Here is a 126,763-nt window from a genome sequence, read left to right on the forward strand (position 1 = left end):
GCGGGGGAATGGCGCCCAGCCCCGGGCCAATGAGAGTAGCGGAATTTCTTTCATTCAGTGCGGGGCCAGGCTCCTGCCCGGAAAGGGGCGGGGTGCCGCGCCGGGGGCGGGGCCGCCGCGCGCCGCGGAGAGGGCGGTGCCCGCCCCACGGCCCGGCCAATCGGCGCCGCGCCCGGGGGGGGAGGGGGTAACCAGGCCTTTTTTCCCTCCGCGCGGGACCAATCCCGACTTTACAAGCTTGAACTTTTGCCACCCTCGGACGAGCGAGCGCGCCCGAGGAGGTACCCCGCCGCGCCGGCTCCAGGGGCAGGAGCGGCCTTAACCCTTCCCGCGCCGGGCGGCCCGCTGCTGCCGCCGCGCCCCCTAGCCAGTCCCGGACCCAGTGGGCCGGGATCCTGCCCCCAACCCATCCCCATTTCCTTGGTGAAACGTCGCAGGGGAGAGCAAGACCCCTACCCACATCCCTCTCGGTGGTGCAGAGAATCACTTGGGGAAAGGGGAGGAGGAAGCACCCGGCCCCGAGGGGGCCCGGGACTGCTGGCCTCCCGCCTAGCTCCGAGGGAGAGCCGTGGCGACCGTGAGGAGCCGGAGAGGAGACACTCCCCGCCCCTACCCCACCCTCTGCAACTCGCTACCTCGGGCAAGCCTGGAGCCCCCTTGCGCCAAGCGTCCCAGGTCCCTCATTTGGCCCCGCAGAGAGACCCCTGACTGCGACAGGGGGTGTGGAGACCTTGTGCCATCAAGATCCCGCTACCGTAACAAATCGGCCGCCCCCTGCTCCCAAGAGACTCAGGCCAGGAAGGCACACAAGCACACCCATTTTTATTACCCTTCCCTGGGATGGGGGTTTGGCCCAACTCTAAAGTGCAATGTGTGTTTGTAAGTTTGTGCACAAGCCAGGGAGAGGCAAAGCGCCCCGTTTGCATCCAAGTCTCAGTGTGTCCACCGAGCCTTCGCGCCGCTCGCCCGTGGTTTGTGTAACTCGCGTGTGTGTGCGCGCGCGCGCGAGGGGGTGTGCTCGCTCGCATCCGTGCCCGCGGCGCGACGCGGGCTTGAAAACCGGCCGTGGGCGCTGTCAGGCTCGGGGCGGGGGTGCCGGGGCGAGCGTGGGGCGGGAGCCCGAGCTCGGCCCGCCCCGGGAGCCGGCCCTTCGGAGCCTCGGGCCCTGCAATGGGACGTGTTCTCCTTTAAGAGTTAAGAAACTTGAAACCTTGTTTGCGCAACAATCAGCGCCGCGGAGCCGCCAAAGTGTCTAGACTGGCATATGATGGGAGGCAGCCAATGACTCCGCGGCGCTCCTCCGGGGGCCCTCAGTGTGCGTTTGAGGAGAACAAAAAAGAGAGAGAGCCGAGCGGGGGAGCGAGCGAGGGAGCCGAGCCGAGAGAAAGAGCCGCCGGGCGCTGCCTCGCCAGACCTCGCAGGGACCGCGGGGCCACCGCGAGGCACTTTTTGTGGAGGGGGGAGGGGGACGACCTCTGCAGCCGCGGCGCCCCGGGCGTCCGAGCGCAGCGTGGGGCGGGCTGCGACCTCTGCCTCGGTGGATTGCATTTTTAATTAAGGATTCCCAACAGCTCTTTGGGATTTTTACAGTTTCCACTCATGTGTTGACACCCGCGTTCAGGAGAAACTTGCTCCAAGTGCATCTAGCGCCTGGGACCTGAGACGGAGTTGGCTTTTCGTGCATGCAATTCCAGGATTTTGGTTTTGTTTGGGCTTTCTTTTTCTTTCTTTCCTCCCCCCCCCCCCCCCTTCTTTTGCAGGGAGTAAGAAGGAAGCTGAAGGTATCAACAAGCCGGCCTTTCGGATCCTGCAGGAAAAGCCCATGTAGTTAAGCGTTTGGGTTTTAAAGGCAGGGCTGCCCGGACACATCTGGGGGGTTCGGCGGGAGCGCTTTGTGCTCATGGACCAGTCGCGCAACTTTTGAAGGCTCGCCGGCCCATGCGGGGTCTTTCTGGCGGAGGGCAGCCTGCAGTCCCCCTCCAGCGCCGGGGCTGGAGTTGCTGAGTAGCCCGGCCGCCGGGGTCCATGTAGCCGCTGGCCCGGCGCGGACTGCGGCTCGGCGCGCGCGTGTTCCCCGCCGTCCCGGCCCGGCGAGCTCCCTCATGTTGCAGCCCTGCGGCGCCCCTTCGACGACAGGCTGTGCGCGACCTGCACGGCGCCCGGCGGCGGAGCTTCATGTGGGGCTGCGGCCCGCGCAGCCGGCGCCTCGCTGACGGAACGGACCCCCGGTAACCGGAGACTGCCTCCCCCCCACCCCCGGCGCCAAAGGATATCGTATGTTCAGGTCCAAACGCTCGGGGCTGGTGCGGCGACTTTGGCGAAGTCGTGTGGTCCCCGACCGGGAGGAAGGAGGCGGCGGCGGCGGCGTCGGCGAGGATGGGAGCTTGGGCAGCCGAGCTGAGCCGGCCCCGCGGGCACGAGAAGGCGGAGGCTGCGGCCGCTCCGAAGTCCGCCCGGTAGCCCCGCGGCGGCCCCGGGACGCGGTGGGACAGCGAGGCGCCCAGGGCGCGGGGAGGCGCCGGCGCGCAGGGGGCCCCCCGAGGCCCATGTCAGAGCTGGGGGCCGGCGCTGGGGGCTCCCCGCTGGACGCGGCGGAGCCGGGAGGCCCGGGCTGGCTGCCCGAAAGTGACTGCGAGACTGTGACTTGCTGTCTCTTCTCGGAGCGGGACGCCGCGGGCGCGCCGCGGGACGCCGGCGACCCCCTGGCCGGGGCGGCCCTGGAGGCGGCGGGCGGCGGGCGGAGTCGCGAAGCCCGCTCGCGGCTGCTGCTGCTCGAGCAGGAACTCAAGACGGTCACGTACTCGCTGCTGAAGCGGCTCAAGGAGCGTTCGCTGGACACGCTGCTGGAGGCGGTGGAGTCCCGCGGCGGCGTGCCGGGCGGCTGCGTGCTGGTGCCGCGCGCCGACCTCCGCCTGGGCGGCCAGCCTGCGCCGCCGCAGCTGCTGCTCGGCCGCCTCTTCCGCTGGCCCGACCTGCAGCACGCCGTGGAGCTGAAGCCCCTGTGCGGCTGCCACAGCTTCGCCGCCGCCGCCGACGGCCCCACCGTGTGCTGCAACCCCTACCACTTCAGCCGGCTCTGCGGGCCAGGTGAGCGCGCGCGCGGGCCGGGAGCGTTGGGGGGGGGGGTTCCCCTCCCCGCCCCCTTCCGCGGCCCTTCGGTCCGCGACGCCGCGGGCGGGGGGAGCTGGGGCTGCTACCCCGGGTGCCCCTGGTGCGTGGGAGCCCGCGGTGGAAGCTCCTCACCCTGGCGGGACGGCCGGGAAGTGGGTATCGGGGCACACGTGTCAAATGGCACCTTCTTTTTACGGCTCCGGCAGACTTAAAAGGCAGTGCATTGGAGTTTTCTCAATGCAGCCTCAGGGACCTAACTTACGCTGTAGCTTCATAGACAGTGAAAGAGAAGGGCAGGCCTGACGGAAGCCCAACACAGAGTCGTTCGCCCCCCTCCCGGTTTATCCCAGTCTATTTATACCTAACGCGATACTTTCCTATATCCAGGTGGATACAAGTTGTGAAACGGGGTGTTAGAGATCATTCACGGCCAGAGTCACCGGTGTTCATAAATTGTCACACTTGTTCCTTTGTATACTCGGAGCAAAGCTCCTCTCTCAAAGTGGAGACCACCTTCTTGCCTGACTGTTCCCAGCATCCCTTGGGTGTCAGATATCAGGGCCCGCCATGGTCATCATTGTCAATTCTGTGTCCAGTTTTTCTAGAGGGTCCTGGAGGTGTCTGGAGGAGGAGGCGAGAAGGCCAGATATTTTATTTACCTCTGAGAACTGCCTCCCTTCTTTGTTCTCTTCCTGGGATTTCCCACACACACCCACCCCCAGCACTGCTTACCTGAGCAGGCCCTGGGTTCTGGAACAGAGGTGAGGACAGGTGGAGGCTTCTGGCAGGCCAGAAGCTTGCAGTTGCCCTGTTCTGACCTCTGCTCTGCAGGGCTTGCACATTTCTGCCTGTAGCATCTTAGGGGTGTATGCATCTTAGGTGGCTTTGGGGGGGCCTGTGGGGGTGAGACCTGCTGGAAGAATAAAGGCTCTTGGGCCTGGAAGGGCTCTGAGCACCTCCAGTCTGTCCCCTCTGGAGAGTCTGCACCCAGCCTGGGGGCACATAGAGGGTCAGATCACAGATCTTCTGATACCTAGTATGGAAGGGGAGGGTGGGCCCAGGATTTGTCCCAGATGTCTTGTTCTGTGCAGTGTAGTGGCTGGAGGGGAAAGGAATGTGCTTCAGTGGTGGTTCCTGAGGACAGCACTGATGGGGGGTAGGTGGGGAGAGGCAGCATTCATCTGGTCGCCCTGGTCCCCACATGGTCACTCCAGGCCTGATTCAAGGGCTGTGGGCAGTCCCTGACCTGTGACCTGTGGTAGGCTTTCTGTGTCCCTTGTTCCTCTTCCAGACAGCTTCTCCTGGAAGTGGCTTCCTCCCCTCTGCCACCCTGTCTCCTCCCTAACTCTGGGGCCCAGGTCCCCATTTGTGGTTACCCTGTCCCTCGTCATTTTTATTTAGTGGGAGATAATTGGTGGGGCTCACTGTGTGCTTTTTAGCAGGCTCTGGCAGGTATTTTCTCTCTTACCAGGTCAGTTTGCCAGTGACTATTTGTTGAGCACTTGCTCTGTGCCAGGCACCGTACTGGGTGCCAGAGTGGGGAAAGCGGAAATAGGAGTACGACCCATGCCCTTAAGAAACATAATCTGGGCAGGGAGATGGGGCAGAGATGGGGGAAGAAGGGTCAGGTCAGTGGGTCTGAACTATCAGAGCGCTGTGGGGTGTGCAGGTAACAGGATCCCCTCCAGGAGCTCCATAGCTCTGTTTGGAGACCACCTTGGAGGATGGGTTGGGGAGGTGGGCATGGAGGAGGAGGGGAGGGCCAGCCGAGAGTCAAGGTGCCAGGCAAGCTCAGGTGTGTGAGCCGGAAGGGATGGCATGGAAATGTTGGAGCAACAGACAGGCCCCCTCCCCCCACCCTGTTTCTACACCTTGGATTAGAAGTCACCTTAGGGGGTGGTTTGAGCCTCACAGACTGCCAGGTACAGGTTGGGGGCAGTTTTTCCCCTGCATTGGAAGTTCTTCACCACAGACCTGGTCCTAGGCTCTCTAGTAAGGCTAGTTTGACCTTGGGTGAATAACCTCTCCTCACAGTCTCCTTGTGAGTGGAATGGGGGTGGCTCTAGAACACTCTCCACATCTCATTCTAGACTGAGCATTGTTGGCACTTGACTCCCTTTCTCCCTTTCTCCTCCCAAAAGGAGGCACTGGTGCAGGGGCTGTGTCTCCTGCCTGTTTGCCAGCCCTCCCCCTCCTTCCCCCATTCAAGCCACCCTGGGGGCAGTTGGGGGGGGACCCATGGTCTGGGAAGAGTGTTCAGTAGGCGCCAGGTTGACCCTGTTGCCTCATCCCCTGCCTGGTGGCTTGGGCCGCTGGGACCGAGAACTGGGGAGCCCTTTGCTGCCCACCCCACCCCTGCTGCCTGGCCGCCAGCCTGGCTCCTGAAGCTGGGCGGGTGCATAGCTGGAGCTCAGCCGTGCGCATCCTGATAAGGAGACTGCTCCGTCCAGGGCTCTGAGGGAAGAGGGCTGGGGCACTGGGGCAGACAAGACAGACACACTCATGGATAGCAGGCACATAGCTGGAGAGTATACCGGAATACCCAGCAGGCCAACTGAGGGGCACCAGTGCCCACCTGATCCCCACAGGGAGCCCAAGTGACAGGAGGCCCCTTTCTGGGCAGTGCTGACCCCTGCTGCTCAGGGCAAACCCTGCTCCCATCCATCAACTTGCTTTGGGACATTGGGGCCAGTTCCCCTTCCCATGGGTAAAGTGAGGAGGTGGACAGAATCCCTAGGGTCTGATATGGGCGGATTCCAGGTGACACAGGCCTGCCTCCCCTGCCCTGCCCTCTCCCCCATGCTTGTCTCAGAAAGTGGGGGTCTTTCCTCTGTGCCCGGCCTGCCCTGCACCTTCGACCCCTTGGGAGTCAGACCCCAGCTCTCCTTCCCTCTTGTGTGTCTTTCTGTCGCGGGAAAAGCCAGTTCGCTGAGCTTGGTGCCTATGTGGACGGAAATGTGGAGAAATACTTTAATCACAGTTTAACCTGTGTTTATACAGCTCCTTTCTCCTGAAAGTATCCATTAACTTTGGAATAAATCTCCTGCTCTTTGCTTCACTACTTTTTTTTTTTTTTTCTGTAATTATATTCAGTAAATTACTATTATCCAAATTGCGCCAGGGAAAGAGACAGAGCGAGAGAGAACTTCTAAACGACTGGAGGAGGCCGCCTAGGAAAACACAGGGTTCCCAGGCCAGGACTATAGGAATTAGAATGGGCTAAAAAGTTTTCCTTTTATTTGGCCTGGCATTATCCCTTTGAAATGAGATCAATTTCAAGTTGGGCTTCCAAGCCCCTGCCCCGCCCCTCTGGCGGCCCCTCGGCCCGCCCGCCCTGCTCCGCGGAGCTCCTCCTTGGAGGTGAGGAAGGGGTGATAATGTGCAGTTTGCCTCTTGCTGGCGCCAGCCGGCCGCGCTGTTTATCTGGCTGCCGGGGGAATCTGGGCAATTAGGCTCAGCCGGCCTTAAAGCGCCAGGAGCTCCTTTTCTGAGGCTCCCGTCCCGGGCTTGAGGTTGAGCCTTCAGGTTCTGGGGGTGGAGGGGAGGGCACTCGGGAGGCCCCCTCCCCACCCACAGCCACCCCCTGCGGAAGGTGGCAACCGGGAGGCCCAGGGAGGCAAGCGGATCCTTTCCTAAGGGAGATGATGGGCTCAAAGGGGGTGGGGATGGAAGGCATTATCCCAAACTGAAACCTTACCAGGCACTGGGAGAGGCTGGGAGCTCTTCTGGCTTTAGAATTAGGGTCCAGATCCCGAAAGGCTAAGTATCACCCCCCTCCACCCACTAGGGGGCTAACCAGAGGCACGTTTGGGCCGAGCTGAGCTGAGCACTAACCTTCTGGTACACTTGGCCCCTGGCTGACTGCTCTTACTTCTGAAGGAAGTTGGAGGAGATTCCTGAAGTTGATGCCTGAGGCTGGATGTCTGAGGGGGCTGGAGTGTCTGATGTCTGTCTGTCTGTCTGTCTCTCTCATGTCCATTGCTTTCAGAGGAGCCTGCAGGGCTCTGGGGGGGGGGGGGGGCTCTCCCCTTCAAGCTTAGAGCATCTAAGTTTATTACCGAAAAATCAACACAACTTTGGCACTCACTCATCAGGTAGCTTCTCGGAGGGGAGCGGAGAGAGGGCCTGGAGGCAGCCCACACTTCCTCTTCTGTCCTTTTGTCTCGAGTACTGAGTAGTCCACCTGCGTTAATGACCTAGGGCTCCACTCTCCCAGATCCGTGGGGCCTGGTAGTGTGGGAGTGAAGCAGAGGGGCCGGTTAAAGGTTACCCAGTACTGTTCATAGCAGCATTATTCCTAAAAGTCAGAAAACAGAAATAGCCCTAATGTCTATTAGCTGATGAATGGGTAACCAAATGTGGTATATCCATCCGATGGAGTATCATTCAGCCATAAAGAAGAATGCAGCTATTGAACGGATGAGCCTTAAAAGCATTATGCTGGGTGAAAGAAGCCCCCCACAAAGAGCCTCCTACTATGTGAGTCTGTGTGAAATGCCCAGAATAGGCAAACCCACGGGGACTGAGAGTAGATTTGTGGTTGCCCACGGGTTGAGGGCATAGGGACCGACTGCTAACGGGACAGGGCTTCTTTGGGGTGATGAAAATGTCCAGTAATTGTATTGTGGTGGTGGTCTCACAACTCTGAATATACTAAAAAGCACTGAATTCAACACTTTCAAAGAGTGAATCTTAGGGTAGGTGAGCAGAAGAACTCAGGTGTTCAAAAAAGGTAACCGGGTGTTGGTTCCCGCCTGGCCTGGCCCTTTGTTGAGCTGAAGTAAAATAACATCTTGTGCCTTCCTCTGTGGCCTACCTGGCCGGACCTCGGGTGCCCCATCCGTTGAAAGCAGCAGCTGACCTGGGTGACCGCCTGACATTATAAATCCCCGTGTCTCGTGGCGGAGTCTGTGGGCCTTCATACTTTTGAACTTGCCCAGGATGGAATGTAGCGTTCAGCTTCCAGCCTCTAAAGTTGTTAAACAGTTCTGTGCGAACTGTTCTGCTGGAGCACGTGGGGGCCTGGTCAGGTCCCTCCCCAAAGCTTTGCAGTGCTTCCCTCGCTGGTGAGATGGACGTTCCAAGTTTGTAGATTCGCTTTGTGCCTCATTCACATCAGGACACACCCAGCTTGCGTGTGGCCATGGGTGGTGGCTGTCTCAGGCAGCTCCTTCAAGAGGGGACTTCAGTAGCCCTTCTCCCCTGTATTTTCAGCTTTGGGCTCCAGGTAAGCAGCCCCTGGGTGAAATCCTGGGGTTGATTACAGTGGCTTGACTCCAGCCTCCACGGCCCATCGCTGGCAGGTTTTACTTTCGGGGGACAGATCTGGGAGGGCAGCTGTCCGGAGCACCCCCCCACCTCCCCACCATGTGTGGCCTGAGCCTTAGCAGATCAGATTTTTGCAAAAGGAGCCCTGACCCAGGAATTGCAGGCCTTCTGATAAGTTGAGTGGGGTGGTGGGAAGGGCATGAGGCTGGGGATCAGGAGACCTGGCTTCTGGTCCTGACTTTGGCTCTATGACCAGTTCAGCGTGTGGCACTGAGGGAGCCGCTCCCACTGTCCAGGCCTCAGTGGTCACTGTACAGTGGGAGCGCCAGCCTCAACTGTCTTTCTTGGTAAAGCTCTAGCCCCGCTTGCGTACTGCTTCGTGTCCTGAAGCAAGGCTGGTCCTCGCTGAGTCTGGTCTCCAGCCCCTCCCAAGGCCTGCGCCAGTGGGTGTGACGTGGGTCCTACTGAAGGCAGATAGTTCCCTCCCTCGAGTCTGGCTTGGCATCTCCTTGGAGTCACCCCTTTGGCCTCCTTCTAGGTCCTCTTTCTCCACACCTTTGTCTACACGGCCCGAACTTTGCCATTATCCTCGTCACCATCATGAGGATAATGACTTTAGATGTTTACTGAGCCCTCTCTGTGCCCGTGACGTGCTGGACCTCGCTGGGGTGAGGCGGTGTGATACGGGCTGCCTCTTGTTGCTGCCTGTGTCATTGGGATGTAGAGCCAAGTCGGGCCCGGGCCCAAATTCCAGTTCCATCATGATTGGCTGGGGGACACTGGGCAAGTCAGTCTTCACATCTGTAAAATGGGAATAATAATGGCCATCTTATTTACTTTGGAGAAAGGACAAAATAAGAATAGGTACCCATGAGCATGATTAACCACTCTGTACCTAAGACCCAGAAGAATGAAACACAATAAACGAAATAGAAAATGCCCTGCATGGAGGAAGAAACAGGGTAGGCATTCAGCGCATGTTTGCTTCTGTCCCCAGTGGCTATTCTGTGATTCACTTTTCCTTCTCTCAAACTCCTGTCCACAAAAGATTCCCTGTTTCTAGACCTCAGAGCCCTCACTTTGTTGAAGTAATTTCAGGCTGGAAATGCTGGGGTGGGGAAGAAGTCAAGCTGCATTGGGTGTACAGAGCAAAAAACAAATGCTCCTACAGCTAATTGTGCCCTATTATCATTGCGAAAAACACTTATTACCCCTTGTGTCATTACTGATACCTGCCTAATAATAGTTATTACCACTTTACTACCACCGAGAGTTTGTTTTAGTTTGCGATTTGATGGTGTTTAGTTTCATTTAGGGAAAATGAAGGGTCATTTCATTCATGCAAATTGTTACTTAGTTTAGCAAATTGTTACTTCCCCTAAAGCAAGAGGCTAAGGAATTCTTCTGAAGACAAAATATATGTTTTCAAGGAGGAGTATTTTGGGCAAATGAAAGGAAACCCAAAGAAAAATACCGTAGACGATAAGGAATCACAGAGGGTCTGAGATGGGAGGCCACGGAGAACGTGTGGGCCACCCCTTCTCTTTACAAAGGGGGAGACTGAGGCTGAGAGCTAGCTGGAAGTGACTGGCTTAAGGTCTCTCATCTAGGTAGCTGGGTTGACTTCCTGGGATCTAGCCAATCTTACCTTCCACCCTGCCCCCAAGAATGTCAGTTGTAATGCAGCTGATCTGGAAGGAGCTTCTGTGTCTCTCATGCTCGGTGCTGATTAGAGTTGCCAAATTTAGCAAATAAAACTAAAGAATGCCTAGTTGAATTTGAGTTTCTGACAGACAGCACGTAATTTTTTAGTGTAAGTATGTCCCAAATCTTGCAAGGGATATACTTATGCTAAAAATTACACCACGTATGTCCACACTTCAAATTTAACAGAGCTTCCTGTGTTTTATCAGGGAACCGTAGCTCTGACTTGTTACAGTAACAGTTACTGTTTGTGCATGTATTTTTCCAGAATACCAAGAACTGTTTGACATAGTCTTCTTTTGCCCTCTTGGCACACCTGGAAGGTCTTTGTGATTATTGTCCCTATTTTAGAGCTGAGGAAACAAGCTCAGAGAGGTGAAGCAACTTGCCTGAGGTCACACGGCCAAAGGTGGCAGAGGAGGGATTGAGTCCAGCCGGGTCTGTATGCCACGTGGCCTCATCTGTTGGGCAGCAGAGGTGGTGGGAAAAGAGGAGAGTTTCCTGGGGGCTGGATTTATTATTTGAGGAAACCGATGATCAAAAGCAGGTCCACCCCCCCAGGTGTGAACTCCCCCCCACCCCAGCAGTGACCCGTTGTCTCCTGTCTTTCAGAATCACCACCGCCCCCCTATTCTCGGCTGTCTCCTCACGACGAGTACAAGCCACTGGGTAAGTGTGTCCTCCTTCCCACCGGCTCCCTTTCAGTCCAGGGCCCAGCCTCAGCGCTCAGGGGTGTGGAGGGGAGGGGGGAAAGCAGGCCTGGTTTGCCTTTGAGATGGGGCGAAGTTTTACAAACACACCTCCGGTCGGGCCAAAGCAGACCCAGGCTCTGCAGCCGGCTATTTACGTCTTGAAATTCCTCGGCTCATCATTAACCTCTCTGTGACCTTTAAACATGGGCCTGTGGGAGATGAATGGGTTTTGACTTAAGCACCTCATTGGAGATGGGTTTGGTATTTCCCTCTTTTCCTCTCTCCCTCCCCCAGCCCTTGGTTGTTCTCCTTTGACTTGTGTTAATTAGCACTATGACAGATAGGTAGAGCATATGAAGTCCCCTTTGAGAGGGGTGGTGTTTTTCCCCCCATTTTAAGCCAGGAAGTTCACCTGGGCAGAAACAACCATCGGACTGTGCAGAAAATCCGTGTATTGGTGCAGAAAGCCCCTGGCGTGGTCCGACCCCGGGGTGTGCTCTGTGGAGGTGGTAATGTCATTGTAGGCAGGTCCCATTCAGAGTCAGAAGTGTTCTCTGGAAACCCTTGGGGCTAGATGAGCAGCTCGTATTCTGGAGTAGCTGCATGTGGTTTTACAAGTAGCAGTGGCTTGTTTTCTGGCCCTGCTGGGTCCCCCAGAGGAGGATACCAGGAATGGGGTGAGTTCGTTTGGCTTTACTAAGTACCAAGAGAGAAACTTTGCGACCCAGGCAGTTCCCGTGGGAGTCAAGCTTCCAAAGTCCGATAGCACAGTAGTGATGCTCACACATTCCACCAAGTGACCACAAGAAGTGGGTTTTGTTTTGTTTTTGGTAAAGGCCTCTTCCCAGTAGCCTGTGTCAGCATCATCTGGGAGGTCACTTCTAAGTGTCGCAGACTCTCAGGCATCCAGGCCAGTTTTCTTTCCAGGCCACCCCACCCCCCCACCCCCCCGCCTTGTGCAGTCAGAAATGCCCACCGGGTCCCTTCAGGAGTTTGACCTCTTCAGCCTAGGAGGACAGAGCCTGTCCCATGACGGTGTGTGAGTCAGTGGTTTAATGATGGCAACTTCCTCATTGTTTTTCCCCACGGATGGTCATCCCGTGCATGGAGGAGCTTTATTTAGTTTTCTGGGGGAACCGAAGAGGTCATCTGGTGGGACCCTGTCACTTCATAGATGAGGAATCTGGCTGAGGGCTGGAGCGGGCCCTGCAGCTAATGAGCAGCAGGGCTGAGGCAGAAACCCCATTCAGCTCAGCGGTTCCCCATCCCTCCCTCACAGGCCTGTCTCAGCATTTCCCAAGTCAACATAATTGCACTGGTCGCTTAGAAGATCTGTAGATCCATTAGAGAGGGGGAAAACCCTCAAAGGTTCTTAGTAAATGTAGCCCCTTAGTTCGAATGTCGAGGATCATTGCCCCGAGGAATTGCAGGTCAGCCTGTGATAAAGCAGCAAAAATCAGGACACCGCCTGGCCCTGCAGAATGACCATTTGGAAATCAACAGGTGTCCCGGTTATTTTACAAATGGGACAACTGAGGCCCGGAAAAGAGGAAATGACACTTTCTGGTGGTCACATAGCTCAGGAATCTGTAGACTATGGCCTGCCATCTGTTTTTTGTATGTTTCGTGAGCTAAGGATGTTTTGTACTTTTTTCGATGGTTAAAAAAAAAAAAATCGAAAGAGTAATATTTCCTGACATGTGAAAATTACATGAAATTCAAAGTTTAGCATCCGTGAAAAAAAATCCCGCTGGAATATCACCGTGTTTGCCTGTTTCCATGTTGTCTGTAGCTGCTTCTATGCTATAGTGACACAGTTGAGTAGCTGTAACAGAGATCGTGTGGCTTACAAGGCTTGAAAATACTATTCGCTCTGGGGCCTTTTGCAGAAGAAGTTGGTGAGCCCTGATTCTTATGACTGATGGTGGAGGTTGGACTCAAACCTGGGGCTCCAGCTTCAAAGCAGGGTCCCTCTCTGGGGCTCGAGCAGTGATCAAAGTTGGGAGTGTTCTTTTTCTCCATCAGCCACTGCAGGGTATCAGATGTCAGGGCCTCGCTAGAAGCAATAAATGGGAGGGTTTGGAAGGATGCAGGATAGGGACTTACTAGCTGTGAAAGGTGGGAACCGTTCCCATGCCTGGGACCCTCACAGAGCTGCCCACGTTGGCTCTACAGCGGCTCCCGCAAGGAATAGGGTCCAGCCTGCGATGTTGCACTTTGGGAACATTAGATCCAAAAAGCAAACGCTTTTAAGAAGTTCCCACTTGGGCACTGGGGTTATTATTTTTGTTTCCAAGAGATTTTCCATGTGTCCGTAGTTTCCTCCTAACACATTTTAGCAGCAGATAACTTTTTCGTGTCCTGATAAATAGTCCGGGCTATTTTTTGTATTATTTTCTTTTCCTTGCATTGTTGCTTTTTCATAAACAGAAAGTCAGTTCACTTCTAAGCCTCTGTGATCACATGAGACCAAAAAGCAAAATAAAACCCAGAACACCCAGTCAGCATCTGGCAATTGGGAAACAACAACAAAAAAACCCCAAACCACCCCCCCCCCCAGAATTGGTTAACGTTTCATCTTCCCGCTCCCCAAACCATGTGGTAAAAGGGAAAAAAAAAATCCTACAGGATCGAATGGAATTCTAGCTAGCCAGGGCCTTGGCTAACGGTTTTGGTCCCAGGAATCCCCAGGTTGGTCAGGTGGGACCCACTGAGCCAGACCTGGGTTGAGCTGGGTAAGAAGGTGATGAGCTGTCAACCTCACAGAACGTACCTTTTGACGCCTTCACATGGACAACGCCCCATAGCTGGTCGCAGAGGAAAAAATTTGCCAGTCTGCCTGCCCCCAAAAGGCATCGGCTTGTCAAGGTGGTAGCTTAGTGTCCAAGAGAAAACGTGCCAAAGATTTTCTTTTCCTCGTCTCACCGCACTGCAGACAGGGAAAAACAAATAATGCATGCCATACAAAGTACTTAAAACTACTTAAAAAAAAAAAAAAAAAAAAAAAAGAATGCCTTAAAAAAACCAGTCCAGGCATTGAAAGTTGCTCCGTGAGCAGGTTTGGATGTTAAAGAGTGGAGGAGGGAAGAGCGAGAAAAAAAGTTAATCTGGGAGCAAATGCTTGAGCCCTTAATTAGAGGGGTGTAAGCGGGACAGAGTGAGGATGGCTGGTAACTTGTTAAAACAGAGCTTCCCGAGCTCCAGCGGGAGGAAGGAAGGAAGCAAGGAAGGAAGGAAGCAAGAAGGAACAACTTTAAGAATTTTAATGGTTGTAATTAAGCACAGCAACTATGAATTGTTTAGGGGCTTAATTTAACCTTACCCACAGAGGCTCCAAGTTGCTACTTGCTCAGTCCCCTGAACTTGGGTTATTTCTGTGGTCAGGGCAGTTGAAACTTTTTCAGGTGTGAGGGCTGCAGCAGTCAGCATTTTCCAGGGAAGTTCCAGGGCCGGCTGGCCTGGTCTCGCGTGATCGCGGGACCAAGTTACAGAGTGGCATCAGGAAGCTGAGAGGGACACGTCGCCCTTTGCAAGCACTCGCGTGTGCACATGCACACGTACACACACAGATGCGTGAGAAGAAAAGAGAGGAGCGCCCTGCAGCCAACTGAGTTGTCTTTTTGTTTCTTCCGTAGATCTATCTGATTCCACATTGTCTTACACTGAAACGGAGGCCACCAACTCCCTCATCACCGCCCCGGGTGAATTCTCAGGTTGGCATTTCTGTCCTTGCACGTTGCTGTTGTGTTGAACTTCACAGAAGGGGGACAGGTTGGGGGCGGGGGCTTGGTGGAGGCCTTTTTGATTTCCTTCCTCCTTTTCTTTTCCCCTTTCCTCCCACCTCTTGGATAGGAAGACTGTCTCTGTCTTCATCCTTGGCGTCCTTGGGGTTAACGACAATCTGTACGAATGAGATCTAAAGATGGTCACTTTGAAAGTGCCTGTTGGTCCACGTGTTCACCAGTGGACTCCTCCTTGTCTCATGGAAACAGGGAAAGCCCAGCATGACCCTCTATCCCTCATTTTAGTAGGGGAACCTCTTTTCCCAGCTGCCAAGAGGCCCCAGAGTGGATGTGTTTGTATATATTTATCTTTGTGGGTTTCTCCTCCTGTCCACACCTCTGGGGAAGGACAGACGTGGAGGGTCAGAAGAGTGGAGGTCGAGTGGGTAGAACGAGCTTGGACAGAGGGTCTGGCAAACGAGGAGTTTGCCAAAGGTTGGTAGCTTCCATGTCTCTCCCTGAGCGGTGGATGCTGGGCTGGGAAGCAGAGAGAACCCCAGTTTGGAGTCTCCCAATCCCCTGCAATTAAGAGTTGGCCACAGGGAGCCTCACATTCCTGGGCCTACCTAAACCAACCCTTCCTTAGGAGATCAGAGGTTGGTGGTGCCCGGGGGGCATCGAGGGCCAGGAGGGACTCTGGTGCTGAGGTCTGTGGGACCCTTTGGGAACATGATGGATGGGTGTGCCGTGAAGACAGCTGGGGCTTGTGGCCTGGATCTGTGCTGTGTGGTGTGACAGCCACTCAGGCTGGAGCTGCCTCCCAAGTGGGCATGGCTGGGTCTCCACGTGAAGGCCTCTGTCTGTCTGCATCGCAGCTGCCCTTCCCCTGCCCCACGCCCATGTCATGATAGCAATAGCCGTGACCATAGCTGTTTAGTGTTTCCTCTGCACGGGCCCCTTTTTCATGCATCAGCTCAGAACAGCAGTAAAGGACTCGCTCAGGGTCACATAGTAGCAGAACCACTCGCCACTGTGCTTATAACCACTGCTCTGTCCCCCCTTTCCTGCAAGGGCTGACTGTATCCCCATTGCGTCCATTCCTTCACGTGAAGATCTGTCTGTCATTCTTGCCACCCCCTCCCCATGACTCTAAGGGTGACACGATGCTGGCTGTGCATGGCTGCCTGGCCATTTCCCATGTCTGAGCCCCTCTTCATTCCGTATTCCATCACAACCATGGAGGTCGCAAGAGTATGTCTGTTTCAAAGATAGGAAAACTAGAAGCTGGAGCAAGAAGTGACTTGCCCCGGGGTCACATAGTGGGGCTCAGCCGGTACTGAGGTCCAGGGCTTCGGGGTCCTCCCTGCCTTCTGGTCTCTGGTGGCCCCCTCTAATCGGGGGTTTCCTCTGTGCCTTTTGGCCCCTACTTGGTTGTAGTGTTTTTCCCTGAAAGACCTTACCAGACAAATGTAAGAAGTTAATATTTCACTCCATTCTTTTTTCTCCTTTTCCTATGTAGAAGGAAGCCACATATAATTTTGAAGCAAGAGGCTTAACGGTATTTCTGAATGCATGATTCTGTGCCTTTGCCAGCCCTCAGGATGTGTTTAATTTAGGTGATTGCATTGGGGTAGGTTGGATGGATGGGTAATTTTTCGACATCCCCCCCAACCCCCATCCCCCCAGTTAATGGTGGAAATTCTCATTTGTGGGGGTACTGTAGAGTTCTGCAGTACGTTTGCAGATATAGTCTCTCTTTTTTTTAAAAAAAATTTTTTTTAATGTTTATTTAGTTTTGAGATAGAAAAAAAAAATGAATGAGTGGGGGAGGGGCAGAGAGAGAGGGAGACATAGAATCCGAAGCAGGCTCCAGGCTCTGAGCTGTCGGCACAGAGTCCGATGCGGGACTTAAACCCATGAGCCGTGAGATCATGACCTGAGCTGAAGTCGGACGCTTAACCGACTGAGCCACCCAGGCACCCCAATCTCTTTTGATCTCTATCATCCCAGAGCTGATCTGGTGTGTGGCTCAGGCAGGAGGGAGCAGACCCCAGAGCACTTAGGGAAACCAGGAGAGAGCGCCCTCTGGAGGGACGTCTCTGGGAGCCCTGGGGTCGATAGGTTTGGCTGCCTCTAGGGCCCAGGGGCCCTGTGTTTGGGATTACTGCCCAGTCATCCCAGAGCTGTGTGTGGTGATGGCCAGTGAGGAGGCCCCTGCTGTTCTTAACTGTAGATGAGGACTACTTGGTTCTCATGAGAAAATCGGGGGGGGGGGGGGGGCATCCAGTGACTTGGAATTCTGAAGGGCTAGGGGAGCTGAGGAGGAAGTTTGGGATTGGCACTGAGGGGATCAAATGGGATCTGGCGGGCTTTGGTCTGAGATCTGGGTTGTCTCAGTAGGCAAGTGGAACCTTCCCCAGGTGGTCACCCAGGCCCCTTCCAGGGACTTAATGCGTCTCCTCCCTCACCGGGGGCTCCCTGTTCAGCTTTTCCAGCTTACTCGTGCTCTGGGAATCTGAGGACCAATGGGCAGTACGTTGGCACTGCCCCTGCCTCCTGGGAGCTCATAGGCTTGGGGCTGGAGTAGCTGTCACACTGGAGGACAGGCTCTGGGTGGGAGGCCCCGCAGGGTGAGGAGAAGGCCCAGAGGGGTGACAGGTCTCAGTGGATGAAGGTAGGAGTTGTCCATCTGGCTAGGATGTAATGCAGGGTTGTGCCTGGCAGGGTGGGAAGTGAGGTCAGAAAGATGATGGGCAGAATGTGTCGGGCCAGGCCAGGGTGTTTGATGGTCAAGGACAGATAATCATGCCGCCACTCTTGTTGTCAACAGTTGACAGCTCTTGACACTCACTACTGAGCACTTTGAGAAGAGCTGGTCATTCTCCATCTCGTTGACTCCTTACCACGAGCCAGTGAGACAGATGTGATTCCCCCTGCTTTATGGGTGAGGAAACTGAGGCTCATTGCTGGGCAGGCTGCCCCAATTCCTGAATTGTGAGTGGCAGGCTTGGACTGGGACTGCCCAGCCCTCCAGCCCCAAGGGTTCTGCCTGGCATTCCGCAGCTAGCGTTCCCATCCCCTTCCCTGAGACACACCCTGGTGGGGGCTGGGGACAGGGTAGAGCCTTGGGACAGTCCATCCCTGTTTAAGGACTGAGGATGGGGGTGCGGGGCTGGCGAGAGGTGTAGGGCTTTGTGCTTATCCTTGTCACCACTGGGCAAACCCTGCAGACCACCCAGAGGCCACACCGGCCAGCCGCCTCAGCCCCCTCTGCCTCCCGGAGTCCTGAGGGCAGCTGTTCCTGAGAGCCTGGCCCCTTTCTTGAGCAGGGTCTGCAGCCCTGCTTGTCGGTCTTGTTCAGTGTCAATCCCAGCGCCTAGCTTGGAGCATTCTATTTTGATCCAGCGCCAAGGTCTCGGCTTCACTTTCCTGTTCTGTGGTTGAGGCCACTTTAGGGGGATGGTGGGCATTTTGAGGCGCAGTCATAGCCGGGGCAGGCAAGGGCATGTGGGTGGCCGGGCGGGGGCGCGGGCAGCAGGACAGGAGGCTTTCTTGTGTCAGCTCTCTGCTGAGTGGTTGACAGGACACCCTCATCTGATCTGTTTATCAGCTCCACATTTAGATGCATGATCCCTGCTACACAGATGAGAAACCTGAAGCTCAGGAGGGACAGTGACTCTACCAAGATTACTCAGTGAAGGGCAGAATGCACAGCTTCCACTAGATCTAAAGACCCTGACACCCAGAGTCTTGACAACCTAGGAGTTCCTTTTGGGGGTGCCTTCAAAAGCTTGATGCTCTGGATTCCTTCCCTAACTCAGGGCCTGGGACGCTGTCCCCTGACTATCTAAAGCCCCCTCAGGCCATCCTTTTCCCCTCCATGACACCTCTACCTTTCTCCCATTCCCTTGATTTCAGTTTAGTTTAGGGAGCAAAACAAGATTAGCTAGTTAAATTCACACTAAAGTGTGAGTGGCTGGTAGGCAACCCTTCTTGGCAACTTGAAAGTAGAATATGCTATAATTCAAAGAATTGTAGGATGAAGGGCCACATAGGCATGGTCATTCTGTGGAGGGATGAGTGAGGAGGGCAGGATTCTCTTAGCTCTTGGCTGCCCTAGGCTAGAAGAACAGAAAGAGCATAACCCAAGGAGCATTATGCCCTGGGTGGGAAAGAGCAGCCAGACCAGGCTCCGTGCTGGGTGCGGAGTGAGCTTTGGGCCAAACGTTTAATGAGGGCCTGAAGTGCTGTGTTGCTTTAGAAGCCAGGCCTGCCCCATTCCAATGCTGTGGGGCTGGGGGGGGTGCAGCCCTGGGGCAGCTTCAGGAACCAGTGACTCCCCTCTGGTAGCCTATTCTAGTGCCTATCAGATAGCTATTCAAGTGCCTTTAGTAAGTACCTATGGTATACAAGGTGTGGTATAAGCTGCCAGTCACAGGGCTGTCCCATTTCCCGACTTTGGATATGTGTACGGTCAGTCCTCAGAGCATGCTGTTTCTTTAGAGCTGTGTCGGTGAGGGCGGTCCCTCACTTTAAAGAGGGAAAAGCCCAGGGAAGGAAGGGAGCTACACAGGACCACGTGGTGGGGAGGGGGGGAGGCGGGGTGGGAGCTCAGCTGCATGTATCTTTCCTCCATCAACCAGACTGTAAGCTTCTTGAGGGCACAATTCGTTCTCTAGGATTCTTGCATTCTGTAGATTGACAGAGTTTGGGAACAGAGGCTCAGAGAGGTTAGGAGAGTGGCTGAGGGCCACACAGAGAGCATAAGCAAGTAGAGCCAGGTTACAACCAAGGGGGGTCCATGCTGCCCAAACACCTGCCTCCTTTCCTCTCAGTGGTCTCTGAAGAGGTACCCTCTGGGGTTGGCGCTGTCTGATGTTCTTCATCGGTGGCTCCGGAAGCTGGAGAGGAGCATGTTGGTGCGGTATTGTTTCCTGCTGCTTCCTGATTCTAGGTTCCAAGATGCTCTCCTCAGACACCCCCATCCACCACAGACCCTAGAGCCCCTTGTTCTCCAGGGTGCTCAGTTCAGTTCACTCCATGTGTGCTGAGCTTCTCTAGCAAAGTGGCTGAAGAGCACGGGCTGTGCACTGTTGGACCCCGGGTTCCAGTCCCAGCTGTGCCCTTTCCTAGTTGTGGGGCTTTGGGACAGCCACTTAGCTACTATGAGATGATGCCCGTGAATCAGCCAAGGCTTGGCACACGGCATATGGTAGGTGTGGCCATTACAGCGTGGCAGGCACTGTGATTAAGGCTGGGAGCTCAGAAGATAAAAATTACATTATCTCTATCATCATGGTACTCACAGTCAGGGGAAGATGCAGTAATAATGAGGAGGGGTGTAACAGGCCGTCCAGAGGAAGAAGAGATTAGGGATAGACGCTTGGTGTGGTGAGAAGGCAGCCCAGGAAGACTTCCTGGAAGAGGTGATGTCCAAGTTGGGTTTTATGGGATGAATAGGAGCCTACAAAAGAGACAAGTTTGGGGGGTGGGTAGATGCATTCCAGGTAGAAGACATAGCAGGTGCCAAGGTCTGGAGGTGAGAAAACAGCCTGATGCTGAAAAAGCAAAGGGATTTAGAGGGGCTAGCAAGCAAAGCACCTGGTGTTGGCAGGAGATGAGGCAGGGGGAAGCCAAGTCCTGTTAAAAACTTTTTACTGTAATACACAGAGTGCACAGGTAAGTGTCCGGCCCAGCCAGTTTTTATAAACCGATCGCACCCGGGTGACAGGCAGAGCCCGGAAAACATTGCAGGCACATGACAGTGTTCGTTGCCTGTAGGTCTAGGTGCTGTGTGCCGAGTGGTTTAGGAGGAAGCGCTGGAGGGCAGAGGGGTAAAGTTTTAGCTGCAAAAGGGCTTTCACTTGGCTTTGGAGAGCAGGAAGGAAGTCTTACCTGGAGTTCAAGGCAGACGGTGCCTTGACACATTTAGACTTGAACCCAGATTGGTGCCCACGAGTTAAGAGTTGGCTTTTGGGGGTGGTCCACCCTTGCTCTGTCCATCCCCCTGGGTCAGGCTCTGGCCTGGTGGTGGTGGACCTGGATGGATGCTGGGTTCCTGGGCCAGGACCAGCTTGTCATCTCCAATTCAAGACAGCCCTAGACTCCTTGACTTCTCTCAGGGCAGCAGTTGAGGAGAAGGACCAGTTGCCTCTGGTTCCAACATTGGCAGCATTTGGAACTTGCATCAAGCGTGTTTGACTGTTTTTTTTCAGTTTTGACCAACCAGAGCGGGGGAAAAGCCTTTTTCTCTCCTTAAAAACTCCTGGGATGTCACACAAGGACCCATTCTTCCTAGGCTGGTTGTCTGAGGCTGGAATGGAGACAGTGAGGGGTGAAAGGCAGCAGTGACAGAGGTGTTCTGTTCACCCAGAAGACAACAGGGAATAAACAGCATCCTGGGAGGACCAGGTGTTTGTGGAGGGGTCTGGTCATCCTGGCTTGGCAGGAAGCACTGTAGGATGGAGGGCAGCACACTGGAGTGGCTTCTGGGCTTGGTTTTGGCCTTTACCCTGTGGCATGACTTCAGGCAAGCACTTCACCTCTCTAGTCTCAGTTTGTTCAGCTGTATATTGGGCCATTAGGCCACTGATCTCAGGGGCTCCTCGGTAATGGTGTGTTCCAGGCAGAGGGTACCGGATCCTGGCCCTCAAGGGGTTGTGCAGGGAGCTGGGGCTTCTGGCCTGGTAGGATCTTAGCTTCTCATCATTGTCCCAAAGCAGAACTATGCCTGGAACAAGGCCATGCGGAGGGAGGGGATCGGTGTCCTGTATCCCTCACCCCCTGGAGCACTAAAGCTTGGAGTGGGGGTACACTTGACTGATGAAGAATCCAAGGCCCAGAGAGGGCAACTGAGTCACCGGAAATCACACAGCTTTTATACTCATTGGGGTCCCTGACAAAGGACCCCAGGGCCGGTGTGTTTCCTGATGGTAGGCTTTGGGATGACGTCAGTGTCTTGAACGTTTATTAGGAACCTACTGCATGCCAGTGGCAGGTGATATAAAGTGAAGAAAGCCTGGCCCTTCCCCTTTAGGAGCTAATGGTCAAGAAGGAGAGATGGACCGCAAGCAAAGAATGGTGAATGATTGCTGGTGCTAAGTGCTGGGGAAATATGGGCAAGGCTTAGCACCAGCACAGAGACAAGAGCTGGGGACTCTGTTGGGGTGGGAATGGGGTATCAGGGAAAGCTTCAAGGAGAAAGTGATTCTGGGTTGGGTTTTGTAGGATGACTAGGAGTTCACCAAGAAGACAACAGGGTATAGACAGCGTGTTGGAAACGAGGGACGGCTTGTGCAGGAGCAGGGAGGTGTATAATAGCACCATGTGTTCTGAATTTGTTTGTGGCCAGAAGGTTAATATGTGTGAGATGGGGGAATAGGGAAAGATGAATCCAGCGAGATTGTCCTGAATCTGGAGGAATGGATTAGAGCAGAAGGCTTGTGGTCACTGGGGCCAGAAGAACTCTAGAATATACTTGGTCCCGAAGGGGCTCTGGACCTTGCCTGGCATCCAGCACAGGGACTAGCCCATAGCTGGAGGTCGCTGTGGGATGGATGAAGGGATGAATGGACGATTTTTTCTTGCCCAGGACCAAGAGACACAGAGTGAGAGAGAACACATAAGATTGTAGCACATATTCAAGAATCACGGGTAATCCCGAGGTCTGTGCCAGGCACCTTGTAAGTGCCATGCATGTATTCAACTCATGGAATCCTCCCAACAGCTCTGTGAGGTAGCTACTTTTATTAGCCAGAAATAACTGAGGCTCAGAGAGGTTAAGAAACCTACCCAAGGTCACCCAGCTAGAAAACTAGAACTGGGATTAGAACCCAGGCAGTCTGGCTCCTGTCGGGTTCCCCAGTCTCTGGCACAGGGCCCTTCCTGCCCCCTGAAAGATACAGGACTGACATGGTTGTTCCTCTGGCGCTTCTGTGGCCCTGGGTACCCCCCAGATTTGACAGGAACAACTGTCACCAGGCCCCAGAGAGGAAGTCTGCTCATCAGATGGTTGCTGGATGAGTAAATGAACGACCACTGGGATGGCAGGTGGGCAGGTTTCCGAGAGGGGGTTGCTGGGCCCAGGGGGCGTCCTGTTCCTGCCCAGGGTGCTTTGGCCCGAGACGGAGGCAGCCATTGCCTACCCCTCACTACACCTCAGGCGGCCCACATCTCCGGGAGAACCAGCAGGTTTTCCGAGGAGACCTGAAATTCCAGAAAATGCAGTTGGTTGCTTCCAGCCTAATCACAACCATCTGTCTGCCGGGCTCGGTGGCTCGCCCTCCTCCTGTCCTCGCTGGCACGCTTTCCCTGGGCGTCTGTAACAATCGGGAGCCGCACTCGAAAGTTTCCTTGTCAGGGTAGAGTGGCTTTTGCCAAGAGCTCCTTCTTTGATGCAGAAAATATATCCTGAAGGTACTTTGTCAGATGTTTTTATATTAAACATTCTCCCTCCGTGCCCCTTGGCCGCCAAGGGAAGCAGAGATACATCACTTTTCCAGTTGCCCTTTGTGGAAAGAATTCCTGCTGTTTATGGGCCCTTTCCCCTCGCCACCCCTGGCAGGGCCGGGCACCCCTCGGCCAGAGAGGGGAAGGCCTTGGGGGGTGGCACCCCTGCAAAGCAGGGGTGCCCTGGCCTGAGGGAGGGACACTACCCTTACCCTGTGGTAGAAGCTTCTGGTTTGGGAAAAACAGAGGTCTCATGTCTGGAGCAGACATCAAAGCCACTGCCCCAGACTGCAAGGTGAATCATTGCCAGGACTTTAATTGATCTTTAAAAAGAGAGGTAGGAGCTCAGAGATAGGAGCCTGGAAACCATTTTAATCACTCCGAGTTGTCCAGGGTTGTGCCAGCACGGGACAGAGCTGGGAGAAACTGGGCTGTTAGGCCTTCTGTGCCAGGTGGGGGAGAAGGTGGGGAGGCGGGCTCCGGCACCCAGCCTAGAATGGGGGGTGTGGACAGCGAGGGGCAGAGTGCACCTTCTGGCTCTGTCCCCCTCCTCTCGGGCTGAATGGGCTGAAATATGGCACCAGAGGCACCTCTGGAGACAGGCTGGCTGCATCTGCCCATCAAGATGTGTGTGCCCCTGGAAGTCCCAGGCTATGTCTCTCCCCACCCCTCTGCCTGTCTCTGCTCCCCTCCCTGGGTCCTCTCATCCTCTGCCTTATATCCGACACTGAGGGGATATGCTCCCCAGGTGCCCTGTGGGCTCCCAGCCTTGCACTCGGCAGCTGTGTGGTCTTCTGCAAACCACACATTCTCTCTGGGCCTCGGGTCCTGCCCTGTTGGGCTGAGGGATGGGGGGAACGGGTCATGGGTCATTCCCACCTGCCGCCACAGCTGCAGGAGAAGAGAGGACACTTTACAAAACAAGGACTCCAGGCTGCTCTCAGGGGGCAGATGCTGGGAATGGGGTTTGGGAGGCAGGGCCTGGGTCTTCCCCACCTAGTGCCCAGCTCAGGGCCCAGAGTGCGGTAGATACTGGCATGGTGTCTGTGATTCACAGAAGGCCCCCTCGCCCCCCCTCCAGAGGGCTTAAAACAGAACAGCTTTCACAGGGATGCCATGCCCTCTCCACACCCCTGTACTCTCTCAGCTCATGTGGTGTGTCTCAGGCTCAAGGAAACCCTGGTATGGACTGGGGGAGCCCTGCCTCTGGAGCCTCCATTGCTGTTTGACCAGAGAGAGGAACCAAGAATGGCAGAGAGGGCCCATCTCCTCCTACCTGGCTGCCCAGCTGTGTCTTAGCTGCCTGCCCTCTTCCTCACAGGACAAAGGCCAGAGAGAGCCCCAAGGGCTTCTTTGGAGTCTAACAGTAGTGCTGAACCTGGCCTGGGGGCCAGGAGACCCGGGTCCCAGTTCTGGCTTTGTCCCACCTGTCTTGGTCTCAAACTGCTTCCATTCAGCCTCTCCCTCTGTAAAATGGGCCAGTAGGTCTAACCCATTGGTTCTCAGTTCTCTTTGCACATTAGACTTCCCTCTTCCCTGAAGAGTTTTTAAAAAGCTCAGACCCCATTCCGGAAATGCTTGGGGAGGGACTGGGCATCAGGATTTTTAAAAATTCCCCAGGCGATTCTAATATGCAGCCAGGGCTAAGAACTCAGATCTGGCCATCTCCTCCTCAAGGCGGAGCCTTTCCTATAGCGGGGGTCCCCAGCCTGTGCTTGATCACTTCTGGGGATTGGGTGCACATGGCATCTCAAAACTGCCTTAAAACAGGTGTCATAACTTCCAGTTTTCAAGGGAGAAAACTGAGTGTGGGAGGTGGTTAGACTTGACTTGCTCAAAGCCACTCAGCTAAAGGTGAGCATCTGATCAGCAACTCCGTGAGGTTGGTGTAGTTTTCATCTTTTGCAGCGAGGTGGGTTGTCCGATGGCTCAAGAAAGTCGCTGCCCTCCTTGTTGCCCGGACGCCTCCCTGGATCTAAATAGCCTTACCAAAAAGTGCAATGAGACAGTCAGCTCTGCCCAGGCCTGCTTCTGGACCTTGAGGTATGGTGTGGAGTGAGGCGTATAGATGACGGGATGCTCAGGGACCCAGCAGGGCAGGGGCAGAAAGCCCAGGCTTGGAGGTCAGACAGACCTCCCTCTTGCAGCCTTACTTCACTTCTGACAAGTGGGTTTGGCAACATCTCATGGATGCCCTGGAGATGCCATACGTATGGTGCCTGGTGTGCATTTGATTTTCTGTGAATGTGAGGAAGTGAATTGGTGACTAAGTATTAGCATGCTGGGTGGGATTGCATGAAGGAGAAGGTACCCAAGGCAGGGCCTTCTCCGGAAACTTAGAATCTAATTAGAAAGATTGGGGGGAAAAATCACTTCCTAGAGAAGCAGGGTAAATGCTGTTTCCCAAGGAAAGAGTGTGGGCTGGGGGACAGCAGCTACCCAGGGAGGCTGCAGGGGATGCGGGGAGCAGAGCTGGGGCCAAGGTCAGATGGAGGGTTTCACCAGGCCACAGGGGAAAGGGCACCCCAGGCCCTGGGAGCTGCTGGGCAAAGGCAAGGCGATGTGAAGATGCTTCTCTGAGAATGGGCATAATCCTGGCAGGGCAGAAGGAAGTGAGGTCCATGGGAAGGCCTTGAATGCCACTTCAGGGACGGCCGGACTTTGCTCTGTGGTGGGTGCCCCAGAAATACTTTTGACTGATGGACGGATCAACCGTATCCTTAGAGGATGGGTTTGTATGGCTCAAGAGTGTAGGGTTTTGTTTGTTTAATGTAATCTTTTTATTGCTGTGTACTATGTGTGTAGAAAAAGCACACATATCCCAAGTGAACGGTTTTTCCAAACTGAGCGTATTTGTTATTTGTGTTACTGTTGCCCCGATCAAGAAACATAATGTGACCTCAAAAGCTCTCTCTCGCGTGCGTTTCCCACCGCCTCCCGCCCCCCTCTCTGCATGGGTAGCTGAGCTCTGTTCTGACTTGGAATACCGGAGGCTAGTTTTCCTGTTTCTGAAGCTGGCACAAATGGAAAACCTATACCATGGGCTCTTCTCTTTTTCTTTCCTTTTCTTTTTTTTTTAAATGGAGATACGGTTGACATGCAATATTGTATTCGTTTTAGGTGTACAGCATAATGATTTGACATATGTACAGATTACAAAACTATTGCTGCCTAAGTTCAGTAAACGTCCGTAACCACATAGTGACATTTTGTCTTTTCTCGTGATGGTTACTTTTAAGGTCTATTCCCTTAGCAACTCTCAAATGTACAAGATAGCCCTGTTAACAGTAGTCACCCCGTTACACATCACACCCCCAGGAATGTTTATCTCGTGACTGGAATTTTATTCTCTTTGACCACCAGTCACCCATTTCCTCCACCAGTCCCGTGGGCTCTCTAATGCCGCAGAATGTTCAGGAGGCTCACCTGTCCTGTTGTGAACACCTGTGAGCACTCACTCACTGCTGGAGAGGATTCCATGGGTACCCACCATGGTTCCCCTAGGCTAACGTACCCATCTGACTACTGATGGCCACTTGGGCACAGCTCCCAGTTGGGGGCTCCTACCTGTGAGGTGACAGTAAGTATTCTTGGATAGGCCTTTCTGTGGACGTAAGGACATCTAGCCGGGAGTTGAGTCGCTGGGCCGCGCATTAAATGTGTGGTCAGCTTTATTCCAGGCCCTGCCAGGCTCTTGTCCTGAGACCACGGTGTTCAGTCAGAAATGCTTCTGGGATGAACTCTTGGTTCATCCCACCCATTTTGCAGATGAGACCGGAGGAGGGCAGTGCCCGTCCTTGGCCCCACGGCTCCCAAGTGGTCACCCAGCCCGCCTCCCCGCTTTACCCCCGAGGTAGGATTTTAGCCCCATGTCCTTTCCGAAGGCCCTGGGCAGTGCACGCTGGGAAAAACAAAAAGGAGAAAAGAGCGAAAGGAAACCAAACATTGGAAAAGAAGTGTGTTTCCAATAAACTGGGCCTTTCACCGGTAGCCAAACTATTACATTCCTGTACCCTGGGAGCAGCCGACCGGGTTTGCCGCTCTGGGCTGTAAATCTTGCTGGGCGTTGGGTTGGGACTCTCGCGTCGCTCCCGGGGACACACAGACAGGCAGTGTCCTTCGGGGCCTTGGATCCGAGGACGCCGGGGTGACATGTGGTTGTTTGGGCGGGCTGGCTCTGCCCCAGTGGGGCCCCTGACAACAGGGCAGCCTGGCCCTTCTGAGGGAGCAGTGTGTGAGTTACCGTAAGAGATTTTCTCTGCCCGCCCGCCCCCTCCCTTTCTTGGGTGCTTTGATGGGTTTGAGGTGTTTATAGGCTTGATTCATGACCGAGTTACCAGGGTTTTCCACGGAAATAACTTATTAAAGGGGCCGTGCACACAGCGACATTGAAGTCTGGAGAGGGGCGCGCATCAAAGGCGGCCCTGGAGAGCCAGGCAGTTTCACTGGCCGCTGCTCAGACGCGGCCCAGGAGGGGCGGGAGGGGGCGGGCCTGGGCTGCAGGAAAAACACTTGGGCTTAAGAAAACACTCCCCAGACAAACCCAAATTCAGGTCCACGGAAAAAAAAAAAAAAAAAGAGGAGAAAGTGAAAGCCTAGCATTCGGGGCCAGCCCTCAGCCGGACCCTCCTGCCCAGATGCGGGGACACATGTGGGTACCCGGCTGACGCATGGTGCCCGGACGTTCTGCTGTCATGCCTGCACCTCCCCTTGGCCCAAAGCTGTTGCTTAGAAGGCAGTGCCTAGGCTGCGGGCTGCCCGCTGCTTTTTGCCAGGGATGGGTGGGGGAGACGTTAGGGGTGGAGGGATTTTTTGGTTCGCCCCTTCCTGAGAGCTCCTTTCCTTTGATTGAATTACATCTGGTTTGTCTTTTGAGGCCGACTAGAAGCCTTCCTTTTCCAGGAAGCCTTCAGGGATTGGGCAGCCCATAGCGGCTTCTCTTTGCTCCCCCAACTTTCATTGGTTTTCCCTTGCAGTGAGTTGACTTTGCTTTGAGTTTAACTCCTGTCCCCAACCAGACTATGAATGCCTTCTGGGCAGGACCTGGGTCTGCCTCTGTCCCTCAGGGATGTAACCGGGAAACTGGTGGTGCTGCTGCCTGGCATAGCCCACCTCGTGCAGGAAGACATGGTTTGGAGTCATTCCCTGACACTCAGTCCTGGCTCTTGCACAAAAATAACAATTGCAGTAGAAGTAGTACTAATAATGGCCAAAATTTGAGGACAAAACATGTGGCAGACACTGCACATGTTTCTTGCTCCTTAACCCCTTTCAGGTAAGGTGGGTTCTATTACTATGTATCCCAGTTTATTTTACTTCACTGGGGAGAAGTAATTAGCCCAGGGGCAACACGTGGATTAGTGGCAGAGGTGGGGTTTGAACCCAGAGCTGCCTGACTCCAGAGCTTGTGTCCTTGGACAAGGCACTACACCCCTCTGGGCTGCAACCTCATTCTGTCGGTGAGTTCACAGACTGGTCGGAGAAGCAAGACAGGCCCTCGTGAGGCTGCATAGGATTTGTTGTTGGCTTTGGTTTATTAAGGTACGCTCTGTATACGGTAAAACTTCATGGAAGTGTACTGTGAATTTTGACAGTTATGTAACTACTGTCACACGGTTAAGATAGAACATTTCCATCACTCCAAAAAGTTCCTTGGTGTCCCCTTGTGGCCAGCCCTTACCCCACCCCCAGCTGCTGGAAACCCCTGATCTGATTTCTCTCTCTGTAGTTTTGCCTTTTCCAGAATATTCTACAAATTTAATAATACGGCGAGTAGCCTTTTATACCTTTTCCTTTAACCCAGAAAAATGCTCTGAGATTCATCCACGTTGCCTCATGGATGGATGGACATTTGGGTTATTTCCAGTGTTTTTGTCTATAAACATGTGTGTTCAGGGTTTTGTGTGAACATAAGCTTTTAGTGAACATGGGTAAATACCCAGGAGTAGGATTACTGGGTGTATATTTAAAGGAGTATTTGCTACACTGTTTTCCTAAGTGGTTGTACCTTTTTGCCATCTCACTAGCAGGGTATGAATGTTTCAGTTCCTCTGTGTCCTCACCGGTGCTTTGAATGCTCAGTTGATTTTTGTGTGAGTTATTCTGATAGAAGTGTAAGTGGTATTCCGCTGCCGTATTAATTCACATTTTTCTAATGACTAATGATGTTGAACATCTTTCCATGTACTTTATTTAAAAAGTTTTTTTTTTAATGTGTGTTTGTTTTTGAGAGAGAGAGGGAGACAGAGCGTGAGGGGGGAGGGGCAGAGAGAGAGGGAGACACAGAATCTGAAGCAGGCTCCAGGCTCTGGACCGTCAGCATAGAGCCTGATGCAGGGCTCGAATTCACGGGCTGTGAGATCATTACCTGAGCCGAAGTTGGACGGCCAACCGACTGAGCCACCCAGGCGCCCCTCATGTATTTATTTTCAATCTTTATATCTTTGGTGAAGTGTCTGTTCAGACGTTTGAACATTTTTTTCTATCGGCTTGATTGCTTTCTTATTGAGTTTTCAGAGTTCTTTATATATTCTGCTATCAGAATATATAAGATAGGTGTTTTGTAAGTATTTTCTCCTAGTCTGTGGCTTATCTTTCATTTCATAATGGTGGCTTTTGAAGAACAGAAGTTTTTCATTGTTCTGAAGTCCAGTTTATTAATCGTTTCTTTTCATGCTTTTTGTGTTGTATAAAGAACTCTGCCAAACCTGAGGTCACAAAGATTTTCTCCTCTGTTTTCTTCTAGAAGCTTTACGGTTTTAGGTTTTATATTTACGTTTATAATCTATGTCAAGTTAATTTTTATATAAGGTGTGAGATAAGAATCTGTGTTCTTTTGAGGTGTGAGATAAGAATCTGTGTGTGTGTGTGTGTGTGTGTGTGTGTGTGTGTGTGTGTGTGTAAATCCGTTTGTTCTCTTTGTATTTGTTGAAAAGACTACACTTTCTCTTTTGAGTTATGTTGGCCCCTTTGTCAAAAATCAGTTGATCTTATGTGTGTTCCCTTTCTGGACCCTGTTGTGTTTCATTGTCTACTTGTCTTTCCTTTCACCAAAATCACACTGTCTTGATTACTGTGGCTTCATAGTAAGTTTTGAAATCGGGTAGCATGAGTCCTCTTGACTTCATTCTTTTTCCGGGTCGTTTTGTCTAAGCTTTCACATTTTTATATTAATTCACATTTTTATATTAATTGTACAATCAGCTGTTGATTTCTACAAAAAGGCCTGCTGGGATTTTGGTTGGGATTGCATTGAATCTGTAAATCAGTTTGAGCCGAATCGACATCTTGACAATGTTGAGCCTTCCTATCAATGTATATGGTATACTTCTCCATATATTTAGGTCTTTGATTTCTCTTCATCAGAGAATACAGATCTTGTACGTTACTGTTAAATTTTTACCCATGTAGTTCACATTTCTTGGCGCTGTTGTAAATTGTAAAACATTTTCCAGTTACTACTAATACATAGAAAGACAGTTTTTTTTTATTTTTTATTTTAATGCTTGTTTGTTTCTGAGAGGGAGTGAGAGCCAGCACACGAGGGAAGGGCAGAGAGAGAGGGAGACAGACAATCTGAGGCAGGCTTTGTGCCGACAGCAGAGCGTCCGATATGGGGCTCGAACTCACGAACAAACAAGATCAAAACGTGAGCCGAAGTCAGATGCTTAACCGACTGCGCCACCCAGGCACCCTGACAATTAGTTTTTAAATAGTGATTACGTAAGCATAGGATTTTAATGGCTTGGGTGCTTGGTATTGGGTGTTATGTTTCAGAGGAAGAGTTGCAGAATGGAGATTTTTGTTTTTCTTGTTGGACTCTCAAGGATATCACCTCTGCCCCATGACATTCCCTAAGATGGTCAAGTGTGAATGTCTTCTACTGAGACAGATGTGGCATCTTGGGTGAGTTGCCTCAGCCTTTGGGTGTCAGTTTCCTGCCTGTGAAGCGGAAAGCAGTGGACAGAACTGGATCAGATGACCCGGTGAGGGCTCTTCTAGCCCGGAGTTTGATGTTCACACAGGCCGCAGGGTGGGAGCTTCAGAAGGGCCCTGCGTCCTGGTCTTAAGGAACCCTCTCCTTATTTCACAGAACAGAGAGGGGAGGGCATTTGCCCCGGGTCGCACAGTGGCTGACAGTGAAGAGAAGACAGGTCTCTTGTTCCCCAGTCCAGCCCCTCACCCCTGATTCGATGGGGAAAGACAGCCCAGCGGGAGGTGACTCCACAGCTGGGAGGGAGAGACTGGGGAGGCGGCCATCGGTGCTGGCAGCCACGAGGCTGGCTGCCGGGAGCTGTGACCCTCAGAAGTGGCCAGTTCACGTTTGGGCTGTTTTCAAAGTATAAAAGCACCGTGCTTGGAAATGCGGGTTTTGGCTGACCTCACCCCGAGTGTGGAGTTTAAAGGCCTTTGTAACTCTTTGGTTTGGAACCGGGTCTGGGCATGGCTGGGGAAAACACTGGAACCCATTAGTGCGCGTTCCAATTGCTCTGCCTCTGGGAGAGGGAAGCAGCCTCCTCTCCCCTTAGTCACCGCAGACAGCCCAGGAACCTGAAGGGTACGAGCAGGGAGGAGAGGGCAGGGGAGAGGAGGTGAGTCCTCGGCCACAGAGGCCCCAGCCTGGCCTTTGGTTGATGGTGCCAGGAGCAGCCCAGCATTTCATGCCTATTTGCTTTGGTTTTCATGGCACCTCTCTGAGTTACCCCATTTCACAGATAAGAAACTGAGGCTCAGAGAGGTTTCACTTCCTTGCCAGAGCCACACAGGGAGCAAGTGAAGGAGATTTGACTGGAACCCGAGTTTTCTCTGAAGTCAGAAGCTGGTGGGATGGGGACAAGCTGCCGATGGGCACAGGGTTTCCGTTGGGGTGAGAAGAATGTCCTGGAATTAGATAGTGATGGTGGCCGCACATCGTTGTGTGTGTACTCAGTGTCACTGAACTGTATGTTTAAAAATGGCTAAATGGTTAATGTCATATCACGTGTGTTTTACCACAATTAAAAAAAAAAGCTGGTGTGCCCTTTTGCCCGTCAGTACTGCCTCCCTCCACAGCAGGCTCCTTGGCATGGGGGAGTATGGGCCGTGGCACCTGGCCCTCCTGGTCGGTGGAGCTGCCCAGGGTCCAGGCAGAAGGGCAGGCAGGGGCTTTGGCCAACGGATAGCCATAGCCAGGTTGGCTTTTGCTCGCCATTCCCCTCTTTAAGGATAGAGAGAAACTTAGACCCTGGCAGCATCCCCAAGAGGATGCTGGGACACTGTCCCAGAGCTCTTGATCCACACAAAAGAGGTGGGACCTCGGGTGACCATGGCCTGCTGGCCACCAAAGCCATGCCATAGTCCAGGGCTGGGCTGGAGCCAGAGTGGCTGCCCTGGTGCCCGCCCGGTTGGCCTCTGGTCTCTGTCCCTTGGTACTGCTGGACGTGAAGACTCTTCCCCCACCAGAGCCTTCCCCTTTGGGAGGGAAATCAGGGAAGGAAGTCAAAACCTAATTGCCCGTATTTTTTAGAGATGCATAATGAAGGATGCGGGGGGAAATGAAATGAGGGACTTCAGCCGAAACAAACAAGCAAATAACTAAATAAAAGGGACGTAAATGAAGCAATCTTGATAATTGTTGAATCTGAGTGAGCGTTAGCTCAGGTTGGGTTCTCAGAAGCAGAACCCAAGGTGGGGATGTGAACAGACACGGCTTACCCGGGGGCGCGTTCTCAGGAGAAGGGGGGTGAGGGAGGCGGGATGGGGCAGCGAGGATGTGGTCTCAGCTGGAGTCCAGCCTCAGCCTGACCCTTCGGGGAGCTCTCCCCGGAGCAGGAATTGCAACTCAGAGCTGGTCACATCTCACACCGGGAGGCAAGGGATTAGCCTTTGTTCCCTGTCAGTTAGTCACTGGCTGTCAGCGTATGCATGTGTGTACACACACACACACACACACACACACACACACACACACACACACACAGGTTGGGGGGGGGGCTATAAATGCCTGACCAGGACGATTCTCCCAATAAGGGGCATCTGTGAGCCATTAGCAGCCCCGACGTCCCAGTAGCCGGGCATAGAGGGGACTTGGGTGGGGTATGTAACAGCACCCCCTACATGGATATATGGGAGTCTCTTGTTACTATTTCTTCTACTTTTGGTGTCTGGTTGAACACTTCCTTAATGAGAAACAAGACATCTCTGCTGAAACAGGGTTCTGAGAAGGAAGGAAGAAAAAGGGAACTCCCGCCCCTTGAGTGCTGGCTTTGTGCAAAAGCACCTCACCGTCCTCTTTCACCTGGGTTCTTTCCCTGACACGAATGGGGTATTTGAGACTCAGAGAAGTTAAGAAACCAGTCCTAGGTCTACAGTTGCCAGATTCAGCCAATACAGGATATCCAGTTATATTTGAATTTCAGATGAACGGCAGCAACGGATTTTATTTTTATTATTTTTTTAATGTTTATTATTTTTGAGAGAGAGAGAGAGAGAGAGAGAGAGAGAGACAGAGAGCAAGCAGGGAAGGGGCAGAGAGAGAGAGAGGGAGGCACAGAATCTGAAGTAGGCTCCAGGCTCTGAGCCGTCAGCACAGAACCCAGTGTGGGGCTCGAACTCACAGACTGTGAGATCATGACCTGAGCCGTAGTCGGCCGCCCAACCAACTGAGCCACCCAGGTGCCCCAGCAACAACAGATCTTAGTATAAGTATGTCCCCCATAGTTTTTGGGGCAAACGTTATACTGAAAAGTTATTTGGTGTGTACTTGAAATTCACATTCTCACTGGGCGTCTTGCCTTTGACCTGAGAGCCCTGTCTAGGCCACGTATCTTTTTTTTTTTTTTTTTTTTTTTTTTTTTTTAAATTTTTTTTTCAACGATTATTTATTTTTGGGACAGAGAGAGACAGAGCATGAACGGGGGACGGGCAGAGAGAGAGAGGGAGACACAGAATCGAAAACAGGCTCCAGGCTCTGAGCCATCAGCCCAGAGCCCGACGCGGGGCTCGAACTCCCGGACCGCGAGATCGTGACCTGGCTGAAGTCGGACGCTTAACCGACTGCGCCACCCAGGCGCCCCAGGCCACGTATCTTATAAGGGGTGGAGCTAAGAGTTACACTCCAGTGGGCTGATGCTAAAGCTTATGTTTTTCAGCCCTGTCGGGTTTAGCACTAACAAAAGGCTTTTGGAGGCAGTATCTTGCCAGGGCCTCATATGGCCTGATAGCAGAGCCCATTGGAATCACGTGGTCAGCTTTGAAAAATTCTGATGCCTGGGCCCCGCTCCAGACCAATGCAGTCAGTCTCTTTTGGACACCTCCACCTCCAGAACTTTTTTAAAGCACCACCGGTGAATGAATCTAGCATGCAGTCAGGGCCAAGAATCACTGGCCAGGGCCCCCAGCTCTCCATGTTCACGAACGTGGAAAGGAATATACCAGAGACCAAGAGGGGGCCCGCTGGTGCCCGGAAAATACCCCAGAGTCCCTGCGCCGTTTCTTGGGCCCAGGAATGTGTTTGGGAGAGGCAGGGAGCCCGGCCCTGTTTGTTCGTCATCTTCCCTAATTCAGCATCCTCCCACGGCCCGATGCCACCAGCAGGCGGAAGTGCAGCCTGGCACACAGGCCCTGCCCCAAACTGCCGGCACGCTGGGCTCTCTCATGGCCCCCTAGCTTTGCTGTTCCCTCTACTTGGAATGCCCTGCCGGTCTGTTTTTGTCCACCTGGCCCGCTCCTCCTGTTCTTTCCAAAGGGCCAGCTCACAGGTCACCTCCTCTCTGGAGCCTGCCCCGGCCCCCACAGCAGAGACGGTCACCCCCATCCTCCAGCAACTCGTGGCAAAGACTCCGCGATGGCAGTTCGCTCCTTTGCGGGGATGAGCAAGGCGTCTGCTTGCTCCGCTCGCTGCCGGCTTGGTATTGGTCTGTGTCTGATGGTGGCTCTTGGCACCGCAAGGCCTTTGGTAAATGGGTATGGAATTAGAGGGAGAAGGAAGGATTTGGTTGAGGGAGTGGGGTCCCGTCTTCCCACGCCATCGTCCCCAGAAAGGTCCCCTCTTTCCTGCTGCTCCTCTTTTTGGCTAACACTTAAGATCATTTGCCTGGAGCCTAGGCCCCGTGCAGCCCAAAGGTAAATAGGTTTATAATGACTTGAGGGAAAAAAAGAAGCAAGTGAGCCAGGAAGTCGGGCATTGCCAGCTGTGGGCCTGGGGAGGTGGAAAAAGGCCCCTGTGGCAAGCCCTGAGCCTTGGAGCTGGGCCTCAGTGGCCTGGGCTGAGCCTCTGCTTCCCAGAAATCCTCTGGATAAACACGGAAGGAAGTGAGGGGTGCAGTCTCCCCCCCCCCCCGCTTTGAAACGGGCCGTGGCCCAGAAGGAGGCTGAGTGGCTGGGGAAGGGGGGGCGGCCAGGACCCCACTTCGGAGAGGCCTAGGACGCCTGCTCTTCTGGTGTTAAAAGAATGACTTAAAAAAAAACTGTGGTAAAATACACATAACACAAAACTTACCGTTTTAACCATTTTTGGGTATATAGTTCAGCGCCATCAAGTGCATTCACATTGTTGTGCAACCATCACCACCTTCCCTCCGCAGAACTCTCTTCTTCTTGCAAAGGGAGGATGGATGCCTTTTTCAAGCCTCGTATTAGATTCTGTTGAAAATACAACTGAGGGGCTATTTGTACATCACTGGCTGGGGGCATGGATAAATAAAGCAGCCCCCTGCCCTTAGGGAGTTCTCATTTTCGTCCATCAGCTAGGTCCAAGGAGCCGGGGAGGGTTAGAGAGATTGGCGAGGACACAGCTGAACTTGGGCAGCAGGGGGACCTGGCCGGTGTCAGGCTCCAAGCAGGGCACCGGGTGATGGGACACAGGCCACTCGTATAAATATATCTGTTTGTGTAATCCCCGTGAAAATTGGCGGGTGGTGGTGCACGGAACGAGTATCACGATAAGCCAGGCAGTTCAGAAATAGAAACACACCTGCCCATTACACAGCCACCTTGCTCAGCTTCCTCTCTGGCCTTGAGCGTCTTGTCTCGTATGGGTGTTTTCACACCATTGTGGTGCGGTGGCAGAGAAGGTAACATTTTCTTTGCTGTCTTCCTCAAGTAACGTCGTATTAGAATCGCTTTTTCATGTTGCACCCCCACGCTTCCAGGTGTTTCCCAACAGCCCTGCCTTGCCCAGGGAGCGGTTCTGCCGTTAACCCTGCTAGGGGGTGAGGTGGGTGTGGGGCTTTGGCTGCATGTGGGGCCGGAGGACAGGTAATGTCCCCTGATAAGGGGCTGAAATGTGGAAGGAGCAGGCCCTTCCTTTTGAGCAGGGTCATGGATGGTGGCTGCCGGGCACGTTTATGTGGCATCTCTGAGGCCATGCAGGTGCGTCCCCGGGCACCCCTCTTGTGGTCCTGTGTCACCTGTGGGGAGCTAAGACTCTCACTTGGCTACAGATGGAACCCAAGTGTGGGTCACTCAACCTGGCGGCCTTGAGGACCCTAGAGGTGGCCCGTGAACGTCTGGCATTGGGTGTCCATCTTCCTAGGGCCTCAGATTGCCCCTTGCAGGGCCTCCTGCAGAGCGAGCCTCACCCAGACTGTCTGGTGGACCTCACGGAGGCAGGTGGGGCTGTGCAGGGACGCCAGTGTTCGGGGCCTCGAGGGCCCTTGGTGAGGGAGGGGGCCGGGGAAGGCTGCCAGCGGCGGCATTTTGGTTAGCTTAAAACACACCTCGTGGCTTTTGTTTTCCAGAGAAACATATGGCCCATTATGGAAAATTTGGAAAGTGTAGAAAAGTGCAAAGAGATGCAGAGAAGGGACCACAGTCCTACCCTCCAGAGATAACCACTGTTAACATTTGGCTTGTTCTGTTTAAATTGTTTTTTTCTGTTAGAAAATACAATTTTGTATCCTGCCTCTCCCCCTTAGCATTATATAAATATTTTCCCGTGTCATTAACTCTTCGTAAACATTGTTTTTCACGGCTGCGTTTTATTCCAGCCTAGGGTTCCACCAGCGCTGACTTAGCAGCTGGTAAGTCGGACACCTGGCCCCCCCACAGGTGGGAAGATGAGCCCCAGCTGTGAGGAGGGCCCTGCCCGTGGGGGTGGGTGCTGTGGCTCTTGTTCCTTGCGTTCTCTCTCTGGCCACTCCTCCGGGCTGCGTTGCTCCCTGCCCGGGCCTGGCCCCAGGGAGGTGGACGTCCTGCGTGGGTGGCATTAATCACCGTCTCCTTTGAGCTCCAGAAGCCCTGGGCAGGGATGGTGTGGCTCTTCCAGGAAGCCTTCTCTGGTCTCCCCAGCCTGAGGTGGCAAGTTTGCGCTTCTCCCTGAACTCCCAGTAAGCAGGAGCCTTTGCACACACTGCCCCGATTGTGTGGGTTTACAGGGTGAGCGTCGCCCCTGCCATACTCGGCCTCTTCTTGCCTCGCAGAGCACTGGCTTTAGGGCATGCCTTGCCATTCCCTGACTGTGTGACTTTGGGCCAGTTCCATAACCTCTCTGAGTTCTTGCTTGGATTCCTTGTCTGCAAAGCGGGCGTGATATCGCCCTGTTTGCTTGGGTGTTGTGTAAATGAAAAGAGATCATGTATCCCAGGTGCCTGGCACTGTCCGAGGGAACACGGTGGGTGCCTGGGAAGGGGTGAGGGTTATTCTGAGTGTGAACGGCAAGATTATACTGTCGTGTCGTCTCCCCTAGTCACCCGCGGGGATGAGCGGCTCTGTGGGGAATGGCTGACCTGAACTGCATTTGACTTAGCTAGAGTTGAATGAACTATCTTTGCTCCCTTTTTCTTCTGCCCACACTTTGGTTGGGGAAACTGAGGCCACCCTGAAGTTCCGCCTACACTCCGTGACTCTTGGCAGATCTCTTGAGGGTGGCTTAGGAAAGGTCTGTGGGGATTCAGGAACACACTGGATACATCAGTTGGTGAGCCAGGGAAATTAGCAGTAACGAGCTCATTTCGATAGCAATGAGCTGAGTCTCCCTCCAGCTGCCAGACATTTATGAGGCTGGCTGGGTGCCGGCGGCCGGAGGCCTCCAGTGGCCCTCATCCCTCTGCCTTCCGGCTGGAAATAATTCGTATTTAAAAAATAACAATAATAAAAAAAAAATCTCCATCTCCTCTGGCTTTCTGAGTCCTTCAGGCCCAGGTGGGGAGGTGGTGGATGTCTTTGCTCTGTGAACTCTGTGTGGAGCAGTCGGACAGGAAAGGTCCCCCAGCTTCCCCTCCCTCATCTGCCAAAAGGTCCGGCCGCTGCACCCTTTTGAGCAGACTTGCCAGGGGACTTTGCCTCGCAGGGCCCCTCTGCAGCAGACCCCGCTCTTGGCGAGGGGAGGGTGGTTAGGATTTCAGTAGGACCCTGCAACAGCTTTGGGTCTTTTTTCCTGCTCAGGGCCTCAGTTTCCCCATTTGTAAAGTGAAGGAAGAGATAGGCGGCACGCTGTTTAAGTTTCAGACCCAGAATTCTATGGAAAATGGGGGTCCTGGGGTTGAGAGTTTCCAGTCCTGTCCGGGAACCAGAATTACCTGCGGCATGTGTTAGATGCAGCTTCCCAGGCCTGCTGAGTCAGAATCTCCAGGGTAGGGCCCAGCAGTGTACATTTCTGGGGCAATTTTTAAAACTGATACTAAATTCAAGTAACCTAACACACAATTCACCATGTTGAAGCGTGCCATTCATTGGTTCTTGGTATATTTTCAGTGTTAGGCAACATCGCCACTGTGGAAGGGAATGTACATTTTGCATAAGTGCCCCAAGAGATGCTGATGCCACCCATCCCTCTGGGGACCTCTGCCAGCGAGTGTCCCTGAGGTGTTGATTCGGACCCTTGGGTACCAGGCAGTGAGGCCGCTCCTTGCTCTAGTTTCCTGCGGAAGGAATCCGGTGTCCGGGATCTCTGAAGTGAGATGAGGGGTATCCTGGAAGAGAAGGCCAGGTTGCGGGAGAGGGGGTCCTGTTTCCCCACAACTTTGGAGGGGAGCGGAGGCTCCTCCCCCATCACTGTCCAGGGCACCCCATACCTTACAAGCCAGTGAGCGCTCACTCACTCGGATCTGATGACCCTTTAAACTCCCAGCTTGGGATTCTGAGGGTGGCCTGGGCTGCTTTGGGCTCACAGCCAGGATGTTTGCCCAGTGGTGGCCCACGAGGCTCCTTCCACCCCCAGGGACACACTTCTCCTCTTTCTCAGCCCACCTCTGCAGGTGTCAGCATCCCTTTACCGCCCTGACCATGCACCCCAGCTCCAGGCACTAGGGGCTGAGGCATTGGTCCTTGTGAACCATGCATGCCACATCCTCTGTGAATTCTCCTCCAAGCAGTTTGGGGCATTTGGGAACTTCACCCCCGAGCAGACAGGCCTTTGAGAGGGCCCCAGAGTCTGGGGCGGGGGGGGGGGGGGGGGGAGGGGCAAGTGACCGTAATACCCACCTTGTCAGTGAAGGGGACAAGTTCTCTCCCTGTGTGCCCTCAGCTTCCTGTCCATAGCCGGAAGCGTCTGCCCTGAGGGTGTGTCTGGCAGACTTGGGCAGGCCACGCCCCCTCAGGCAGTGAGACCCTGCACAAGGTCCTCTGCGGCCCTGTTATTTGTGGCCTTGAGGCTCCCTGGGGTGTCCAGCCGAGACAGTAATTGGTATTCCCAAGAATGGGACTCAGCCCATAGCACTCTTGCTCGTTGACCCTTCCTCTGGGAAAGGGGTGGTTGGATGGCTCTGTGTCCCCTGCCTGATGCAGCTCCTGGCTCTCAGGGTCACCATTGGTATTTCTGACCCTGTCCACAGTCAGCACCTCCTCCTGAGCCCCCAGCCTTACTTAAGGAAGCCCCGTGGATCAGTAGACACGGCTTTTGCCTCTGACTGACCGCTGGGCTCTTTGGCCCGAGACCTGGCTTTGCTTCTGGGCTTGGGTGCTTTTACTGAGTTCTTGCCTAAATCGTCTGCTCTGAAATTCTTTTCTTGGGAGTTCTGGCGGGTCTGGCAGTCCCGAGTGGCTGCCCCTCCGTGGTTAGCATGTAGTGGGCCACGCTCCTGTGTGACCTTTCCCTCAGTGCGCCTCAGTTTCTACATAGGACGTAACTGTTCCTTTCTAGCCCTGCCCTGCCATGAGTCACCCCTGCCCTGGATGTGGCAGCTACCCAGGGAAGGCTGAGTGAATGGATGGATGCACTCGCCAGCCAGAGACCCTGCCGTGCCTTATTCCTGTGGGATTCTGAGAGTCCCCTGCAGTTTGCAGTGAGAACGTAGCAGCTGAGAGTTCACTTTCTTAGAACGGTTGGTGGCTCTGTAGTGGGGCAGTTTTTTCCAAGGTCCCACCCAACGCCCCACTCCCAGCCAAGCCCACAAGGTTGACTTGGGTGGCATTCTCTTGGGGTGGCTGATGGTAGGGCTTGGATGGTGAGCAGAGGCTTCTGGGCTGGCACGGAGTCAGTTTCTGCATCTGACAGTGGGTATCTACCTGCAAGGGCTTTTGTGAGTGTGAAACGAGATGATGTTGCTACCACCTGAGCAGATACTGTCTTCCTAGCCATCCATGTCACCGGTGTCCTTGTTAAGCAGATGAGCGAAGAGGAGGCTCCCAAAGATGTCCAGTGGCTTGGTCATACAGCTGGTTAGTGAAGGGACCAGGCACAAGTTCTGCCCGATGCAAAGCACATCCTCTTTCTTGCCTTTTTTTTTTTTTAAAGTAACACGTAATTAACGCAGAACGTTTAGAAAACAAGAAAAGCACAAAGGAAAAACAAATTACCCTTAACTCTACCACCCTGAAAGGAAATTATTACTATTCTTTAATTAGCTTGGAATATTATTTTTCTTGTGGTTCTCTTTCTTAACAAAAATACGGGGCAGCGGAAATCTGCCAGGTACGTATTTATCGCCAAATGAGAGGAAGATAGCTACACAGACTATATCTAGCTGTACATCTAGCAACATTGAGAACATTTCGTTAGTTCAGCAAATATTCTGTGTGATTAAAAAACATTTTTTTTAATGTTTATTTGTTTTTGAGAGACAGAGAGCTAGCAAGCATAAGCCAGGGAAGGGCAGAGAGAGAGGGAGACACAATCCGAAGCAGGCTGCAGGCTCTCAGCTGTCAGCACAGAGCCCGATGTGGGGCTCGAACTCATGAACCGTGAGATCATGACCTGAGCCGAGGTTGGATGCTTAACTAATTAAGCCACCCAGATGCCCCTCCCCCTTAAATAATTTTTTTAAATGTTTATTTACTTATTCTGTGTGATTTTTAATGGGTGCTTAATATTCCAGCTCATGGATGTGCTGTATTTTCTCACCAATACCCCGGGCCTAGACATGTAGGTTGTTGCTGCATTGTTTCTTTTTTTTTTTTTTCTTCTAACTATCATAAATACTGCAGCTTGGTGAGCATCCTTTTGCATATATCTTTATGTGCATCGCTGGTTACTTCCTTAGGATAATTCCTAGAAGTGGGACTGCTAGGTCAAAGGCCACACACATTTAAGGTCAGCATGCCCTCCGGAAAGGCCGTATCCGTTTTCTCCCCCAGCAGCCGTGGAAGAGAGGGCCCGGATCTTGTAACTCACAACCTTTTGCTATTTCCAAACTGTGAGCCCAGAAAGAGTTGGAAAAAAAAAAAAAAAAAAAAAAAAAAACCCACTGCGCTGGGAGCAACTTCCTGCCAGAGGAAGGGAGGCATTTGGTAAATAGTCCACTCCCAGTTTTTGAGTGGATGCTCTGCGGCCTGCCTTCAGGCCAGGCCACTTGGGAACATACAGAAAAGCGGAGACCCGGTCCGGGTCCCATCCACCGGGATGGGAAAGATGATGACCACCTGAAAGGCCACAGGAGCGAACCCCAGGACGGAGGACAAGTTCCTGCTAAGGGCAGGGCCATGGCCGCCTGGGCCACCTCCATCCCTAGCATCTGGTTCAGTGCTCGGAAGGACTAGGCGTGTGGTGAATATTTGTCAAATAACAAAAAGCAGCTTGTTACCAACAGAAGCTGCTGTGAGCTCTTTGAAGTAGCATTTGAGTCTTGTTCACAGCTGGCTGCACCCCGAGCCTAGAACAGTGTCCGTTCCCCATAAATACTTTCTGGGCGAATGAAGGCTTCATGGGACAAACAACTGCAAGAAAAGGATGAAGGGGCGGTCCACATTCCGGAAGAAAATGAAATGAGCCGCTCACACCCCCCTGCCTCCCTTTGTCGGTGCTGGAGAGCACTGGCTGGGAGTCTGGGTGCTGGTTTTGTGCCCCTGCTGCTGTGTGACTAGGGGAGTTGCCCCACTGTCTGAGACTTAGTTTTCTTAAGGGATTGGACTTTGTTCTCAGGGCCCCCTCTGGCTCTCAGGCCAAGAATCTGAGTGTCTGTGGACAGGATGGAAGGCCAGACTTTAGCCCCATACATTCAGTAAGATGGGGGCCCCACAGGTGACCCCTGGCCCAAGAGCAGCTGCTGTCCAAGCCTGGTCCTTGCCACTGCCCCCCATCGCCAGCCCTCAGCAGGGCTCTCTCAGGTGGCTGGTGGCTGTCCCCGAAGGAGGGGATATGGAAATGAGGGGATCCAGCCGTTCCCCAGCCTCGTCCTTCTGTTTTGAATAAGGTTGTAGATTGTTTGTTTGACAGAGGAGAGGCCCCAGCTAAACATCCTGCTTTTAAAGTCCTGAGCGCCAGCCGCTCCACCCCCCACCCAGGAGGCTCCTCTGGCAGCCCCAGGGCTGGCATCCCTCTGCCTCTTAGCTTGACTCCCCCACTGCTACCCTACCCAACTCCCATCCTGGACCCCACGATAAAACTGCTCTTGGTGGCCCCTTCTGCCTTCTGTTCCCCTCCACTTCATTCCCTACACTTCCCCTCTGCTTAGGCTAAGAGAAGCTCTTCCTACTGGAGGAAGGCTCTTTTACTTGGGCAAAGTGCTTTGCCATCTTGGACTTGAAGCCTCAAGATCTGAGTGCTGAGTCCATTTCATTGGTGAGGACACTAAGTGCCAGAAAAGCGAAATTTCTTGCTCAGAGTCCATGGTGCAGCAGTGGCCAAGCACAGGACAGAGAATCAGCCTGGGGAAAGCTGGGGCTCCAGCCCAGCCTCTGCCTCCAGCTGGCTGGGTGACCTTGGACAAGTCCCATTCCCTCTCTGGGCCTCAGCTTGCTCATCCACAGAGTGAGTGGGTGCGTGGTACATGATCTCTTGAGCTCCTTTCCACCTCTGCTGCTCTGTCTCGAGGTGAGGATCATGCGGCATCAGGTGGGAGGCCCCTTGCAGCGTCCCTGGGCCCGGTGGCACCCCACCCCTCCCTTGCGCCCCACTTCCTGCAGCCAGTTTGGAGCCAGAGACAAAGGCCTGCCCTGGGTGGAAGGTGCGGCCAGTGGGGATGTGTGCTGGTGCCTGGCTGGCGGGTCCTGATAAGAGGCCGGGGCTCCCCGTGAATCAGCGGGAGGTGCTGCGAGCGAGGGAGGGGAAGATGGGGTGCCCTGGCGCCTGTCTCACCAGCCTCTGCCCACCTGCTCAGGGACCTCCCCCAGCCCCCTCGCCCAGTGAGAGGTTTCATGGCAAATGCTGGACCCGCAGAGAGAAAGGGACACAGCAGCTGTGCAGCTTTGGTGACGCCTGTGCTATTACGTGTTGGCAAGGCTGGGGGCCTTCTGGCCCCAGCAAACCTGACATTCAAAAGGCCACGTGATCCTGGGGTTCTCTCCTGGCTCGTGGGACAATGTGTAGGATGGGACGTGTGTGCTTTCTGGAAGTTAAAGTTCACCCTTCCCGGCGACCTGTTTGTTCCACATCCTCAAGGACCCTGACTTCACCCTATTGTTCGTGCTGCTGACACAGAGGTTCCGAGCTCCTCTCTGAGTCTGCACTGGGATGGGGGGTTCCCGCTGGTGGCAGTGGGGGGCTGGGGGTTGGGATCCGCGCGTGCCTGCTTGTGAAAAGGGATCCACTCATTCAGGGAAGATGTCGTGTCGGGACACCCACGGGCTGCCCAGGGAGGCTGAGATAGCTACCGCCTGGGCTTTTGTGTCTTGAGTTTTGTCAAACTGAGGCCCAGCCATTTCTGGCTGTGGCTGACTTCCTGCCCTTGGTGGTTATGGTGATGAAACTGCTCAGGTGGCCCGTCAAGGATGGGCTTCAGTCTCACAGTAGCCGATGGAGGACGTGCCGGGGGGCCTTGCCTCCAGACGTGAACCATTATGATGACCCCACTGGTGAATCCAGTGTCTCCTCACTGAGGATTCATGAGACAGTTGAGTCAGAGTTAAGTGTAAAGAATTGGATTCCTTGGAGTCGGCGGGGCGATCCCAGAATTTGAAGGCCCTGGCTCTGAAGGGGTTAATCTTGTTTCATAAATAAGGGAAGAGTATAGTCAAGCTACTTTCTGGGAGATGCAAATGCATTTGGACGTTTGGTACGTCAGTTACTGTTTTGACAGTAATAATACGCAAAATTCCTCTGGCCTGATTTTTAGTTTACAGAGAACAATTCAATGACCCAATTGATCTTCTACAAGAGCATCCGGCCAGGAAGACAAAATTCTTAGCTCCACTCAGCAAGTGGGGCGACTGAGGCTTGGCAGAGGGTACATGGTTTGCTGAGGTCGTACAGCCAGCCAGTGGGGTGTGGGTGGGCCTTGGGCCTCTGGTTTCCAAGGCCTGGCCCCTTGCTGCCACACCTGTCCTTCACAGAGAGCCTCATCAGCCCCCTTGGTTAGCAGGAAGCTCTGACCAGACTCCTTAGCAACCCTGTGGAGAGCCCAGCCTGCCCATCCCAGCTGGTCTTTGAGGGTCCCTGGGGTATTGCCCAGCGGGTGGAGGGACTTCAGGGCCAGGGGGCTGGAGATGCGGTTTACAGAGCCCACTGGGCCACTGGCAACCTCCCCATCTGTCTACTAGCATTGCTTTTTCACCTGAAGATTATTCACAGAAGGTTCTTAATTCCACGTGCCCCTGGTTTCCCCCTTAGTCATATATACTTGTTAAAAAGTTGAAAAGTGAGTGGCGTAAATGTGATAGAGGTTGAACAAAACACCCCACCTTGCAATGGCAGGGCAAGTGCAGGTGACCTGAGGATCATCAGACGGGGGTGGGGTGGGGGTGGTTATCCCTGGTGGTCACTTCTGCTCCAGCCACCATTTCCTCAGAGGGTTGACTGCAGCCATCTGTCACCATTTTCACCCCAGCAGACACGGCCTGAAGTTTTCCCCAAGAGCCTTTTGGATTCCCCCCTCACGTTTGCCCCAGCATTAGGCTGCGTTTGGAGGGCACACACAGCCACCCCCATATCCTAACTTGCTCCACTGCATCCAGACCCCTCCCCAAATCATGAATCCTGCCTGGGCTCCATAAATCACCCTAAGAGCACATTCCTTGGGGGATTTGTAAAATAATCAAAATATTTGGGGAAAAGACCTTAAGATTACTTATGGCTATTAGTGGGATCCATATATGTTGGCACCAAGCATAGCTTAATTGAAAAAATATGTGTGCTCGGTGATTTCTTTCTTTCCTTTGTTTTTTTATTTTTTTATTTTTTTATAAGGAGTAAGCCCAGAGAGAAGGGTGGTTAGGGAAAAAAAAACCAGGGAGGAATTGAATATCAAAAGGGTTTGTGTCGAGGAGCTGTTTACAGAATTGTGGAAAATATAATGCTAAATGGAAAGTAAGCCCTGCCTATATAGTCCGGGATTATTAATAGAACTGAATTACCACGCACATAATGAACCTTTTAAGAGACCTGGGACAGCTTTCCCCGTTGCAAAACTAGTTTCCTTCGAATAGCACCATTCACGCCGCTAAGGGCATTGGGTTACAACAATAAATAAAAATGAACAGTGCCCTGAGAAATTGAAGGAATGCACAAATGCTTCAGTGATTTAGGATGAGAAAACACTACTTAAAACATTTAATTGAAACGCGTACTTTCATCTTTAAAACATGAGCGTTTGAACTGCCACCTGAATCTTTCTCTTCGCTTCATTAGATTGCCAGGCTCCTGGGGGGGGGGGAGGGGTTGAGCTCCTGTCCCTCCCCAGGTTTTTCCCCTTCTGCTCTGCGTCCAACTCATTTTTTTTTTGCCCAAGATCATCAGGAAAAGGAGGCTGGACAGGGAGTTTCCTTGCAAAGCTGTAGAGAGAGGCCTGTTAGGAGACAGGCTTTTCCAAATGCCATGACTCGGTGTTAGCTTTGGAAGCCTGGGTCAGTCACCGCCCCTCCCTGAGACTCAGTTTCTCCTCTATTAAAGGAGGGGCTTGGATTGGAGCCTCTGGATCTTTGTCACAGGACACAAGCCTGGTGCCAAGGTTCCCCATGTGCCAGTGTACCTTCCTGGTTAAAAATGATTGGAGTAGGAGGACCTGGAGGCCTTCCTGGGTCTAGGTAACCGGAGGGCAGGGACACAGCGACCACTGGGTGTCTCCTGTGGCTGGGCTGTGTGCTTAGTGCTTGCTACAAGTTGCCTCCTTGAATCCCTGGGTCTAGGGACTTCATGATTCTAATCCCAGGAGGTGCCCTGGGCTGATACCTGCCGAAGGAGGTATGCCATGACCCTGGGTCGAGTCTGTGTGTATACACAGTGGTTCCAAGTTGCCTGGACAGTGGAGCGGGCAAGCTCCACTGAGATTGGGCTCAGCATCTAAGAGAGAAAGGGAAGATCATGAGTCTGCAGCACATGTTTCAAACTTGGCTAGGTGCTGTCCTTTGAGGTTAATGTGTACAAATGAGAAGCATGCATAAGCTCTCCCTTGAATGCTCACTGCACCCGGGGCTGCGGGTATTTCCTCAAAGATTAACCAGAGGCCCTTACTGAGTGCCTGCCACATCTGGGGCACGCTATGAGCTGTGGTGGGGGACACAGAGAGGCTCTGCTCAACCCTGTCCCTGAGAAGCTTCTTGTAGTCTGTGTTCACAATAAGACAGGAGAGCCGTGTGACCTTGGGCAAATCATCTCTCAGTAAGACTCCTAACATTTATCTAGACACCTGGGAAACCACTTGGTATGAAATACCTATTTTATTGTGAGTATCTTCATGAACTGTTTATGTCTTATCTCCCAGCTAGAGTGGGGGTTCCTCAGGACAAGGATGAATGTTCCATGTGGCCATTGACTGGTCAGTTGAATGAGTCATTTCACGTTCATTTCGTTCTATTTATGGGCACCACTCAGGAGCCTGGCCTGTGCCTGGTCCAGGGGTGCAGAGCAGAGAAGACACAGCCCCTGTTCTCGTGGTCCTTTTTGTCTGTGTAGGAGCTTCGGCTTGGAAACGGCTAGTGCAAGCTACGATTTGGTGCCGGGGCAAGGTTTTCTTAACTTGGCTCTTTCCAGAAGCAGACCCTGAGACAAAAATTCGATTGCATAGTTCATTGGAGCAAGGGGTTGACCCAGGAAACAGCAGTGGGAGAGTGGGCAGGGGCAGGGGAGAAGGCCAGTGCATGGAGCATTAGGAAGCCAGGTATGTCTGTGGGCACTCGGAGCTGAATCCCGTTGGGAACTCGGCAGGCAGTATCCAGCTCACCTCAGCGTGTGATTCCCCCCCCCCCCCCCCCGCCGCCCCCGAGGGGCGAGAGAGCTGGGGCATGAATCCTCCAGTCCCGAGGCAGTCATTTCTAGCACTTCCCAGCAGTCAGGCAGAGCAGGCCCCCAGGGTCTAGGGAGTGTCTTTGGACAGAAGCAAAGCCATGCACTGACTCAGTGAGGGCTGAGGGCATATGGGCCGAGCCCCAACAGAAGTTCAGCTCATTCAATCAGTGTTTATTGAGCACAGGCTATGTGGTGGCATATGAGATGGGGTCTGTCACTGCCTTTCACGAGAGGACACTGAAGTTCTTAGAAACTAAGGTTGAAACCAGGTCTCCCAAGGCCCTGGGCCACACTGCCTTCCTGACCTGACAGCTGTGTGTCAAGGTCAAAGCAGATTGCAAAGCCAGCCTGGGGGCGGGGGAGAAGGGGAAGGTCTACCAGGTGGGGATGGGCCGGCCATATTCTCTGGCTGCGACATTCACCTGTCTAGGCAGGTGGCTGCACCAAGATACTTAGCATGTTCAGGGTCTCCTGCACTAAACTCGAGCTCCTGATTTGTGCACTCTGTATCTTCAGTGCCTAGTCCACGCTGGTCATGGAGCGGGAGAGCAGTGCTGGAGGGGCTTTGGCCGCCAGCCAGCCCAAAGCTTTGTTTTGGTGAGAAGAGGAAACGGTCCCAGAGACACCAGTGACTTCCCCCAAGTCACACAGTGACTTATTGACAACAAGAAGTGCAGCCAGGCCCTGGATGGCCAGCTTGCTTTTCTTCCTACTCCTTCTGTAGGAAGCTGCTATGTAAAGTATGTTTTATTATAGTTGATCATAAACAATAAAAATTTCTTACATTTAATGGTGCCTTTTTTTTTTTTTTTTTTTTGGTGCCTTTTTTAAAAAGCAGTTTACAACCCAGCTTTTCACTTGCTCCTTAGGAAAACTTGAGGGGCAAACCAGCTGTGCCCATTTTCAAGCTGGAGTCATTGAGGCCCAGGAAGCTTGCCTGGGTCTTAGGACCTCCACGGCAGTGATCTGTCTGCCACACACAGGACTGGAGTGGGTTACGTTGGCCGGGGTCGTTGCCAGAAGCCTTTTCTGGGAGGTGCCCTCCTGCTTTGGGACAGACCACAGACATTGTTACATAGAGGGTTCTGGGGGGAAAGCCCTGGGCCAGTGCTCAGAACACGGGGGATCAAGGCTGCTGCTGGCCCCGGCTTGTGGTGTCACTACCGGGAGTCACATCACCTCTGTGCTTTGAGTTCTTTCCCTAGGATAGATGGCCTCCCATCACTCCCTTTTCTCTGCCGTGGTTCTAGCTTCTTCTCACAAAATGCTCACAGTTAGTGGAAACAGATACCTAGTTAAAAATTGCATACAGAAGTCTGTAATAAAGACCTGAACAGATTGCTGTGGGATCCCAGCCGGGATTGCCTAGGCGAGTGTGGGAGGGCTTCATGGAAGAGGTGACGTTTAGCCCTGGGCAAGGGGCAAGTGAGGAGCAGTCCAGGGAAAAGGTACAGGGAGAGGACAGTTGCATTTGCCAAACATGTAGCACATGTGCTGTGCATGGCATATGTTGTCTTACAGAATTCCCTACAACAGAAAACCCTGGGAAGTGTGTTCAATTATTCCCGTCTTGCAGATGAGGTCAGTGGGCCCCAGAGAGGGGAGATAGCTGGTGTCCACAGTCTCACAGACCAGGTTCTAAAGCCCCCTTGTCTCCTTCGTACCTCTCCTCAGCCTACCAGGCCACTGCCACAAAGGCCCCGGGGCCTGATCAGACTTCCTGGCACTTTTAGGATCTGAGATCTACAAGAGGTGCTGGGGCTGCTTGCGGTCCTCTAAGAGGGCATGCCCACGGTGGGAAGGGATGGTTGCAGTGCCCACCTCGGTACCAGCCACCTCGTCCCCCAGCCTGACCTGTGTCATCCCAGCCGTGGGATCTGGACAGAGTTGGGCCTTCTGTGAGTCGGGCATCTCCAAGGAGCCCCAGGGGCTCCTTCTCGCTCCCAGAACCCTCAGCACCGCCACTTGGGTACCATCCTTCTGCCTTCCCTACTCCTCCTTCCTTGGCTCCCTTGGGAACCGCTGACGTAAGCCAGGGGCAAGCAGGTGTGGCCAGGGTGGCCTGGGCATGCCCATTCCTCTCCCAAATCCCTGGGCAGCCTTTTCTAAGGGTCTTGCTTCATGGGTCTGATAGCTCAGACATCACTCCACTCAAGATTTCATTCCACAGATGGGGTACCTGAGGCCCAAAAGGGGACGTGACTTGTCCAGAGTCCCACTGTATTAGGGACTGGGCTGGAACTCCCGGTGCTCCCTGGCTCGGAGCGACCGTGGTGGACCTCCAGCCCCCTGCCGTGGTAGGATAGTTAGTGGGATTCGGTACTTGCCCCCCGCTTTGCACAGCTCAGACACCCCCACCCCAGAGGTCCTCACAGACTCGGGGAGGAAACTTTCAAAAATGCTTTTCTCCTCTTCCTGCAAGGGCTTCATCACTCTTTTGGAGATCTGTGGGGACGGGGTTTTGCTGAGGGAAAGAGCCCCCGCTGGGTGATGCAAGGCTTCATCTCCTTGCCCAGCTTCCTAGCACTGCCTGCCTTCATCAACAGGGGTCCCAAAAGGCAGCATGTGGGGTTCCTGGGAGCTCATGCTCTGGGGTCAGATGTCAGCCTCGCCACTCCCCATGGTGGGGGTGGGGGGGGGGTCACAGGCTCATTTGTTCTCCTATAAAGTAGGGATAATGGTAGTCTGACCTCAGGGGAACGAGTTAATACACACATGTACAGTAAATGCTCCATAAAATGGGTGGTATTGTTGTCTGGTCCCCAGAGACACCCTCGTCTCTCTCCATCTGGCTCTGTTGTGTCCTCCGGACTCCCTCAGCCGCTGCCACTCTTACTGAGGGGGCTGGTCTCTTGCTTGTGCAATCCTAAAATGAAAGGCAGGGGTGGAGCTTAAACTCATCCTTGCAAGAAGGTCAGAGTTTGCTAGGCTCCCGGTGACACTACCTGGGGAATGGGCAGGCGCTCGCTGCTCTGCACAAAGACTTAGCTGCAGCTTGCAATAGATGGGGGTTCACGCTTACTTCTTCCCTGACCACCTTGCGCGCACACCCACACACACGCACGGACACACACATACAGTGCACCCGGATTCCTCATGTGAAGTATATCCAGTGGAACTTGGTAGGAGCTCAGCAAATGCATGTGCCCACTTTATTTTCTGTCCCTCAGCCATGATGTTACCAGGTGGGTGCCTTCTGTGCCAGGCATTGTAGGGTTATGCAGAGTAAGTGTCTACTAGCTGTTTAGCACAGAGTTGGACATTTTATGTAGGGTGTCTCCCTTAACCCTTACAACCATGGGTTGGGGGGAAGGAGTGGAGTTTATTATAATCCCCATTTTATAGGTGAGTTCACTGAGGTTCAGAGAAAAGGCACACGTCCACTTGAGGTAACAGTGCAAGGGTTAAATAAAGGTCTGTATAAGACAACAGTGCAGAGGACAGGATGGGGCCCTGAAGAGGCAGCAGTGAAGAGTTGGGGTGGTTTGGGGGTACAGAGGTAAGACTTGGGGCTAGGGATGGGCTGCTTTGTTCTTATCCCTAATCCCCCCTCCCCTTTACCACTCAACATGCTGTGTGACCTCAGGCAAGCCCCTTTCCCTTTCTGGGCCTACAAGGATTACATACTCATTAAGTCCATCTTTGGATTTTCTGAAAATTCCAGCAGCTGATGGATTGTGCACAGGAAAGAACTCTTTATTGGCTCCAGGGCTGTCCTTACTCTTCAAAAGCTCCTTAGGGGTGTGGGGGTCATGGCCCAGCTCTGAGGGTCACTTTCATGTTGAGCAGTCACCACCATCAGGCTGGGGATCCAGCAGAAATTCCTGTTTGCTCACAGGGAGGGGCCAGGCAGGCCCTCATGGATTCCCAGGCTCTGTCAGCTTGAGTGCAGGGCCACGCCTGCCCTGAAACCAACAAACCACGGTCATTCTCCATTGCTAGGCCTCGGTTTCCCCTTTCACACCAGGAGAGGAGAGGTGACAACCTGGATTTGTGGTTTTCAAGCGTGTGAGTGCTGCTACAAAGCGTGAGGGGTGGGGTAGCTGTACTTTTTTTTTTTTTTTTTTTTTTACCTACCTTAGGTCCTGGGCTTAGCAGAGAGGTTCTGTACGGGGGAGAAGGGGTGGGCAGTATTCCGCTGCTAAGTAAGAAAACACATTTGAAGAACTGAGTAGATCATCCATCCCTTCCCGATCCAGCCTCTTTCATGATAAGGATAGTATTTTGCTAAGGTCATCCTTGGATGACGCCCCAGGAAACCCTAGAGCAGGAGGATGGGGTGCTGGGTGGAGGACGTAGGGCAGGAGTCCGAGTGTCACAGGCTGTATCCCCGATTGCGTGCCAGTCTGTGAGATGGCCACGGCAGCCATCTGCCAACCTGCAGAAGTGGCCCTCGGGGCTCCAGGTGGGGGAGCCCACGGCGCATCCCTGGGCTTTACGGCTGCCCCGTGTTTCACCAGCTGCTCACCACTGACCTTCCAGCACCGGCCTGGGCCAGGAGCCACCGTTCCCCCCACCCGCCCTTTCAGGGATGAGGAACTGAGGCCCAGGGGCAGGAGGAGCCCTGCCCCAGGTGAGGGGCTGGGTGGGTGGCAGGGCAATGGCAGCGCAGGAGGGGAAACCCCTCCTCCCTGGGTACGCCGGGCTCGGCCCCCACCTCTGTATGGGGCTTCAAGCCAAGGGAACCCACAGTGGGGTTAAACAGAAAGGCCTCCTGGAGGAAGGAAAAGATTCCCAGAGTTCTGTGCTTCAAGCCATTTTGGTAAAAAAAAAAAAAACCTAATTAGAGGTGACAATGGTGACTTTGTCTGTGTGCTCACTTTTTCCTCCCTCTTCCCTACACCTCCCCCTCCTCTCTGTCCCTCATTTGTTACATCCATGGGAAAACTAGGTAACGTTATAATTACTGAAAATATTGTGGGTCCGTGGAAGCTAGGGGGAGGGGTGTGCCTGGGAGTGCAGGAGGCCCTTTTTAAAAAAAAAAAAAAAATTTTTTTTTTTTAGGTTTTATTTTATTTTTTTCCTTTTGTTTGGAAACGGAGCCCTTTGCAGTCATGCTGTCACAGTTAAAATAAGGTTTAAATTACAGGCCAGCCCGTGGCTTTTCCCCTTTCTTTCAGAATTTTTGCCAACTTGCAATTTACTTAATGAAATCCTGCTATTCCGTTTAACGGGGATATTTTTTGCAGATGTTGATTTAACTTAGCTTTGCAAAATATGTGAACTGTACCGTTTCTTTTCCTATTTTTAACGGTTTCAGGATTCTAGTTCAGCAACTCCATGGGCCCTGCCATGCCAACAGCGGTGTTTACTCCCATCCCTTGAAAATATTTGTTTTCCATTGCTCTGTCTGCCCTCCCCTCCGGCCCACATATCCACAAAGGGGAGGGGTCCCATACCATGGCAGAATCTTCCAGTGGAGACTCAATCACGTTTAGGAATGGGTGGAATTGGAGTGATGGAGCTGGAATGAACATCAGAGTATCTCATAGTCCAAACCTCTTGTTGTGAGGCAATGGACACTCAGAGTGGGGAAGTGACTTGCCTAAAGTCACACAGCAAATTAGGAGCAGAGCGGCTTGAGGCATAAACTGGCTCCTCTGGACAGAGGTGAGAGTGGGGGGCTGGGAGTTCTTGCCTTGTGGTTATTTTGGCTGTTTCTTCTCCCTGGAGAGTGACTTTTCTCCTTCTCCAGGGGGGCGCTTTGAGCCTGACCCTCTTGTGTTGGGAGGGAAGTTCTACTTCATGTCTATCGAGGCAGCTATGTGTAGTGGAAAAATCCCCCACCAAGAGTCCTGAGACTCTTGGGGTTTGGGGCAGGGCTTCTGCTGTCAACTAGCTTCTGTGACCTGGAAAAATTGTTTAATCTCTCAGAGCTTCGTTTTCCCCATCTGTACAGTGTGGGTGATGTAGTCCTTGTCTCCCAGACTGTTGAGATAATCTAATGGAGGAGGAGCCTGTGAGAAGTTCCCCCATAAAGCACAGCAGGTGCCTAGGGAATGCTTCTAAAAAATCCTCACCAACTGCCAACTTCGATGCTCAGAGAAGGACACGGGAGGAGAGGTGTCTTTGGGTGCCCAGCATCTGTGTCAGACATGGCAGGAAACGCCCCTTCCCCTTCCATTGGGGACCTCCTCCAGCCACCCTTTCCTTAATGAGGAGTCCCCCAGAGGGACAGGGGCCCACGTGGAGTCAGGAGAGACTGGACACATTGTTTCGCATCATGGGGCAGAGGTCCAGAGAAGGCCCAGTGTGAACCCAGGGCATCCCTCCTGATGGCTCCTACCGGTGGGTCTTAGGAGGGGGCTGCCCCTGACGCCAGGCTGGGGGCCGGTCCATCTTGAGTCTGACCCCTCTCGGGGCCTCGCCCACAGTCTCCTGGAGGCCTTGCGTGGCCCCTGCTTCTGGAGGTGGGGCTGGCAGGAGAGCAGGGGCCGCAGTTCAGAGCTGGGGGCGCCGGGCTGGGCCTGCCCTGAGCACGCATTCCGCACACACGCCCTGGATGCCGGAATGTCCGCTGAGCTGAAGGAAGTGCTGGCAAGACAACAGAGCCGCAGGGAGCGCAGTGGGCCGGGCACCGGGGACCGGGCCCTCTGGAAACGTGGAGATGGCCTGGCCGGGGCCAGCGGGGGAGGGAGGGACGGCCGCCTCGGCCGCGTGTGACCTCAGGGAGCAGTTTCCCAGTTTCTGGGCAGTCTGACGGAGAGGGCCGGGACCCTCCCTGAAGCAAACTGCGCATTATATAAACTCCATTTATATAAAGTTGTTGTTGTCTTTGTGTCTGCGGGTGGAGGCGGTGGGAAGGAAAGTGTGACTGGAACTCTTGTTGACTGAAGAATTCATCATCCGGATCCTTGTGTGTTCATGACTCTTGGTTCCCTCAAACCCCTTTTTGTTATTAAATATAATGGGGGCGCCCGGGTGGCTCAGTCGGGCGAGCGTCCGACTCTTGCTTTCGGCTCAGGTCGCGATCCCAGGATCGTAGGATCGAGCCCTGCATTGGGCTCCATGCTGAGCATGGAGCCTGCTTGAGGTTCTCTCTCTCTCCCTCTCTGCCCCTCTCCCTGCTCATGTACTCTCTCTCCTCTCTCTCTCTCAAATAAAATAAGATAAAAAATAAAATGATGTTACTGCACAAGTAATAAAGTTATATTCTCTTTCTATAAAATTCAAAATACACTGATAGCAGAAGTCTTCCTTTCTTCCCTGCGCACCCCCGCCCCCCCCCCCCCCCCACTTTCCTCCTGGGAGTTAACTACTCTAAACAACAAAACATGATAGATTAAAACAAAAACAAAAACAAAAAAAACCCCAATCACTCCAGATAATAATATGGCAAGTCCAAACACTAGTGACAACAAATGTGACAAAAGCTCCCAGCTATATGCTGGGTTTCCAGAAGGGACACACCTCAACAAAACTATAGGGGAAGGTTGCAACTACCAGGATGGAAAAGAAAAGATACACACAAAGAAACACGAAGAAAGCAAGTGTAACAATATTAGTATGAGATGATAGGATTCTAGGCAAGGCGCATTAAAAAGGAACAAAAGGCAACATTTTGTAAGGATCCAGGGTTGGCAGACTTTTCTGTAAAGGACCAGATAATAAACATTTTCAGCTTTGCAGGCTACGCAGTGCCCCGCTGCTCCACTCTGCCATCGTGACTTCCACCGACAGCACACAAAGCAACGAGCGTGGCTGTGTTCCAGTAGAACTTTTTTTAAATCAGAACGAGTGGTAGGCCAAATTTAGTTTTTTGCTGGTCCCTGACTTAGATCAAAGCTAAAATGGTCAGTACCCTATATAATAATCAAGAGCCTTTATACACCTAACAGCATAGTTTTGAAATATCTAAATCGAAGACAGAAATTAAAAGAGAATATGACAAACCCTCAGAAGAAGAGGACCCTATGAAACAAGTGCTTTCGGAAGTTGACAGATCCAGTGGATAGAGACCCAGAGAATTATGAACAACACTGTACACTTGTTGATATGTACACACACACACACGTGTATAGACATACATACGTATACATACATACACACATGTGTATATATACACACATACACACATATGCATAGATACATATGTATACGTGTAAGTAAACATATATACACACACATATACATACATACCTATATACACACACATGTACATACATATATACACACATATACATACATATGTACATGCATAAATACACATACAGACACACACGTATATATACATACGTACGTATATATATACACATGTGCGTACGTATATACACACATATATATGCATACATAAATGTATATAGACACACACACACAGATGCTTGTCCCATTGTGCTATATTAGGTCTTCACTCACCCCTTAGATTTTTAAAACCAGAGTAGTCTCTAAATAGGCTTGACAAAGACCAGGGAAAAAAGCTCTGTATTTTCAGCGCTGGGGGCTTTGTACAGTCCTAGAATTCCCACTTATGAAGTCTACCTGTCTCCTCTTATTAATTGCACCCAGTTGTAGCCAAGGTTCCTGCTCTTGATGAGCTGGTGGTCTTTTGAGGTGCAGGGTGTGCACCCATGAAACAGTGCGGAACTGTCAGGGCCCTGACCCTCCTTGCCCACCACCTTTCCGTGGCTCCCTCTGTCCACACCACAAGTGCTCTGTTGGATTTTCAAGGTCTTGTGTGGTCTGGACCTAGCCAACCTCTGTATGCTGGGGTGTTTTTGTTTGTGTGTTTTGTTTTTTCCTCCACACGCCCTTCCGTGTTGTGTGATCTGGCCGCAGGAGACTGTTTGTTGCCTTGTCTTCTTCTGCCTGAGTGCCATGGCCCCAGCTGTACCTCGCCCCTGGAGCAGCGCTTTCTTTCCCCATCCCTTACACCCCCTCCTACTCCCCTAGATGGATTTCGGAGTCCGCCCTTCTTTGCCTCATGCCCCTCATTTATGAATGAGCATTACAGTGCCCTTTGGTAGCCGTGTTCTCTCTTCCCTGGACGTGGAGCTCTGAGGGCAGAGGTGCGTCTGGTCTCCTGACACCCCAGGAGTCAGCGTAGGTTCCAGGCAGTGCCTGTGGGAGGTGTCTGTGGAGAGCTTCTCCGCCTGCCGCACACCCACTGGGAGCAGAGCGGTGGGAATGAATATTTATGAATCCCGGCATCCCCTTGGATTGGCTAGGAGGCCTCAGTTTCTTCCTTGTCTGTAAAATGGGGCACTTCCTCACATCACCTCCTAGGGTTGTTACGGGAACTGGGTGTGCCTGGCACATGGGGAGCTTGCAGGACTTGTCAGCTGTTAGTGCGGAAGTCTCCATCCAACAACTGTCTGTTGTGGGTGCTTTTGATCCCATTTCACAGATGGGGAACCCGAGGCCTAGAGAGGCTAAGGCCATTCGCTGCACACAGCTAGGCAGTGACAGAGCTGGGATTTTGAACCGACGTCCTTGATTCCAAGTCTCACGTGGAGGTGCACACTGACCCGAGGCTATGTCCTCAAACACACCCAGACGCACTGAGTCAGGGCCATCCGCGGTGGCTCCAGAGTGTCGCCTTCCCTGCCGGTCCCCCGGCCTGGCGCTGGGACTGCCACGTCCGTCTAATGCTAGGAAGTCCATTCGGTTTGGTCTCCTTCCTGTCCCTGTCATTCCTCCCTCAAAGAAGCCAGCTCTCTCCCTACCATGCCAGGCTGTTGAGCCCTCCACTCGTGGGATCATAACCTATCAGCCAGAAAGGGGGCCTCTTAAATCTTGTTGAAAACATAGATTCCCTGGGGCTCCACCCAGGACCCATGAATCAGAATCTCCAGGGGCGGGGCCTGGGAATCTGGACACAAGGGCCCAAAGTAGGAGAAACGCTTTTAACCCTTTTAGTTTTCAGGTTAGGAAGCTGGGCCTCAGAGTGGGGTCTGCGCTGCAGGGAGGTCCAGGGAGCCTGGGCGACTGGGAAGCCGCTTCTCTCTGGACCCTTACCTGGCAGTGACTCCTACCCCTTCCCAGCCCTGTCCCCACGCCTCCTCCCCCATCTCCCAGACTCGAATCTCTAGAAACCATGTACAATGGAAGTGGTTGCGAATGGGTGTGCAGAGACCTTTCTGGAAACGCAGGCTCTGCTCACAGACTTCCTGTGTCTTACAATGTTATCTTCAGAATAGGAAACTTTGCCCCATTTTTGCAACGCACATCCTTTGCTTGAGAGTCTGTGGTGGTGCCGGCCAGCCGGGGCGGGTCGCTTCTCAGGCAGAGGCGGGGGTTGCTCTGACAGCAGAGCGAGGAAGGACTCTCTCCCTGTTACCCACAAGAACAAACAAACAGACCCCTTTGCAAAAATAATTCGTGTTGGCCAGACGCGTCAGGATTATTTGTTCCTTGAGCCCCGGTCGTATTGAGGACCAAGTCTTTCCTCAGAGACAGGGAGCCCTCACTGTGAGGCCCGGCCCTGCTGCCTCACTTCTGGCAAGTGATTTCTGTTCTCTGAGCCCCAGTTTCCCCTTCTGTAGAGGGAAGGTGTTGGGCTGAATGGGCTGTAGCAGTGACATTTAGCAGTGCCCCAAGAAGTCTTTGATTTCCCCTAACTTCCTCCAAGTTGCTCTTTGAAATAGCATGATGTTGCTGTTAGCATGTTCCATAGCTCTCTAATTTTCAGAGTTTCTACCGATCCAAGAGTGGCATACCCCCCATCCCCCCATCAACTTCCAGATGTTCACAGGACCCGTTCGGTGGTGGGTGGCTTCCCCAGAGGATCCCCAGAGGATCCATTTGAATGGGGGAGCAGGGACTTGATCCTCAGAACTCACAGTGGGTGGGGCTTTGCACAGGCTTGCAGTTAGTTACAGGCCCAGGCTGGTGCTCTCCTCCTATAGGCCAGCTGCAAGGAATGTTTATGCTGTTTCTTTTACTCCCCTCAGACTGGAAGTCTTAGGGAGGGCTATTTTGGTTTGAGGGAAAAAAATATGTGTGTAGAGCCCACTAAATAACTTGGAACTGACCAGAAGGAATGATGTTTACAAAAACAAGAGTCTCTCTGATTTCCTTTGACATCTCCGTCATTTGCTCCCCACTTGGACCTCCAGCACTTGCCTCACCCCAGAAGGACCGGTTCCTCCAGGGAGCCCGTGTTGTTGCGCCCTCGCACACAGTAGGCGTTCAGTGAGCGCCAGGGAGAAACCCAGCCTCCTCAGCAAGGGCGCTTCTCGCATCTCCGTGGTACTTCTGTTGGCTGGACCCCAAAGCCACAATGAGTGGTTCCTGAAAACATCCGACCCACTCTTTCCCCTCAGGGAATTTGCTTTCAGGGTTGCAGGGTGGAGCTCCACATGTTGGGTGGGGGTCCTGGGCAGGGCAGCTCTGGTGCCTGGGTGGGAGCAGTCGGGGGGGGGGGGGCATGTTGGGAAGGTAAGAGATGCTCAGGCTGGCAGGAATGACCTGCTGGGATGTGGTTCTTGGTGAGTCTTTGGAAGTAAGTGAGTCCACCTGCTGGTTTGATGGTAAAAGGCCAAGAGGAAGGCAAGGGTTGAACCAAGTCATGCTGAGATTCCAAATGTATGCATGGAGATCCTTCTGAACAAACTGTGGGTCAGTTACAGAGCCCATGGCATCCGTGGCAGAATGTCCTTCTGGTGGCAGGATGCATGCATGTGTAAGCCTCTTGCCTCAGTGTTTTCGTTGGTCTTAACTGATAGCAACTGCTGAAGCCCAGGAGGGAGGTGTGGAGGAGTTGGAACATCAGAGAAAAAGCATCCACCAGTATGCCTGGCTTCCCTGCCCCACGGGACACAGCAGAGAGGCCCCCGCTAGCCTTGGGAGCCCCTCCGAGGCTGGTTCCATCACCCGGTGGATGCTGTCAGGGTCTTGGTGATCCAGGAGGTGTCTGAAATGCTTACAAGGCCAGTCGCAGCAGGCCCCACATGGGCGGTGGTCTCAGGGGCTCGGCTGGGCCCCCCCTCCAGAGCTAGGAGACAGAAGGTGGGGAGAGAAGAAAAATCTTCTGGCCTGGAGGCTGGGCCTGACTCCCTGCCCAAGGTCAGTGCCACTCGGAGGGGCTCCACATTCCTCAGGGGTCCTTAGGCTGGCGGGCCGCAGGGTAGCGTCAGGACAGAGGCACCCCAGGGAGACTGGCGGCTCTGGGTCTCCCTGGCACGGCTCTAGCCCCCACGTGCCCGGAGACACAGGCGGTTGCTCCTGACTCGGTGGCCTTGGGGACCCGCCCGGCCGGAACCTGCCATTCCCCCGTCAGTGCCGCCTCCCCGACTTGGCAGGGCCGTCTGCTTGAGCTGGAGCAGCCCTCGGTATTTCCAGCTTGGCCCACTGCCCGCCTCTCTGGGGCCTTGCAGTCTGGCCCTCACGGGCCAGGACCAACACACCCTCTCAGCTTGACGGCTCCCCAACCTCGCCCGGGGCCTCTTCCTGCCACCCCATGCTCCCTGTGCTTATCTGCGGGCCCCTCACCTTGCCTGCTCCCCAGAAAACAGTATTGATGCCCTGGAGTTGAAAATGCAGCTGCCTCCCAGGGAGAGAAATCATGGAGCCTGGCTTATTCGTAAATCACCCAGGAGGCCGTGACCGGCCTCGGTTCACCTACTGCAGTTGACTGCAGTTGACGCCTGAGGGGTTTCTACGTGGGGCGGGGCCCCTCCTCACCTGCTCTCTCGTGCAAATGCCCCAGTTGGCTGGGTCCCCTGGCCCAACGCCCTAGGAAGCGCTGCTGCTTTAAGATGGGTAGGGAGATTACTGGGTGGCAACTTGGCGTGCCAGAGCCGAGGACTACATTGCCTCCTGGGTGGCTGCTGGAGGACCCTGGGGTCCTGTGGGGGTTCAGCCGTCCAAGTGGCTTCTTTCCAGATACACGGAAAGGGAACAGTGACAACTCAGGGACTCCTCACCAGTGCAGGCAGATTGGGTGGTGGGTGATTGGAAAGGCTGCTGTCTAAGAAACCGAGTTTTGTGATTTTCAAATACCATGGACTGTGATGCTAACCGGGTAATGTTTCCTATTGGAGGTCATTTGGAGATGTGCTTGAGTGAACAGATAAGAGCGATTTGTAATTGGTATGCTAGTTGTTTATATAGTCCTAGTAGGATAAACAGTTCTCCTGAACCTTATTTATATTTTGCATTTGTTTATCAAAACTCTTTTTTTTTTTTTTTAACTTCAACCCAGCTGCTTTCGGAATTATTACAAACTCTGGATTTATGAGTCCTAATTAATGGTACTTTATTGTATGTGCACAATAATTTATCTTGGCAGCATGCATGCTTTATCCAAAAGCCTCAGTGCTTAGGGTAAGGGAAGCCAAAAGTGTCCCTTCCTCCCCAGAGTGTCAACGCTACGTGAAGACTCCGGGGGAAAAAAATAATTTGTCTTATCAGATCAAAAGCAGACAAGTTATGGAGTAGATAAAGCATGAGATTCCAGAGGTCTTTCCTAGGCTGTACCCGCTGGTGTTGTCCCCAGAGCTTGACTGGCCTGTGGACACTCTGGGTAAAGTTGACAGATTGTGGGGTGTGGATGGGGCCAGTGGAGGAAGGAGAAGAGGAGGAAAATGACCAAGTGATGCTTGATGACAGTTTCCGGCAACAACAAATATGTGTTTATCCTTTTTTATCATCTGAAGTGTGTTCCCTCTACCATTTTTGTCCTTCACTGGTCTCACCGCCAGCCAGCACTGGCATGAGTCTTTCAGCATTACTTCTAATTAGGAATTAAAGATCCTACTTGGGGGCGCCTGGGTGGCTCAGCCGGTTAAGCGCCTGACTCTTGATTTTGGCTCAGGTCATGATCTCACAGTTCGTGAGTTTGAGCCCTGCATCGGGCTCTGCGCTATCCGTTAAGTAAGGAGCCTGCTTGGGATTCTCTCTCTCCTTTTCTCTCTCTCTTTCTTCTCTCAAAAACAAATAAATAAACATTAAAAAAAAAAAAAAAAAAAAAAAAGATCCTACTTGGTCCAAGGATGCAGCATTGGTCTTAGGAGACCTGTACTCTGATTTCCCGGCTGGATCCCACTATCACAGGGGGCTATACCTTCACACCAAGGGTGGTCACCTTGTTCTGCTGACCCTCAGATTTCTGGGGGTGTTTGCTCATGCAAAGACCTCCCAAAGACTTGACCCAAAGAGGGGCCCACCCTCTTCGTCCCCATCTCTGCATGCTCCTGAATGACTAATAAACCTGAGCTCTATGTCTCCTGCCTGTCACTTGCCTTAATCTGGTCAGGATAAAGCAAGATGGAATTAGAGGCAGCACCCTGCCCAGCCCAGCCTCAGATGGCCTCTCAGCTCTAAGTCTTGGTGTCTCCCTTTCTGGCTCGTGAGAATTTTCAGGGGAGGGCTCACCAGTTACCCCTTTCTGCACATGCGCACACAGACAGTAAGTAGCCTTGTGTGTCGGGGGAACGTCTCCCCATTGCACAGACGAGAAACCGAGGCATGGCATGGTATTATGGTGATGGTGGCACCCAGCTGGGGATGGAGCTGGAAAAGGAGACTTCTGTGTGTTTGGGTTTTCTGCTGTTATTTTTAACTCTGGTTTTAAGCGTCTGTTCTTGCAGCTACGGCCACAAGATAGGGCTGGGATATAGTGCGACGCGTGATACAACTAAAGGGGCCTGGCCTGCGAGCTCCCCTACCGACGGAGGAGGAAGTGGTTAGGTGGCCAGGAATGCAACCTGCGCCTCCCAGATTAATTAATAATTGAGGGCTGGCCCCCAGCCAGGCGGAGGCCCCCAGCCACTGCAGAGATACAGTGAACAAAGAGTGGTTAACTGCAGTGGGGGAAGGAAAAGTTTGACTTTGCCTGTGGCTAAAAGGGAAATTCACAATGGCCATGATTTATGGGCCGAATTACTTGGGATCCTCCTTAGTGGGCCCAACTTGGGCATGTGCTCCAGGAATGCAGACGCTGGCGGCCTGCAGGGCCATTTGTGCCCCCTGGAAGGGGAGAGGTTGGGGGGGGGTGCAGCGTGGCCGGCGCCAGCCCCGGTGGAGGAGGTACGAGTCACAACCCGTGGGAGATGGCAGGGAGGGGGACCGCCCCGACCGCCCAGTGGAGCTGGGTCTAGGGTAGAAGCCGAGTGCCCACTGGGACACACTCTTTGAGGAGGAATGGAAGGAACAGTGGGTGTGGAGTCTGGCTGCCCTGGGTTCAGATTCACACCAATTGGCTGTGTGACTCCGGGCAGGGGGCTTAAACTTCCCTGAGCCTCCATTTGCTCCTCTGTAAGACTACACCTGGGATTGTTCTCGGGGTTAAATGAGATGCTGCATGTTAGACAGTAGGTGCTTAGTAGCAGCTGGACCCCCCCTGGGGTGACTGGAGACGAGGCCTCAGGAACAACCCAGCAATGGCAAAGGGTGCAGGCAGCAACTGTAAGCAGGGTCGTTGCTTAGCAAAGCTCTCCCACATGTGCCAGGCGTGAGTAGACTGCTGCTAGAGTAGACACAATTATTCAGGCTCCTTTCCCAAGAGCCCCCTTCGTGCCTGCCCACGATTCAGGAAAGGCACTCCTTTCTCCCACTATGACTCAGGTCCCTATGGCTGCAAACAGCCCTCTGTAGGGGGAGGCAATTCTAGAAGGCACTTGGGCACTGCCATCAGTTGGGTCCAGCCCAGATGTCTCCCTGGGCTTCTCGTGTTTTCTAGAAGAAATCAAGGGTTATGCACTGGATCCTGGAAAACAAACCATGTGCCCCTCTTAGCTGAAAAGTTAGCCATGGGAGACCAGGTGGAATCACAGCTGACCATTGTGACCATCACTCTCATGTTATTGATGCATTACCGACTGGAGTCCTGCAGCATGTGCCCGTGTGTATTCAGACACAGGCTGAGGAAGTATGTTAAGAAATACAAAACTGTTACTGAGGTGATGTCTCACCTTCCCAGGGTGCCTGGTGGGAGGCAGTGACAGAAGACAGGGACAAGCCCTGATCCTGCGTCCTTGTTAACCCTTGAGGACCACAGGACAGTCACCCCACCTCTCTGAGCTTCAGAATCCGTAACCTAAAACGGGGTCACTTACGAATGAATGGGCTTGGAGAATTGGAAAACCCTCCATGGTTAAAAACAGCATCCCACCATCACCACTGATGGGGGGACAGAGCCACCTTCTTGGCTTGGGCTGTAGGGGCTGCGGGAACCAAGCCTGGCCTCCTGCTGCTGCGGGAACCAGTGTTGAACTTAGGGTTGAAGCATGGGGCCAGGTCTTGTGGGACTGTGTCCACCTGCTAGCCTGACGGGATGCACAGACTGACTGGCTCCCTCCCCTGCACCTCCTGCCCCAGATCAAACAAGCCAGCCCTTTACAGGCAGCTTGGAGTTTGGGCAGGGACACACGGAGAAGCTTCAGCTGCTTTAAGCTGCACACAGTAGCCCAGCCACAAACAGGAGACCTGGTCGCAAGGGTGAGCTTTTGCCAAGCCGGTGGGTCATTTTGCAACGTTTTTGCAGGGAACATTTAAATCTCATGTTACTGCATTCTTTACAGCAAATATTAGTATTTAATTGTGGCTTAATGATCTCTCCAGTCAATATTAGTCTTTTGCCTATTACAAAGCACTCCTGTTTGTTCTAGAAATATACAAGAATGATTCGGGCAACCCTCACTTTAAGAAAACCCAGTAGTTGGATTCTGCATTCACTCAAGAGGCATGGATTATGCACTTTGTGTTACAAAAAGATATTTTAAAGAAAAGGATTTAATGGGAGGATTATTTTTGAGCCGAATGCCCCTGCCCCTGGTGCTTTAATTTTGGGGTGTTTATCCTAAACAAATGAGGCAGGTGTGTTTGACCTGCAAAGGTCAAACTGTCTTGTTGGTAAACATTAACAGGCTGGTGTTAGACGAGGCTTATTTTTGAGAGCTCTGCAAATAAAGAAAACCAGCCTCCCACCCTGTTCTTTGGCTCTTCCGTTCAGAGCCATGCCCTCTGTTCCCTTCACCCTGGTAGACTCAGCAAGCCAGAGAAGCTAAATCCACCCCCGCTGCCAGACAGATGACTGTAGGCTGTAGGCGATTTTTTTTTTTTTTTTTTTTTTTTTTTAGCCGCTGAAACAGCTTGCACCTAGTGAGCTCATCTGGGATTCCATTGGCCAGGCTGCATCATGAGGATCAGCAGGTGGGAGCGACGCCCCTTCCTCCCTGCCTGGGGTCCTGGCTTCCGAGCATCGAGCATCGGTGTTATCACCTGTTAGATGGGAAGGATGCTGCTGCTCACCTATTTCAAACCCAGGGAGAACCCGTAGATTTCCCAACTGCCCTCTCAGCTCTAGGATGTTAAATCCATTAGGCATCCCATTGTTGAGAGCACCCTGTCAGGTTCACAGTGTCAAGTCCCAGGGGAGGAGGGGTCTCAGGGAAGCCTGCATGCAGGTGCACAGGGCAGAGACACATGCCCTCTTGACAGCATCAGACAGAATGTGGTCACACCCCGGGACTGAGGAAGGCTTTCCGTAGGAGGTGACATCGGGGTCTTGACGGTTGAGCAGGAGGCTGACCAGAGGCGGGATGGGAGGAGGACACTGTTGTTAGGCCCTTCACTAACTCCCTTCAAGCGAGGTACTCTGCAAGGAGAAACCAGCACTCCAGCAGGGCCACCTTGTTGGTGTGTGACTTGTGCCTCACTCAGGACCCGCGCTCAGAAGGGGCCTCTGCTCACTTTAATGCTCTGCCTTCACCACTGAAACTCTGAATACTTTTTGAACAAGGAATCCTGCATTTTCATTTGGTGTTGAGTTCCCAAATCGTGTAGGTGGTCCTGGCACTGAGAGATGGAGACACCCGGATGGAGCTGCCTGGATTTGCAATAGTTCACCTTGCCACGGCCTGTGGTGTCGGGAGCCTGACAGATCAGGCGAGAGTAGGGTGCACAAAGTACACTGGAGTGGGGTGTTTGAGGGACAGGGAGCTAAGAGACCTCCATGGCAGGAGATGGTGAGTCCAGGGATTCAAGGGGGTGAGGCTGTGGGGGCCTCTCCTGATGATCCCTTGGGATGTTTCTGTACCAGGATGGGTTCCTGCCCCTGAGAGCGGAGACAGGCTGATTGAGGGCAGTTTTGAGGTACTTTGCTTTCATGGTTTTACACTGGGTCCAAGTAGAAGTCTGGGGCAGGAGGCTTGCCAGCAAAACTCCAGTTGTATTTGGGAAGTAAAAGAAAAGTAGAGGTGCCCCCAGTTGTCCCAGCTCTGGGAGGCTGCAGGGCAGGAATGTGCCTAGAGATGGGCTTCCCCAAAGCACACCGCCATCCGCCACGAGCCAGCATCCCTGCCCCTCTGCCGCATGCCCCGGCTGTCCCCATCCACACCTCCAACTGGCCGATTTTGTTCTCTGTCAAGGGAAGTCAAGGTTGGAGTGAGTCAGCGAATGTTGGCACCTTAAGATGAAAACCCAGGCTCAGCCGACCAAGAACCCCGAAGGCCAGTGAGGGGCCTGGTTTGGGTGTGAATTTGGGGATTTGGCCATCAGCAGTGGCCACCTGCAGGCAGGGAGGATTTGGGGGCTCCTTCCCTTCTCAAAACTGCCACCTCTTTCCTGGGGACCGAGGTACCCAGCTTTATTATCTTGCATAAATAGTGTTCTTTTAGAATCTTTCCAGGGGCAACATGAAAAGCAAGGCTTTCCCACCCTGGCAGGTCTCTGGGTAAGAAAACAAACAAACGTATTCCGAGTCTGACTTTGTGATAAGACAAAAGGGGACTTGGAATGGGAGCAAAGTTCAGAGGCTTTTGTTGCAGAAACTGGTTCCCTCTCGAAAATGTGGGCTGGTTTTATAAGCCGCTTATCGCTGTCTCTGCCCCGGCAGGACACTTGTCCACAGAATTCTCCCACCCAGACTCGGGCCCTCCCCTGCTCCCTTGGGGTCTTCATCTCTGGCTTAAGCGGTCGGGTTTCCTGTAGGAGGGCCAGGCGGGTACACCAGTGTTACTGGTGCAGAGCCTGGTCCCCCAGTCTGATGGCAGCCTTGGGGTGCCTCTCAGAGCCTAGAGCTGCCCACAGAGTATAAGAAGAGCACCGAGGCCCAGGGAGAAAAGTGCAGGGAGCCCGGAACAGTCTTGTTGGGGCGGCAGGGCCAGATGGATCTGCTGGCAGCAGGGCCCCGGGTGTCCTCCTCTGTCTCCCCTGAGGCCATAGGTCCTGGGGAGACCGGAGGGGACGCCGAGCAGGCGTGGGTATTGGGGCCCGGGTGGGAGCTTGCTTTCTGTCGGGGGGGGGGGGCACCCGGAGTTCGCTTTGCAGGACTTGTTTGGAAACCGCACAAGATGAAAGGAGTGGAAACCTTACCCACCTCAGCCCAGGCCGCCACTTTGTTCCACTGGAGATGTGGGGCCGAGCAGACCAGGGTCAGGGCGCCTTCTGCAGGACCCTGCAGGCCTCTCCCTAGAGAAGGCCGGTTACAGCCCATGGCCGCTGACTGTCCTTACACCCCCCATCCCTCCTCAACCCATCCAGGGCGGGCGCTCCGAGAACCACCCCAAAGAGCAGAGGGAGCAGATGAGGCAGCATGAAGGGCCAGCAGAGAGTGTTGTCAGGCCAGCCAGACAGGATTCCCACGCTGCAGTGCTGTGTGGCTCCTCCACCTTGGGGTCTGTTCACCCCCAGGAGGGGATGATTCTACCTCCTGGACTTGGGGGTTTCTAAAGACAGAATGGATGCAGGGCCCAGAGCGCCCGGCTCCTCCCCACACCTCCAGGGTCCCAGCCAGGGTTAGCAGCCCTTTCCCAAGATCACCCACCATTTCTTACTGCAGCATGTAAAAAATGCTCACAGAGGGGTGGGGTCACGCCTGGGTGGCTCAGTAGGTTAGGTGTCCGACTTCAGCCTAGGTCATGATCTCATCGTTCTGGAGTTCACGCCCCGCGTCGGGCTCTGTGCTGACAGCTCAGAGCCTGGAGCCTGCTTCAGATTTTGTGTCTCCCTCTTTCTCTGCCCCTCCTCCACTCACACTCTGTCTTTCTCTTTCAAAAATAAATAAACATTAAAAAGAGTTAAAAAAAAAAAAAAAGAAGAAATGCTCACTGGCTTTTGGAGGGGTGGTATGGGAGAAACTATCCTTGGAAACCAAGAAAGTATATGAGTTTGCGGGACTTCATGGGGGGCCATCAGTAGCTGTGATAAGGCACGCTCTCTGAAAATGCCACTGCCCTCCTGGTAATGGTAAGGTGGGCAGCAGGTGGTGGGGAGGTGGCCCCCACATTGCCACATCCAAGGACCCCTTTTGCTGTCCAGTCTTTATAAAGCCTTCCTGCGCCAGCTTGGAGTGGACCTGGCTGGGCTGTTGTAGCACAGGGCCTGTGCTGTCACCCTGCAGACCTCCTCCCCGTCTCTAAGCCTAGATAGTCGTGAAGCTCAAGTCCCAGCTCTGTCACTTCCTAGCTCAGGGCGGTGGACACGTTAACCTGACCTTTGGACCTCGGTTCCTTCATCTTAAAATGGGAATGACTGAGGATCGACAGTATGTGGAAATAGTGCATTTAAAGTGCTTCATATTCTGCCTGACTTTTGGTCATTAAATGTTGGCTGGTATATTATTGATTATTACTATTATTGGCTGGCTTATTTTATTACTGCTATTACTACTACAACTACCGCTGTTTCCCCTTGATTCTTAACTCCCTTGGCATATCTTATCTTTGTAGATATTATTACCGAATGTGAACACCTTTGTGAATTATATAGCCGACCCAATCCATTACACAATTTCTATAAATGATATAGAGGGGATAAGACTGTACAGTGGTAATATTAGTAGAAATAATAATAGCTATTTATGGAGTGTTTATTTTGATTTTCTTTTTTTTCTTTATTTTTTTAATGTTTATTTTGAGAGAGAGAGAAACAGAGGGGCGAGTGGGGGAGGGGCAGAGAGCGAGGGAGACACAGAATCTGAAGCAGGCTCCAGGCTCCCAGCTGACAGCACAGGGCCCGACGTGGGGTTGGAACTCACGGACCGTGAGATCGTGACCTGAGCTGCAGTCAGACGCTTAACCGACTGAGCCACCCAGGCGCCCCTGGAGTGCTTATTTTGAACCAGGCATTATTTGATGCTCTTGAAACGAATCCCAACAGCCCGATGAAGTAAGCAATGATTGCATCCCCATTTTACAGCTTAGGAAGCTGAGGTCCAGGGAGGTAAAGTCACTTGCCCAGGATTTCACAGCTGATGAGTGGCAAAAGCTGATAGTCACATGCAGGAAGCTGTGCTCCTGAGCCTGTATTCTTAACTCAGCCCCGTGCAGGACACCTGATGGGACCTTGCTGTATGGCTAATTTCCACTGTGACCTTGGGCAGTCACTTTACTTGTTTGGGACTCAGTTTTTCCACCTGCAAAATCATGAATTTTGGACTGTGTGTTTCGTGGCCTCCCTCTTTCCCTGCTGTCATTCCCCCCTGGCTCTCCCATCTCATCCCTGTCTTGGGGGTAAAAATCCACAACCCAGCAGAGCAGCTGGCTGGCCTACTGTCTGAAGGTGGCGGTAAGCGCGGTCCTCAGCCCCAGAGACCAGCAGCTGAAAGGCCCCTGAGGTGGACCCTGTGCAGGCGGCAGCGGTGGCCAGACCGCCCGTGATGTAATGACCGATTAGGAACTTCCTCTTGGAAGCCTGGCTTCCTCTAGGAGCCAAAGGTGCTGGAGCTGAGGTGGGGGGTGGGGAGGGGCGAGTGGGAGCGAATAAGAGGAAACTCCTGTCAGCTGGGCCCTGCTTTTGGAAAGAGTTCAGCAGAGAGGCTCGTTCTAAGCTGTTGACCATTAACATGGCCCCGTGCACATTCCTTCTCTGCTTTTACTGCCAGAGCCCAGTGGATAAAGGACGGGTCTCCCCCCTCCCTTAACAAAGGAAAAAAAAAAAAAAAAAAAAGAGCCTCTAATTAATGCCGCATCTCTGGATTCGCTGCAAAACCTGAAGCCATTTCTGCAGCTTAAAATGACAAAGGAAGGTTAAGTGGAAACTCCTTTTCCCCCCTTAAGTTTGATAACAAAAACTACTTATCTAATGGGCAAACAAGGCTTTTAAAGGGGTGTTAGGTTAACCAGATGCAGGGCCACGTAATTACTCCCAGGCCTGGGAGCCGTGGATGAAAAAGCTGCCGGTTGGACGGGAACTTGAAGCCACAGGCATGACATGGGACAGAAGAAAGGAGCTTTCCAGGAGGGCAGGAGGCCCCGGAGTGGCCCGTGACAAGGGGATTGGAAAAACCAGCCTCTGGGCTCTTCTCCGGCTCTGCCACCAACTTACTGGGTGACCCTAGGCGAGTCACTTCACGTCTCTGGGACTCTGAGTCTCCCTTCCCGGCTCTCAGTGGGGTCTGGGTCTGTCTGCCCTTGCTTTGTGCTCATTTGGGGTGTGGCTGGGTCTGTCCTTTCCGTCCAGCCCCGGGAGACGCAGCGAGGCTGCCGTGGCCCCACGCGGGTGTGAAGCAGTAGCAGCGGCTTTGAACATGGAGGAGGATGGGCGGCCCAGCCAGGCCTCTGGAGACCACGAGGACTCGGGGCCCAGCCTGCACATGCTCTGAGCCTTCCCCGTCTAGCTCTCTTCGAGTCTAAGGGACCAGAGGCTTGAATCTGGGCACATCTCTGGTTCCCTTCACAGGATGGCTAGGTCCAAGGCAGTTTGGCCAAAGGGAAGGGGGGGGATCACGAGGAAAACAAGCTGCACTGCGTGTGCTCAGGCTCTTGGACCGCGCAGCCCACGGGGGAGCACACAGGAACGCTCCTGCCCTGTGTTTTGACAGAATACTGCTGATTCGAAGAAGCTAAAGGCTTTTCTTGGGATTGCAGCTCTCCCCGCCTCCCCCAGGCTGCAGTCGGCGCTCCTGGTGCCCCAGCACCCCCACAAAATTACACGTTGGGCTCGCAGCACACTCACGGGGCAGAGAGGCCAAGGAGAAGGAATGCCAACCATTGGAGGGACTGGCTCCTGCGCAGGGGAGAGGGCCTGTGGCTGGCCGGCTCCTCCTGCCCACCACAGGCGGCCACCACCCTCTGGTGGCAGGAATGTAGGCACCGCTGAGGCCGGGCCGCCCCTGCCCGGTCTGGAAACACAGGGGCTGTCCCCTGGGCCACCACAGAGCCCTGCTGAGGCCGCTCCAGGACAGCCACAGAGAGCTGGCTGAGCAGCGCATTGCCACTCCCTGCCTTTTCTTTCAAGGCGTCATACCTACCACGAAATGCACAACTCTTCAGTGTACAGGCGATGACTTTTGACAGTGAGTACAGCCAAGTTCCCGTTGGACCGATCGAGATATGAAACATTTCCGTCATCCCAGAATGTTCCCCCATGCCCCTTCCCTGTCCTGGAGGTAAATCCCTGTTCTGATTTCTATCACCGGAGGTTAGTTGTCTACTCAAGAATGTGATATAAATAGAAACAAACAGCAGATCTTCTGTGTCTGGCTTCTCTCACTTAGCACAATACGCTTGAGATCCATCCACGGTGTTGTATGTTTCAGTAGTTTGTTCCTTTTGATTGGTGAGTCGTGTTCCATTGTATGGGTGTACCTTATTGTTGTGTATCCCTTATCCTAGTCTGTTTGGGCTGCCGTAACAGAAATCCCACAGCCTGAGTGGCTTGAACCACACACGTGTATTTTTTACGGGTCCTGAGGCCGGGGAGTCCAAGATCAAGGCACTGGTAGTTTTGGAGTCTACTGAGGGCCCAAGTCCTGGTTCACAGATGGATGTATTCTCGCTCTGTCCTCAGAAGGGCAAAAGGGGTGAGGGAGCTCTCCTGGGTCTCTCTTGTAATGGCACTAATCCCACTTATTCATGAGGGTTCTACCCTCATGATCTAATCACCCCCAAAGGCCTCGCCTTCAAACATCATCACACTGGGGGTTAGGATTTCAATACATGAATTTGGGGGTTCACAAATATTCAGCCCATGACATCCATTCTCCTGTTGATGGACGACTGAGCTATTTGCCAAGTTGGGATGACTGCAAGTAGAATTGCTGTGAACATTCACTAAATTGCAGCAATTTTCATCGAGCTCATCGTTCAGATGGGAGGCCTGAGGCCAGGAGAAGGAAGATGAGCTGCCTGATACAGGCCTGAAGCCTGGACCCTGACACGCTCCCCCCACAGCCTGGGGCCACTCTGCCAGGTCTGCCCCAGGCATAGTGCCAGACCCAGACCGTGTCCCTCCTCTCCTCCTCCCCTGAGAGCCCTCCCAGCTGGGACCCAGAGTCTGGCTGGGAACTAGGCCAGGCCCCGAGCAGGGGGTAGCGAGCAGGAGTTTCGGTCAGAGCGCGGTCATCTTTGATGTTGTTCACTCGGGTCTGACTCCCTGGTATTTATTTGCAATTAAGGAGCTGGTTCCTAATTAGGTTGATGGCGGGACCACAGCCTTGGAGCCACGAGGAGAAAAAGATCTTCTGCAAAAGACTGTCCCCTTGCGCCCTGAGAGGCAGCCCTATGGAGGATGAGAAGCGTGGCGGTGGGGTGGGGCCCCATCACTGTGGGAAGGGCAGAGGTTTGGGGGGCCTGGCGTCTTGCTGGCAGAGAACACGTCAGCTCGTGTCGGTCCCGCTGCATGAGACCCAAATCCGTGTGTGTGTGTGTGTGTGTGTGTGTGTGTGTGTGTGTGTGTGTGTACAGAGCCGTAGCGGCACTCGCCTTTGTTCTAGACATTCAGTCATTCCTTGCTCCATTTGTCATTCCTCTGCATATGAGGCACCTCTCTTTACCCTTGGGTTCTAGGCTGGGAGCTAAACCTTCACACCAGTACAGTGCTCTACACTCTGTGAGGGGCATTGCCATCTGCTCTCCTATCGTAACCTCCCGTGGTGGTGACCCGGGGTCATGACCCCTGGCACCCCTAAGGAGCCCTGGCCTTTGAAGGGTTAGCACCAGTGCTGGGGCCAATAAACAGACAGCTACTTCTTTCTGCACCCACCCAATTGATCTGCTGCTGGAGTTTCCAGAAAAGTCCAAAGATGGACTTAGGGTTTACGAAGAAGCCCATTTTACAAGTGGGGAGACTGAGGCTTGGGGACACAGCAGTTTGTCCATGGCCACAGTCAGTGGTAAGAGCCTTGGGTCTGTCTCACTTTGAAACCCTTTGGCTCATGGGACAAGCATTAGATTAGAATTCTGGAGTCTCAGGTTTGGGTCCCAGTTCTGCTACCTGCTGCTGTGTGTGTGTGTGTGTGTGTGTGTGTGTGTGTGTGTGTGTGTGTGTGTGTGTGTGTGTGTGTGTATGAGTCACCCTGTACCCCCCGGGGTGCCATCTTTGGGGCACAAGGACATTCAGTTCAATTAGTGGTTCCCAGAAGCCAGTCTTAGGACTACATTTTCATTGGTCCATGATGAAAAAAATAAGAAAATTTCTTATACTCTAATCATATTAATTTTTACATTTCTGATTTAGGTCCTATCTATTTTATCAGTATCAGATTATACTTTCTTTTGTGCTAGTGGTAGTAGATGGTCTTGGGGTAAGTTTATTTATTTATTTTGAGAGAGACATAGACAGCACGAGTAGGTGAGGGGCAAAAAAGAGAGGCAGAGAGAGAATCCCAAGTGGGCACCGCAGTGTCAGCACAGAGCCTGATGTGGGGCTCAAACTCACAAAATCGTGAGGTCATGACCTGAGCCGAAACCAAGAGTCGGACACTTAGCTGACTGAGCCACCCAGCCACCCTAGTCTTGGGGTTTTTAATAAGTCTGCACATGACAAAATAAAACAGTAGGAACCCCGTACATTCACAATCCCTCTGTTAAGCAATGTATTGACTTGTGAAAGTCTAGACCAGCCAGGGGCCCTGACCAACAGCACAGACACCTGCTCAGGCATAGGGAGTGGCTGCATTGAAGACTGTAGGTTACATGGGAGGGAGAGATCAGAGAGGGCTTCTTGGAGGCAGCAGTCCATCTCCTGGAACTTGGAAAACTTGGCCAGGAGTGTTACCCAGCCTGCACAACAAGAGAGACTGCCGGAGGTGAGGCCCGACCCAGGCACTGTCCCTGAGCCAGACGGTTGGGGCAGGCTAGGGCCTAGGGCAGCTCTGTGGGGTTCATCCCCCAAGCACAGGATCCTATCCCCCTGAGGAGTGCTGGAGCAAGGCTGGGTATTGATGAGGTGGGGGTAACTATGAGGGGCATTTGGTTTGGCTGGGGTGGGAGGAGCTGAGAAAGGGGGCAGGAAATGCTCCCCCCACCTGTTCCATTGCTCTCAATCTCCCCCCTCAACACACACACACACACACACACACACACACAGACATACACACATGTACACACACACACACATTCTGACTGTCAAACTGCTCCCTTGCCTTTTACAATGGAGTGGCTACACCCTGGGGCAGAGCCGCCACTTTATGACTGGGTGGCCTCTGAGCCTTATCTGTAAAGGTGGGGGGGAAAGCAGTAACCCTCACTCAGTGAGGTGTTTCATTTGTGGGCCGGGGAGTGACTCACCAGCTAAACACCTCCAAGACTCAGACCATGAGAGCAGCCTGGTTACAAACAGGGAAACTAAGGCTTAGAAAAGGGAAGGGACTTGTTTAGTGCGTGGGTTTCAGTGGGGAGTCTGCCCGGAGCGTGGCCTGGCACAGATGCTGGCTCTGGCACTCACTCATGTGTATTCTTGACCAGTTAACGGCACCTCTCTGGGCCTCAGTTTCCTTGCCTGTGAAATGGGGTGGGACCAGGAGTGAACCGAGGCTGTTGTGAAGAGGGCGCCTAGCTCATGAAAGGCCTTTGGTGATGTGTGTTGCTCGTCCTGTCACCCAACACTCCCCAGGCACAGAGCCTTTGCTCCCCCACCTCTGTGTCCAGTGCACCCCAGGCGCTGTCGTTGGTCGTGAGAAGCCCGGTGCTGGGGTTTCGTGGCCAGGCTGGGACAGCACTGCTTTCCTGGCTCTTGGGAACTCCCCAGACCTGCGCCAGATGGATGGGCGGAGAGATGGTCCGTGGCTTGGAGTGTTCCTGACTGTCCACCTGCTGGGACTGGCCTAGTGCCTGCCCTGTGGCACCACAGGCTAGAGCTGTTTCTCTACCTGCTGGCCAAGGGGTAAAGCACTTGAGGGCAAAGATCAGGGTCTCTTCTCCCCCCACCCCACCTCCCATCAGCCTGCAAAAACCAGGAAAGGCCTGGATGGAGACTATGAGGCAAATCAATACATTCTCAGGGAGTGGCCTGGGGACCCATGTCTGGGACCTTAACACCAGGCAGAGGGTGAGGGGCACGCCCTTTGGGGCTCTGCCCAGCTCATGGCCTCAGCAGAGTTGGCAGCCTGCAGGAGGCCTCTCGGGTAGACAGCTTCCTGCTAGGTGGCTAGGCAGGCCTCCCAGCGCATAAGAGGTTGTGAGGGGCCCTGTCACCCTGCTGCTCTGGGGCTTCTAGGCGGGGCTGAGCCGAAGGCAGACAGAGCTGACCTCACCCCGGCTCCTGAATGAAGTTGTTAGCAGTGTTTTCTTCCTCGGCTTTGGTTGGACTTTGATCAGTTTCTCGTGGAGGAGCCATGCCATAAAGCACCTTGCTGCGTTCCCGTCACATTCTCAGGAGAACTTTCTCCCCTCTGTGCATAAGCCCCATCCAAGGGGTATGTGGGAACGTGTCACATCACGGGGCAGCCATGGATGCCCACCTGCTACTCAGAGCTCTGAGCTCAAAGGAAAGACCAGATGTCAAAAGACTTCGGAATCTGAGAAGCTGGCCACACACAGCAGCAAAGACGGGGCTGCCCTTCAAGACGGGCCCTGGCCTCTGGGTGGTCTTAGGTCTGGTATCAGGAAATTGCTCATCCAGACATGCAGAAATGTTTCAAGCTGCAGGGGAAAGGGATCTCAGTCACCCAGGCCACCCCTTTGCTATCCATGGGGAAACTGAGGCCCAGAGAGGAGCAACACACATCTTCAAGAGCTGGCGAACTCTGGAGCCCTTGTGGGGCAATTTTCTTTAATACTTAGAGACCTCAGCTTCTCTTTCTCACAGAAGGGGCTGCAGTTCTGGTGAAAATCTGCACTTCCTGCCAAGAGAGCCACCTCGAGGGGTGGGGGATAGGAGTGACTGGGAGACTAGGCCTCATGCTCAAGACCAAGGCTGGGAACATTCTGGGGGTTGGAAGGGATTCTGGGGGCCCACTCCCCTACCCCATCATGCCTTGCTATGCCTGAGTCCCCTTCAAGTGGGGAAATGTCCCCTGATGACTTAACCCCACTCTTTTCAGGTTGAGGCTTACACTGGCCGGGTTCAGATCCTGGCTGGGCCACTCACTAGCTCTGTGGCCTTTGGGCAGGCAGCTGGTGTCTTGGATCCTCATCCGTAAAATGAGGAGAAGGTGGTCTCCTCACAGAGGGATTAGGACCCAGTGAGGTCAGACAGGGTCAGAAATGCAGCACCTGGAACATTGTAGGTGCTCCGTGTTCAGCCCTTCCTTTGGGTGTGGGAGGACTGTCCATCCCCTGCTAGCTGGAGCTTGGAAAAGTCTACAGGGCAGGGGCCGAGTGTGGTTCATGTTTGTGTAGCCTTAGCACCGAGCACACAGTAGGCGCCTTGCCTTCTGCGTAGGCTCGTAACCTTTGTTTTCCCCTTTTGCGCCTGTAGGGGGCCGTTCTGCTGTGAGTTACGTTTCTTGAGGACAAGTTGGCAGGCGGTCGGTGCCCGCATGTCTGTTGAATGCTGCAAACCGACCCCCCCGGTCCAGGCAGCAGTGCTGCGTCCCCCTCCCCCCTCCTTAACGCTCCCCCTGCCCTGTGCTTGCCCCGCAGACGCCAGCATGTCTCCGGATGCCACCAAGCCCAGCCACTGGTGTAGCGTGGCCTACTGGGAGCACCGGACGCGTGTGGGCCGCCTCTACGCGGTGTACGACCAGGCCGTGAGCATCTTCTACGACCTACCTCAGGGCAGCGGCTTCTGCCTGGGCCAGCTCAACCTGGAGCAGCGCAGCGAGTCGGTGCGGCGCACGCGCAGCAAGATCGGCTTCGGCATCCTGCTCAGCAAGGAGCCCGACGGCGTGTGGGCCTACAACCGCGGCGAGCACCCCATCTTCGTCAACTCCCCCACGCTCGACGCGCCCGGTGGCCGCGCCCTCGTGGTGCGCAAAGTGCCGCCCGGCTACTCCATCAAGGTGTTCGACTTCGAGCGCTCGGGCCTGCTCCAGCAGGGGCCCGAGCCCGACGCCGCCGACGGCCCCTACGACCCCAACAGCGTCCGCATCAGCTTCGCCAAGGGCTGGGGGCCCTGCTACTCGCGGCAGTTCATCACCTCCTGCCCCTGCTGGCTGGAGGTCCTCCTCAACAACCACAGATAGCGGCGGCCGCCTGCCCCGCCGCCCAGAGACACAACCCGCCCCCCTACAGCCGACCACGGACGAGACCCCCCCCCAATATCATCTACCTAGATTTAATATAAAGTTTTATATATTATATGGAAATATATATTATACTTGTAATTATGGAGTCATTTTTACAATGTAATTATTTATGTATGGTGCAATGTGTGTATATGGACAAAACAAGAAAGACGCACTTTGGCTTATAATTCTTTCAATACAAATATATTTTCTTTCTTTCCTCCTTCCTCCTCTTCTTTATTATTTTATTTTATTTTATTTTTTAAGAAAATGATACAGCAGAGCTAGGTGGAGAAGCCTGGGTTTGGCGTATGGTTTTTGAAATATTAATGCCCAGGCAAAAAGCTAATACCAGTCACTCGTTGATAATAAAGTATTCACATTATAGTTTTTTTTTTTTTTTTTTTTTTAATGTTTTCTTTCTAACAGCGAGGGACATGCAGGGCTTCGGTGGGTTTCTGGCCCATCCAGCGCACTGAAACTTGATTTCAGTCTTTTACCAGATAAAGACTAGAGGGGCTAAACTGACAAGGGAGGAGGGGCATATGTTTACTGTTAAGGCCAGAGAAGGTTCTGGTGTTCCCTCCTGCCCGTGGCTTCGGTGTGTCCACAGGATGGGGGGAAGGGAGGGTACATGGCCGTCCATCCTGGATAAACTCTCCCAGTCTGATGGAGGAGGCTCAGGTCCATGCCTCCCATCTCTGAACTGTGCACAAGCTAGAAGACACTGATTCTCAGCACTGTGGGGAAGTGGCCTGAGGAAGAAAGACAGACAGTGGGCCTCAGGCCCACCTACCACCTTGGGAAACCCACCTGAGCCCCAGGGTGAAGCTCCTTTTAGGACCTCCCACCCCTCACCAAAGAGCTCAGAGCTAGGCCATCTGGGGTTGTATTTATGATTCATGCAAAGGCAGGTTGTTTCTCTCTGCTCTATAAAAGGGAAAAGTTGAGGTTCGGGAAGGGCAAATGACTAGCTCATGACAGATCAGGGTTAAAAGTCACATTTAATTGTAGGACCAGAGCCATATTAAATCCGTTTTCTCTCTTGAGAAAACTCAAGAAAAGAAGGCTTCCTTGGCCAGATAACTAAGGGGAATGTTACATTGTATATCTTCTTTCTTGGAGATTTACATTAGCATATTAAATGCTCTGAGAAGTCGTGTGTATTATCCATTGCTGCGTAATAAATTATCCTAAAACGTAGCAGCTTGAAACTAACGTTTCTTATCTCTCGCAGTTTCTGTGTTTCAAGAATGCAGGAGCGACTCAGCTGGGTGGTTCTGGTTCAGGGTCTCGTGAGGTTGTAGTCAAGCTGTCGGCCAGGGCTGCAGTCATCTGAGGCTTGTCTAGAGTGGGCCGACCCACTTCCAAGCTCACTCACGTGGCTGTTGGCTGCAGGCCTCGGTTCCTCACCACACAGGCCTCTCCACCGGGCTACTCGTGACGTGGCTTCCCCCATAGCAAAGGATCCAGATGAGGGAGAGAACATGCGCGAAGCTCTCATCCTTGCTCACCATATCTCGGAAGTGATCTGCAATCACTTCGCCACGTTCTACGGATCACACGAACCATTCTTGCTAACGATGTGGGAGGGACAGCATGAGAATCTGGATGTCAGGAGGTGGGGATCATGGCCACCATATCCTCTAAGAAATAGACCATTGTGCTTTGTTTCCCAAAGTTATTTACCAATGGACTCTCCCCACCCCTGCTAATCCTGTCCCTGTGGCAGGGCATACTGGCACCATTGTCAGGTGCTGGACACACCAGGGCACCCCACCCTGAAGCCCTGCCCTGAAGATGCCCATCGGGATGCTGGTCTTACTGGGTATTGGTGTGGGGTGAGTGTGGGGGTCACTTTGGGCTCAGGCAGTTAGCGGAGTGCCAGATGGAATAAGGAGCCACTTTTGTGGGCATGTTATGGCTCTGGTCCTCACAGGCAAGCCACAGGTTGGGGGTGGCGGAGGGGACAGGAGCAGAGGGGAGACACCATGGGAGTGGCAGAAACCAAGAGGCATCCGTTGCATGGAACCCCTAGAAGTCAGCAGAAGGGTAAGCTTCAGACCCTCGTGCTCTGCAGCCAGAGTGCCTGAGTTCAAATTCTGTGTCTGCCATTACAGGATACACCAGAGACTTCTCAATGTGCCCTGGTATTATTACCATAAGGTGGTATGAGATGGAGATAAAAATTGTTCCTACCTGAGAAGTAGGTTTGGGAGAAATCAGGACATCACACAGTTCCTGGCCCATCATCAGTGCGTATCAGCTATTGGGACTGGAAAGGGAGGCTGGGGCCCTCAGATGTCAGGACGAGGAGCTGGGGTGGCTTTTGGGGGGCGGGGGAAGGAGCTGGTTTCTGTGTGGGCCGGGGAGGTGGTCAGTGCAGGCCTTCAGGAAGCTCTTTGTAGGGACTTCCCAGTGGGAGGAATGCGCAGGCTGCAGGCAGGAGCGAGTGGGCCGAGCCCTGGCTCCCCAGCTACTCGTGTTCACCAAAGCCAGTCTCTCAAGAGGGGCTCTTTGCTCTCAGAGGAAGCAGCCAGTCACCCCGCAGTGCCTGGGGGTGGAAGTTATGATCACAGTCCCCCTTCATCAGGGAGCAGGAGGCACAGGGGATCGACACTCCTTTTTCATAGATGAGGAAACTGAGGCCCAGAGCAGGGAAGTGTTTACCTCAATCCTATGTAACCATGGATGTTTGGATATGACCTGGGTCGCCTACTTCCCCCCACAGGGTGTATTCTGTGCGGACCGGCAAGGGACATCCTTTTGCCATCTTCCAGATTCTCGGGGTCCCCGCGGAGGCAGATGGCATCAATTCTGGAGTTAAGCCTCATAGGCTGTGCTTTCTCCTGGTCCCCCTCTAGCCCAGGTCCTTTCATTCCCTGTTGCCACTCTCGGGCCTGCGCCCATGTCCCCCTGCCGCCCTGTACCGTCCAGGCGTTGGTCCTCCTCTCGAGCATTTTCAAGCAGTCACTGTTTGCCAGCCCTTGCTACACGCAAACAATTGTTTACACACCTCGAGTCCAAGAGAACCCCTGCAGCGACGGTCTCAATTGTTGCCCCTTTTCAGATGGAGAAACCAGGCTTACACCTGTGTGCCCCTTTGTCCGAGGTCCCTGGGGGAAGGAACAAGCCCTCTGTGTTGGATGCCAGCTGGGGGCTCCCCCTGGGTGCCGGTTGTGATTGGCTTTGTGGAGGTGGGCCTGTCCCTCGGGGATAGTCTGCCAGCATGAGGGCTGAGTCCTGGGGCCCCGGGGCTTCAACCCTACGGCTGTCTTGCTCCCAGGCCTGCCCCCCTCCTGAGGTTCTTGGGTGGCTTCGAGTGTCAGGGAGAGGCCCTGTAGCGGCTGTTCTTCATGGGGGTCTGAGACTCCCGTGCCAGCCCCTTGGTTCACAGGTGGGGAAACCGAGTCCCAGACAGAAGAGACTGAGTGGCCGAGGTCACGAAGTGGCAGCAGGACCTGCCACCCTCCCCCCTCTCCCAGTCACGGTACTCGGGACTCGCAATAACTCTGCGGTTTCCCCCAGACCACCCAGGGATCCAGTGACTCAGGCTCCAAAGGAGACACTTTCTAAACAAGGCTGGGTCTCTGGAGAGTGTGGTGGGAGCCTGGTCCCTGCAGGCCCTGGGAAACGGGGTGGGTGGGGCTCACTGCCTCCCAACCCAAGCTCAGGCCTGGAAGGGGGTGGGGGGGGGGATTTCCTGCAATGACTAGGCTTTTGGAGGAGGGTGGGTCCCTCCACTGCCCCCTCCCCCCATCTCCAGTCCCACCCCTGCCTTAGCCTCTAGGAGTGTCTGGGGGTGTGGCGGTGTGGGGGTGGAGGGGTTGATCTAGGAGTGAGAGAAGCACAACTGGGGGGGGGGGGGCGGGCCTGGAGATCTTGTTTCACGCTTCAGGTGACAAAACCCAAGGCCCAGAGAAGGGTGTGAGTAGTCTGAGGTCACACAGCAAATTCAGGGCAGAGCTGACCCTACACCTCCAGTTTCAGGACTCCTGGTCTAACTGTTCCCTCTGAGTTCAGGCAGATTCCGTCAACGCTCTGGAGAGCATTGACACACTTCTGCTCCCCTCCGAGAACTCATGCCCTCTTACCCCTGTCCCGGGAGCTCCCGTTCCCTGCCCCCCACCCCCGTAGTTCAGGAGGCTTAGTGGCTGTAGCTGTCTTGCTATAATCCTGACTCTGCCGCCTACCAGTTATGTGCGTTGAGGCAAGTTACTTAACCTCCCAGTGCCTCAGTTTCCCCATCTGAATACTAATGAGTATTCACCTCCTAGAGTCGTTGGGAGGATATAGGAATGAGTGCATGTTGGGCACTCAGAACCGACGGGTATTAAGCTCTTGGCAGGTGTACTCACAAACTATACTCACTAGTATAATTTGCGGGCTGGAAGGTAGCTCAGGTTGGTAAGAAAAGCTTTGGTTGGGGACTGAGCAAGTGTTAAGAACTCAAATCCAGAGTCCTTAACTTGCTGTTGGCATTGGGCAACCAGTCACCTGACCTGTGTGAACCTCTGTTTCTTCAGTGAGAAAGGAAATCCGTGATCCGCCGGGACATTTGTAGTCGGGGCCACCAGTGTGTCCCCTGGCCAGCTGCTGTGGCCTCTTAACTGGGCCTCCAACCTACTCTCTACCCAGAGTGATGCTGTGCACCCGAATCTGGCAGTGCCCCCCCTCCGCAGGACGGTGACCCCTCTGATGACTCCCTGTACCCTCAGGACAGAGAATTCCCTCTTCGAGTGGCCTGGGAGGCCTTGAGGGAATCTGCCCTCCCCCCATCTCTACCTGGCCAGCCCCTTCAAACAGCACACTCCAGACCTCTCTCTTTCTCCTGGGCCTTCGCCCAAGCTGTCTCCTCCTCCTGACCATGACCCAGTCTGCCCAGTCCAAGCTCTGGCCACACGGCTGACCCTTTTCTCTTTCCCGGAGTCTCCTGGAAGCCAGAGATGTCTCATTTCCCATTTGCCCCCATGGCCCTGAGTCAGCCCAATGCCGGGCACAGAGGACAGATGGACTCCCCGGGTGTTTGTGGAATAAAAGGGTCACAGAGGTAATGGATGTGGGCGTGTTTTACAAACTCCAAAGGACCAAGTGGGTATCCAGAGGGGTGTGTGTTTATTATTATCACGTGTCTCCATGACAACTCCAGCTGGCTTCTCCTTACAGGCCCCTGAGAACCCTCACTCCCTCCCTTATCCTGAGGCCCCACGTTCTGGGGGCTAATGTCCTGCAGCCTTATTCTACCCTCTCCAGGGTGTGGTATAAAATTCCTGGTTTGGGGGCAACCCTTTGATGGCTCAGAATGTAGACTCAAAGAACATCTAAGCTGGAAAGCCCCTTCGAGTGCATCTAGTTCCATCACTATTACAGAACTGAGACCCAGAGAGGGGCAGGGCGCTAACCAGGGTCACACTGCAAGACCGTGGCCGACGGGGGCCAAAACCCCTGACTTGGAGCTCCTTCCAGAGCTGGCCCCTCTGCGATGCTGCAGTTGAGAGGCAAGAACGGTAGAGGTACAGATCGGGGGTTTTGTTGTTGTCGTTGTTTTAAATTTTTTTTAATGTTTATTTATTTTTGAGAGAGAGACAGACAGAGTGCAAGCAGGGGAAGGGCAGAGAGAGAAGGAGACACAGAATCCGAAGCGGGCTCCAGGCTCCGAGCTGTCAGCCCAGAGCCCGACGCGGGGCTTGAAACCATGAACCATGAGATCATGACCTGAGCCAGAGTCAGACGCTTAACAGACCGAGCCACCCAGGCGCCCCGGGGTTTTATTTGTTTTTGACTGTGGAAAAATATAGATAGCATAAAACTGACTAGTTTAACCGTAACATAAAATTTGCCATTTTAATCATTTTTAGGCGTTCAGTGCTGCGGCATTGAGTGTATTCTCATTGAGGTGTTCCCTATGCTTTTCAATAAAAGGCAAATGAAGACTAAGTTTTAAAATTCTCCACCCTGGGATTTTGAGGCCTTTGCTGGCTTCTGGCAGACAGATTACCCAGAGGAAGCTGTGTGCCACCTTGGCCCAGTCCGGGGAGTCTGCCGAAGGAAGGTGCTGGGGAAGGAGCTGTGCAGTCTAGGCTGACCATCACCAGGGATATGGACTAGAATTGCCTCGCCAGCCTTGCTGACTGTTTCCAGAGCAGCTCATGGTGAAGTTAGTGGAGTGTAGATAAAAGCCTTAGAATTTCTGAATGTGAGACCAGGAGCCCATGGGCTAAGCGGAGGAGATAGATTTCTTTTTTAATTCTTTTTAATGTTTACTTATTTTTGAGAGAGACAGAGCGTGAGCAGAGGAGGGGCAGAGAGAGAGGGAGACACAGAATCCGAAGCAGGCTCCAAGCTCTGGGCTGTCTGCACAGAGCCCGACGAGGGCTCAAACTCACGAACCTGAGCCGAAGTCAGTCGCTTAACGGACTAAGACACCCAGGTGTCCCAATAGATGTTTGTTTTTTTTTTTTTAATTTTTTTTAACGTTTATTTATTTTTGAGACAGAGAGAGACAGAGCATGAACGGGGGAGGGTCAGAGAGAGAGGGAGACACAGAATCGGAAACAGGCTCCAGGCTCTGAGCTGTCAGCACAGAGCCCGACGCGGGGCTCGAACTCACGGACCGCGAGATCATGACCTGAGCTGAAGTCAGACACTTAACCGACTGAGCCACCCAGGCACCCCCCAATAGATGGTTTTTAATGTGACCTCCCTGGACTGGAGGAGACCTGGCTGAGTGATACTGTGAGGGGGCCCCCTCTCTCTTTGGGCCTCAGTTTCCCTTCGAAAAGCAAAGGTCTAAACTAGATGGCTTGATGGTGCTTCCAGAGAGCTCCTTCTGCTCATCCCTCAAAATCTTATGTCCCAAGAGAGGCAGTTGGGGCGGACTTTCAGACTGGACCCGCTAAAAGGAGCGGGGACGGTCGCTAGTAACAGAACACTTATTTTGTTTGGTAACAGTGACAATAATTTTATTATTTACCGAGGGATATGCTGTGTACTATGCACTTTGTATCATCTCTTCCAGTCCTTATCCTTATTTTATAGATGAGGCTCAGAGAAGTTAAGTAAGTTGCCCAAGGTCACACAACTAGTAAGAATCAGAGCTAGGATTCCCACCTTGATCTCTCTGGTTCCGGAGCTGGTGTTCCTACCCCTGGCCCTGCTGGTGGCACAACTTCTGAACTTGACTTTCCACGATGCAGGCTTTCAAGGCAACTGCTGGGGCTCCAGGCCGAGCTCTGCCTCCAGCCGAGTGACCTCGGGCAAGGCACTCAAAGACTCTGAGCCTGTTTCTTCATTTCTTAGAATGGACCTAAGAATAGTACCCACCTTACAGGTTAGGGAGATTGAAAAATAAGTTTATATTTGTGAAGCAGTTAGAACAGGGCCTGCTTGTCGTGACATTTAGCATTTGTTGGATGTTTAAAACGTTACGTTTGTCGCCAGCTTTTTGTGTGTGTGTGTCAGTTTTGTCCGAACCAGCAAATTGGAAATGTTTATTTTTCAGGGTTTCGCTATTTCTCATCATCAAGCAAGGAACAAAACGTAGCTTTAGGAATGCCGAGAAAACACACGTGCGAGCTCAACACTGCGTGCATGCCCACAGCCCGATATGCACTTTCCTTATTGTTTTAGCAAAAACACGTCTATGCATGATCTTTTGTAGAGGAGAGAAAACAAGGCTCTTCCATGGGTCGTTCAGTGTTGGCCAAGTTCCTTACATTGTCTCAAACGGGCAGGATTTGGGTGTTTTCTAAGTACGTGTATAGGACGTGGACCCTTTGGAAATGGTGACCCCACCTCACTCCTTGTTTCCTTTCCTTCTCTACCCATGGAGCCGGGACCGTTCCCTTCCCAGCCCTAACAGCAGCTGTTTTGACTCGTTAAGAATCCTCTGCTTTGTGCTGCCCCAAACATAATGTCAGCTTACATCAAAAACCACATCAGATCCCCAGAAAGCCAAGCGACTCCGGGTCTGCCTTGGTGACAGGCCTTGGCTGGCTCCTAGGCTCTCCTCACTCTGGGGCTCTAGGGGGCTGAGGTCTGACCCCTGGGGCCACTTGGCCTCATCTGGGCCCAGAGTCCAGGATCTCTGCCATGTCCCAGCCATGCTGAAAAGTGTCCCTGCCATGGCTTGCAGGGAAGAAGAACCAGCTTGAGCCACACAGGGTTTTAAGTTGAGGACTTGTCAGCTCGCATATTTGGAATCCCATTCTGTCTGAGTCCGGGCCTGGAGAGTCCCAGGGGTGCTCCGCTAGGGGAGGGCTGTGGCTGGCCTGGCTCCAGTCCGAGCAGGCAGTGTCAGTAGACATCTTCTGACAGTTTCTAGGCCTTGGGGGTGGGCTCCCAAGTGACCAGAAGAAGCCACAGGCCTTTGAAGTAAGGCTGCTCTTGAATTTGCCAAGTTGGGGAAGGAGGAGAGGCTTGGGATCCGAGGCCCACAGAGCCACCGAAGACCGTCTTTAAACATAGACATTTCGCCACCTTCTCCATCCATAAAGCCTTACGCCAGAGGTGCTGCTGTTGAGGATGGAGGGCCAGCTTTGGAGAGATGTGAAAGCCTCTTGACAGAAGTTTAAATCCGCTTCCACCATCCTCCAATCTCCGTGAACTTGGGCGTTTCGCGTGTTTCCTCTGGGCTTTGGTTTTCTTATACGTGAAATGCAGACGGCATCCTCTACCGCGTGGGGACCCAAACAGGAAGCGCGTAGCGTTGCGAGATAGTTCTCCATGGGACTCTCCGAGAATCGTGCACTCAAAGGCACCGACGGCCTTTGTTCTAGATTATCTCCTCAAGGACGTACGTTAGGCAACAGCCTTACAAGATGCCCCTTTGTGCAAAGGGCAGGTATGTTGACTGCCCACTGTAATAAAAGTTCGGGGTTCCCGAAGCTCAGGGTTCCTCCCCATAAAGCACCCCACTGAGCTTGCGGGCGTCACCTTCTCTCTTTGCACAAGGAAACCAAGGCATGATGTGCCACGAGTAATAGCAGCCCGTAGTCTCTGACTCCGGAATCTTGGGTCCTCTGCCGGCAAGCCAACACGTTAGGTGGCGAAGAGGGTAAAATCTTAGATCCTCACGGTTCTTGACACTGATGATGGGGGTGGAGGGTGCTGGAAGAGGAAAGATGGGGACTTCGCAAGACACTTCATGGGATTCTGAGACAAGTCCATGAAAATCGGGAGCAAATACGTTGACCAGATTGTATGGCCAAGTGGGCAATAAATGACCCTCTATTTTATTGCCTTTTGATGAGGAGGAATTGGGGGCGTTTGCAGGCTGAGCACTGGGAAGAGGTGCAGAGAGTGGCCCAAACCGTGCCCTGGATGCGGCCGACTCTTCTCCGGCTGGTGGGACCTCCTTACGAGTCACTGGCCAGTCTCACTTCCCCCCATGGGAACAGCCAGGGTGGTTGGGGGTGGGGGGTGGAGAGGAGCTGCTGTCTTTCAGATGGTGGCTACGGATGGGCACTCACACCGGGCGCAGGTCGGGGGACGTCCACGATGGCTGTGAGCAGAAACCACAGGGATTCTTAGAACTTTGGCTGGCTCACTTGGAGACGAGAGGGTGGGCACGTCACGCTGGCTAAGGGAACATGAGATTCGGCCCCTCCCTCGGTCCTTCGTGCCCACTGCAGATCCATTCAGACAACAACAAAAGGTCGTCCTGCTGCCTTAACGGGATTTTGACCTTGGGGAAATGGCCCCAAGACAAACGCCCAGAGGAAACCAAAGGTGAAGAATGGACTTGTATTAGGGCTCCGAGGCTGGGTTTGTCCAGGTGGGGTCCACTGTTAGAACCTTGGTGCCAGCTCTGCAGAACGCAAAATGGGCACCGTCCCCAGCCCAGTGGGCGGAAGTCAAGACTGTTCTCGAAGCTCCAGCCCTGACAGGCTGGTAGATTGAAGACACCCTCCGTGGGGTCACAAACTGTGGGAGCTACTGATGGAGCCCTGTGGGTCACTCCCGTAGATGCCCACCGTGAGGGCGTGTTTTCTGCTGCCACTGACCGCGTGCCTGCCCTGTCCAGACTGCCCCCCACTGCTGCCTGGACCGATCATCCTACAACGTGTGGCTAGACTCCTACCCCCCGAGACCTGTACAAGTAAGGAACTCTTTTTTCCTTTCTTTTTTAACTTTTGACCGTTCTATTATTTATTTTCGAGAGAGACAGAGTGCAAGCCGGGGAGGGTCAGAGAAAGAGGGAGACACAGAATCCGAAGCAGGCTCCAGGCTCCGAGCTGTCAGCACAGAGCCTGATGTGGGCCTCGAACTCACGAACCGTGAGATCACGATCTGAGCCGAAGTCAGACACTGAGCCACCCAGGCGCCCCGCTCTGTGTTTCTACGCCGCACACCAAGCCTGGAACGCTCGCCAAAAGCTGACCAGACTGTCTCAGGATGGGCACGGCTCCTGCCTGCTTGAGGCAGATTCCCCGCCTTGAACCTTTGACCCCGTCTTAGGGCTGTGGGTGGGCGTCTCCTCGCTGTTGACACTTCTCCGGGTTATGGTGGTGGTGTTCCAGTCTGATTGGTCAGCCAGTTCCAGCCACAACATGGTGGCCCTGGAAACCAATCGTGTCACATTTTCAGCTTTCTGGGCCCTTTACGGGGTGACAACAGTGTGCCTTCTACCCCAGCAGGCACGCCACAAAGTGCCGACAGACATGGTGCTCGATGACCTTTCCTGCTCCCTGCCATTCACAGGGACGGTCTTGGCGAGTCAAAGTTCCTAAGTCAATTTCCCTCACCTTCTCTTGGTCCAAACTCCTGACTCAAGCGGTTTGGTCATTGATGGTGGCCATCCCCAGAAGGGGACCATCTACTCAGCGGCCTCCTGGGGAATGAGAAGGGTAGGGAGTTACAGAGAGACCTTTTCTGAGAATTTGCCATTCAGCCCAAGCCATTCTCGGGCATGCTGCTTCTTACGCTCCCCGAGCGGCCACCTTAGTTAACGCAGCCCGTGTTTGGTCGTCTGGCTCAATTTTATAAAAATGCCCTGTCACTGTTGCACCGGGTCCTTCTGGAACAAAGGTCTGGGCACAAATAGGGATGACTGGGAACAGGTGGAGTGAAAACACTGGAGTAGAGCTCACTGGCCGTGGAGGAAGACCAACAAGCCAGCACCTGGGAAGGGAGCACCTTAGACGTCAGGACCTTCCTCACAGGGGATGGGGCCCTGAGCAGGCCTCCCGCCCCCACCCGGGTGCCAGTGCATTCGGTTCACTGACTGCTGTGTTAGCCACACCCAGCCAGGCAGCTCTGACCGTGATCTGATAGACGTTTTCCTTAACCTTCCTCCCAAACCGAGAAGTTATGAGAAAACAGCGTAAGATGGTCCCAACTCCAGCTCCTCCAGGAGTCTGCCCCAGCCCACCCCTGTCACTCCGACATCCCATGGGGCTGATGCGTGCCACCTGGCACCCGGTGTTGACGGACAGGACACATCACGCTGACTAGCCTTGGGAGGTCGTCTCTCTAAAAGCAAGGTAATTAGTTACACGGCAGTAAGTAGCGAAGGCACCATAGCTTCTCTTGTTTCACGCTCACAGACATGGTTCGGCATCTGCGGGATGCTGCCTGCCTTGCGGATGAGAAGCAAAAGTGCAGAGAAGTCAAGCCATTGCCTAAGGTCACACAGCCAAGTGGTGGCTGTGACCAGGTCTGCGTGACCCTTATTCCCGTGCTTTCCAAGTTCCACCTCACTAGCTTTCCCTCATCTGAGGTGCCGGGGTTTTTTCCCCGTGCCTCACAGACCCTGGTCTGTAGAATTTCCTGCCCCCCTCGGCTTGTGTTCACAGACACCATGGTCGGGAGGTTTAGCAAGCTGGGGGAGCATGTGGAGCAGGCAGTGGGCTCCCTACTACGGCCTCCCCATATGGCGGCGGGGTGGGGGGGCGGTCTCAGTTTCTTCATCTGTGAAACGGGTCTAAGATCTGCTTCAGCAGACTGGTTGCAAAGAACAAATGAACTCAGGAGCAGGGCTCTGGGAAGTACTGATGTGAATATTGATGTGGTCTGAGACATGGCCCAGGAGGAGGGAATGAAGGGCTTGGTAGAAGGCCTGGGATGGAAAGAAGCAGAAAGGGCCACTCAGACACAGGGCCTGGGCCAGGGTTCCCTTATGAGCTGTTGTTTGTCATCTCTGATGCTACCTACCTTCCTGTGCCTGAAATCCTGGGCATTCCTCCTCTGGGGTAAGCGGTGCCTTTTCTAAACTCTCCCTTTACCACACTCATTCCCTTTACAGCAGTGGTATGGTGCTTACATAGCCCGAGCCCCTCCCACGTGTGGGCAACTTGCATACATTATCTAAGGGAATATTCCCACTGCATGCTCGCTAACCCTCTTTACAGGTCTATCTGCCCCATTGTACAGATCCGGGAAAAATGGGACTCAGAGAAGCTCAGTAATTTGTCTAAGGTCTCACGGAGACTGAGCCAGGGTTTGGACTGAGATCGCTCTTGATTCAGAGTCTGGTTGCCTTTGGGCTCGTTGGTTTTTTTATACTCTTGGCTTTCACCCCCAGAGAAGCCAAGCACTCTGAGACTGGGGCCTGGACGGAGGGGGGCCCAGAATCCTCCCCTGTGGGTGGGATTCCAAAGTGATTCGTGGCCAGGTGCCCACAGGCTGAACTTATCTTCAAGGAGAGGCTGGACAGGGCAGTCCCAGACCACAACAGCTCTGGGCACATCATAATCTTTCATCGCCACAGCTGTCTCATGATGGGTCCCTCCACAGGCCTCCAGAAGCTCCTTCTGTTCCCCTCTAGACCACAGCCGGACCGATCTTCTTAGCATACAGCCCCGGCCAAGTCATTCCCCTACATAAAGCTGTCTGTTGACTATCCACAAAAGTCCAGCTCCTTATGGGACATATAAAGCCCTCCTTGGTCTGCAGCCCCCCATTCTCTCTAGCCTGAACCTGTTCCCTAAATCAGAATGTTCCCTAAATAAGTTGGACCAACTTGTGACTCCAAGCCTTTGCTTATGCTGTTCCCTCTTCCTGGATGCCCTTCACCCACGCCAGCACTTTAATTGTCAAACTCCTTTCTATTCATTTTAAGTAGTAATCCTTAGGAATGTTTCGTGTTTTTATAGAAGTTACATGCACGTGGTACAAAATGGCATAGAGTGAGAATTGTCTCCTCCCACTCAGGCCCCGCCCACCCAGAGCCCTGTGGGTTACCTGTCTGTTGGGTGCCTTCGTACCCTTTAATATCTTCACCCCCTCCATGCTTCAGCTCACCTGCCCTTTCCTCGGGGACCCATCTCCTACCAGCTAACCTCTCACCCAGCCCAGGTAAACCGTGACAGCTGAGTCTCACACAGCACCCAGACTTCCGTCCCATTCAAGCCTTTCGCACATTTTATGGCGCTTGTCTAGTGACTGGCCGTCTTGGGAGCTGCTTGAGGGTGGCAACTGTGTTGTGTCAGTTTCTGTGTCCCCAGTGGGAGGCAGAGGGCCCTGGTGCGTGGGGAGTATAAGCCGAAGGTATTGCACAAGCGTGTGTCTTCAGGGGGTGATGATAGAATGCCTGAGGCTGCTGCCCTTCACAGGGTCCCCCAGAAAGGAAGGTTGGCTCAAATAAATGGTGCTGGGGAAACAGGAAATGGTGGGGGGTGGGGGCAGACTTCTTCACCTTGCACTATGGAGCAGAACAAATTCCAGACGGATGAGACCATAAAATGTGAAAACAATGAAACCATGAAACGACTAGAATAAAATGTGCATGATTTTGATCTCTGGACGGGATGGGCCTCTCTAAGCACAGCAGTAAAGAAGAAATTATCATGGAAAAGATGTATATATCCGCCTAACTTGAACTGGGAACTTCTGTACATCCAAACATATCATAAATAGAATGAAAATAAAAATGCATACGTAAAGAGCACTTGCAAATCAAAAAGAAAAAACTTAAAAACCTCGATAGAAAAAACAATTAGGCAGTGGACCTGAAAAGAAAACTAACAAGAGGGAAAGTGTAAGTGACTAAGTTTATGTTTGTTTAAAAGTAAGTTGCTAAGGGGGTGCCCTGGCTGGCTCATTTGGTAGAGCATCTGACTTTTGATCTCAGGGTTGTGAGTTCAAGCCCCACACTGGGGGTGGAACCTACTTAAAAAAATATTTAAAAGTAGGTAACTAAGGGGGCACCTGGGTGGCTCAGTCGGTTAAGCGTCCAACTCTTGATTTCAGCTCAGGTCATGACCTTGGGGTTCATGAGTTTGAGCCCCACTCAGGATTCTCTCTCTCCCTCTCTCTCTGCCCCTCCCCCTCCCTCAAAATAAATAAACTTCTTTTTTTTTTTTTTTTTTTAGTACGAATATGTGTGACCTCATTAGGAAACAAAAGATTCAGTTGAAATAGGGAGATGGTATTTTTTACTTACCACTTTACCCCAACTATTTATATATAATACATAACGCTCGGTGGGGCTGAGATAACGTGAGATGGGCAAGACCACTGTTCTTCTGTGCAGATGACACTCTAAACAGGGCGGCTTTCAGGAAACCAGTTTCTCAATATGGATCAAAAGCCTTAAAAATGTTTATGCCCTTTGTTCCAGCAATTCTGCCTCTGGGGATCTTTCCTGAGAAATATTCTTTTTTTTTTTTATGTAACAGCAAGAACTCTAAGACAGTCTAAATATCCGATAACATGGAATTACAGAAATGATGGCACATCTGTGTGACAAAATATTATGGAGCCTTTAAAATCCACGCTTAATGGGGCGCCTGGGTGACTCAGTCAGTTAAGCGTCCGACTTTGGCTCTGTCATGATCTCACGGTTCATGGGTTCGAACCCCACGTTGGGCTCTATGCTGACAGCTCAGAGCCTGGAACCTGCTTTGGATTCTGTGTCTCCTTCTCTCTCTGCCCCTCCCCCGCTTGCAGTCTCTCTCTCTCTCTCTCTCTCTCTCTCTCTCTCTCTCAAAAAAAAAAAAAATTTAAAAATAAATAAATAAATAAATAAATAAAAATAAAATCCATGCTTCACTGCTAATGGCAATTGCGCCCGGGAGGATGGGAGGGGAGGTCAAGGTACAACCGAAGTTTGTTTTCCTTCCACTTTCTATTTTTCTGGACTGTTTACCTTACCGTAAGTGTGCGTTATTTTTATAAAGGGAAAGATCATGTTTGAGAATATTAATTTTTTTTTAAGTTTATTTGTTTTTGAGAGAGAGAGAGAGAGAGAGAGAGAGTGCTTGAGTGTGGAGAAGGGGCAGAGAGAGAAGGAGAGAGAGAATCCCAAGCAGGCTCCGTGCTGTCAGCCCAGAGCCCAATACGGGGCTCGAACTCACAAACTGTGAGATCGTGACCTGAGCTGAAACCGAGAGTCGGATGCTTCACTGGCTGAGCCTCCCAGGCGGCCCTAGAATATTTTTAGTTATTTGGGGAAGTTTTCATGTGATGAGGCCAAATGGAAAAAAAAGCAGGTGCTAACCCTACATATAGCTACTATGATTCTTCATTTACTTATATACATGGATAGAGCAGAAAGCACTGAATTCAGTCCCTGGCACGTACAAAGCACTGAATGTCTGCACCCATATTGCTCTTATGATATTGATGCAGATATAGATAAGCTATAACTCTGACCACTTCCGGGTTGTGTCGTTAGGGGTGATGTTCACATCCTGTTTTATACTTGCCCGTAGTTTTCAAATTTTCTACAATGAGTGTGTGTTAGCTTTATTATGTCACGTTCAACTTTGTTATAAATCATACAATCACACAAACAGATTCTCCACAGTAAATGTTGAACCAAAAGGGATTCGGGACTGAGTCTAAATTAAACATTTCTAGCTGCCAGTGATCGGCTTAATTGAAATTGGACTGTGTGAAACGACGGTAAATTGTCCCTCCCGTGTGCGTCGTCTAATGGCGAGCTTCCACACATGACTGCCTCCCTTGGCCCTTGTGGCACCCTGCAAGGCACTGAGATTAAGGGAACTCAACAAAATACGATGGGAAAAAAAACGTACACACACACACACACACACACACACGCACACACTGGCTGGACCTTGAGCAAAGTCCCGGTCCTGCAGGATTCCAATCCTTTCTACGCCCCATCCCAGGACACAGCGTGGCTCCCTAACTGGGCTTCCTGGCCTCCCCATGGCCCAGGAGGCAGCAGTGGGAGTTGGCAAGGCAGGAGGGGAGGAGAGGAGAATGGCCACTGTGCACAGGGGGTGATGGGGTGCCTCTCCCCCTCGTTTGGCTCTCAGAGAAGACCCCGCCCTGCCTGATGAGGCCCCTGCCCTTCCAGGTGCCCCACAGACCCACCTGTGTCCAGCCCAGTAGTGGGTTTGGCAGACAGGTGACATTTTCTGGAAAGAACAGAAGATCATGCCCTGCGGATGCTTCTAGGGTAACTGCTTTCTGTTCTTTCCATCTTTGGATTCATATGTGATTTGTTTTGGGGTTCTTGGGATACAGAGAATTCTCTGAGCCTCAGCACAGAAACTCCAGTTCACAGATAGACTAAGAAATCCTTGGAGGCCAGAGGAGAACAGCACTACGCTAGACAGACTGGTCATATCCGCTGGCGGACAGGCCATGGAATAGAGTTTAGAAAGAGAATAATAATGATGATAATAAATAATAAAACAACTATCATTTATTGAGCACTTATTATACATGCCATCTATTATCTCATTGCATTATCCCATCATCCTTGTGGCGTAGGTAGTGTTCTGCCCATTTTTTAGGTGGTGAGACTAAGGCTCAGGTGAAATAACCTGTCCAGATTCCCGCAAAGCAAATGGCAGAGCTGGGATTCAAATCCAGATGGTTCTCTCTCCCAAACTGATGTCCAGAACGTACCTGGCATATGGCGTTCTCAGTGCGAGTTGTTCGAAACAGATGGATTTAATGAGCATCTACTGAGTGCCAAGCCCTGGCTTAAATGCTCTTGTATGGTATCTCACTTCCTCTCCAGAACAGCCTCTGCGGGGTATGTGTACTTACTGTCATTTTACAAATGGGAAAACTGGGACTCAGAGGTTTGCCCAACATTACTCTGAGCCAAATAAAGGCCTTTTAATGGCAGCTTCATGGGGAGAATGAGTCAGGAGCAACCTGGTCCCAGGATCGGAGCCACCAGAGCAGAGCAGATTGGGGGATGGGCGGGGCTGCTGGTGGGGCACAGTCTCCACCTACAGGAGGCAGCAGAAGGTCCAGGGGCAACTATGGCTTTGGACGAGCCACCGCCCCCGGTCACGACTGCCTACCATATAGTGTTGTCGTGAGGGTTAAATGAGGTAATGCACAGGACGTGCTTAGGGCGATTACCAGGCTCACAGGAGACACCTGACAAATGTGAGGTCCCGCTACTCCTACCCACCTTCTCTCCCCTACTGGTCTCTGTCAGTTGGTCAACGCTCCTGACTGGCTGTAAGACAGCCAGCCAAGCCGCTCCCTGGCTGTTTGACCTTGTGCGGCTCACGGGCCCTCTCTGGGCCCGGGCTGGGGTCAGGGGGTGCTGACTGGACTCTCTCTGGGAGCCTCACCATATCTGAGTGAGCCCCCCCTCCCACCCCTGACTCTCTCCCCCAGCCTGTACTTGCCTTCATGCTGAGCCTGGCGACAGCCAGCCTTCACACAGAGGCTCTGGGGGCGAAGGCAGCCGCCCACTATCCCAGGGACTGCCCCTGAAGGCTTTTCCAGAGGGACACCCCCAAACACATTCCAGGTGACATACCATTTTGCTTTCTCCCACAGCCCCTGGCAGGGGCCCGCCCACTCCGGCAGGGGACAGGAAAGTGACTCAGCTCCCCAGCCCCCTCCTCAGACTCACACACTCACAGCCTTGCTTTGGAAAAAGAGTGGTTTTCATTTCTTTCCTTTTTTTTTTTTTTTTTTTTTTCCTTCAAGCACCCTTACTTGTCTCTTTCTCCCACGGGCCTCCCCGGTCTGGGCCAGGAGTCTGTGGCCAACCCTTCTCCATCCTCTCCTGGTGGAGGGTCCCGCCATCAGGGAGGGCGGTGTGGCCCTACTGTGCGTGGTGGGAAAGAGGGGGACTCTGGAGGCCCCAGCTGGCCCCCTATTATATTGGCTTCTATTAAATTGAAACACATAGCACATCTATTACACAATAAACCACAGCTATTTCATGGATCAAATTAAGTTTTATTTGGGCAAATTACAACCTTTCCTACAGTCGTGCCTTTGTGAGGCCATTCCTTTTTAATAAAAGCAAGCATTTCTGGGGCTGGCCCTGCTGGACCAAAGCTCCGTGGTGGGTTGGGGGCTCAGGCCAGGGCTGGCAAGAGGGTGGGAGTGTGTGTGTGTGTGTGTGTGTGTGTGTGTGACTCTGTGTGTGTGTGTAGGAGAGAAAGAGAGGGAGCGAGAGAGAGAGAGAGATGGAATTCTTGGGTCCCCTCTGGGGACTGGATTTGTCCATCTTTTCCCCTGCCTCCCCATCCTGAAGTTTCCATGGAAGTCTGCAATGAAGTTCTCATTTAACAAGAAAAAGGCGGCAGCAGCAGGGAAGCATTTCCCGGAATCCAGGAGGAAGCATGAGTCACTGGCCTGCTAAGTGAGCCCTGCGTGGCCACTACGGCACCAACCCAGGAGGCCTGGAGCATAGGGCCAGCCTCCAGGACCGCGCCAGGCTGCCCGCATAGACATGCCCACTGCCCGGGCTGACGCAGACTCCGGGAATGCAAACAAAGGTGGGTGAAGGGGCCTTCTGAGGGCTGTGGCGCTGGGCCAGACGAGAGGGGGCAGGCTTGGAGGAGAGGCCTGCGGAGGGGCCTCTGGTCTCAGAAGAGCCCCTCGCTGGTGTCCCTGGAGCTCCTACCTCCTGGTGTGACCCGGCCTAGCCCTGCCAGCTCTGGCTTCCGGGCTCCTCCTCATTGGGCAGGGGCAGGCGTTCCCCCAGAGCAGTTCCCCCCAGTTCTCGACATCGGCCCCTGGAGCGACAGCGTCAGCATCACCTGGGAACCGGTCATAAATGCAGATTCTCAGGTCCCCCCCGAGACCTACTAAATCAGAAGTTCCGGGGGTAGGGTCCAGAGACCCGTGTTTTAACAAACCCCACGGGCGATACTGACGCACAGTCAAGTTTGTGGGCTACTGTGCTTAATGATCTGTAAGTGACCTTCAGACCCACCTCTGCTGGTTATTCGTTCGAAAAAATTAGAGGCTGCTCAAGTGGTGCTTACTGGGTGCCAGTTACCCGGCTGCCTTCTTTACACTGCCAACACATTCGATTCCCCCCGCCAACTCCGTGAGGGCAGGCTCTGTGATCATGTCTCCATTCTACAGGTGACATAAGTGCTGCTTTGGAGCCAGAAGCCAGCGTTCTGGGATCTAGAGGTGATGGAAGGTGCTGGGCCCAACGTGCACGCTTGGCCCGTGCTGGGTAACTGGTTTATGTGGCTGACCCTTCCCCGGGTAGCTGGGTAGCTTTTCTGGAGTGCGCTTCAGAGGCTGCCCTGCCACCTAGGAAGGGGCATGGCAAGAACTCTCATTCCAGAGCCAGCGATACAGAAGGAAACAGGCAGGTGGAGTGAGAGAAGCAAGAAGTGACAGAAGGAAGCTGGGCTGGAGACATGTGGGGCTTCCAGAATCTTGTTTGTCCAAGGGTGGTCCTTAGACCAGCAGCGGCAACATCCCCCAGGAGGCTGTTAGGCATTCGGAATCTTGAGCCCCACCCCAAACCTACTAAATCCGAAGCTACATTTTAACAAGATCCTTGAGGGGGTTCCTGTGCTTATTCAAGCTTGAGAAGCAGCAGAAGCACAAGGAAAGCCCCGGGTGGGGCACAGGGGCACATCCCCAAGCCCCTTCCTGTCTCACAGGGTTGGCCCAGCTCCCTTGGGGCTCCCAATCCCCCATTAGCACTAACATCCCCTCAGTGAACCCTGGAGCCCGAAGGCCCTGGAGGAAGACTTGAGTCCTTAAACTACACAACTAAACCCAGTATAGTGCGAGGGACTCGACCTCTGCCTAGCGTCCTCCTCCCAAGGTCAGGGATCTTTACTTCCTCTACCCTCTCTTCCCGGGTTCAAGCCCAGGCTCTGCCATTTACTGGCTATGATTCTTGCTGTGATTCTCGGTACTTCTACCGGTACCGGTAAAATTAGAATGCCGGTATTTCCTAGATCATACATTTTGCGTGTGTGTAGATCAAATCAGCGGATCCACATCAAGTACTTAGAGCAGTACTTGGCATGTAACTCTATTAACACTGTTACTTGCTTTCAGACTTCCTTCGTTCCATCCTCTGGGTAGCCCTTGGGCTGGGCGGGGGATGGCGGAAAGGCGGTGCCGACCGGGGAACACTCAGCGCCAAGGCAGGGCTACCGGATTGGATTCCGGAGGTGACAGGGGCTCCTGGGGGGAAAGAAGGAAATGTGTTTGTGGGATACCTGTGATATGCCAGGCTCAGTGCCAAGCACTTCCGTCGTCTCCGCAGTTGGAAAGTACTGTTCCTTTCGAAGCTTACAAGGGATTGAAGCCGTAGAAGGCCAGTCGGTGAAAGGCGGAGCTTGTGCTTGGTGGGCCTAGCCTGGCTAGCCTGACCTCAGTCTCACACCCATTTCACATGACCCCTCGCTTCTACCTCTAGTATAGCCTGGTCTGGCCCCTGGAGGAGATAGAGGGATTCAGAAGGCTAGAGCCGGCAGAGGAATGGGGAGGCTGATGGGCCCTTGGGACACGGTTCATGGCTCTTTCCCTAGGGCCTCAGTTTCCCCAGGGTGGTGCCTCCTCCTTGCAGGGAGCAGGGCAGGTTTGCTGAGTGGACCGGTAGTGGGTTGAGCTGCTCCCGGATTTACTCTGCCAACATAGCCTGTCCCTCTGTCCCATGATGGGAGGGCAGGCCTTTGACAGATGTGTTAAAATGCCAGCCAAGGGGGTTACTTCTGGTTTCAGCTCGGATGTGTGAAGAGCTGGGAACCTGCCACTCCCATCGTCACAACAAGAGAAAGCTGAACAAGCTAAAAGTCAACACCTTTTGTTTATTTATTTTTTAAAGCTTATTTTTAAGAGAGAGAGGAAGCGTGAGGGGGGGAGGGCAGCGAGAGAGGGAAAGAGAGAGAACCCCAAGCGGGGCTCAAACGCATGGACTGTGAGGTCATGACCTGGGCCGAAGTCGGACGCTTGACGCCACCCAGGTGCCCCAAAGTCCACAACTTTTAGGTCCAGCAGAGAAGGAGGGCCAATGGGCAAACTGCCAACCTGAAACCTGGAGAGAAGGGGGAATATGCAGAAGCACAACCAGGATCAGCTCATCGGGGGCAGAAGCCACCAGAACCAGTAACTCTTAGGATTACTTAAATGGTAATTTCTATACCCTCCCACCGCCCCCCCGCCACCCCGCGCCATGGCAGTCCTAAAAACACATTTTTAAGGTGTGATTGACATACAGTAAGCTGTGGATATTTAGCGTATACGACTTGACGAGCGTGTACCTAAGCGTGCATCTGTGAAACCATCAGCATCGACTACGCCATGAACATCCCCGTTATCTCCAAAGGCTTTCTCCCGTTCTATTTATTAATGAATTATTATTATTGTGTTGTTGCTATTAGATGGTGATTGTGAGGGCCTGATGGAAGCTGGGTGTGGACTGGATTGCAAGTTACAAACTTGGTCCCCTCCTAGGGACGCCCGGAATTTTATGGGCTTCACCCCCAGGAGCCCTACCCAGTTCATATGATGAAGATCAGAGAAAAACCCCTTCTGTTTGGAGCAGAAAAAATAAACACTTTGCAATATGCCCAGAGCTTTTTCTGTAACAAAGACCTACCCTTCAGAAGAAACTGCTTTCCCAGAGCCTTGCCTGGCTGGGGGAAGGACAGTTAGACACTTCTGACCCTTTCTAGCCTTCCCATCTCATTTAAGGGGAGCAAAAGAGGGCCGAGATGTGCTTCTGAAGGTCACAGCCCAGGGGGTCAGGCCAACGAAAAAATCGGAGATTTAATAATAAAAGAGTACAGGATGCTTCCCCTCCCCAACATCTTACCACCAGTGCAGCCGGTCTCCCGTATACTAAGGGTGGTTTACAACCAAAAGAGCTACAAGACTCAGACTCTCTTTCAGAAGGAGTTCTTAGGGAAACCCAAAGACAACAGGGCAGGAAGCAAACAAACAAGGAAATTCTAAAAATGAAACATAAGGAGATAAAGGAATGGGGGGAGAAAAGAAAAGAAACAGAATATCCAAGAACCATGGGACCATGGCAACAGGTGTAACCTGTGTGTGTTGGGAACACCCCGTCACCAAAATCAATGACATCTGCCACTGGTAGGCCTGCCTTCCAAGCAGTGTTAAAAGAAGTTGTTTGGAGAGAAGGAAAATATGTGGGTCAGAAACTCGGATCTACATAAAGAAAGGAAGAGTATCAGAGAAGAGATAATGAAGATCAAATAAAATATTTTATTTTTCTTATTCTTAACCTAATGGATAACTGCTAGAAGCAAAAATAATCGCAAAAAAAACCAGTATTAGGTGATCATAGCCTTTGAATTAGTGAAATGAAGGCTGGCAATGTCACGAGGGATGGGAGGGAGGGACTGGGGGCACGCTGGTATTGGGTGCCATGAAGCAGTATCGTGCTGTTGAAGGTGAACCTTGATTCATTGTAAAGATATATTGCAAACACTAGGGCAACAACTAAAAAAAAGAAAAAAAAATTTTTTAAGAGAGAGCATGAGTGGGGGAGGGGCAGAGAGAGAGAGGGAGAGAGAGAATCCCAAGCAGGCTCTACACAGTCAGTACAAGAGCCCAACACAGGGCTCGAACCCACGAAACTGTGAAATCATGACCTGAGCTGAAATCAAGAGTCAGACGCTTAACCGACTGAGTCATCCAGGTGCCCCTAAATTTTGTTTTAAAGAAATTTAACTGGGGGCGCCTGGGTGGCTCAGTCGGTTGAGCATCCGACTTCGGCTCAGGTCATGATCTCACAGTCTGTGGGTTCGAGCCCCGCGTCGGGCTCTGTGCTGACAGCTCAGAGCCTGGAGCCTGTTTCAGATTCTGTGTCTCTTTCTCTGACCCTCCCCTGTTCATGCTCTCTCTCTGTCTCAAAAATAAATAAATGTTAAAAAAAATTTAAAAAAAAGAAATTTAACTGATATATTAAGAGGGGGGAGAAAATGGAAGCACATAAAACCAGGTAGGGCAGAAATAGATGGGAAGATTAAGAAAAGAAACAATTGCAATAGACAGAAAACAGTTATGAGCATGGTCAATATTAATCCAACTTTATTAGTATCACCCGAAATACGAATGGTGTAAATACACCAGTTAAAAAACAGAGACTGTCAGAGGGATAAAAAACAAAAAACAAGACTCAACTATCTGTTGTCTACAAGAAGCCTGCTCTAAAAACAAAGACACAGATAAGTGAAAAGGAAGGGAATGAAAAAAGATATACCGTGCTAACACTGATCAGAGAAAGCTGGAACAGCTACAGTAATTCACACAAAGCAGGCTTCAAAACAAGAAAAGCAATCAGGGATAAAATGGGCATTGCATAATGATAAAGAGACGAATTCTTCAAGGAGATACAATAATCCTTAACGTGTACGCACCTAGGAAGGGAACACCACGAGGACAAACACTGAAAAAGCTGCATGGAGAAATAGACAAGCCACTCTTGTCGTTGGGGACTTCACACCCCTCCATCAGCAATGGGCAGATCCAGCGGGAAGGACATCAGTAAGGACACAGTTGGACTAAACAGCACCATCAATCAACTGGATTTAATGTATAGAATATGTCATCCAACAACGGCAGAATACACATTCTTCTCAAGTTCGCACGGAATGTTCACCAAGATAGATCACGTACTGGGCCACATAACCCACCTTAAACGGAAAAGAACAGCATCTGGGTAACGTCTAGGGGGTGGGCATTTGGTTCTCTTTCCTAAGACACCAAGTTATTGTTTAGGGAACAAGCCCTCTGGAGTCCGACAGGCATGGGGTGTGTTTCTGGCTCCATCATTCACCTTCCTTGTGACCTTGGGCCAGTCACTTCATCTCTCTGAGCCCCAGGTCCTTCATCTGTAGGGTGGGGATGATAACAATAACTACCTCATGGGTAGGACGTTACAAGGATGAAATAAGACGTTCCATGGAAGGTGATTTAAGCCTTCTTCAGCTCAAGGTAAGGCCTCAATAAATATTCCCTGATCCCTCGTGGTGTTAGTAAGAAGGAAGGAACATGGTACCAGAGCCCTTGCTGTGCACTGCCCCCTGCTGGTCACCGGGGGACTCAGCCCTCAAACACAGGCTCCCCTCCAGGGCTCACACCTGCTCCCAGGACTTGAGTGTGAGGCAGGTGTAGCTCAGCTGAATTCGAGAGCAGAATGGGAAGGGTTTCTGACATGGAGCCTTTGAGGTAGCCTCCAAAACACGGGTGTCCGTTCCAAACTGAGAACACGGCCAGAGCAAGCGGAAGCAGGGTATGTTCCAGAACGGGTGAGCAATCTGGTACGGATCGTGGACCCCAGAAAGGCTCGTGGCTGAAAAGTTCAGGGTACAGAGGTTACTTGGCCCAAATTTCTCATTTTGGAGATGAGGAAGCTGAGGCCCAGGGAGGGCTGAAGAGACCCTCCAGTTGCTATGCTGCTAAATGTGTTTTCACCTGGGACCTTCGAGAATGAGAGTTTTGATTAGGGAGAAGGATAGTTTAGTGATGACTGATATTTATGACAGATTAATATGTGTCAGGCACTATAGGAGGTATGGGATTTCACCCTCAAAAGTAACCCTGTAAGGCAGAAACTATTATTCCCATTTTATAGTTGAGGAAACCGAGGCACAGAGAGGGTAAGTAATGACTCCCCAGTGCGTTCGGGATTTTACCAGACAGTGCTGGATGCCTCTTCCACATCCACTCTTGAACTTCTCCCTTGCTGGCACGGCAGCAACGCTGTTCTCTGTCTCCTTTTCCCCCACAACTGGAGCTCCCCAGGGGAGGCTCTTCATGGGTCTCAGCCAAGCATGGCGGTCCTCGCCTCTTTCGAGAAATGGGATGCCTTCTGGCCTGTCATGGTGGAGGGAAGCTAGGGGAATTCTGGAAGGAATTTGATGGGTTGAGAGAGGGAAGGGGGGTGAGTGGGAGTGGCGTGGAGCCCCTCTGGACACGGTGGCGTCTGCGTGTGATGTTGGAACGAAGGCAGCCACCTTAGTGCGTGAGGGGACAAGTCTCAGGATAGTCTGACACACTGAAGGTGGCAGAGCGGAGGCAGGAATTGATGGGGTCCTTGAAGATGCGGTTCAGCTGCTTGGATGAACGAAACCCAGATGCCATTCCTCTCATCTCCTTGACACATGAGCTCTTATATCGCTTTTTTGCTAAGCCGGTTGCATCGGAGTGTTCTGCTCTTTGCCACTGAAAGCCTTCTTGTTGGTGTAAGGATGGGCCCCAGATCTTTCCCACGTCATGCCAGGCTCAGACCCCCGCAGCCGTGTTCCTTGTTAATATCGACTGTCCTAGTCAGAGTTGGAAACTTGCTAATCCCAGGACGGGCCATGTTCTCTGGGGCCTCCGAGCCTTTGCACATGCTTTGTCCTCTGCCTGAAATGCCCTCCCAGGTGTCAGTTTTACACACACACCCTCTTCTTTTGTGAGCTGGCTGCTCCATCAACTTCTGTGCAGAGCCTCACGGCATCCATCTATAAGGCCGCCATCGCTGTCGTCACCCGGGTTCTCACTTGCCAGTGTATTTATCTGCCCCCTTTCCCGGACTGAGCTCTGGACTGAGGATAAGACCTAGTCACGTTCACTTCTGTGCCCTTGTCACCCAGCATAGGGCCTGGCCTACAGCACACACTGTCTAAGTGGCTATGGAATGAATAAATGCGTGGGGGCCCTCTGGGTCCCCTGGCACTCAGGGGGCCTGGGGAGGCAGCACCTAGCTCATCGGCAGTAGTAAGAGCAACCATCACAGAGCCACGCACTTACGGCCAGATGCTCCCCACACATTATCTCCTGTGCTCTGCACGGTAGCACTGATTGCCTCATTTTATAGATGAAGAAACCTGGGTGCAGGGGCTGAAGTGGCTTGGCCAGAGCTGGGATTTAAATGCAGGTCTAGGGGCGCCTGGGTGGCTCAGTCGGTTAAGCGTCCGACTTCAGCTCAGGTCACGATCTCGCGGTCCGTGAGTTCGAGCCCCGCGTCGGGCTCTGGGCTGATGGCCCAGAACCTGGAGCCTGTTTCCAATTCTGTGTCTCCCTCTCTCTCTGCCCCTCCCCCGTTCATGCTCTGTCTCTCTCTGTCCCAAAAATAAATAAACGTTAAAAAAAAAAAAATTGAAAAAAAAAAAAGAAAAAAGAAATGCAGGTCTATTGGGATACCTGGGTGGCTCAGTCAGTTAAGCATCTGACTTCGGCTCAGGCCATGAGCTCACGGTTCGTGAGTTCAAGCCCCACATTGGGCTTTCCGCTGTCGGCACGGAGCCCTCTTCGGACCCTCTATCCCTCTCTGTCTCCCTGCCCTCGGCATGCTCTCTCTCAAATTAAACAAGCGTTAAAAGAACAAATAACAAATGCAGGCCTGTTGGTCTTTTATAAAGGGAAAAAAGGAAGGTACTGAATTGTGTATATGCGTATGTATACGCTAGGGCGCACATGTGTGTATATTTGCACTATGATGGCAGGAATATTGGCACTTTGCTAATTTTCTCGATATTTCTAGTTTCGTTTCAGAAGTGTAATGGGGAAAAATTAAAAACTATGTAGCCAATGGTTTAGAGAATTAATGTCAGACCGGGCTCTGTGCCCTGAATCTTCACTTAAAGATTCTTTGGTGCAGCAGGGAGGCCACATGATTCTGTACTTACTCCCAGGATGGAATCTGAAGGGCACAATGTCGACATTTCCTGATGCCCTTGTTTTCTAATCTGTGCTTTCCTGAGTTTGGAGACGTTTTCATTTTTATTCTCCTCCCTCCCTCCCTCCCTCCCTCCCTCCCTTCCTCCTTTTTTCTTCCTTCCCTCTTTTCTTCCTCTCTCTCTCTCTCTCACTTTCTTTCTTCTCGCCAGACAGTGAGGATAAAGAGCGAGCATTGTTTACATTTTTCCAGCACTATTTAAACTTATTGTACTTAAAAAAAAGATTAAATCATTAGGCTGTTGGGGTGTGGATGGGGAGGTGTGAGAAAACTCAGCTCCAAAAACACCCCCCCCCCCCACCCGTCTTTCTTACTTATATAAAACTTTGTTCTGAAGGCTTCTTCGGGGCCAAAGAACAAGCACACAAACAAAATCAGGTCGTAACCATCCTGCTCTCTGCCCCTTGCTCAGCTGGACCCTGGGTGGAGCCCCAGGACAAAGGTCTGGGGAGCACCCAGAAGCAGAGCCAGCACACCCAGGAGGGGGGCCCACGTGCCCCAGCTCAGGCTCCCAAGTGGAGACAAGCAATTGGAGGGAGTGGCCAGACTCCTCCCACCCCAACGTAGTGTCCGTGCTCAGAGAGGGGAGCCCCCAGTTCCCTCCTCTTTGAAATGGGGCCGCTGGGAGAACCCGCCGGGACACCCGTGGGCCCGGTGGGAGGGAGGACCGGGTTGGGCCAGGCCCTCCGGCAGTGCGGGCTGAACCCGGTCTGTGAAGATGGGCCTGGGGTGTGGGGAAGCTTTTGCAGGTCAAAAAGCATGTGTTTGGAGAAACCCTTGCTCTGTTCTTGGCTTGGGAGCCTCATGCCTTCTGCCTTCTGTGAATCACTTCTTCTTACAGCATTGCTGCTTTCCCCACCTCGTGTTGAAGTCATGTGAACCCCCCGTGCCAGTTTCTGCCTCCTCTTGGGCTGGCCGCCAACAGCCGCCTGCCCGTCCGTGCTGTTTTGAGGCAGTGTAAGGGACAGACACAGAGGCCAAGGGTCCCCCTCCGGGGACAAGGCCCTGCCCTGGACTTGCCAGGTTTCAGGCATCTGGCGTGAGGCGGTGGAAAGAGCTCTTGACTGGTGTCGGGAGCCCCGGATGCTTCACGGACCTGCCGCGCAACTGCCTGTGCCAACCCCGGATTCAGCTACCGCCCTGAGAAATGGGGCGGTATCTGGCCTGAATGTCACAAAGGGCCTTCTCGGCTTCGGGGTCCTAAGGGAAGGGCTGGAGCTGAGCTCTCTCCTGCCAGGCCCTCCCTCGTGGTCTCCCCCACATCCGGCCCTGCTCCCTGACAGGGTTCGAGGCACCGGCAGCTACTGGTTAACGCAGACCAGATGCAACCCTTTCCCGGGACATGCTCGGCGGCCTTCCTCCGCGGAGGCCTTGGGGATATTTGAAACGCCATGGAGTTTGGCTTTGGAGCCCAGAGTGGAAACCACAGCTCCATTACGCGAGCACATCTGATCTCCCTGGGAGGAGAGAGGCGACTGGCCTCAGAGAAAGAGAGACAAGTTGGAGGCCGCTGGCTCTCTGGGGAACAGTTTTGCTTCCCTGCTTATAGGATGGGGTCTGGGAGCCCCAGGGAGGGCAAGTCCGGCATCTGATCTTGGAGATGCTGGGTTCCCTAATCCTTGAGGATGGCGGCAAAGGCCAGGGGCCTCTAGAGAGGAACTTGAGTCCCCTATGAGGACAGGACATCCACCCAGGAACCATTCTGCCTCGTGCCACCCCCGCCGTGAGAGCGCATATATTGAAAGCTTTCGTGTTTGCCAGACCCCTCGTCAAAGAAGAAAAATTCCATGGAGAGGGAATGGCCGCCTCTCCCTCCTCCTCCCTGGGACGGACCAAGCAACTGGATTTGCACAAACGAGTGGGAAATGATTCCAAAGTCACTGCCTGTTAAGGCACCCCAGCTTCGATCACTGCCTAGTTGGGTCACTTTGGGCCAATATCTTACTGTCTCCAGCCCCAGATTCCCATTTGCCCTGTGGAAATAATAAGCCTCACCTTGGAGATGGGGGCTATAGGATGCACATAAAGGAGGCTCACAGAGGCTCAGTGGAGGTGAGTCACTGTTACTCCCAAATGACCTGGATTAATCCTCCTCTCCTGTTTCTAAATATTCCAAGACCATCGTCACTGCCCATCAGCACTGTGGTTGGCAGAAGTAACAGAGACACCCCCAGGGGTGGCTGCGGTCGGAGCCGAGGTGGCCAGTCAGCTGGGCTTCATGAGGGTAGCATCTCCAGGCTGGAGTGCTGGGGCAGGCACTTTGAAACTGCCCACACGCGGCCCCATCGTGACTCTTACGGGCAGGACCCAGGGCTGAGGCCATCTCTGTCAGCCCTTCCAGCCTGAGGCTCTTTCTCCCCAGGAGTGAAGGTTCAGGCAGGGCAGTGGATCCTCGAGCTTCTGCTCAGTGCCCACTCACCTGGGTGCTCTGGGCTGCTTCCTTGGCCATTTCTGCGGGGCGCAGGACTGAATTGCTTGGTCACTCAGCAAGTGAAACGGGGACAGCAGCCAGCCATGTTAGCTCCCTGGTGTGTGTGGGGGGGACGATGTTATGAGGGTAGGGAGAGTGGTCAGTGGTTTAGTCATATGATCCTTCCTACTGTCGTGGGGAGAGACCTCAGGCTCAGGGCATCAACCAGGGGTGGGGTCTAAGAGTGTGGGTGTAGCAGTTTCCCTGTAAACTTAAGATTTGTGGAAGGAAAGAGATTGCACTTGGTAACAGACCTTGAAATCGACATAATGAAGCCTTTTCTAGTCTTGCCAAACCCTCCAATGTGTCTCCATCCATGCCCCCCACCCTCCCTCTCATTCATTCACGCATTCGTGCAGCCTCTCACTCCATGAATACTCCACGAGCACCCTCTTTGTTTCTGGCGCTGGGGATACCACTCTGAGTATAATGCCTGCCCTCATGGAGCTTTCGGTCTAGGTGGGGAGAAAGACCTTAAACAATGAGTCGTACACATCGGTACAAAATTCACACTTAACAGGTGCCGGGAAGGAAAAGAACGGGGTGTCGGGAGAGCACCTGACAAGGGCCCCCTCCTCCCAAAGGTCAGTCCTTGCTGTGTGTCTGGCAGTGACCTAAGTCCTTGATGTGGACTTGCTGGATCCTTGCCACGTCCCTGTGTGCCACTGTCATCACCATCCTACGGGTGAGGAAACCGGGCGGACCCAAGATCTCAGTCGTTTATCCTAATTCTGTGCCGTGGGAGGGCAGCCCTCCCTCTTCCCTTTTCCACAACTGAAGAAACCAAGACTTTAGCTGAAGTCAAATGTTTTTCTCAAGGTCACAGAGCTGGAATGGCTGAGTTCCCTGGCTCATCTCCTCCAACCAACTTGGGACAGAATTTTTCCCCCAGTGGAGATAAATCAGCCACTTACAACTGGAAGCTCAATTGTATTTATGGCCTCACAATTTTTCACCCCTCCCTGTATTCACATGCTTTGCTCAGTAAATCTGCAGTGCTCTCTTACCCAGGGTAGAATGTTCTGCAGGCCTTGGCTCTGGGCTCAGTCCTGTGATTTGCTGTGGCTGATGGGATATTAGCAGACTCGTTGCAAGCCGAGGCTCCACAAAGCACTTGCGCATTTCCCCTCCTACGTTTCTTCTCTGCCACTGTCACGAGAACGTGCCGACTGGCTTGCCGAATGAGTAGGCCTGTGGCCCTGAACCAAGGTACCCCTGGCATCCCAGCCCAGGCCATTGTAGGTCAGACCTCCACGTGAGAGGCCCCAGCCAAGATCGGCTGGACCCCACACACTCGTGAGCTAAACGAATGTTTGCCCCTGGGGTTTGGCTCGTTTGTTACGCAGCATGATGGCAATTGTTGATGGATACTGATGTGTTTGAAGCCAATGTGACTGTAGATTGCAGATGATGAGCAAGGCTGGAGGTCACTACATAGCAGGGAAGGAAGGAAGAATTCTGAGTTGAGAGGTCAGGGAACGAGCCATCGAACAGTGACACGGAGCTGAATCTTGAAGGAGGAAAAAACAGGTGGCCCAGCAGATGACACAGACACAGGCATGGAGGTGCGCACTTGCACTTGTCCAAGGAACGGCAAGTCACCCAGTAGGGCTGCTACATGGAGGCAATGTGGGAGTGAGACTGGACTACCTGAAAGGCAGCTGCCACTGATTTCTCCTTGCCTGAGTGTATATGGTGCTCCTCCCAGAAAGAGGAGGGCCTGTGTCCCCTCCCCTTGAATCTCGACTGGCTTTGTGACTTTCTTTGATGAACAGAATATGGCAGAAGTGACTCTGTGCCCGTTCCAGACCTAGCCTTAAATGGCCTGGGGCCCTCTGTGTTCCCTCTCTCTTTTGGAAGTCAGCCGCCATGGAAAGAAACTCGGGCAGACAAGACAGGGATGAGGAACCATGCATGCGGAAGGCAAGGTCACATGGAGGAGAGCTGGAAACCCCAGCACAGGTGTGTGGAGAAGGCTTCTTGGACATTCTGGGCCAGCTGAGCCCCTGGCTGGACACAGCCACGCCGATCCCACGTGGAGCCTGGGATCTGCTCAGCTGACCTGCAGAGCTCTGAGCGGGGAGTAACCCAGTGTGATTTCAAGCACTGAGTGGTGGGGTGTTTTGTTACCCAGCAGAGATCACTGAGACAGGTGGCCTGGCAGATGCTAGTTTCTGGGAGTCTCTGGGACGTCTAACCTCCTCGAGAGCCCTGAGCTCTGTTCGCAGACAACTGACGAGGGCTTTTCTCCTGTTTCCTTCCTGCTAGGGAGGGTGAGGGGAGTTGTGTGGTTTCCCCACATCCCATTTTGAAGGCGCTCCTATGACAAGCTAATGGAGCTCCTAGATAAGAATGACAAGCTATGAGCTTGGACTCTGGGGTCAGACTCCGGGATTTAAGTCCCAGCTCTGCCAATTTCTAGCTGTGCGACTGACCTTGGGCAATTTACATAACCGCTCTGTGCCTCAGTTTCTTTATCTGTAAAATGAGGCATTAGATTCCTATGTGGATTAAATAAGGTAATATATCCAAGCTCTTAAAATAGTGCCTGACTCATCATAAGCCCTAGAAAAATATCATCTACTGTTTTATTGCTACTATTGAGGTTGCTGCTACTAGTAATAGGAGGAGGTGGTTCCAGGGCTTCTGAGCTGGATATTTCAGTGTTCTTGACCTGAAGGAGCCCACAGTCTCACCAACTCCAAGTAGAGCTGACGCCTGAACAGGTAAGTTACAATACAAAGGGGTGAAAATAAAAACAAGAGAATGATCGAGTCTGGGAGTGGTTTATTGTACCTGGGAATTAAGAAGACTTCCTAAGGGAGGTAACCATCGAGCTGGGTTTTGACGACCGAACCCAGTTTGCTGGCTTTATCAGTTCAGTTTACGCTTGGGTCTGAGTCAAAGCAACCACCACCACCACTGCCAAACAAAAACGGAAACACAAAAATAACAGTAGCTTCAACAAGATAGAAGTTTCTGTCTGACTCCAATAGAAATCTGGTGGCGGAAGGCCCAGGGCCCCTAGGGTGTCCATGGCTCTCCTCCTGGTGCAAGGTGGCTGCAAGAGCTCCGGCAGTCGGGCTCTTTAAGAACATTCCTAGATTTTGTACACCGCATTTACAAGCTGTTGGCAAGGCTTCATCCCACGGCCAACCTAATTGCAAGGGAGACTGAAAACATATTTATTCTGGGTGGCCTGTGGCCAGCTGGCTAAGAACTGGGTACCCCGTTACTGAGGAGGACTTGGGGAGCAGACACTGGAGGTCTAGGTTCCCACTAGAAAGAATGGCACATGCAAAGGCCTGTGTACTTGGAGCACACGGCTGGTTCTGTCTTCACAGGGCCTTCAAGGATCCTCACTCCTTCTCTGCTGAGACGTTCACTGGTTCATCACAGGCCGGCCTGTGGACTTGCACTTAGATCAGTGTCCTGCCAGCCAGGCACACCCACTCCCGGCTCTCCTGTTGCTCTGGAAGCTCCCTCCCACCCAGTGCATCATGGGAGACACCGAGATGCCCTTAAGGAGCTTGCGTTCACCGAGGAGACAGAGCTGCTGAGTGGAGGGGCCGCAGAGAGAAGGGCCAGAGCCCCCATCAGACCTCTGACCTAGGCCTGGACAGCCAGACTAAGTGGCTGAGAGGGCCCCCTGGGCCAGGGGAATGCTGAAAAGAAAGGCCAGGAGGCAGCTCTTAGGGCTCCTAGGTGACCCTTGAGGAGAGCTGTCCTGCTAGTTCTGGAGGTCTGAGGCCTCAAAGGCCACATGCTTGAGGGATGAGAGTCCTTGTCCCTACAGATGACATCACATGCATGCTGGTCGTGGCAGGTTGGGACCAGGGAGCCAGTGCTGTTGGAGAAGAAGGGAGCCACAGAGGATGGTGTCTTGGAGCAAGCGCTAGGAAGCACAGCCCCCACTCGGGGCCAGGAGGCAGGAGAGCGGGAGAGTCACAGGGCCCAGGTGTCGGCATGGAACTCCAGTTCTGCCTCGGACACGCTGGGTGACGTGAAGCCTCAATTTTCCCATCTGTAAAGTGGGGGTCCACTGAAGGGCATAATGAGGGCTCCGGATGATGGGTGGGAAAGGCCTTGGCAAGAGCTCAGGTGCCCTGCAGACACACGTGTTAGTGCAGAGATCTCTGAAGGAAGGCCTCCCCCAGGGCAGCCTCTCTTCCACACCATCACAGGCGCGGGGCTTTCAACAGACAGTACTGCCCGCCTACTGCCTAGGAGGCCCGGCCAGGCCTGAGCTTCTCGGGGATCCACCCGCCCCCACCCCGCACTTGCGTACCCCTTCCTCACCTCCCAGGCTCTCACATCCCCTCGGTCAGCGCTCTGGGTAGCGCCAGCAGCCAGCAGCCCGGCCCCGGGGCGGCAGGCCGGGATTCCATGCACCTGGGACGGAAGCAGAGGTGGCCTGGGGAGCCTGCGAGCCCAAGCGCCGGTCCTACTCAGGTAGGACTCGTCGCTCGCACGCCCACAGGGACCAGGCAGGCAGCCAGTGTAGAGAGCGGGTCAGAGGGTGGCGGCCTCCAGGCGCGTGGCCTGTGCCAAGCCGGGAAGCATGTGCCCACCCGGTCCAAACGCAGGGTCTTTATACACGGTCCTCAACGCACCGCACTGGAAAGCAGAACCGCAAATCGGAGGCTTCGTGATGGGCTTTCCTGAGCACAGTGTCTGCTGCGTACGCGTTCGCGGGGAGGGAGGGTCTGTTTTTCCCCCGAACCGGCGACATCAGTCGGTCTGGGAGAAGTGGCCACCTGCTTTGCTTCTGGGGGTGGAAGGCGGGTGGGGGCCCAGGGTCTGATTGGGTGGATAGAACATGGAGCCTACAAGACTTTCTTTCTTTCTTGTTTTCTTTTTCTTTGCCTGGTGTTGCCCCTTTGCTGGCACTGCTCCGCGTCATCATCAGCCACACGTTTCCAGCGGGATTTGCCGCGTTTCTTCGCCCCAGGTGGCGTGCACGTGACCCACGCCGAGCCAATCGGCGTCTTCTGCAGGGGATTTGCAATCAGGACCCAAAGACTTCAGCTGAGGCCACCTGGCTTCACATCTAGAGGCCACGTCGAGCCGGGAGCTGTTGACAGCTGTGCTTTCCGCTACCGACCGGAGGCGTGAGCAGAGCCAGGGGACAGCGGCAAGGTAAGAGAGGGAGGGGGCCCTGCTGGGCACCCACGGGGCTCTCAGCCCCGACGGCACCCTTTCCCGGCCCCGACTGGGTCCTGCTCCGGGATTCCAGGAGACACCCCCGGGGCTCCTTTCAGGAACTTCCCTGCCCCCCGCCCCCCCCCCCCCCCCCGTTTTCTTTTTCTTGCCATAGCTAGCTTAGGTGAGTTTCTGTTGCAATCAAAATAATCCTACCCGATATAAAGAAAAGCACAGTGCGATCTCTTTGTATGTGACTCACTGAGCCCGCAGCTTCACTTGCATTATCTCGTTAATTCCTTATGATGACTGGGAGGCAGGTGTTGTTCTTTCCATTAGACAGATGAGAACACTGAGGCTCAGAGAGACTAGGTGACGTGCCCAGAGTCACGCAGCTGACAGGCACTTGAGTCTGGGCTGGCTGATTCTAGGGGCCAAGTGGAACTCCTCCTGGGCACTTACGACCCACCCTGCTGTTAGGGGTTGTGTTTGAAAGTCACTGGCCTGGGAGTTGTGCTGGACCTCACACACACAGTCCATGATTCTCTGGGCTTATTTGACTCTGTTCTAGTAACTATATTTGTGCATCTCGAGAAAGAGCCATGCTGGTTAGGCTTTACGTTTTCAGTACTGGGCTGGGGGCCGCCTCCTTGGGGAGTCCAGGTAGAGCCCGGCCCAGCCCTAGTCCAGGCTGGCTACCAGAGAAGACTGATATCACATCCTGCCACAGCTCTGAGGCCTGCCTGTGAGTCATGGACCTGGGCCGCCTGGGGCAGAAATGGTCCTCCCCCAGACCCCAAACCTAAGCCAGCCCCTCTGGGAAACCTTTCAGGGCTCAGGTGGTGTGACATTTTCTCTGTTCTCCCTCACACTCCGTTTGCCATGGCCCCACCTCAGGACTCAGGAGCCCTTGTTTGGGCTTTCCTGCTGAACCACCATGTAGGACAAAGCTGGCCTCTGTAATAGGCTTGGCTCCCCTCCTCCCCAGGGGTGAGTGGTTGCCCTTAGAGGGTCAGATAGAGAAGACCTAACATTGGCTGGGTCCTAGGAAGCGAGGGGTTCCTAGGAGAGGTAGCGGGAGACCTGGCCGTTCGGGAGGCTCTGGGAAGACTCTAGGTATAGGCCTAGCCGTGTGCAGACAGGTAGGCTCTCCAGAGACGGGACCAGCCATCCCTGCTCTTTGAAAATCTTTTAGAAGTTCACTTATTTGAATTCTATGAAAGTACAGTTTTCAGAAGAAGTGGAATCATGCTCTATGACATAAATAATTTGTTTTTTACCCCACTGAATAGATTACGGACATTCTTCCAAATGAACGGAGGCCTGAGTTATTCTTGTTAGTAGTTGCCTGACAGTCTATAGACTGAACAGCTCAGGGAAAACTCAGGACTGGTTTCATTGTGAATGTAGATCTAAGAATTCTAAGTAAAATATTAGCAAAAGGGGGGGGTGCCTGGGTGGCTCAGTTGGTTAAGTGTCCAACTTCTGCTCAGGTCATGATCTCATGGTTTTGAGTTCGAGCCCCATGTCAGGCTCTGTGCTGACACCTCAGAGCCTGGAGCCTGCTTCGGATTGTGCGTCTCCTTCTCTCTCTGTCCCTCCTCCGCTTATACCCTGTCCCTCTCAGTCTCTCAAAAATAAGTAAAAATGTTAAAAAAATTTAAAAAGTCCAGAGCAGACAAGGCTCCAGGGTCCACCACAAGTGTTAGACCATGTTGTCCCAGCTAGAGACCCAGGGGCCCAAGGGCAGTGTTGGGGAGAAGCTGGTTCCCAGAGGCCTCCGGGGCAAGTCCACTCCCTGGAGGCCTCCTGCAAGTCTCTGTGACCAGTTCTATATTCATAAGTTGGTGTTCTTTTTCTTACAAACAGTCCTTGAGTTGTACCAGCCTCAGGCCCCACACCTGGACCCTCCCCTGACTCTACTTCAGCGTGTCCCCCCTGGATTGTAACCCTTGTGCCACCTTGACTCCCCAGCAGCCCGCCTGGCCGGGCAGGCAGAACGGACTGTGAAGTGAAGGAATGAGGAAAGCAGAGGGACGTGACTTGTCCAAGGTTACTCTGCGATCGTTGGCGGAGTCCAGACCAGAGCCTGCGTTTCTACCCACGTCGCGTGGGGCCCCGCCCACTTCTCCAGGCAACCGCTTGGCCTGGTTTTTGCCCCCATGACATCCAGGAGGTGCTGAGAGCATAGAGGGTTGAGTTGCAACCTTGGGGAACTGGAGGGAGACCCAAATGGGGGCAGATGTCCAGGCTGCCCCGTGTGTGGACCTGCCGGCTGTGGAGACATAGAGAGGACAGGCTTGGCACATGTGCCCCTGCCCTCCATCTGCAGCCTCTTAGGGTCCCTGTCGCTAAGGGGTCTGGGAGCCACATCAGGGCAAGCCCACTGGCTCCAGCCCTCTCCTTGGCTCCTTCAAGAGCACGTTGAGTTTCTGACACCTCTGGGGCAAGCTTGAACAGGCGGTGACAGGGAGAACAGGTGACAAACATGGCCCCGTGCCTCCCTCTCTTGGGCTGTATCGTATTAAATGAAAACAGCAGCTTGGACAACAAGATGGCCCCATTTTTATAAAAATAAACATGTACTCATATGTGTGTATTCTAATTTTCCCATAATGATTATGTATTACTTGTGGAAGGGCAGCACAGAGCAGTGTTTAAGAGCCAGAATGGGTTGGGGGGAGCGCCTGAGTGGCTCAGTCGGTTAAGCATCTGACTCGGGCTCAGGTCACGATCGCATTAGGTTAGTGGGTTCGAGCCTCACGTCAGGCTCTGTGCTGACAACTTGGAGGCTGAAGCCTGCTTCCAATTCTGTGTCTCCCTCTCTCTGTGCCCCTCTCCCCCCTCTCTCTCAAAAATAAACATTAAAAAAAAAATAAAAAGGGTCAGAACGGGGCTGGTCTTCCTTCATTCTAGCTGTGTGTGTGTGTGTGTGTGTGTGTGTGTGTGTGTGCGCGCGCGCAGGGTGGCAAGTCACGTGACCTCTCTGAGCTTCAGGTTATTCATCTGCAAAATAAAGTGCAGGCTCCTTGTCGGACCCCACCCAGGGATCATATTTAATACCACTAGTTATGGGGCCAATTCACCTGAGAAGCATACAGCACCAGGGTTCCTGCTGAAAATATTGAGCCTGGATCTAGTCATGAGGAAACATCAGACAAATCAAATTGAGAGACACTCTGCAAAGCATCTGGCCTGGACTTTTCCAAAAGGCCAATGGCATGAAAAGACGAAAGAAAGCGAATAAAGGTCTGGAGAATGATTCCGGATTAAAGGAGATGCCAAGGGTGGTCCTTGATCAGATCCTGGGTAGGACAGGGAAGCTATAAAGGACATTATTGAGACAACTGGGCACATTTGCATACAGACAGGACATTAGATAAGAGTATGAGGATGTTAAGTTTCCTGAGTGCCATCACTATATAGGGATTGTGGGAAAATATCCTCATCCTTAAGAAATAGTTGCTGAAATACTTAGGGGAAAATACCGTGATGTCTGCAACTACTTCTCCTAAATTAAATAAATATAAATAAAATATGTAAAATATAGATAAAGTAAATGCAGCAAAAATTAAGTTCAGTTAAATTAATTAAATGCCCAGCACAGGGCAGATCTTGATAATCTGTAATCTATAATCGATAATCGCAAGCCACTGCTTCATCCAGCCTAGAGCGGCCTCTGCCCTGCCTCCTCCCTAAAAGGCCCCTTTTCTTTCCAATCCCCACCCCCTCACCAGAGGCCCCTTTTCCAGAAGAGGTGGCCACCCTGGAGACTCTGGGAGAATAGCAGGAATCAGCCCGTGGCCTTCCCCTGAAAGTCAAGGCTTCCCCAGACTCAGGCTCCAAATAGCCTCATTCCACCTCCATCCACAGGTCCTGGGTCCCCATTCATATGCCATGGGCTGTCCTCTCCCTTCTAATTTGCTCACACAGTCCTCTTGGCCTAGAATGCTATCCTTCCTTTTCCTAGCACCTACATCCAAATTACCCTTCAAAGAAAGCCGTCTGAAGTGTTCAGAGACCCACCCCTCTCCCAGCCCAACGAAGAAGCATCCTTTCCTGGAGTGACACTTTTCCTGTTAATTCCGCTCTGCAATGCCCTCGTCACTCTGTTGCCTTCATGAGCCTTGGAGGCTCCAATTTGCACAGCCCGGACTGCAACCCCCATTATCTCTAGGACACACTCAATGCCTGAGCCCTGGCAGATGCTTTACGTATGTTTGTTGACCATAGTTTGGGTTGCCAGTATGAATCTGCTGCCGTTTTGGAGACTAAATACATGCTGGTGTATCCATATAATAGCATACAATGCAGGCGTCAAAAGAATGACATAGATTGGTATGGAGCAATCTGAGATATAATAATAAGTGAAAGAAGCAAGGTGCACTGTCGTGAATGTAGAAAGCTACTATTTGTGTAAGAAGAAAAGTATATATGTGGTACTCGCAAAGGCTGTCCCAGGAAGCAGAAGGGGAGCTGGGGAGACAGAGAGGGAGCATGAAGTTTTACACCTGTGCCATGTGTATGTGAACGTTTGAGCATATTTTATGCTTTATTTTTTAAAATTTATTCTTAGAGAGAGAGGGAGAGAATGAGGCGGCGAGGGGGAGAGAAAGGGGGGAGAGAGAGAGAGAGAGAGAGAGAGAGAGAACCCCAAGCAGCCTCCACGCTGTCAGCGCAGAGCCTGAAGCCGGGCTCGAACCCACAAACTGTGAGATCACGACCTGAGTGAAAACCAAGAGTCAGACGCTCTACCGACTGAGCCGCCCAGGTGCCCCTAAAGAAAAATTATTTTTGCCACTAGCTAAAATGGTTAAAAGGGTAGGTAAGGAAGACTTTATTCAGGAACATTGGGAGAGGTAGGAGGACTACCACAGTAGGGGAGAGAGGTCGGGCTCCACCCTGAATACAGCGAAGACGGCTGGGGCTTTATAGACAAGGAGCAGGGTGAGGGGGGGCAATGGATGGAAAATCACGAAGAGTTGCCATCAAGGGTAGGGGCTTCTTACTAAACCGACTTGACAGGATTCTTGTTGAAGGCAGGAAAGGGGGATCGGATGTCAAGGGTGGGGCACCTTGCTAAACTGATTTAGCAGGATTCTTGCTAAAACTGGGCTGGGCAGGCCAAAGACAAGGCCCAAGGATGAGGCCTGGTCAAAAAGAGGCCTCCAAGGAGCCTGTCTGAAATTTGGTCAAGGAAAGAGTCTTTGTCGCGTGTTAGAGGATTTTGAGAAAATTCCCCTTTTTACAGGCAAGGAAATGGAAGCTCGGAGAAGCAGCCATTTGTCCGAGGCCTGCTTTCGTCCACCTCTTCCGAAGGCTCAGCGCCACGGCTCCTGCTGCGTTTCATTGGCCCCCTTGTCCACAAGTCGCGGGTAAAAGGCCCCAGGCTCCAGTCCTGACACTGTCACTGACTCACTGCCATGTGACCCCGTTTAAGTCCGGCCCACCTCTGGGCCTCTCAATATGACCCAAGAACTAAGCTACTAGAGTCTTCTGGCTGAGCCATGGAAGCTTGGGGGGGCCGGGGTGGTCCAGGCCTAGGCTGGGCAAGGCAATAATTAGCTGAGCGCTCTTCTGGAATGTTAAGTACCCGGCCCTGGAATGCAGCTCCCGCTGGCTACAAATATCAACCCCTCCCCATGGGACAGGCCCTGCAGGGAAGATAAAAATCAGGGTGTGCAGACGCTGGGGACCCTGTCCTAGGAGTCCCTCTGCCGGGAAGCGCAGTCCTCTGACCTCTCCCAGGATCTTCCTCCGTCCACAGCTCCCTCCCACTTAGGGCTTCGCCCGGAGTGGTGGGGAGCCCAGTGGTCCTGCCTCCTGGATTTAATGCCCTTGTGTAATCCCCTGGTCGGTGTGGGCTAGACTTAGTGACTGACTGCCTTTCGCAACAGAATACAGCAAAAGTGATGGGTCGTCACTTCTGATATCAGGTTACCAGAAGACCGTGGCTTTCATTCTGGGCACCCTTCTGCTATCTCTGAATGAAGCCAGCTGCCATGTTGTAAGCTGCCCAGGAGAGAGGCCCAAACGGCAAGGACCTGAGTGGGGCCTCTGGCCAGCCACCAGAGAGGCCAGCGAGGTTAGTGAGGAACCCAGGTCTGCAGTCCAGCAACCCACGAGGCCCCAAATCCTGCCAACAAGCATGTGAGTGAGCTTGGCCACAGCTCCATCCCTGGTCGGGCCCAGACGACTGTGGTGCTGGCCGCCAGCTTGATTGTGGCCTATGAGAGACCATGTGGCAAAGGGCCAGCTGGGCCATGCCGACTCCTGCCCCATGGACACTGTTAAGACAATAAATGTGTGTGGTTTTAAGTGGCTGACTTTTGGGGCAATTTGTTATGCAGCATTGGATAACTAATACAGCACACATCAATCAAGTGCTTGCAGTGTGCCTGGCCCCTTTCCCATCATTCTTTCCCCTGCCACCCCTGGGAGGCCAGCCCACTTCATAGACATGGAAAGTGAGACTCAGGAGGTTCTGTGACTTGCCCAAGGTCTTACGGCTGGAGAGCTATGAAGCCAGAATACAGTCCAAATCCAACTTCTCCAGCCATAACCCCCTTGGAAAATAGGGGCATCGTACCTTCAACTTGACAAGGGGTTTCACCTGTCTCGTTCTCTTTGAGTTTCATACTCAGGTAGGCATTATGACTCTATTTGCCAGGTGAGGAAACTGAGGCCCAGAGAGGAGACTGACTTGTTTCAAGTTATACGGAATATTAGTTGCAAAGCTGCAATTAGAACCCAGGGTCTTGAGTTAGGGTTCAGGGTTTTTATATATCACACACCAGGCTGCCTTCCTCCCCGCCTCCCCAGCAAGTCCTGCTCAGATAGAATCCTATGGAATGGGAATCGCAAGACAGACTTCAGTGATTCTCAGCCTGGTTTCCTCAGGGCTTGAGGTTAAGTACCCTTTGGGAGAGCAGCTTTGCCATCTAAGTTTGGGGCCTGTGGCCTTGAACCCGGACCCAGACCCTACAGAAGCCTGAATAGTCTTGGGCTCAAGAGAGAGAGTTCATCCTCAGATCCTAGGGGGACACGGTCTGACTGTTCTCAGACATCCTACCTGGAGAAGCCAGGACAAGACTAGCAAAGGCTCTGCCCCATGTGGTGGGCCAGGACAAATTTGGTGCCCGGCTGTCTCCACCTCTAGTCGGGATCTGGGATGCCAGATTTGGGGGACTTGGGCCCAGGCAGAAAGATGGGCAACATGAACAACATACTAGAGCACTCATCAGATCCAGATCCACGCTGAGATCCACTGGGAACCTGTGTCCCGCTTCTCAGCCTACAGAGAGCCGTGGTTGGGCAGGACTGCACGGTGTCAATTAGGGTGTCACCGCACGCCAGGATGCTCAAGGGAGACTGCCATGACTCTACTTCCTGTTACTAGAATGCTTTGGACCGAGAGAATCTCCCTACAAAGGAAGCTTCCCTCCCTGCTTCAAGGCCCAGGCCCCACTCCCAGCAGTCGGGCTGGGACATCATGAACTGTCCGAGCCGGGAAGCACCTTAAGAACCATCTGGCTCGCCTCCAGCTCCCAGGACCAAGCTCACCAATAACACCTAAAGACTCAGAGGCCCGGGAAGGGAACTCCATTTGCCTAAAGTCACAGAGCCTAGTCTTCCGGGGCCAGGATTAGGACCAAGGTTTTCCGACTCTCAGTGCAGTACACAGGGCCCTAGGCTAGTACCTCTCAAATGTATGCTTGTATCAGAATCTTCTGGAGGGCTTATGTAAACACAGATATGTGGGCCCCACCCTCAGAGTTTCTCATTCTGCGGGCCTGGGTGGGGACTGAGATTTTGCACGGCTGACAAGTTCCAAGTGGTGCCGATGGTGCTGGGGGAGGATCACACTTTGAGACCCAGTGCTCTAGACCATCTGTCTCCCAAATGGCTCTCCTGATGGTGCCCCAAAGCTCGGACCAAGGGCAATTTGCAGAGTCCCCAAGTGCCTGTCTAGGCACCCTCTCCTTTGAGGGAGTGGGGTGTGGCTGAAAGAACCACAAAGGGCAGTGTCGTGTCTTGTTCATCTTTGCAACAATTTGCCAAGCAGCTTCCATATTTGCTGACCCATGAAACCCACAGATATAAATGACACACCCCAATTTATAAGGAACCATTTTTGGAAAAAAAAAAGGAACTTCCTTTTGTGATAACCATACTTAAAGTATTTTACTTTGTTCAGGTCATCGGGTGTTATGTGCAAGAATATTTTAAAGAAAACTACCACTAGGATGTGAATAGGAGGTGAAACGATGATCTTCGTTGCCATGTTTTCTGTTTCTATGCTTCACCGGTAGAGGTGGTTCCACCCATCACTGGTGGATCTATCCACACAGACACAGATTTATATGTAGGTACAGATTTGGATACAGACGCAGGTGCAGATTTAGATGAAGATGCAGAGGTGAGGCCCCTAAGGAGAAAGGACATGCTCCCTCCTGCTCCTCCCCAAAACGTGGGTGTGGTGAGGGGGCCAATTTGGACACAAGATGGCAGACAACAAGGTAGAAGGGGCCTGGGGGCCCGGACAACCTCCTGGAGTAGGACCACTGCTCCAGTCCCGGACAGTCTACTCCTGGGTCATCACAGGAGAGAGAAGTAACCTCCACTCTGACATGGCTCCAGTAGATCACGCACACATGCCCCCCAGCAGGTGACAGGCTCCTTGAGGATAGGGACAAAGCCTCCGCCTTTTGTACCAGAGCTCCTAGAACATAGCCTAGCAAGTTTCAGTGTTGGTTCTGCCCTTCACTGGCAGGTGTCCTGGGGCAAATGACCTTCCTGGCTGTTTCCTCTTCTATAAAACGGGACTGAGAAACGTTCTCACAAGATTGTTGTCAAGCTTAGTGAGATGCTATGTGTAATGCACTTAGCCCTGTGCTGGCACATAATGGGAGCTAAATCACTGGTGGTTATTATCAGCTATTAGTTTTCAGAAATCTGATCCTGTCCCCTCCCACCCTGTTTTATACCATTGTTCCCCATCTCCCGTGAAATAAAGTCTAAATTCGCTACCATGACTCATAAGACCCTCTATGCACCAATTCTGCCCACCTCCCTGGTCTCATCACTTATACTTGGGACAATGCAGCCGGACAGAGCTGCTCTGGCCTCCCCTGGTCCTACTCTGGTCCAGGGAGCTGTCCTAAGGTCAGAGTGAAAGGCAAGCAATGTGCTAAGTCCAAATGACACTTGAAAATCTTTTAACCTGCCCAAAGGTACAGAGCCCAGTACCTACCACCTCTCAGTAAATGCAGAACGGTTTCCCTCCAGTGCAGAAACAAGTGGCTGTATCTTCAGCTCAGCATCAGAGTAGCTGCCTCGTGTCTAGGGGCCTCACTGGATCAAAAATACGTGTCTGTAGTCACTGAAGTCACATTCAGAACGAAACGTTCACGCGGTGCTTCTTTACAGGCGGTCCTGTGACATGCACTGTTCTACCTCTGAGCCTTCGCACATGCTGTTCCTTCCACTCCCAAATTCCTTTCCTGCTTCCTCCTCCACTTGGCCTGGCCAATCCTTATTCCTCTATGAGGTCTCCGTGCAGGTGCTACTTCCCGGAAGAAATATCCCTAACTACCTGCAGCCCCATGCCCCGCCCCCAAAACTTAGTCCCCTAAAACTCCCCTGCCCTGTGCAGCAGGCCGCCCACTGTATATATCAGTGCAGGCCGCCCATTGGATTTTACTACCCAGTCCTTCCTTCTTTCTTATTCATAATGCTCAGTCGCCAGCGCCTACCACACACAGAACTAGGTGCACAGAAGTGCCCAGTCAATGCCTACGATGAATGGGCCCGCGCGTGAATGCTGGAAAAGGTCAGGAATGCCTCTGCTTCCATCATCTGGCATCCTGGGGAGGGCAGGAAGGGGACAGGGGCCACTGTGGGGGCCTCTCCTTCCCCATCGTCCTTCCAGACCCTTTCCCTGCCCAACAGGGCGCCACTGGCCTGTCCCACACCCTCTCTGCCGCCTGCCCAGTGACCTAATTATTGTTTTTTCTTCCAGCCCCGCGGAGGGGAAAACAGAAATTCCTGGTGGATGACACAGGCCCGGCGGCCGCCTGAGAGCCGAGCACGGGACCGGCTGGGCCGGCTTCGCCCGCCCTGAACCCGCCGCCCGCCCCGCCATTAGGGCCGCGGGAACCCGTCATCAGGCTAAGTACAGAGCGGGCGGCGGGGCGGGCGGCCGGGAAATTGCCGGTTCCCGCTGACCCGCGGGGCCTGCGGGCGCCCCGAGTCTGGGGGCTCGGGGCGGGCGGGCCGGGGGCTAGGGGAACCTGGGGGGTCACGAGCCGCCCGCGGCCCGTTCTCCTGTCATTACTCCGGGGCAGCCTTGCTGGGCAGGGGGCGGGGGGCGGGGGGCGGGGGGCGGGGGGAAGGGTGGGGGGCGGCGCCAGGCGGGGGCGGGGGTGGGGCTGGAGGAATTCGGAGCGGCTCGGCCCGGGGTGTGGCTTGTGAGGCTCCGGGCCAGAGCCTGGTGGCCACACCTCGGGACAACCCCCTGCGAGGGCTCTGGGGGCCGCAGGCATCCCTCCCCTTTTCTGGGCCCTGCCCCCACTCTTAGAAGGAACACTGGGCTTGGAGACAGACCGCCAAGGGGTCAAAGGCCCCAATCCTGATGGACTGCTTATTCTGCCACTCCCCCTCCGGGGGTCTTTGATGCTGGAGGGAGCCCCAGTTCCCCCATCCATGAAATGGGTTAACAACAGCTACGGAAGAAATGGGATGTGGGCGGGTCAGTCCTCCCCCCCACGCCTTGCAGATAATAGATGCTCCACTTTCTTTCACTTATTAGGGGAAAAGGCACCCAATCATGCATGCCTTCCACAGCGAATATTGATTGCACAGCTACTACGTGCCCTGCCCCGTGTTAGGCCTTCGGGTTATAGTGATAAGTAAGACAGATAAAATCTCACATTCTTAGGGGAGATAAACAATAAAGAAATAAATAGACACGGCAGACAAGATAGTGCTTCAGAGGGTGATAGGTGTCATGGTGTAAAGGGAAGAGGCACGATGGGAGTTGGAGGGGTTGTTCTATTTTAGGCTCAGTGGTCCTAGAAAGAAAGTCTTCATGGTCAAATGCCCTTTGACCTGAGACCTGAGTGAAGTGTGGCAGTGAGCGAGGCAATTAATTATCTAGGGGAAGCCTCTTTGGATAAAGCACACAGCAGGTGCAAAGGCCCTGGCTCCTCGCCCCCACCCCTTGCCAGCAGAAGGTAGTGTCTCAGGCTTCTGGGCTCCTGAAGGACAAGACTGCTCCTTTCCTGCACCCGTCGGCAGCTCTGGAGTCAGACAGACCTGAGGTTAAATTCTGGCCCTGTTACTCACTGGCTGTGTGAGTAACAGTCACCTTGCACGAGTCACTCAATCTTTCCGAGTGCTACATGTCATAAACCCAGAAGGCATGGCCAAAAGAATGGTCTGTGGGATCCCTGAGAAGACCCCAGGGATGGGTGGATGGGTCTCTTTCTGAATTGGTGTGAAAAGCGGACTTACCCTTGCCCCGTCTTGGTGTCACGGGCAGACAAGTAGTAGAACAGTGAGCAGCTTGGACAGACTCTGGGCGATGGTTCCCAGCTAGCAGTCTGATGTTGGTAACCTGCATCTCAGAGCCCCGCGTATAGAAAGAGAAGCAGTGGATCACAGCTCCCCATCCACCTGCCTGGACGGCCCAAGCCTCAGCCCAGGCAATCAGTGAGGCTCAGAGAGGAAACGTCCAGCAAGCCCCCGTCAGGGCAAAGCTGTAACATTGGCAAATTTCATATTTCATGTTCTCTTATCTCTTCTCTCGGTTCTGTCTCCTTGCCTTCCCAGATAAATTTTCTCCTCCTTGGGAAAGGACAGGGGGTCAGCCACTTTACTCACACCCGAGGGAGGATTTCAGTCCTCAGAGATGCTTCTGACATGCTACCTCATTTGACACATGGGGAATCTGAAGCCCAGAGAGGGCAGAACTTGGCCAGAAACACACAGCAGTCCTGGGATATGAGAATTCATGGCAGCGACCTCTGATCGAGGGCTGTTTCTTCACTGTACTTCATGGCCAACTTCCGCCCATCTTATAGAAGGAAGAAACTGAGGCCCAGAGCCATAACATGAATCAGCAAAGGCTTTCCAGGCCAGCAGGTAGCAGTGGGGAATGAAGAATGTCTTCTAGACAAGGGTTGTGGGGGATATAGGGACCTTTCTGGATCCTTCGTATCATTCCCATCCCCACCTGTTTTAAAGATGATCCCTGAGCCCCCACAATGAAAAAGGCATTTGAGGAGGTCTGTGGCCGTTGGCACCTGCTCCTCACCCAAGGATCCTAAATTCCCCTTATCCTGCAGGGCCCTCCCAGAAGGTGCCCAGATGCACACTGTTGTTGGCCTCGTCCGTCTGGCTCGCGTGAGAACTTGCTTTGACGGTTGGGCCATGGCAGTGTCTGGAGGTCACCACGATCGGACTGGGTTCTGCCTCACCCTGCTCAGGGGTTCTTGACCAATGCCCTGTTGGGAGCCTTATTTCAGAACTTGCACATCAGCCTCTGCGTCTGCACCCACAATACCCTCTCGGCCTGCGATTTTTGCCACTAACTGCTCCACTAGTGGCTTCTCATTCATTCATTCATTCATTCATTCACTAAGTATTTCCAGAGAGCCTTTTGGGTGCCGGGACTGCTCAGCACATTGAAGGTAGAGCAGAAAACAAGGTGGTGAGGCCTGGCTCTCTCATAGAGCTCACATTCTATGATGGAAGGCAGGCCCAAAAAAGCAAATATACACAAGCTGTTAGGTCAGATGGGAGTTAAGATAGAGTTTAAAAAAGGGGACAGCCTGCGATGGGGGCGCTCTCTTAGGTTGGGTGACTGAGCAGAGACCACAACCAAGGGGGGGCTGCGCCACGTGGTCATCCGGTTCTGAAAGAGGGAGCTGAGGTGGAAAGGCCGCGAAGCAGGGTATGCTTGGCATTTTCAGGAAAGAGCAAGGAATACCATGCGGCTGAGTGATGGGGAGGGAGAGGGAGGCAATGAGACTGGGGAGCAGAGGGGGTGGGCTGTGGCTGCCTTTGTGACTCCACAGTCGCCCCACTTATTCTGTGTCTGCCTCGGGGTGGAGCTGTGCCCTCCGAAGACAGCCTGGACATCCCCAGCAGCCATTTACAAAGTAGCCCATCAGAGTCACCCCTTTCTCTCCCCTTCTATTTGGTTCCCTCCACCCTGGCACCTCCTTTACCTGTTCTAGAAAGCAGAACTGGAAAGATTGGCAGGAACGCTGACCTCTCCTGAAAAAGAATTTGGAGTCAGAACAACCCCCGGATTCCAGACCAGTCCTCACTACTTGGTAATTGCACGAGCTTGGATCAGCTGCTTAAATTCTCTGAACCTCCGTCTCCCCATCTGTAAAATGGGACTCCATCTACCTACCGCCTAAATAGCTGTGACAACAAGTATATGCCCACCCTCTGACCTAGCAGGCACACTCCTAGGTACATAGCCAAGGGAAATAAACGCGCGTGTCCTAAAGGCACTAGGAGTTCCTAGGGGTTGGTCACAATAGCCCCAAATGGAATCAGCCCCAATGTCCCTCCGTAGAAGAGTGGCTGGAAAAGGTATGGTATCATTGTGCCCTGGCACATCCCACAACAACAATGTAAACCATCGATAGGTGCCACAACGTGGATGAATCTGGCGTTTCGTTGGGTGAAAGAAGCCAGGCGCAAAGAACAAGTACATGTTATTCCGTTAGTAAGTTCAGGAACAGGCGGAGCCAATCTTCAGTGAGAGAGGCTGGGATGGCAGTTACCCGTGCGGGACGCTGACTGCAAGGGAGCTTCAGGGAAACTTCTAGCATGGTGGAAGTGTTTTGCATCATGATCTGGTTGGTGTCACACAGGTTTATGCGTATGTAAAAGTTCATCGAACTCGGGTTCCATGAAGAATTTGAGGTCGGTGTGCATGGTGCTATATGTACATTCTATTTCAATAAAAAGGTAAAAAGAAAAAACGTCCTATACCGCCTAGAGAGCTGGTGAAGAGCAAGAGAGAGTGGGCAGGGGAGTCATGCCTGTCTCAGGATAGGCGCCGGGGAACATTCCCTACTTCCCCAGTGCTTTCTGCAGGACAAGGAATGCCCTCTGGTGCCCAGGTCCCTGCCTCGTCTGTCCTACCAGGGACTAAACGTCCCTTAGGGCCGGATGATGCTGTGGGGGACAGCTGAGAAACAGAACGGGATTGCAATTCTTTTTGCTTTTTGCCTTTTAGTTTGTTTTTTTCTGTTGCTTTGCTTCACGACGAGAAAACGATAGTCTTTATCATTATGGAATGTGGCAACTAGCTGCAGGTCAGGTCCCCAGGTTGATTGTGTGGTAGAGACTCGGAGTGAGAAATGCTCAGCTTTCCAGGCCTGGAGCCTGTGACACAGCATTGAGAGCTACCCCCTCCCTTTGAGATGAGCAAGAGTCCCCAGAGCACGGCAGGAGGACCCCAGGGCCACCCTGCAAGGTAGCGGCAGGGCCCCAGCCCCCTATATCCCATTCACCCACATCCAAGTGCCCCCAGGATCAACTGGCTGGGGACGGCTACCCCACTTCCACCCTTCCACCCTGCGCCAAGCCCAGAGAGGGCAGTTGACTTCTCCAAAGCCACACAGGAAGTCTGCAGCCGAGCCAGGCAAGCAGAGACAAGGACGGGAGGCTGAACGCCTGGGCCACCTGCGCCACCAGCCAAGCTTCCCTCTCATGCTCATGGGGACTGGGCTCCTCCTGAGCAAAAGCTAGGAGTGGCCTCCTGTGTGGCCTCCTGCTCTGAAGAGGAAGGACTCTGTATTATTAATGGGGAAGTACTTTTGTTATCAGCTTGGCATGGAGTGGGTACTGTGAACCCCATCTGCCGGGTACTGTGCCGGGTACTGTGAACCCCATCTCTGCCGGGTACTGTGAACCCCATCATCTGATCCTCCCCAGGGCAGGGCCTCCATAGGACTGGAGACTCCTTGCTCATGGGCGCCTCGGGTCTCCACTCTCCTGCCCTTCAACATCGAGTCTCGCCTCAGGACCCCAATACCCCCAAGGCTGCCTAGGTGCCCCCTTATACACCTCCTACTCCAGGCCAGGCTCCTTTGTAGGCCTGGGGTGCAGGCCCACGTGGGTCAGCGTGGGGTGGATCTTCCTGTACCCTCTTTCTGGAAGCTCCTATGGTCACGAGCCTTGTCTTTACTCCTGTGCCCCCTACACCCATCATACAGCCTGTCATAGAGTGGACTTTTGTGACATGAAAGAGATGACCCAGGATGTCATTTGAAGGGCTCTAGGAAGAGATTCTAGTGCCCCCCCCCCCAACCCCATCCCCCCTATATCCTCAGGAGCCACAGTCTGGAATTCCATCGAGAGAGTCACATTCCTTGACATTCTCTTCATGGGAATAAATCAGAGGATTAATTTATTCTGTTCTTGGGCCCAGAGGCCTTAGGAACTTTCGAGAGTCAGACTGAAGATATGAGTGGGGAGGGGTCTGCCAGCCTGTTCCTCAGCCTCTGGCAGGAAGGCTGAGACCCCAGAGAGGGGCTGACCTCTGG

The 126,763-nt window shown here is 53.1% G+C and overlaps 1 protein-coding gene and 4 long non-coding RNA genes across 5 annotated transcripts; 4 read left to right on the forward strand and 1 right to left on the reverse strand.

Annotated features, from left to right (window-relative positions):
* Positions 1–269: 269 nt before the first annotated feature.
* On the forward strand, positions 270–77,931 carry SMAD6 (SMAD family member 6). The gene is made up of 4 exons (XM_086711016.1): positions 270–3,087; positions 10,696–10,752; positions 14,411–14,488; positions 76,145–77,931. Exons 1-4 carry the CDS (start codon positions 2,277–2,279, stop codon positions 76,684–76,686), a joined length of 1,488 nt encoding a protein of 495 aa, XP_086567142.1. The 5' UTR covers positions 270–2,276; the 3' UTR covers positions 76,687–77,931.
* On the forward strand, positions 29,926–48,108 carry LOC147580279 (uncharacterized). Its single transcript, XR_015252728.1, has 3 exons — positions 29,926–33,741; positions 34,002–46,896; positions 47,976–48,108. It is a non-coding gene; the product is annotated as an uncharacterized LOC147580279 (long non-coding RNA).
* Positions 77,932–94,616: 16,685 nt separating the features above from the next.
* Positions 94,617–98,053, forward strand: LOC147580280 (uncharacterized). Its single transcript, XR_015252729.1, has 3 exons — positions 94,617–95,402; positions 95,998–96,094; positions 97,876–98,053. It is a non-coding gene; the product is annotated as an uncharacterized LOC147580280 (long non-coding RNA).
* Positions 98,054–102,790: 4,737 nt separating this feature from the next.
* On the forward strand, positions 102,791–117,509 carry LOC147580281 (uncharacterized). The gene is made up of 3 exons (XR_015252730.1): positions 102,791–110,501; positions 110,959–111,188; positions 116,443–117,509. It is a non-coding gene; the product is annotated as an uncharacterized LOC147580281 (long non-coding RNA).
* A 7,398-nt stretch (positions 117,510–124,907) lies between these two features.
* On the reverse strand, positions 124,908–126,410 carry LOC147580282 (uncharacterized). The gene is made up of 2 exons (XR_015252731.1): positions 126,285–126,410; positions 124,908–125,164 (listed from the first exon to the last, which is right to left on the reverse strand). It is a non-coding gene; the product is annotated as an uncharacterized LOC147580282 (long non-coding RNA).
* Positions 126,411–126,763: the final 353 nt, after the last annotated feature.

The sequence above is a fragment of the Puma concolor genome, chromosome B3 (genome assembly GCF_028749965.1).
Source record: "Puma concolor isolate L17-30 chromosome B3, mPumCon1.1.hap2, whole genome shotgun sequence".
Lineage (NCBI taxonomy): Eukaryota > Metazoa > Chordata > Mammalia > Carnivora > Felidae > Puma > Puma concolor.

Coding starts and splice junctions, on each gene's coding strand:
- SMAD6 (XM_086711016.1), top strand. CDS start 2,277: ATGTTCAGGTCCAAACGCTCGGGGCTGGTGCGGCGACTTTGGCGAAGT. Junction 10,753..14,410: donor CGACGAGTACAAGCCACTGG/GTAAGTGTGTCC, acceptor TTTCTTCCGTAG/ATCTATCTGATTCCACATTG. Junction 14,489..76,144: donor CGCCCCGGGTGAATTCTCAG/GTTGGCATTTCT, acceptor CTTGCCCCGCAG/ACGCCAGCATGTCTCCGGAT.